At 38.8% G+C, this 142193-nt stretch overlaps 11 protein-coding genes, 1 long non-coding RNA gene, 2 other non-coding genes and 1 pseudogene across 19 annotated transcripts; 8 read left to right on the plus strand and 7 right to left on the minus strand.

The window, feature by feature from the left end:
- The first annotated feature begins 5756 nt into the window (after positions 1–5756).
- Positions 5757–11334, plus strand: LOC103720221 (transcription factor BHLH062-like). Of its 2 annotated transcripts, none has more exons than XM_017845957.3 (5): positions 5757–5965; positions 6624–6730; positions 9091–9209; positions 9815–9942; positions 10676–11334. In XM_017845957.3, exons 2-5 carry the CDS (start codon positions 6663–6665, stop codon positions 11126–11128), a joined length of 768 nt encoding a protein of 255 aa, XP_017701446.1. In that variant the 5' UTR covers positions 5757–5965; positions 6624–6662; the 3' UTR covers positions 11129–11334. The 2 variants fall into 2 exon arrangements, with proteins under 2 accessions (XP_017701446.1, XP_008808049.1); XM_008809827.4 differs by having other exon boundaries at positions 6647–6730.
- Positions 11335–13925: 2591 nt separating this feature from the next.
- LOC103720222 (HVA22-like protein a) lies at positions 13926–21407 on the plus strand. The gene is made up of 6 exons (XM_008809829.3): positions 13926–14095; positions 18217–18243; positions 18335–18457; positions 19701–19944; positions 20869–21007; positions 21139–21407. Exons 1-5 carry the CDS (start codon positions 14040–14042, stop codon positions 20989–20991), a joined length of 573 nt encoding a protein of 190 aa, XP_008808051.2. The 5' UTR covers positions 13926–14039; the 3' UTR covers positions 20992–21007; positions 21139–21407.
- Positions 21408–24763: 3356 nt separating this feature from the next.
- On the plus strand, positions 24764–42806 carry LOC103720223 (PH, RCC1 and FYVE domains-containing protein 1). Its single transcript, XM_008809830.4, has 9 exons — positions 24764–25740; positions 28078–28164; positions 28472–28561; positions 29123–29203; positions 29389–29577; positions 29658–31796; positions 32523–32669; positions 35638–35924; positions 42248–42806. The coding sequence occupies exons 1-9, from the start codon at positions 25693–25695 to the stop codon at positions 42393–42395; spliced, it is 3216 nt and encodes a 1071-aa protein (XP_008808052.2). The 5' UTR covers positions 24764–25692; the 3' UTR covers positions 42396–42806.
- Positions 42807–43806: 1000 nt separating this feature from the next.
- LOC103720224 (AP2-like ethylene-responsive transcription factor AIL1) lies at positions 43807–49598 on the minus strand. The gene is made up of 8 exons (XM_008809831.4): positions 48584–49598; positions 48404–48486; positions 45004–45012; positions 44816–44910; positions 44585–44658; positions 44450–44500; positions 44249–44331; positions 43807–44141 (listed from the first exon to the last, which is right to left on the minus strand). The coding sequence occupies exons 1-8, from the start codon at positions 49189–49191 to the stop codon at positions 43999–44001; spliced, it is 1146 nt and encodes a 381-aa protein (XP_008808053.1). The 5' UTR covers positions 49192–49598; the 3' UTR covers positions 43807–43998.
- Positions 49599–53219: 3621 nt separating this feature from the next.
- LOC103720225 (microtubule-associated protein RP/EB family member 1B-like) lies at positions 53220–61461 on the minus strand. Its single transcript, XM_008809832.4, has 8 exons — positions 61258–61461; positions 60531–60599; positions 60367–60453; positions 57379–57485; positions 57161–57282; positions 56981–57057; positions 55950–56063; positions 53220–53993 (listed from the first exon to the last, which is right to left on the minus strand). The coding sequence occupies exons 1-8, from the start codon at positions 61372–61374 to the stop codon at positions 53871–53873; spliced, it is 816 nt and encodes a 271-aa protein (XP_008808054.2). The 5' UTR covers positions 61375–61461; the 3' UTR covers positions 53220–53870.
- Positions 61462–65566: 4105 nt separating this feature from the next.
- LOC103703281 lies at positions 65567–78211 on the plus strand. Of its 3 annotated transcripts, none has more exons than XM_039127267.1 (15): positions 65567–65713; positions 66448–66539; positions 66657–66720; positions 67000–67076; positions 67161–67227; positions 67476–67741; positions 67814–67880; positions 67990–68300; positions 68413–68866; positions 68972–69072; positions 69160–69203; positions 73090–73279; positions 73517–73661; positions 77205–77323; positions 77414–78211. In XM_039127267.1, exons 2-15 carry the CDS (start codon positions 66495–66497, stop codon positions 77606–77608), a joined length of 2145 nt encoding a protein of 714 aa, XP_038983195.1. In that variant the 5' UTR covers positions 65567–65713; positions 66448–66494; the 3' UTR covers positions 77609–78211. The 3 variants fall into 3 exon arrangements, with proteins under 3 accessions (XP_038983195.1, XP_038983194.1, XP_038983196.1); XM_039127266.1 differs by having other exon boundaries at positions 65575–65713; positions 66457–66539; XM_039127268.1 differs by lacking the exon at positions 65567–65713 and having other exon boundaries at positions 66493–66539; positions 66657–66746.
- A 1402-nt stretch (positions 78212–79613) lies between these two features.
- On the plus strand, positions 79614–85208 carry LOC103703295 (40S ribosomal protein S9-2). Its single transcript, XM_008786108.4, has 3 exons — positions 79614–79809; positions 80467–80848; positions 84761–85208. The coding sequence occupies exons 1-3, from the start codon at positions 79782–79784 to the stop codon at positions 84942–84944; spliced, it is 594 nt and encodes a 197-aa protein (XP_008784330.2). The 5' UTR covers positions 79614–79781; the 3' UTR covers positions 84945–85208.
- LOC113462621 lies at positions 82522–82621 on the plus strand. Its single transcript, XR_003385384.1, has one exon. It is a non-coding gene; the product is annotated as a small nucleolar RNA Z161/Z228 (small nucleolar RNA).
- On the plus strand, positions 82821–82913 carry LOC113462622. Its single transcript, XR_003385385.1, has one exon. It is a non-coding gene; the product is annotated as a small nucleolar RNA Z162 (small nucleolar RNA).
- Positions 85209–86752: 1544 nt separating the features above from the next.
- LOC103705322 lies at positions 86753–87679 on the minus strand. Its single transcript, XM_008788991.4, has one exon. It carries the CDS (start codon positions 87654–87656, stop codon positions 87066–87068), a length of 591 nt encoding a protein of 196 aa, XP_008787213.2. The 5' UTR covers positions 87657–87679; the 3' UTR covers positions 86753–87065.
- Positions 87680–90578: 2899 nt separating this feature from the next.
- Positions 90579–91169, minus strand: LOC103705333. The gene has a single exon (XM_008789002.3). The coding sequence runs from the start codon at positions 91167–91169 to the stop codon at positions 90579–90581; it is 591 nt and encodes a 196-aa protein (XP_008787224.3).
- Positions 91170–94835: 3666 nt separating this feature from the next.
- On the plus strand, positions 94836–96514 carry LOC120111008. The gene is made up of 3 exons (XR_005512158.1): positions 94836–95298; positions 95489–95540; positions 95669–96514. It is a non-coding gene; the product is annotated as an uncharacterized LOC120111008 (long non-coding RNA).
- Positions 96332–97117, minus strand: LOC103703303 (transcription factor ILI5). The gene is made up of 2 exons (XM_008786119.3): positions 96869–97117; positions 96332–96776 (listed from the first exon to the last, which is right to left on the minus strand). Exons 1-2 carry the CDS (start codon positions 96968–96970, stop codon positions 96621–96623), a joined length of 258 nt encoding a protein of 85 aa, XP_008784341.1. The 5' UTR covers positions 96971–97117; the 3' UTR covers positions 96332–96620.
- Positions 97118–106737: 9620 nt separating this feature from the next.
- LOC103703312 lies at positions 106738–112553 on the minus strand (annotated as a pseudogene).
- Positions 112554–125706: 13153 nt separating this feature from the next.
- On the minus strand, positions 125707–128628 carry LOC103703321 (F-box/kelch-repeat protein SKIP11-like). 3 transcript variants are annotated; one of them, XM_017842320.3, is made up of 3 exons: positions 128420–128628; positions 127393–127733; positions 125707–127239 (listed from the first exon to the last, which is right to left on the minus strand). In XM_017842320.3, the coding sequence occupies exons 2-3, from the start codon at positions 127637–127639 to the stop codon at positions 126140–126142; spliced, it is 1347 nt and encodes a 448-aa protein (XP_017697809.1). In that variant the 5' UTR covers positions 127640–127733; positions 128420–128628; the 3' UTR covers positions 125707–126139. The 3 variants fall into 3 exon arrangements, with proteins under 3 accessions (XP_017697809.1, XP_008784362.1, XP_026659028.1); XM_008786140.4 differs by having other exon boundaries at positions 125707–127733; XM_026803227.2 differs by lacking the exon at positions 128420–128628 and having other exon boundaries at positions 125707–127269; positions 127423–127733.
- Between the last annotated feature and the right edge of the window lie 13565 nt (positions 128629–142193).

Consider the following 142193-nt stretch of genomic DNA (forward strand, 5'->3'; position numbering starts at 1 on the left):
CTCCAGTCACTATGGCCAGAACTGAATCTAGGTTCCAATCATGGCCAGTATGTGGCATATGTGGGAAGCAGCACCCTGGCAGATGCAGAATGGGTCAGGGAGTGTGCTACAGATGTGGACAGCCGGGTCATTTTGTCAGAAAATGCCCGCAGGGTGCCACCCAGCAGTTTGTGCCTTTGGCATCCTATCCTTCTGTGCAGATGGACAAGCCTAGTAGTAGGGAGCCTGTAGGCAGAGGTAGAGGTCAAGCACAAACATCACAGCAGAGTGCTGGACCATCTCAACTGTCAGCTCCAGTAGGCAGAGGGCAAGGAAGGGTGTTCACGGTAAATCCACAGGAGGCACAGACATCGAATGCAGCTATGACAGGTAATTTACTCTTTTAAATTCGAGGACGAATTTTATATAAGGGGGGGAGGATGTAATAACCCCAAAATATTTTTTTTTATATAAAAAGGGATAGAATAGTCCTTTTCAATTAATATAAGGGGTAAAATAGGAAAGAATCAAAAGATAATGGCATAGTTGTAGATGCATTGAAGTGGTAAGGGTAAAATTGGAAGGAATCAAAAGTTAATGGCATAACGGTAGATATGTTGAAGTGTTAGGGGCAAAATGGGAATTTAATAATATTAAACAAAGGGTGAATAGTGTTTTGATGTGATTTAATTAGGGGGTTTGCTGTGGCTTTTGGATGGAAACCGAGAGGGAGTCTCAGACGGACAGAGAGGAAGAAAAAGAAGGAGAGGAAAGGAAAGGAAGAAAGGAAGAGGAAAGGAAAGGAAGAAAGGAAGAAGAAGGAGATCCTGGTTGCGCTGCCAGCTGAAGGAAAAAGTGTAGATCTCCTTCCCCTCTACGCAAGGACCTCGATTTCCAAAAAGAAAAAGGTAAATATCCGTCCCTATCTAGTCTTTTGATGACATTAGGCTATACAAAGGGTGGATATAGTCTAGAGGGGTCGGATAAGGGTTGTAGAGGCGGTTAAAAGAGGAAGAATCAGATTTTGACAAATTTTTCCGATACTACGGAAAAACTGTGTCGAAGTCCCAACTTCGGCGAATTATTTAGGGGGTCAAACGGCCTCCGATGATGATGCATGTTATCTCTTTGGAATCCTCTATGAGTGTAGAATGTTAGGTAAAAATTTCATCAAATTTGGAGTCTGAAAAGTGGATCAAACCCGGGATGAAGTAACCGGCTGTCGGTCCGGATTACTGTTCATCCGGGTGGAAAATAGGGGATTTCATGCTATAATAGGGTATTAAGCCTAGATCAAGCTAAAAGGGACCTTGTACTCATGCAAGGGAGTCCCTAATACACATAAATGGTGAGTTAATTAATTAAAAAGAAAAAAAAGAAAGAAAAGAAAAGATTCAGGGAACAGGGGAGTTGAATCAATTAAAGTTCCCTATGTTATAATTGGCACGTAGATTATAGCCCTTGATACAAGACTAAATGTATTGTAAATGCATGTCACAGTTGGGCAAGAAGCTAGGGAACAAGAGGAAGAAGTTCCCCACTGCCTGCTGTAGATTTTTGGAGGCGTATCAGGGCTGTGCCAGATTGACAGGTGAGTGGGAGTCATGTACTTTGCACTATGAGCATTCTTAATTCATTTTCATGAATGTCGCCAAGTGTGAATTGATTCCACTTGAGCATATTGATTGATATTGTAGTAGATTCCTCTATAATCTTGATTCTCCATGCTTGATTATTCTGTACATGCATTTAAGGGAACATTGAGAGGAATTACGAGGGGTTGATGAGTAATCAAATTGATTCCGAATTGTGAAATGATTTCTTTTGTAAATTGATTTCATTTCCTCTATTTTAAAGACTTGTGAGTCGTAGCTTGATTATACTCTTTTATGAGTAATTAAATTGGTTCCAAATTGTGAAATAACTTCTTTTGTAAATTGATTTCATTTCCTCCATTTCAAAGATTTGTAGAGCCTTCTTAGTGGTATATTGAGTTGTATTGCACTTCCTTGACCCTCACTCCTAACCCTGATGTTAGTTTATGATTGGGTCGGAGTCGAGTGAGTGGTAGTCTTGATCATACTCCTTTTTAGTAGAGTATTGGGAGGGTGCATTATGGCATTTATGCATGGCTTGGCAGTATCTGCAGGACACCTATAGTCGATGGGGGTTGAACATCGGCCTTTGTGCACATAGTAGCCTTCTGGGTGGGCGGAGCCCAGTCCCTTCCTAGGGGGGGACACGGCCCTAGGCGTAGGATCGGCCGGTCCTACGACTTATATTCTGCTTGCCGCCGGGCATAGTAAGACCCCGCGAGGTGCAGTATGGCTTTCCGCGGATGTAGAATTCCTGCGAGGTGCCGTTTAGTATATAGATGTGAGATGGATTTCTGTTCTGGATACTGGCCGGCATTTACATGATTAGTGTGGTGTCTTATCCTGCATATGCATGTGACAGTAGGGAGCTGTTGCTGGTTCGCCTGGGGCGTAAAACCTACCTCCCGACAGCTGTCTATCATTTACATTATCAGTATGGTGTCTTATCCTGCATATGCATGTGACAGGGGGGAATTGTTGCTGGTTCGCCTGGGGCGTAAAACCCACCTCCCGACAGCTGTCTAGTGATGATTTACATATTGGTGTGGTGTCATATTCGATGTATGCATACGGCAGTAGGGAGTTGTTGCTGGTTCGCCTGGGGCGTAAAACCCACCTCCCGATAGCTGTCTTGTTGATGATTCAGCCTATTGACACCTGATTTATATGATTCAGTACTATGACCTGTTGAGCATATTCATGAGTAGCATATATGTTGACTTGATTATTCCATATATGCTTCAGATGAGTTGATATTGATTGTGGTGATATTGATGACTTACTCCATATTCTCTATGTTGAGATCATGTTCATCTTGTTATTGATCTTGAGATTTCATCTCGAGCCATGATTATATTCTGTCTCATGTGCATAGTACTCTCTACTCCACTCACTGAGTATTTATATACTCACTCCCCAGTTTGGTGTTTTTGATTGCAGGGCAGGTATTGTATAGAGAAGAGCAGGGTTAGTGGTTACCTGCTAGCTGTGCCGCTCCATAGTATAGTATAATATAATGTAGATAGAGGTTTATACCTTTTGGTGTATTATAAACCTTCTATTGTATATAGTGCATAGTTACAGTCATAGATCCTGTTGTGGATATGGGTTTGACCATGGATGGATTAGGAAGCAGGTATATATATATATATATGTGTGCAGATGAGTTATATGCCTGAGATGATGTATTGATATATATGTCCAGGTTCATTATGTGACAGATTATGTGATTGCTGCTCTGACAGGTAGTGTTGTTGTATGTATTGAGATAATCCTGACAGGTCACTATAGAAAAAGTGATCATTTTGTGCATGTATCATGCCAAATTTTTCAAGATTTATTGATGATTGATAGATAGTAGGGTTCTACGTGGTGGCTGGTGGCCTTATGCCTACCCGCACCCTAGGACCGTCGCGGCGGCCCGCCGGGAACGGAGCGGGGGTCGTGACATCTATAAACCATCACTAGTGAAAGACTACAAACTCTATAATTACATTTATGTAACAAAACAAGTATTTAATCCTTAACGACCAGCAATTAACTATCTATAAATACTATCTGACTAGACTTTGACTTCTTGATTTAGACTAATATATGGGCTAGGTATATGGACTTTTTGGATCGTGCTGATCTAAAATGATTGGTTCGTTACCCATATGCTTTTGTTGCATGAAACTTGTCCTTGAGTTCTTTGATTGCCAATGCTTTTTAGGATTTCTTGTTTTCTAAAAGTATTGTATTTATGATCTTCTGACTTTTTAAAACTTTCATTCAATAATTGGCATTTTGCTAGAGGTTGATGATGAAATCAAAAAATGGTTGGCCTTGGTGGTTTAATAGGGAAGTATGGATCTTTTCAAAGATATAACCATATAGTTCATGTACATGGTTTTAGAATTTCTAGACTTCATCCATTATGCTTCATCCATGTGTCTCTTGCACAACATTTGGTTCAATATAAAGATTGAAATGGGATTGGAATTCTAGCTTTGACCACATTCTGCTATTTGATTTGGTTCAATACAAAGCATTTCTTCTTTTAGGAGTGATATAGTATATGAAGGAGTCTCATCTAGCTCAAGTTAGCTTGGTTGCATTTACGAATGAAACATTTTCTCGGGAGTAACACTACATATGTATGAATCGATATGATGCATGAGAGAGAGGGCAAGCGCGCTTTTTTATAGTGAGAACAACATTGAGAGGGATACCATATTCACATGAATGGTTATGATGTGGAATAGTGCATCCAGATGAGAGAGACGGAGAGAGGGGTGATGGCAAGGGAGAGAGTCGTAAATGCACTTGAGGTGGGGGCCGAAATCCACGTGAAAGCACACGCTGTGAGGGTTTAAGCTGATAATGCCATACAAAATCATAAGGGGTGGATATCATAGCCGACCATATATGACGAGATTTTGTTTTACCGCACTTTCTCCCATATTTCTCTCAAAGAGGAAACCAAAAGTCAAAAGATAGTCCTATTAATAAAATCGATCAATTTTATAATTAAAAAAATCATGCATTTATAGAGACTATATGAAATAAATAAATAAATAAAATGGTCGTACCTTCTTTCTTCCTCATCAAATACTATACACTCATTGACTTTCCGATACATATTGTAAAACTTCTTTCATACACACCAAGTAGCAACCGAATATGTACATGTAGGTAAATCGTTATATAGTTTTTATAATAGATATTCGCATTACAATAGTATATGGCTAATTAACACACACCTAGCAATATGGTCATTCAAATTATAATACAAATCTCAAAATAAATCGATGCACAATTTTTATGATATAATGCTCACCAATACACACTACACGGTCAAGTATACACATTTGTCGGCTTTCTGATATACACTGTGAGCTTTTTTGATATATCCAACAGTAACCTAATCATACCTCATGTAAATCGATACATAGTTTCCAGAACATGATATTCACCAGTATGCACTGCATAGTTAGGTGATACATACCTAACAAAATAGTAATCCAGTGTTCCAATACACATCTTTAGGTAAATCAATATCTAATTCTCAAATGGAAGGGAGAAATAAACTTGGGAGGAGAAAAAAATTTTATGAATATGAGAGATGGTTTGATGAGAAAGAGGATAAAAATGAGAAGTTTGACGAGGAAGAAAGGTGTCATAGCCAATTATTCTTCATGGATAGTCTCTCATGATGTGGTAGGGACTGATGGACTTTCTTAGTAATTTCTTATCTTTATTTAATTTTAGATTTTTTGTATGAATACTCTTCTAAAATTCAATTTTACGTGAATATCCTCTTAAAATTTATATTTAATTCTGTACCCTCATAAAATACTGTTTTTGCATAAATGTTCCTAATATATCGGTTCTTCTAATACCGTTAATAAAAACGATATTTATTTTAATTAAAAATAAAATAAAAATTTGAAATTACTTTTTTATCCTCTATCATGAGATCGCCTTATAAATATTTTTTTTGCACATTCACCTATTAAAAGTATTTTAGTTATTTTAATTTGAAACCATCAATTTTTTAACGGTGTTGGAGGGTGTGGATACACATACAAAAAAGAGGATAAAAAAATAGAATAGCAAAAAAAAAAAAAAAAAACTCTTAGGTTTACTCTTTAATATGGCAAAAAAAAAAAAAAAACACGTGCCCGATATTACGTTCTATGATACCCGCCCCAATAGTGCTCGCCACCCGCTACCGCGTGCAGCGTTCCCACCACGCTCCCGATTCCAATTCCTATTCTCCCCAGAAATCCAGCCAATACCGCTTCCCCACTGAAAAATCATTAAAAACGAGGAAAAATTAACTATAGAATTGGGAAAATTCTCTCTTTCTCATTCTCTCCCACGATCCCCAAATCAGCTCAAGGCTTCAGGTATTTGCTTCTGATCCTATTCCTCTGCAATCTTAGCTCTTTTTTTCCCCTTTTTCTAAAAAAATCCTTCTTGATCTGTGGTTTTGGTTTTGTTGTTCGATTTGCGGTGTTGTTTTCTTGATTAGGGTTTGAGAAAATTTAATTTTCCCCCAAAAGTATGATTTTTTTTTGTGTGTGTGTGTGTTTAGATTAGAGTTATAGGTGTCGAGAGTTGAGTCTTCGCTGTTTGATTCTATCAACCTTTTTTTTTTTCCGCCGTTCATATTCAAGTTTTGGCTTAATCAATTATGTGTTTCTTGATTTTATTTAGCAACAGTAATATCGTTACTCAAAACAGATAATATCTGGTTGTCTACCCATTTGTTTTCTTATTCTATTATTGTCATATGTGGCAAGAAAACGAATATAAAGTTTTGAATTCGCCCTTCTTGGTTAAAAAAATTATTTTGAATCATTTTAGACATATTGTGCGGAAAAATGGAACCTTTATGAAAAAAGTTAGTCTTCATGGTTGGTTTTTACATTATGTTGTCCCAAATTGTTAGCTTAGTGATTACATTTGATTAGATCTGGTTGAAATTTACAAAAAAATGTGGCTTAGATTTTATCCTGTGGGTATACTCTGAAGCTTGAATTTATTGGCATCTGATCTTATTAGGTCGATGGCATAATTTTATGCAGGTTCTGTAAGTTTGATATGGTTACAGAGCCCCTCTCATCGATGACAAATGAGGAAAATGTTATAACTGAGCAACCAGTTGGCAGGTTGGTATTTATTGGTTGTCCCCAGTTAGTTTTACAGAGTTTTCATCCTTGGAATGGATTTACATGTGGTAGATGAAACTAGAAAACATCTATACATTTTATGACCATTTAGTTTCAAATGTGTAGATATTGTTGCTTATGCCTGCATTTTGTCCATTTTATATATCTTCTCGGTCCATTAGAATGAGCTCTAGCTTACTTGGATCGGTGAGTTGTAAGCTTTGCATTTATAGTCTCTTGGCATTCATTATTTTCACCCTTCCCCCTTCAGCTGATCAAGTTTGTGATTCTTTTTTCCTGGCACTGGTTATGCAATGGGGCAGTCTTATATCTTAAATAATTTGGTCTGGTGAAACTTGTCCTGTTCTTTATGTTGCATGTTTGGTTATTGTCACAGCTATGCAAAATCTTATCAATGTTCATTTCTCTTTTTTATTCGCTTTAGATTTCGCTCAGTTGGCCTACTGCAGTTATTGGGCTTTAACTTGTCTTGGGCATTGTTGGAAAGATATACGGGGACGTGAGGAGGCAAGTTGCCAAGCTCAGATTCAGAAACACCTTACTTAGTGAGTTGTTGTGGTATAGGATTTTATGAGCAGCTCTGGTACTCAATTCAGAAGCATCTGATCCAAAACTTCCTTATAAACAAAAATCCCAGAATTTACTTGCCACTAAATTTAAGCCCAACTATACATATTTTATGTAGTCAGATATCAAAAGGAAAGTGATAAATCAGAACATTGGTCTAAAAGAAAAATTAGAAAAGAATGGGGCTTGAGGAATAAGGTTTTTGAAAATGTTATACGTAGTTGTATATAGAAAAGAAAAGGAAAATGTGAAGTAACAAATCACCAACAAAAATTTGTCCTTTATAAATCAGAATCTTTACTGGTAAAAAGGGAAATCATTTATTGCATCTGTGCATCCATATATCCTTATAGGATGCATGAATAAAGTTATGCATGCTGGGACTTGAGAGTCATTGCCCGCTCTTATACATCCACCAAAGAGATAGGCCAGTGATTAGCTCAAATCACATTAGACAAGGTAAAATCATGTTTGTGATGATCTCTTAACCGATGCAACTATCCATGTTTCACCTAAGTTAGGGCTTATATTCCTTGCTGGAATCGTTACTTGCTATATGGATGCATGAGGCAAGTTTGTATTGCATATCTGAGAATAGTGCCTTGTTAAGTAATTTTGCCATGTTCAGGTTGAGAACCACCTAACTTATTGAGTTTTTGTGGTATAGGAATTTATGAGCTGCTGGCATACTCAATTTGGAAATGTCTGATCCAAAATTTCCATATAGACAAAGTACCCAGTATTTACTTGCTCCAAATTTTGAGCCCAATTGTAGGAAAAATTGGTCGAAAGAAAAATTAGGAAAGAAAAGGGCGTGAGGGGTAGGCTTTTGAAAATGTTATACATAGCTCCAAGTAGAAAAGAAAATGTTAGGTAACATAACAAAAAGTTGTCCTTCATAAATCAGAGTCTTTTCTGCTTAAAAGGGAAATCATTTTTTTGCATCCATGCATCCATATATCCTTATAGGATGCATGAATAAAGTTATCCATGTTGGGACTTGGGTTCATTGTCAACTCCAAGACGTCCACCAAAGGGATAGGCACGTGATTAGTTCACTTCACAGTAGACAAGTTAAAGCATAATGTTTGTTATTATCTTATAAGTCATGCAACTATATATTTTTTTCACTTGAGTTAGGGCTCATATTCCTAGCTGGAATTGTTACTTGCTATATTGGGCCACAAGATATGTTGGATTTTGCATCTACCAAGCTGCATTATCAATCCCCCTAGTATGGAGTTTTAATTCTTCTGTTCTTTGGACTGTGACTAGGGGATAATTGTGCTTATTAAGAGATAGTAGTTGTAAAAATATTTTTGTTTCTGTTGCTATAGTATGTACACTATATTTCATAATTTTTTTCTTTTTGCTTGCTACATTGTTCTTCGGCCTTGATTTGAAAAGGCTAGTATTTGAATTATTGTCTGTTGGATACTCCTTGCTGAACAAACCCAGAGCCTAACAGAAGAAGCTTCATTTTAGATATTGTACTCCCAGTGCCTGTTTATGCCTTCTGTTTTCTAGCATGTATTTAGTATTTAGTTTCTTAAACTATGCTGCAAATCCTCCATGAGACATTTGCATAAAGTTTAACCCCATAACCTTGTGTTATTCTTCCACTCCAGTCATAGTGCTGCGGATTTCTTGGTGTTTTTGCTTAATCATCACTATCCTAATTCTTGATATGCAATTGGTTCTATGTTTGCTCTGTTATCTGGTTGTTGCTTCTGCTTTCTTTGCTTGGATTTCTGAGAATTTTCCTGGTGCAGGTTAGTCCCCAACAAAAAGAACACGGGAAAAGTCCCAAAGAAAGAACACAAAGCTAAGAGAGAAAAGCTGAAACGTGATCATTTAAATGAGCTCTTTTCGGAGCTGGGCCATGCTCTTGGTAATTCCCCCCTGTTATCTTTCTTTTTTTCCAAAAATGTTCAGATGGCATTGTCGTTGTAGCTCATATGTGTTCTGACTTTTTTCAACTAATTTAAATTACTGTTATTCTGTTGAAAGGAAGAGTTAGAATATAACGTTTTCTGCTGAAGAAATAGGACAACGCTTCCTTTGTTCTTCTATTCTTTTCTATAAACTGATTATGGTCCAAAGTGGAAGATTGTTTCTTGTTTTAATTCTGTCTTGCTGATTTTCCTGGGTGTTTAGACGCAAATGGTTCATCATTGGGAAAACAAATTGAGATAGGCTGGTATGGGTTCATTTGATGCTACTCTTCCAGCATCATCATATTTCTGCCCATTCGAAGTGCTAGAGGCTTCCATTAAAGAAAGATAGTCTGCATCAACTTCTGGTATTGCAGTGGAACTACTCCTTGGATGTGGACCACCTAATGTAACATCTGATAAGCAGAATCATAGTTGTGATAACTCTTTTCTATAGGTTGTCCATTTCACATTCTCTGAACAATTTTAATACATATGTTGTTGTTCTTGAAATATGAAGATCTTTTATAATTTTGTTTCGACGTAATGTGTTTATATACAGAACCAGCTAAGCAGAATAATGGCAAGGCCTCTATATTAGGTGATGCCACTCGGTTGCTGCAGGATCTTATTGCACGGGTAGGATCTCTCAGGAAGGAAAATGCTGCCTTGGTGTCTGAATCTTGCTATGTAAGTTTCTCAAACATAAAGTCTTAAGTAATTATAATTAAATCTGGTTTCTAATTGTCGCTGTCCTTCATCTTTTGGAAAATATTATTCCCATTTGGAAGAAGAGAAAATATAAAGAAGATGCTTCAATAAATTCTTAAATTGAGTCTTGTCCGTATTTGGAGGACGATGTAATAAAAAACAACTATATTTCAAAACCAATTTGTTCAGACTTCAACATCTCTGTTATTAATTATTTGATTATTGGTGAACTTGATTTTGCTCATTAAAGCTTGATTTCTGCTTGTCAGAAACCTATCTTAGTTTTCCATATGTGCGATTTGTGGTCTTCTTCCTACTTTTTTGAACCACAAAATTGCAAATATGTTACTTGTGTTCATCTTCCTACCATTTTTGAACAATGAAGAGCAATTTTATCAAAACCAATTAGTAGTAATACAAATATCAACCAATACTCCAAGCTGATACCTTTATACTTCAGTTCCTGATTGCTTTTTTTGATAATTTTTCTGTCTGAAGATTAAGCTTTTTCGGAATCCTTCATGATGGAGTCTTGATCTTGGATCATGAAGCCAGTAGGTTGATCTAGATTTAAGAGTAGTTGATGTGTATATGATGTGATATTCCAAGTAAATTGGAACCAGCATCAGGATAAACTTTGGAAAATTATTAGTCTAAGTGATTTACTTGTACCCCAAGTTTAACACCAGAATTGGTCTGAAACTGTGACTAGGTTGCTGTGGAAAAGAATGAGCTTATAGATGAGAATGCTGTCCTTGGAGCTGAGATAGCGAGACTGCGAAATGAGCTACATGAGAGGATGCACACCAATACTGTGTGGCATAATGGAGCAGAGGTGGCTCCTCCCACTCTACCACAACCCACAAGTGCAGTTCTGCCAGTGCAGCAGCCACCTGTCGGACCCCTCTATGTCACCCCCCTCCACCAAGATCTGCATCCTTCCTCAGACACTGGAAATATACCAACTTCGAAACCCCCTTCCCATGTGAGGAGGCCGCATGCCAGATATCCCACACCGTCAGACTCCTGGCCATTAGAGCTTCTTTCGAGGCATCAAAGAGCAGCACATGAAGCACTGCACAACAGCACCACCACCACCACCACCACCACCACCATATTGAATAGTAGGGAAGAAGGCACAGATAAAGCGGATGGATCCATCTGAGAGATATACATGAACACCCTGACTCTCAGATATCTCAGTATTGAGAGCATTAGTCATTGGAACATGTAGCATCACCATTGATGATGATGATGATGATAAAATGCATCGAGTTAATGAGAAGGGATTTATAATCATATGCATGTAGCTGGATCAATGTATCTTTGTCATAAGATTTTGAAATTTGAATTCGGGGATGTCTGCATGCAGTTCTTTTGTCATTCATTTTACAGTCTTTATCTGTTCTTGGCGATGGTAGGAGTGAATACTGGTGTGTGCAGGCTTCAGTTGCTTTGCTAGGACCACGAACTCTCTTTTTTTGCCTTTTAACATTACGTTCTCTGTAATACGTGTCATGCATGTCTGCATGCAGTTCTTGTTGCATTCTTTTTACAATCTTTTTATCTGTTCTTGGTGATGGTCGGACTGAATACGGGTGGTGGCAGGCTTCAGTTGCCTTTTATTTTTTTTTAAAACTGGGAGACATAGCAGGCCCTGACTAGTTCTGAACCCTTGTCAAGGTGGTCAAGTAGGGATTTATGGCAAGACGTGTGGCAAGGCACTAGGACACGGGATTCCCCTCCGGGACCGACACTCGGTAGTTCATGCCGGGATGGATAAGCTTGAAGAGCATTGAAAAGTATGAAAAAGAAGAGAAGAATCTCTCCAGCCTCTTTTTTGGACTCGGATTGCGAGGTTGTTGCGTGGTGGTCAAGGGAGCAGAAGGGACCAACTTTAATAAAGACTTGGGCCACCTGTGAATAAAAAAATAACAAAAAAGGAGTTGGGCCACCTGTGAATAACAATTACTGAGACAGGCAACGGATTGAGAACCGGGAAGAGTCAGGACAAGATAGAAGAAGGCGTATTATCAGTGCAGAACCATTAGATCTTTCTACTTCTATCTGAGATTGGTTTTATGAGCAAAAGGCCAAACCCAGTGTTAGAATCGTTCAAAATGGCTTCTCCCAAGGTTAGGATAGTTCTGATGTTATTGTAACCTTTATGATAGTGATTTCCATGTTTGATCCCTCTCTTGCTAAATCCACTGGTCAAGATTCGAGTCTCTGTTACTTGTGTCTTACGGGACCTCCCTAGATCTTCCTCGTATGCATGCATCCTATTTTTTTGGTTAATTTATTCTTGAGTGGCAAAAACACCTGTAACTCCTTTAGTATACTTGAAAGTTAACCGAACCATTTCATTTTCGAGAACTTTCGCTGCTTCGTGTTGCAAACTGACGCTTTAGAGTGATCTTATGTTTCCGGAGGGTGCTGCTTCTAAATATTTGGAAGGACTTCCCGTAGGGCTTGCCGCTTTCTGAGTCACTCACGTTCTTCGAGAAGTAAGTAGTGCTACTAACTGAATTGCTTTCTTTGCTGCGCATCATTTGAAAGAATTCTTTTCAAAAAATCTTGTGGTTGTTCCTTCCATCCTTCGTCAACTCCTCTTGTCGACGGATAAGTCTGGGTGCACTCACGCCCGTGTGGCGTGGGTCGCCGATGTATCCAAAAAAAAAAAAAAGTTTGGAAAGGGACAAAAATACTGCCGACTAAATACTAGTGGGTAATGGACTTGATCATAGTAGGTATTTCATGGGAGCAAGAGAACTATTAGCAATGGGAGGGATGATGTATGAACGCATCTGATATATGAGGTTAATTTCTTAAGATAATTGCGGAGACAATTCAACTACCCATCTGGCTGATTATATTTTTTATTGGTAGGCATGCATCCTAGGTCAATGATGAAAGAATGGCAAGATGAATCTTAAATGCCACCAAGCACTAGGATGGTTTCACTAATTTAATAATGGAACGTGTCGTAAGTTTCCAGTAGTGATGTGCAACGTTAGTTTTCGTAAGAGATCTGCTAGTGCCATCTGTTCGTGATTTTATATAGTCATATAATTATATATTTAAGAGAAGAAAATAATACAATAGTACAACCTAAAAGAGAGAAATGGATCGAGGTTGCAACTACTCATATTGCTCTCTCATGCACACGTTAGATTAGTCCATCTAATCCTCAAGAAGCAGCTAAAAGAAGAGAGAGAGAGAGAGAGAGAGAGAGAGAGAGAGAGAGAGAGTATGAGTGGCAATAATTTAGGCCATGCCCATCGAGATCTGTTTACCTGCACCCAACTAACATGATCTAATACATCTAATCTTCGTTGATCAGTTAAGTTTACCTTGAATTAGGTTCGGACCAAAATATGCTATGCTGTATTGTACGATATTGGACGTACTGTACCATACCGATTTGGTACCGACACCATTACGAATGATGTACTGACCCTCAGTACGCTAAAAAAGAATCTATATCGTACCGCACCGACATTATGCTAATATGGTATCGGTATGGAGTCTAGTATCGATACGGCGAACCTCGGATCAAAATCTCTTAAATTATTCTATCGTAAACATATACCCATTTTCGTGTTTTTAAAATATAAATGTCATAACTTATATAATGAGCGACATAAAACCATTAAATATTAATTGAATGGTACATAATTTTTTTAAAAAAATTGACCATTTGATATAACTAGAAGGATTTAATATTAACATCTAGTACAAACAATCCAAAAAATTAAATGAAAAAAAATAAATAACAAGTTAATGAAATAGAAATATCCAAAACTAAATAGGTGTGAATAAATTAAAAGGATGGGGTTAGATAAAAGTCAGGCCGGTTTGGCTCAATCTGATCCGTCGCATTGCCACCCTCAGGACAAAAGCAAAGGATGGCTTTGGTAGGTGGAGCTGCAACTGCCCGCATAAAAAATATCGTCGGTCCGTCCGCACTCCAATTTCCGACGCTAAAAGATCCTCTCTCTCATCCCTGGCGAGAAAAGGTTACCTCTCTTTTCGGGCGAGTCGAGAAACCGAAAAAATTGAGATCGAAGAAGAGAATGGGTTCAGGATCTTTCCTCAAGGTCGTAGCGAAGAACTTCGATGTTCTTGCCGGGTATGATGATTCGCTTCAACAACGAAAAAGCTTCGATTTTTTTTTCCAATTTTTATTCTATTTTTCTGCTTTCCTTGATCATACTCAAATATAAGGATTCACTTTTTCCGGTGATTTTGTTGATAAAATTTGTTGGTATTAAACTACTTCTTGTGTTTGATTGCTACTTGCTATCTGCTATTGGGGATACTTCCTCCCCTTCAATTCTTTAGATCCTAACAATTAGGACCGATTTTATGGTAACTCTATGCTTTTGCTTCTAAAAAAAAAAATTAATTTTTATCCAATTTTCTTTGAGTAGCTTGTGGGTCTTGTCCTGTTTTGTATCAATAGTTTGTTTTGCGCAAAAAATATGTTTCTTTTACGTAATTTACTGCAGGAATTTGTGGGTCTGGTTCACGGAATTTTGGAAACATATTTACTGCAGTTAATTAGAATTCAAAATTTCTTCCTTTTTTTCCTACTTTTTTGTGCTAATATGCATTAAAATTTTCCCCTACTTCCTCCCGTTATTATAATTAGCAAATTTCTTGTGGGTTAATATCTCGAGTTCTTTGCCCTTCTGCTTTTAAAAGGTGGTTCTCTGTTTCCCTCGTTGACAGGTCCCAATTAAGATTTCCAAAGATGTTACTATCCTAGTTTAGGCTTGCCTGCCATAAACAACGAACTCGGGAATTCAGATACACACTGTCATGTGAACTATGGTGCACTGAAGTGTGGATCACGGAGTGTCCGAATCCCAAAGTCCCTGCGTGTGGCAGGCAGACCCTCAGCGGGGGCTCAATTTCCACTTCACAGCTGACCTAAACCGCATTCATTTAATTGAAAATATTGATGGTGCTTTTCTCAGCATTTTGCCACATAGTTTCAAGCAAAACTGTTGTCTTTTTGTCCAGTTCTTGAGACTCTTATTTAATATCAACCAGAAATTTTCTAATATAAGTTTCTTTGGTTATGCTTTGCAAAATATCCTTTTCAAAGTTCTGAATTGAGTAACTTTGGAACCTTCTAATTAACAAGGCCTTAAAATTATTTCCTCCTCAAACTGTCAAACTTGCTGTTTCCAGTAATTTAGTAATGAATTACCTGGATATTCTCCTATATCTGAAGTTCATAATCAGTTTGTTTATGGAAGTGTATTGACCTATATCAGGGATGTAACTAATCATATTTCATCAAATTCCTGAGCAAGAGTTTTTTCTATTATTAATTTAGCTCAGCTTCAAATCAAAATGAAGACAGACATATCTTCCTTCTCGTAAGCTGTAATATAGAATCATAATATTGTCCAATGCAAATCAATTTTTAGGTCTGAGTACATATTTGCATATTAACTTATTAATTAGTAAGTATGAATAGATACTTTTGCAATAACTTACTAAAAATTAAGAAAACAAAGACAAACAAATCTTCCCATTTTGAGGGGAAATCCTGGATGACAATGATAATGAGATTGGTTGATGGGCATTTCTGTTGTAACATACCAAAGTTCTTTAAAAAAAAGAGAGAGAGGAATCTCATAACCAACAGACTGCTTTTCTTTGTTTTTATCTGGGGTGAGACCTTGGTTTGTATCTTGGCCTCTTTTACCTTATATGATATGAATCGATAAATCCCAAGATTTTTATCTGATACAATATCAATATATTATCTGACATTTTCCAACCACTTTAGTTCGTTAAATTGAACTTTATTTAATAACTGTCAAAATCAATTCTTGAAATAATTGTTAATCCTGGATTTATTACATTGGCAGAGGTTTTGATATCTCAGTCCTCAAATATAGGTAGGGATCTTGGAAAATCTCAGACCTTTTGAATTTTCCACTTTCCATATTGGCCGTGATAAACCGAGATCTCGGTTCATCTTGGTCTCTGTCACCCACTGAAATGACCAATATCTCGGTTATTAAAAACCTTGTTGCTGCTGGTTGTACCTAGATATGAAACACTTTTGTAGAGCAGCTGATGTGGTGTCACCAGCGTATGCCGAACCAGCCCGTACCGGCCGGTACGGGCCGGTACAAACCGGTCCGGCCAGCTACCGGTACGGCGGAGCCGTGGAAACCGGTACAGGCCGGTTCCTTGCCGGAGACGAAGAAGACGAGGAGAAAAAGAAGGAGCGCGGGGAAGAGAGGGAGGGAGCCCACCTTCGGCCGCCATCGGAGAGCCGCGGAGGGGCGTCGGAGGCCGGTGGGGGCGGCGGTGCCTGGCGGGGACGGGGGAGCCCGCGGGGGTGCTGCGGAGGCCGCGGGGACGCGGCCGCATTTTTTAATTTAGGGATTTTAAGTGAAGTCGGCAAATCGGTTGCCGACTTCACTTAAAAATTCCCAAATTTTTTAATTTGGGGATTTTTAAGTGAAGTCGGCAACCGATGTGCCGACTTCACTTAAAATCCCCAAATTAAAAAACGCGGCCGCGGCCTCCGCAGCGCCCCCGCGGGCTCCGCCGCCCCCCGCCGGCCTCCGCCGCCCCCCGCCGGCCTCCGCCGCCCCTCCGCGGCTCTCCGATGGCGGCCGAAGGTGGGCTCTCTCCCTCTCTTCCCCGCGCTCTCTCTGGTTCTCTTCTTCTTCCCCGGTTCCGACGGGGAAGAGCTTCCCGGTTCGTACTGCCCAGAGCACGGTACGAACCGGCCCGTACCGGTCCGGTAGGCAACCGGTACGCCTACCGGACCCAGTACGGTGGACCTTGGGTGTCACCTTTTTCATCAACAAGGCATCAACTGGGCTTATAGAAAGAAATAATATAGTACCAAGTAGAAGTGTAATTTTATATGTAAACCTGTGAAATCTATCTCTTAAATAACCCCACAAAACATTTTCTTTACTACCAAGCCTCATTTCAACTACTTGGATTGACAGTCTTCTTCCCATTGATGCTTCTGGAGTGCCTATTGTAGCTTGAGTATATTATACATGATCGCTGGTCAATCTATTGCCAACCCTCCACTTTTTTCATCTGTATTTGTAACTAATGGCAATGTTGTTAGAACTAAGAATTTCATAGTAAGTGGTGGAAATACCTGTGATGTAGTGAACATCGATCTTGTTGTGGATACATGATAAGATCATATCAAACTATCTTGCATAGGTCTTTGTGCTTTTTTAATACATATAACTGTTATTTATGCCCTTGTTTCAAATCATTAGGTACTCATCCAGGACAACCACACATGAAGTCATCCCATGTTAAGTTGTTGGCATTTCCTTTAACCAAGATTTTTAAATAGATTTTGGAAGTGTCCCTTGTATCTGTAACAACTTTTCATGCAGCCTGAGAACTTGCTGATGCTGGTGTTGAACCCATGCAATCAGAGATGAAAATCTACATGAATCGAGCTTTTGAGATAAATTGTAATCTTAGAGCCCACAATTTGAACCCAGCCACAAATTTCAGAGCATACCAGGTGCTGCAATTTTCAGAGAGTATTACAATCCACTCTTGAATACTCATTATAGAAAATCCAAAAGGTGTCAGCTATCACAAGGGGCTTAGGCAAGGTCATTCCTTGTTGAACCATTGTTATTTAGAAGTATAGCTGAGGTTTGAAAAGTATGATATGTTGTCAGCTGCTAGATGACCCTGGGTCTTATATATGGCCTGCACTTGGAATTGTCATGTCTTGTGATGTGCACCAATTAGTTTACTTTATGTTGGGCTGTGAATCAAGAGAGAATATTTTTGAGGGTTCTGTAAATCCATCATAGTTGAGTGGATTTGATGATAGAAACCAAGTGATGGTTTGTATCATTCAGTTTTTTCACAGTCAAATATTCGAGGCTGCTTTTTGTTTACTATGTATGGCTGGTTATCTAATTTCATCTTATGGATGTCACACTTTGTGTCATATGTGTGGCAAGTTTATTGAGATGTATACTATAGGATAGAATCGGTTTCTCGTGCCACTGTTGGACTGGAAGCAGGTATCAGATTCTTCTCAGCAATCAGGATTTTTTACGTCCAACTGTCGAAGCATCTAAAACTAACAAATAAAAGAACAAGTTAGGGGTTCTTTTACATTTTGACAATGTTTTATCTTAAACATATGGAAAATTACATGCTTCATTTTTTATATCAGTTTTTCTTATGTTCCTGACAATTTTTTCTGTGATTGATTCACAGGCCTGTGGTGACACTTGCTTACCCTTTGTAAGTGGCATTTGTAATTGGATTTTCCCACGAAGCAATGGTGTCTCTTTTTTATTATTCTTATATTTGCACTTTCGTGGGATTTTGACAGGTATGCTTCAGTCAAGGCAATAGAAACCAAATCTCCTGTTGATGATCAGCAATGGCTCACTTATTGGGTCTTGTATTCTTTTATTACTCTGTTTGAAATGACTTTTGCCAAAGTGATTGAATGGTATGTTACATTTCTGATTTTTTCCCAATTTATCTCCAATTTATTTTCTTCTTGTTAGCGATGCTTGATATTACTTGATTTTTCATTTATCATTACTCAAGTATGATCTTTGATTGTGATATAATGTGTCTTCATCACTGAGGGCTGAGGCAAGGTGCAAATCATAATATAAAACATTGATTAGCTTAAAGTAATCATAGTTTACCTCCACAATGTGAGAAATGGGTTATCATTAGTTATCCATATATCTCGAGTGCAGAAAATAGTGTATTTAATTCTTGCCAAATAATGAAGTTGTGATATGCAGGGACTATGAAGTAAATTAAACACTATATAATTCTGTACATAAGCGTCAGTTATGGGGATGAACTGGGAGGTCCATTCTAAGGTTATAATTTCATCATTCACATGACAAGCTGTACATTAGAGCTGAAAACAATTTCGTATGTTTTATAGTCAGCATAACATAACATAACCATTAGAGTAGGGCGTGCAATTATTTCCCCCTCTATTTGTACCTATCATCCTGAGTTAGCTTGGCAATTAAAGTGGGACATGCAACTAATTTCCCCGTCATTTCTGCTTGTTGTGGTATTTTGGTAACCTTTCTTAATTTTGCTAAAAAAAAATCTTATGATTGATTATGTGATTTTTCCAACTTACTGGATTTATCCCCCCCCCCCCCCCCCCCCCCCTCTCTCTCTCTCTCTCTCTCTCTCTCTCTCTCTCTCTCGTGTTCATTTCTCTCACTGTCTCTCTTCAGAATATCATTTAATTTGAATAAGAAATTATCTTTCATATTGCATGTTAGATGACAATTTTGGGGAGATTTACATGGTCCATAGTCATGCTTGCATCTAATTTCCATAGAACAAAACAAAGGATTAAAGTATCGCATGTTGGTGCTGTGCCAGCGTAGCCCTGACTATGTATTGTGTCATGTTGTGCCAGTGTTTGGCATGCAGATGCACTGCCAGCATGTCAATTAACGGCTTCATGCCAATAAGGCACCAGAACATTATGGGCCAAGGCACTACGATCTATGCGATTATGTCTTGCTTCTCATTATTTATTTTATTGTGGTAATTTGTTTTTTATTCTTCTATGATGTGCTTGCACCTCTCATAAAAAATGACAATTTTTAGCAGTACAATTTGATTTTTGGCATCCTGCTTACATTAATTTCATGCAAGACTTAGTCTCATGCTTTATCTGTGCTGCAATTCACATATATTTCTTGCAGGCTTCCTTTCTGGTCCTATGCAAAGCTGATCTTCAACTGCTGGTTGGTCTTACCCTACTTCAATGGTGCTGCATATGTCTATGAACATTTTGTGAGGCCGTTGTTTGTCAACCAACAAACGGTAAACATTTGGCATTTCCCAAAGAAGATGAACTTCTTCGGTAAACCAGATGATGTTTTATCAGCTGCAGAAAGATATATTGGAGAGAACGGACCAGAAGCATTTGAAAAGCTCATGAGCAAGGTAGGCTTGATCAGGTTCCATGATACCAAAGACTTTAGCTTATACTCCTTTTGGATGCATTTGTTTTAATTTAGCCATCAGCTTTGTTGCAAATTTGTGTGTTCTGCTATCTGATGTGAGCTTCTTGTGCTACAATTTCTGTCGGTTCCTACTGCACTAAAACATTCTTTTGTTACATGCTTGTTCGATTGTCTGTTACAATCTTTCAAATCAATATCTCAGATATCAACTCTTGGTGTTGGCTTACCTAAGGCAGAAACCTGAAGCTGAACTTCTTCTATGTACTATATACTTCTTTTTCTTCTATATTTCTTCTAATTTCAACTTATAACAGAACTCAGATTAGCCTTCTTGTGTCTAGCTGCTTCTTTCTATTCTATATAAGTTTTTTCTTGCCTACATTGAAATTGTAAAGCGAGTCACCACTCTTTATTATTTATTTGATGCCAAATTGTATGTTTGCTGGTAAGTCTCTTGCAAAGTCGAGTATTTCCTTTGTAGTTTGTATAGTAACTCAAGTTGTTGCCAATCCCAAATAATTGGGGAAAACAGCTGGATGGTTATGGTATGCAGTAACTCAAGTTGTTGTTTTGAGGCAGAAATTTGAACCTGAAATCACAACATTCAAGGAGATATCTCCTGTTCCTATTTCTAGTACTGAGCCCCCTTCCCCCTTCTAAATGTCGTTGAGTTTTTTGAATAATTTATAGATGTTGTTATAAACCAGTGACAAAAGAGCTACTCCTTTTCTTTTGTAGAACGGCAACATCTTTTTGCTGTGGCATTTCTCCAAATCAGAAATACAGTATTTAATCATGGTTTTATTTTTGTGTTTCCCTCTATTGTCACATAGATTGGCAGTATGGATTTTTTAGCTCTCATCAGATGGAGGATACTTACTGGATCAAATGTCGTGTTTTGCAGTCTGAGAGGGTATCGAAGCCCAGGAATAACCGCCGTTCAATTTTAGAGGAGGTGGAAGCTGAAAGAGGATCAAAGTCCGGGAGTGAAAATTATACGATCTTTGATGGCGATCATCGATACTAAAGCCAAGATTTCTTAGGTGAGCTGAACAAATACACTGATCCTATTGTATTAACTAGGAATAACCTTTTGCATACTTCACTTCCTTTTTATTTTTTTAATTATTATTAAATACATTATGAATATATGACAATCGAGTTCGCTCAACAGTGTACGAGAGCAGGCGCGATGATGGGGTTTATCATCGGTCTCAGAATGGACTCTTACCTGTCTTGACTTCATGAGATAGTTACTGTTTTGTTTTCTGTTTGATATATCTGTTGTCCAAGATGTTGATGCATTGTGAATCAAGAACTCCCTTTCTTGTGATTCTAGTCTAGAACTCAGTATATATCCTCTTTATACTCATGTAACTATGTTGTGTTTTCATGTAACTCATAATCAATCCAGATACTTGATGAAACTTTAAGTAGTTTGTTTGTGCTCCTGTCTCCTTCATCACAGTGCTTTGACCTCTAAAAGCACTGTTTTTGTTCCAATTACTTGCTCCTTATGGAAAAAGAACCCAAGGTGAATGACTATTTGATAGATGCAATGAAGAAAATAGATGCTTGCATAATTATACTATCAATACCCAATTCCATGACATGTATGTTTTTGCTTGCCTTGCAGGCCCTCAGTTAATATAATACACAAACAATATGGCATTGCGAATAAAATAGCTCAGCGAACACTAAATTGATAAAAAGATGATAAGTTGTTCTTTCCTTTATAAACAAATTGGAGATCGAATGTGACAGCCTCACAGGGCTTATGCTGCCTATTGGGGTTTTTTTCGTGGCATATGTCATCATTATTTCCAGCTAGGGCTGCATTAGATTCTCTTGGACAATTGTCCTCCATTTCTTCCTTTTTCCTTGACTCTCTAGAACAGTTCTGCTTTCCTTTGTCGCCTTCCCCCAAGAATAAAGATTTATAAGGCCTATGGCCACAAAACATTGATTTGCCTTATTAGAATTGCAACATGTTGCATAGGATATAAGGCCTATAGGCCTACCGATCCATCATGATGATTGGCTCTAATGCAGCAATTCAGTACGAGGCAAATTGCTACAAGGACAGGGAGAGAGAAAAATATAATGTTAGGTAAGCTGCCGGACGTAGTAAGGGTAACGGCTAAAGGTAAATCTAAAGCTTGCATAAGATCTACTTGCTGAAGAAATATATATAGCATCAAGTAGATGCATTTTGCTTGTAAAAGACTTCTAATTAGTTGAGGCTAGGTGAGGAAAGAGATGCGTTCCGGGTTGCCTCGTGAACCTTTTTGAAGCCATTGTTGCTACCGTCATAAAAATAACAACCGTTTATTCGTCTAGTTCTATCCTGGACTGAAGTTTTCCTAGGAATCAAATAACAACTATCATGAAAAAAGTTGTTAGCTGAAATGCCAGATAATAATGTTAGAACAAAATGTTCTTTAATAATGCCATTACTCTTTTAATGAATTGTGAAATATTGTAAGTAGGCTGAAAATGCCAAATGGTAGATTGTTGTTTCCATCATACGGTAGTTACAAGATTTAATTGACTGATGTAATAGCTGATACATGGTCGGTTTAACACAAGTGACAGCTGTTATTTTTAATTATGCTATTTTTCTACTAAAAAATATTTAAAAAATAAGTTTTGCGCCAATATTCTTACTAATTTTTTTTTACTATTTAAAAATAAAGATATTTTTTTAGAATAAAATTATTATTATTATTATTACTATTATTTTGCTACTGCAGATGACTTATACATTTTTAGTATGGATACAACCAGAAAAGTCAAAAGACAACATATTACGGAGTGCTATAGGCAACTTTCTATTTTTGACCTACAGAATTTTTTCGGAGTGATCCGCCACGTACGAGGTCAGCTAGTTCATAGCTCCGTTGGCCTCTCTATAAACATACCCAATCCGAAACTCAACATCATCTCTCATCTTGGTCTGGATGTTTCGAAGTAAGAATTATTTTTTTTGCTTTCGTATGTTTGTTCTTCTCTACCGTAATGCCATTATAACAATTGTTATAGTATATACTGATCATTTTAATAAAAAAATAATGGTTTATGAGGGGGTCCATCCTATTATAGTAAAACTATCATTAAGACCTTGGATGGCCATGGTGAAGAGATTGCAGGTGTTATAAGAAAATCCATTTTGTAGTATAGAAATGTAACGGTCACTCCAAGTCTCCTAGACCGTTACAGTGCCCGTTGCTTTCAGACAAAGTTTAGTGGCTTAGTCAAGAGTCAGCTCATCGTACGTTCGAGGACCCGCGTCCTCGTTCGAGCCTCCGAAACTAATTGGACGATGGCACTGCGCGCGTGATCCCGTACCGGGACTCTATGTTTGGCCTCGATCCGTCACCCATCACGGGATCGACGCTTTGGAGCCTTGTGCTTTGTGCTTCTCCGGGTTCTCAGACTCGTAAATCTGACTCCGCCTCGATCATCATTACGCGGCACCAGTCACCAGGCCCACCCAAAGCGGGCTCCACTCATGATGTGTGGCTGCTAGAGTATCCACGTGGATTGCCGCCTGCGAGTTTTTGTTGGTATTGCTGTGGGCCCTCAGTGAGGTCGATGGTTGGCTTTGGCTCCAAGGGTGACTGCGACGTGGATGCTTGAGGCGTTGTCCGAGCTTTCGCCGAGGAGAGAGGGCTACTTCATGGCCGCTAGAAAACAATGTCATGTTAATATACTAACATGACCCCGAGCAAATTACCCAAGGACCGCCATATCTCATCCAGAATAGATATTAGTACCTTGAAATTTGTGATTTATAACCATATGTATTTTTGTTTTCGATTAATAAGATTTTAGAAAGATAGCCCGGAGCCTCTGCTGGAAATGGTAGCTTTCAGTATGATTAGTTTTTACTTTTGGTTTTTGATATGTAAATAGTTTTTGCATGTATTAGAAAACTTCGAGTTAATTATATAAGTGTGTGTTGATGAAAGTTCAAAGAAAAATTTTGATTTGTTTCATTTAAATCTCCAAAGATTTTGATTGTTTCTTTTTTTTTCCTTCTTCTTGAGAAGTACGATCTTATGTGATTTGGAGGAAATTACTTAATTGTTATTAAAGAGTAACTATAATGAAGTTATTGCTAACTGCACTTGAACATCATATATATTTTCTTGTCATCTCTAATGTAGCATTTTATCTAAATTATATATTTTACCTCTTGTTTCTATTATAGCATCTTTAGTATTACCTCACTTTCCTTGTATTTTCACCAACATCATCTAAGAAGTCCATTATATGATCCTCCAATATTATCATGCCATCTCCGCTATCTAAAATTTAAAAAATAAGACAATGAAAATGATAACATCTTTAAAATAATGTAAATCATGATATTATACTCTATTACAAAATAAATATGTGGTTTTAATTTGTTCTTCAAAAACATGATAATTATTTATAAATGATTTGCAAACACAAATCTATCGGGTGTTATTTATAGTATATGCATGATTATAAATGAGAAGCCTCTATAAAAGACTAAAAAAAAATTGTTGACTTTCTAAATGAACATTACATTTTCAAACATTTGCCATATGGATAAAGCATATATATTTTTCCAAACATCTCAATGGATATATACCAATAATGTGATACATTTATACTTGCACCCTGCTTGGTAGCCATGTAAATACCTGTAAGTTCTTTTTTCTTTTACAGCTTTTTGTCAATCATTGGACCTGATGGCCATTCCTGGAATTCTCCCAATGACAGCTAAAATTTCTCTTTATCCAGTCTCCATCCGCTCCCCAACCAAACTCTCATTTCCAGCGGGCTTTCAGCCGCTGACGTGTAACGTAGCGCCAGAGAAGAGAGAAGGGGAGGCGCACGTTAGCCTCTCTGGGAGCCCGGGATTTCGCTTCCCCCCTCTTCGTTGTTTCTTTCCCTTTTCTTTATTCGGTTTTTTCGGCGAAGCTCTCGATCTCTTCCTCGCGGTGGACATCCCCAACCCTCCGCGATCCCATGCCCCATTCCCTCCGCGAGCTTCGCCAATCCCTTCTCCTCTCCGATCCGAGCCGAACGATCCCAGATTCGAGCGGAATGCCTGCGCATTAGGGCATCTCTCGCCGTTTCTTGGAGGTGCGGTGCCCCTTCCATCGCCACTGCCGCATCCGCGAAGCTCTCCCCGTTTTGAATCGATCTAGAGGCTTGTCTTGCTGTATCTTGTAGGATTGGAGGACTTTCAGTGCGACTGCCAGGTCCTAGGGTTTCTGTCGAGGGGTTTGAGCTGTTGTGGAGCTCCAGAGCAGCTTTGATGAGCATGGATTTCTAATATTCGTAGAGAAATTTGGCTTGGGAGGCGAGGTGGGAATAATTTTGCTGCAGAGGATTATTCCATTCCTTGCTTCATCACCGATTCCAGGGTTAAAGATTCCAACATTGGAATCTGTTATCGGTTGTGTTGTTCCTTTCTCGGTTTCCATTGTTGAGAAATCTTGTTCGTGGTGAATCAGTGGCTATAACTGCTGTTAATGTCTCGGTAGTTTGGGTCCGGGGAATGGGGATTTCTTTCCTCTTTCTGTGTTGTTGACATAAATGAATAATCTGGACTCGGATTCTGTGGATTTTAGCACACTGCGCGTTCTTTTATGGGGCAGGCTTGGACATTTTCTCGAAGAGGAGATCATTCTTTCCGTTGTTCAGATGAGGTTTGCTCTTTGTGCGTGCAGTACCTGACATCAGAACGTGGATGGCAGACTCTTTGAGGAATGGTCCCGTCGAGAGGGATGTCGAGCAGGTGAAAACTGTTGCAATTATTAGTTCCATATCTGTCTATTACCATGTTTAGGATTCCGTTAGTGTCTCTTTGTAATTTGAACTAATTTGAACAATAATGCGTTTGCCACTGAAAATTTGAAAGAAAAAAATTACATGAGAACTAATGTAAATGACTAGTGTCATTTCATTATATTGGTCATTTTACTGTATTGGAATTATGAATCCGAGTTCTTTATTAGTTGCAGCAAAGCTGCAGCTTCTGAGATAAAAATTTCTTTAGATATTGTTTCTCAATATTATCCTCAAAGTCTTCTCTGGCCTCTCCCAACTTTGTTTTGTCCCATAAACTTATACTTGAGAAACCCTTCCTTACCTGTGATGTTTGCTGCCTATGCTGCATTTCACCTGACTAGACTAGATCAAACGATTTTTCTCCCACGATCTTAAAATATTGTCTTTATCAGCTTTCTCTTATATATTCATTCCTTGTCATCGCGAACTTACAATATGATCGCCTCACTCTCTTATTCTCATCTGATGGCCATGAGCTTTCCTTTATGCCTCAAAGTATGGCCCATATAATAAGGTTGCTCTAATGGTTGTTTTGTAAAAATTTTCTTAGTGCAACACTACAAGTAACATCTCTTCTTTATCCGCTATGCTATGATCCTACTAAAGGCATGGTCTTATCTCTCCATCCTTTGGCAAAATTGTGTTACTTTAGTCCACCTGTGATGGAGTTATATCTTTTCTCCACCATGTGCAAAGTGATAATAGACTATAGTGGGATCATTTTTTTCAAAAGGCTTCATATCAGTGAGATATAGAACCTATTCATATGATATTATGTGGCGTCTGGCAAGGGAAAAGAAATGAAGCAAGTATGCACAGCCAATTCGTGTCATTCAATAAGCATTCAAAGCCAGAAGATCTCTGGTATTATAGTGTAAACACTTTCAATTGTTTTTCCATTACAGTTGATGGACCTTTTTGGGTGAAATTTGCTTGGGTGAACATTTGATCATATCCATCGGGTACTAGTGCATGATGTTTCATAATCAGTATATTGTGCATCACCTTTGACATTATCTATAGAGATGCCTCTTTTAAACCTGGACTGATCTCTGTGTGGATTATCCTTCTTTTTCAATGTCAAATGCTCCTGTAGAGGTCCTTTCCATCAGTTGGAGTAGTATGCACTGCAATGACTAGTCACTGGGAAAAATCCACTCCTTTTAGATGGAAAGTTTTGGAGATTCGAGGCCTTCTTCACATGCTTGTATGCTTAATCTTGAAATCTTTATAAGCAATAAAAGCTTGAGCAACTGCAAAATGAGTACTTGATGATTTCTTTTAAATAGAGATGATGTCTCAAGTGATAGCTGGAAGATGAAGATGCTCTTCAGTGAGGAAAACTTGCCGATGGAGCTCTTGTATTGCTTTCAAGGGGGAGGATAAGCTTTCCGAATATAAAAATTATGCTGAGATGCATGAGAGTTAGGTTGGGATTGGGTGTGGCATTTTTAGCCATGTTCAACCTTGATCAATTTCGACTTTCAATTGTACAACTCGAACTCCATCCCTAGGGTTTGGATAAGTCTGCATTTTCAGGGCCCTAGGCTGCCTTAAATTCTATGGTCTGTTATTTTGTGCTCTTCATGGATCATGTGGTGTCTAACTCTTCTTGATAGACTTGTATGCCATGGAAATTTATCCAGGTTTGAGACCCAAAGATGACTGGAGGCTTGATGTTTCTATTGTAACTTGGGTCCAAATCAGGTCAGGCTTGGTACTGTAGGCTGGTCTGTACATCACAAGATGATAAACTTTTTCAAATTACATAAACCTTGTGATTTTGAGTCCTTTTTCCTTGTTTTTGTAGCTCTATGTACTGAATCATGGATTTCGGTGGAGAAAAATCAAATATTTTCATATTATTAGAATATCATACCGATGGTAAATTTACAAATAATCCTTTTACAAATAGATCTCATCGATCTTCAACTTAAGGCGTTGTAATATGTCACTTTGCCACAAATAATCATTTAATATTTTTGTATTTCAATTACGCTTCTTGAAGTATCCAGTAGTTCTTATTTTGTAAATTTTTACATTCACATGTTGACCTTGTCATAACTAATTGATAGCTAGTATTAGATCTAAAATGAAGCATATGATATTGGATGACGAAGCATCGAATTTCACATATTTTGTTTTGTCAAGCAGATCATGTTACTGTTTCAAAATTTTGCTGGTTCGTTGGTCCCATTCTTCAAAATGTAACAGTGAGTATTTTTTGATATAGCAAGTGCCTTATGAGTTTTATTGATTTTTTTATTGTCTTTGGAATGATCAGGCAATTACAGCCCTAAAGAAAGGTGCTTATCTACTGAAGTATGGGCGCAGAGGGAAGCCAAAGTTTTGTCCTTTCAGGCTTGCTAATGTAAGTACTCTGCGAACTTTACATATATTTGTATTGTTTTCTGTACATTCGTGATTATTTTCTTTTCATGATAGTGGCTCAGCTTTTATTTTCACATATTGTTGCACAATCACTTGGATCCGTAGTAGTTTTTTTTCCCGTATTTTCTTAATGCTGTACAGTGGCTCAGTGGCTGCATTTTTATTTTTAAAGATCAAGTCACCCAAGTTTTCATTATAATAAGTTATAGGTAGTACATGATTATCTTAAAAGTAGGGTTCTCTTTTAGCATAATTTGTTTTATCTTGTTCATGTGTTTACTGGACAGGATGAGTCTGTACTGATCTGGTATTCTGGAAAAGATGAGAAGCAGCTTAAACTTAGTCAGGTTTCCAAAATCATACCTGGACAGCGTACTGTAAGTGGATGTACCTTGAGATATCTTTTGTATGAGAAAAAAAAATATGTTGCTTCCATATGTAAATTTGTCATCCATTGTCTGTACATATGCTGGAATTATCTTTACTTGCGCAAAGGCCACTTCATTTGCTATCATGTTTCATATCATTTTCATCTGCGACTTTTCAAGTTTATTCTTTTTCTTTTGTTACCAATCACGTTTAATCAAAATTGGTTAATGTTATTCTCTACTCATATATAGATGATGAAATTTGTCCTTTTCCTTTTTTATGATGTCATGTGTCAGTATTGTCAGTATTTTCATGTTAAGTATCATCTTTTCTTTTCTTTTCTTCTCTTTCCAAGAGAAATGGAGGGAGAGGCACCTGCATTTTAATTACCCAGGCCAAATACTTGGGAATGCATGACCCCATATTCAAACAAGAACCTCTGGTGGCTATGCAGAGGATGTTCACTATTATCTTTTCATCAATTCTGTCTGAGTCATTTAATATTTCCTGTAAATATAGTGAAGCATATGCAATCATGGTTACATGTTTGTTTTATCTCTTCCTTTCAGGCAATATTTCAGCGATATCCACGGCCTGATAAAGAATATCAATCATTTTCTCTTATGTACAGTGACCGATCATTAGATTTGGTGGGTATTTCTCTTTTGTTCCTCATCATCTCCCAATTTTCAGCCATTTGTATCTTCTGCTAGAATTTCATACGGCATTTGTTTTGTGATGACAAATGTATGTTCTGCACATGCTGCAATGCATGCCATGTCTTTCCTGAAGTACATCTTAATAAAATATCCCCATTTGACATTGAACATAACAGATATGCAAGGACAAGGATGAAGCTGAAGTCTGGTTTGTTGGTTTGAAGGCATTGATTTCTCGTGGAAATTGTCGGAAGTTGAGATTAGACTCAAAAAGTGACAGAACTTCATCTGATAGTCCAAATTCAAACACTCAAAAAAATTCTCCATTGACATCACCCTTTTGTAATAGCGACATCTTTCATAAGGTTGGACATTTCTGAAGCATTAAGAATTTTTAAAGATTTAATTGTGATTTAAGTTAATCTTTCCCTTCCTTTCTCTTAAGGATTCTGGAGATGCCCCGCAAGTCCACATTCCGTATGAGAGCCATCCGGTTAATGGTTTTGGCAAGGTACTTTCTGATGTAGTACTATACACTGCAGCGGCCAAGAGTTCGTTTCATTCAGATTCAATAAATAATTCTCTCAGCTCATTCTCATCTGGAGGAGCTGACAATTCAAATGGGTGGGGCTCTGCATCTGATAGTATCAGAGTTAGTTTATCTAGTGCAGTAAGCTCATCCAGCCATGGATCAGTTCATGAGGATTTTGATGCCTTAGGTGATGTTTTCATTTGGGGAGAAGGCATAGGTGATGGGGTGCTTGGTGGTGGTTCACATAGGCTTGGAAGTCTGTCTGCCACCAAGATTGATGCACCTTTGCCAAAAGCACTGGAATCAGCAGTAGTGCTTGATGTTCACAATATCGCTTGTGGGAGTAGGCATGCTGTTTTAGTTACCAAACAAGGGGAGATCTTTAGCTGGGGTGAAGAGTCAGGAGGCAGGCTTGGGCATGGAGTAGATGCTGATGTTTCCCAGCCAAAGCTTATTGAATCTCTGGGTGGTGTTAATGTTGAACTGGTAGCATGTGGAGAATATCATACATGTGCTGTAACTTTATCTGGGGATCTCTACACATGGGGTGACGGCACTCACAGCTCTGGCCTACTTGGGCATGGGAGTGAGGCTAGTCACTGGATTCCTAAGAAAGTAAGTGGTCAACTAGATGGTCTGCATGTGTCATCTGTATCTTGTGGACCTTGGCATACAGCTGTTGTAACCTCAGCAGGCCAGTTATTCACATTTGGAGATGGAATATTTGGTGCTTTAGGCCATGGAGATCGTAGAAGCATAAATATACCAAGAGAAGTTGAAGCTTTGAAAGGACTGCGTACTGTTCGGGCAGCTTGTGGTGTTTGGCACACTGCAGCAATTGTGGAAATTACAGATAGGTCTTCTGATTCTGGTAGCTCTTCATCAGGAAAACTATTTACATGGGGTGATGGGGATAAAGGTCGACTTGGACATGGTGATAGAGAACACAGACTTGTTCCAGCATATGTAGCATCTCTTTCTGAGCCAAGCTTTTGTCAGGTGGCCTGTGGCAATGACATTACTGTTGCTCTAACAACTTCTGGACGAGTATATACAATGGGAAGTACTGTTTATGGACAGCTTGGTAGTACTGAGGCTGATGGAAAAGTTCCCACTTGTGTTGAAGGAAAGATTCAGGATAGTTTTGTTGAAGAGATAGCATGTGGTTCTTATCATGTTGCAGTTTTGACTTCTAAAACAGAAGTCTATACTTGGGGCAAGGGAGCAAATGGTCGATTAGGCCATGGTGATAATGATGACCGAAATACTCCGACACTTGTTGAAGCTTTAAAAGATAAGCAAGTAAAGAGTGTTGTGTGTGGTTCAAGTTTTACTGCTGTAATCTGTCTTCATAAATGGGTGTCTGGCGCGGATCAATCTGTATGCTCTGGTTGTCGTCTCCCATTTGGTTTTAGAAGAAAACGTCATAACTGTTACAACTGTGGCTTGGTCTTTTGCAAAGCATGCAGCAGCAGAAAATCTGTAAAAGCTTCTTTAGCACCCAATATGAAAAAGCCATATCGTGTATGCGACGAATGTTTTATGAAACTTAAGAAGACCATGGGTGAAGGAATGATTCCGCGATTTCCAAAAAATCAAAATGGAAGTTTAAGTCATATGGCCAATGAAGTGGCTGAAAAAGATAATCTAGATCCTAAACTACAAGGACAGTTCTCCAGGCTTTCTTCTGTTGATTCCTTCAAGGGTGAAAACAGACTTTCCAAGCTGAACTGGAAATCTGAAACGAACAATAGCCAATTTCCTTTGACATATCAAAGGGCTTCAATGTTTCAATGGGGAAGCTTTAAGCCATCAAGCAACTTGAGTTCTTCAAACATCTTGTTTGGATCATCCAAGAAAATATTTTCTGCATCCGTTCCGGGTTCAAGAGCAGCTTCTCGTTCATCATCTCCTGTATCATGTAGGCCAAGTCCACCCCATTCAACTATTACACCAGTTGTTACTGGTCTTTCCTCCCCTGAAGCATTTTCTGATGACTCAAAGCAGACATATGAGAATCTAAGTCAAGAAGTTGTTAGATTGCATTTACAGGTATCTATTCTGTTGATGGAGGATATTATAAGTTACTCAGCTAATCATCATGCATTACTTCAAATTATTTGCTTTGTTAATCAGTCATATTATGTTGTATGTAGGGTACGCCGTATCAGTACCGGTAGGCGTACCGGTCGCCTACCGGACTGGTATAGTTTCGGTTCGGATCGATTTAAACCGGTACCGAACCGGAAAAGAGGTAAAAACGCGCGCCCCACGTTAAATGTAAATGCCACTTTGTGGCATTAAATATCCTCCCACGCGGGTGCGGTTCCCAGCGTGGGGAACCGCGCATGGGCGCGCTGCCCCGCATGGGGGCCGGTGCGAACCGGTCCAGTTCGCACCGGTATGCAGCGGAAACCGCTCGGTTCCAACCCCATGAGGGCCGGAACCATTTTCCACAGCTGAGCCAGACCGGTCTGGTACGGGCTGAACCGGCCAATATGGGCCGGTTCTGCATACCATGGCTGTATGTAATTCATATGTTATGTTTGTGAATACCATAAACTGTGATCTGCAATGCCAGCTCCTGTGTTTGTTTCAGAAATGGTAGTTTCTGGTAATCAATGGCTGCTTCTTGCATATGCAAGTATCATATGGCAAAAATACCGTTATTTGTATCTCTTGTTCAATGTGCTAGTCATGTAGTGGCAAAATTGATTAATTGCTTAAATGCTTGGAGTTCTCTAAATAGTCCATGGACTGGAATTTTCTGTTCTGTAGGTGGAGGAGCTAACTCGTAAATCTGAACTTCTAGAAGCAGAACTGGAGAAAACAATGAGACAGTTGAGAGAGGCCACAACAGTGGCAGGTGAAGAAACTACAAAGTGCAAGGCTGCAAAGGAAGTAATCAAGTCTCTTACTGCACAGGTAGATCCTGTTTCTTTATAAAAATTTAATCTTATTGTGCCTCTTGGTCTTAGAAATTTAATTGATTGGACTTATGGTGCATCTTGAGTGAACAAGTTCTCAAGAATAAGTAGATCTATTTTCATCATATTGTAGATTAAAAGGCTCTGTATATAGTGCATTTCTAGTAACTTTGTTGATTAAGATATGCAAGTTTTATTTCACTTCATGGTCTTCCACATGTTGAGTTTAATTTATTACTGAATACTCTTTAAAATGAATCATCAAGTACTTTTTGTGTTTTTTCCAAAGTATTGTGGATTTAAAAGCTCTATCTTTGAATATTTGGAGCATCAGAACTCTAAATTTCAGTAGTAGCTTGGAGAAGGGAGGGGGAGATTGAGCACATACAGAGATACATTTAGGGATCCTAGTGTGAAACATAAGGGCCTAGCTCTTATCAGGTTTATGAAGTGAAAAATTGTGTCTAACTATGTATCTAGGTATAATTTGAATAGAAAATCATATAATATGGATGATTGAAAGGAGGATTAGGTTTTTGAAGTTCTTACTGTTCATGAAAATTAGGTTTGTCATGGACAATAGGGAAAAGGGAATTTTTAATGTTTTCACACCTCAAGCTTCTTTATACCAAGTTTAGTGAGAATAGAAATGAAGACGTAATATTAGTTCAGATTGATAGAAAAATGATACCACAGAGTGACTGTTTTTGTTATTTTGGATCTATTATAGAAAATAATGGGGAGATAGATGAAGATATGTGTAATAGAATTAGGGCTGGTTGGATGAAGTGGAGAATGTATCTAGAATATTATGTGATACGCCCATACCTTGGAGACTTAAGGAAATATTTTATAGCACAATGGTAAGGCCTACAAGGTTTTATATCTCGGAGTGCCAGACAATAAAGAAAATGCAAGAAAACAAATTGAGTGCGGCAGAAATCAGAATATTAAGATGGATGTCTGGTAAAACTAAGAAGTATAGATTAAGAATTAAATATATTAGAGGAGTTGTAGGAGTTGTACAAATTAAGAACGAAGTGATGGGAAATCGATTGAGATAGTATGGATATATATAACGAAGATCTGAGGAGGCTCTTATTTGGAGAGGTACTTTGGTTTATATTGAGAGATTGCAAGAAAAGAAGAGAAAGACCTAAATTGACATAGTTGGAGATTGTGAGGAAGAATATAGAGAAACTTGGAATAGCATTAGAGATGGACCTATATAGGAATACTTGGCGAATAAGGATCTATAAAGATGAACCCAAATAGTTAGGAAAAAACTTGAAATTTATGATTTCAAACTTCTTTATAACAAGTTTCATCAGTAAATCTCAGGTACTATGTAAAGGAGAGGTTGTAGATCTGGAGTTTCTAAGGACTAATGTGACACACGATGTAATATATATGTGTGTGTGTGTGTGTGTGTTGAATTACTTATTTATCTACCTTTTGATGAGGGGCTAAGAAGAAGATTCAAATCATGACTTTATTCCAGCTTTGTATAGACTTCTAGATGAAAAGTAGATGGATGAAGAAGGGAATGCGAGGAGAGAAGAAGAAGAGATATCGGAAATATGAGTACAAAACGAGAAGAAGGAAAGTCTGCAAAAGAGAGATGAGACATGTGCTGTAATTTGTTTTTGCTTGGTGTTATAACTGCTGTTGGCTGCTGTTGGTTTGACAATGGTAGGAAAGAAGGTAGAGGAAGAGGAAGAAAAGAGAAGAGCGAAGGTACATCTGAAGTCTATCACAATAAACAAAATCATGTTTTTTTAATAATCTCATACCTGCACGACAATATATCGAGCTTCCCTCAGCTCTATGTTGAGGCGAAAAACTAATCAAAGGATGATTCTAATATTTTAACGACATTCTAGTATAATCTATAAACAGTTATAGCATTTTTGAGCTAAATCTTCTTCTTCTTTTTTATTTTGAAAAATAACGATTCTGAATTAATTCTTTGTAAGATGGTACTTCTCGTGACACTAGAACTGTACTTATTCAATAGCTCCCTAGGCAGCAAAATTCTTAACTTTTGCTTAGCACCAACTATGATTATTAATAGTCATTATAGATTTTAACCTTTTACTAAATGTTATTTAACAAAACAATGGATTTTTACTTGTTGTCACTGCACATCTAACATCTCCAAAGATCACTCCACTAACCTTTCTGATTAAGGTACTGGGTTGCAGCATATTTTGTCCAATAACCAGATCATATGATTTGGTTTAGATTATAGAGGGAGAATGGAATAACCTTGGAATTTCAAATGTTAGATAGATTTTGTGGAAAGCCTGCAATAAATAAAAAGGTTAGCAGATATTCTTGTTACTTTGTGAGAAAAATGATTTAGTGGTTATATTAGTCAGGAACAGTAGGTGAAGACATTAGCACGATCGTCGATCTACAATATTTTCCATACTTTTTATTCTATGAATACCTGTGTCAGCTGAGACTCTTTGCAGCAAGTGTGTCTTGTGATCAAATTAATTTTATATGAATGTGCAAAATATCTGTAAAAGAAACATGGATTAACATGGTGTCTAAGATTCAAGTAGGGAACGTATACCCATTGTTTGGTGATTTCATATGTGAAGACCTCTTCATCGTTGATCATTTGATCATCTCTTAGGTAAGCCTGCTGAATGCAATTTCTTATGTGAAATAAGCTTCTTAAAGAGTCTTTGGCTCTTTGCCATTGGTTTCTGATTTCTGATGGTACCTTGTTGCTGAACATTAAATTTATTTTCCGACATCATCTAGATCAAGATGATGTGTTTCTTTACTTTCGCCAATCTAAATATCGATTATCTCCATTATGCCTGGTTTCTGGGTCGGTCAGCTGAGAAGCCAGGAATGCATCAAATTCTCTCTTGTCCTGCTGTTATTACTGTTGCTATCGTACCACACACTACTTTCTATTTGATTCTACTTAATGTTTCAACCTATGGCAGCTGAAGGATATGGCTGAAAGAGTACCTGAGGGGCATATGATTAACATGTATGGATCTGGTCATGTGTCTGATTCATTAGGACTTTCTTCCATTGAGAATACTAGGAGCAACTTGTTAGCTTCTCAGGCTCCAGAGTCCATTGGGGACTCAAGCAATCTAGAGTCGTGCAACGGAAACAGGACGTCACCAGAAGAGGCAGAATGGGTTGAACAGGCTGAACCAGGAGTTTACATCACTGTGTCCTCCTTGCCTGGAGGTGATAAGTATCTCAAACGAGTGCGCTTTAGGTATGATCAGTTTTTTTTAATCCCAGAAACATCATGAGAAAGTTTTATTTTTTCATGAAACTGCAGCTATTGTAAATTAGTTCTATGGCATGAGAAATAATGACACTAATCATTACATTCGATATTTAAAACTTAAAGATCACAAATTTTTCATTGCTGTTGTATAGAATGCATATTTTTATGCTTTGTATGATGCTACTATGCTTTTAAAAGATCAATGATTCATGATGTGTTTATAGCATGTATTGGACACCCACCAGAGCCTGCAATATGCATTTTGAAGAGAGTAGAACAATATTGAACATCTAGTGTAAAAAGCTCATGCAGATGAGCTTGAGTAGGTTTAAGAATGAGTTTGTATTTCAAAACTGAATCTAAACCATGTGACTTTCTAAGCTTCAGATGGTAGTTATTTTAAGATCCATTAGACTTGTGGGTAGTTCAGAGTAGCTCAATGAGGCTGTTTTAAGTGTTAAACATTTCAGTGTAGATTATTTTGTCACATTTATCTACTTCTGTACTCAGAGAGCATCAATATTTTGGATATAGTTATTCAGATGATTAGAAGTAGTTCCAAATTGGGTTGAGGTTTTATTCATTTGCTTCTCTTATAAAGGATACAATGCATAGGGGCAGATAAAAATGCTATATTATGATTTATTCTCATATCTCAGCATGACTCCTGTTCTTCCCCTTGCGTCGATTTACGTCAACCATCCATCACAACAAAGCTGTGCTAGCTGGTAGCCAATTACTAATTTTGCAATCTCTTTATTTGGTTTTTGCCCAAAAGGATAGGAAAAAGAATAGAGGATGGCAAGCCATGATGGGTATCTGACAAATGTTGGAGGGCATTGAGCCAAACTACCTAGCCTCAAGAAAAGAAGCTTGCAAATTTTGAAGATATAGTGGTTTCATGCATGACAACCTTAGATGACAAGTTTTGCCTTATTCAATTTGAACTCCATTTAGGTTTAGCCTTGAGGAGTCTCATCAGACGTAAAATTTGCCTTTTCCTCTAGTGTCCGTTATTTGAGGGTTAAATATCATGGAAAAGTTGGTCAACTTTCTCCTTGACCAATTTACCTATGTTCTCATGCTCCTCTCAAAAAAGTGATGTTGCTAAGTTACTTTATCATGGGAAACATTTACCCATGAAATGGCCAAAAACGCTTACCTACTTGGGAGATGGGTAAATTGGTTTCCCATCAATTAGTAAAGTGGCCCTCTTTATTTTGTTACTAAAGTACGTCCCTTATGATGATACACTAACAAAGCCTAATCTCTCACTTGCTCTCTTCATCTATAATGAACCCTAACCCAAGCGGCACCAATGCAATCCTCAGCCAATTTTCGGTCACAAGATCGGTGGATTCTGGTGAGTCTTTTATATTTTTTTCTTTTTGATTAAATTTCTACGATTGATTTAGTGAGACTAATGCAATTTTTATCTGAAATTGGTGTTGATTAACAGCAGGGAATAAAAGATTGCTTTTAAAAGTCCAATATTTTCTTATACCATTGCTCACATTTGGTATGACGAAATTGGCTTCAATCACAAAGGGGCAGTACATGGTAAGTGTGCAAATTGGGTCTGGAAGCATAAAGGGTATTATGGGAAATATAAATAAATCTTAGCAACTTACCTGAAAAAGCAGTAATGCAAAAGAAAGTGGGTAACAAATTCTGAAGCCACTTTCCAATATGTAAAAGAACATGAGTAAATTATTTTTCTGTCTAAGTGTTGTTTGGGTAACACTTATCCTGGAAACAACAGATTTTCGGGTAAGTTTCATGCCTCCCAACGAACAAGCCCCTAAAGCTATCCTACACCTTTTAAGCTAGAGCTTGTTGTAATAGTTGAGCATGAATTAAGAGGATTGCGTATCAGCAGATTTAGGAAATGTTAGCATGATTCTTGTGAAGAATCTTTGGTGAATTGTGGTTGATGTCCCCCCTACATTGGTCCAAGACAAAGCCTCTGAGGATGCAGATATCTTTGAAGGCAGGTGTAAATAAAGTATCATATGGTATGCCAGAGTTCCAAATAAACAAATGGGTCAAATCAACATGCATTATCAATTGAGAAAACTTATATCCTTTCTTTGCAGTCATCTCTTAATTCCTAGGACCAATAATTTGCGAGTGTAGCCAACCAACCAAGGCCATAATGATATATGCATCAGACTGATGAAATTTTGCATGTCGTCAGGAATACCAAAGGATCGATAATGTGCGCTTCTTCCTTCTCATCCCGAATATTTGATCTCGGCAACCATTTATTGCAATAAGATTAAAGAGTCAGCCTTTAAATTTTATGTAAATTGCTAGATTTCATATAAATTTCATGTAAATTGCATCGGTTTATATACATGCCTTCTTAGAGAGTCCTAATTAGAGTTTAAGAATGATCTCCAGAGAATCATATCTAGTACATAAATAAATCTAGGTCATGAACCTTGATGATTGTACAAGAGTCCAATTTGAGGTTCTTTTGTGTCTCCCTTGGAGGGTTTTAGAGGCTTGGTGATTTTTGCAGACCTTGTTCAAATTTACTTGTCAAATCTGGAAGGTTTTTCACAAAAGTCAGGTACAAAATGTGTTCTTATGAATTTCCTTGAATTCTAGGGTGATGCTTTACCAAATTGAGCAGATATTTTCTTGTGGTACCTGATATAAGAAACCAATTGTTGAGAATTGTTATATCCCCAATATAATTTATTTTTTCTGATTTAATAAGCCTTAAATATATTAAACAAAATAAAATATTCGTTCAATGTTATTTGATCGAGTTTCTGTTTTAGATGTTTGTGATTTGTTACTCAACTCAACAAGCCTTAACCCCAAACTAGTTGGGGTTGGCTGTTTTTGTGATTCGTTATTATAATAATTTACTAAGGCATTATAATAGTGTTCCTTAAAGGTTTTTGGTGGTGAGATTTTAACTACAATTTCTAGTGAAAGTCATGGATGTATGTGCTTGAATAGTCATTGCATTTGGAAAATGGCCAAACAGCCGTACACCTTGTGGCAATGTAAAACATGAGGCTTTTGGGTCAGTTCAAAAACATGAACAATTTCTAGGTTTGACCACTCAAAGCATAATATACGTGACTGCACACATAGAAACAGGATAGATTTCTTGTTGCAGAATTCAACTCAATATCTACATGAAGTCTTCTCAAATAGGAGTCTTGCTGTGAGACTGATTTTCTTTTGATGGAAAAAAATTTGGAGGAAGAGGAAGAAGGGGAAAGGGAAAAATTGGGCTACGCTACTATTGATTATGGAGCTTCAGTCTTAATCATCTTTATATGCATACATGCAAGTTTGGACACTATATTAAAAGCATTTTTATCTTATTATAGTTCTGCTAATTCTGGGTTCTTTAGAACTTGGTATGAATGCCGAGTATCTGAGTATTCCAGAGTGTCAAGGAATGCACGTCATTTTTTTGATGCTTATGTGAAAAAGAGATCCACAAGGGGGAGGAGAGAGGTAAATGTTGTTTAACTAACAAAATAACAGAGTGGTCATGAGCTAGCAAGTATTTGAATAATGTCATTTCAGGGGGAAAATATCTATTAGGAAGAAAGAACAGCCCAGAGCCACAAACCTTTAACATGAGAAAAATGGCTTTAGGAGAGCAGATCTTGTTATAAGAACTCACCATATCCTTAAGTTGTTAAAGGTTACTTTAGATGTTTTAAGACACTTAAGTTGATGAATGACTGTGATGATATATTAATAACATAACAGCACTTGCTTGGAGTGTCCAGCACTTGAAACTGGGACTTTCCTACAGACTCCAAAATAGAGTGTAACTGTGTTGTAACTGTCCAAAAGCATCAGCAGGCAAAAACCTTAAAAATATTGTCGAAGGAACACAAGCTTCTGAAAAAAAAAACCATAACTTTCTTCTCCCAATCCCATCTCCTATCCAATCTCTTCCCTCAGGCTTCTCCGCATCAGATCTCCACCTGCACTTGAGCCTTATCTTGATCCGCCCCCGCCCCCACCCCCATCCAAATTCTTGAACATTGTCCCAACTCCCATATCTACCTCCTTTCAATCTCCAGCCCATATTCCACTGCCAGCAAAACTCAACCTTCTCATACTAGTTTGTTGTTGCATTATCCTGTCTTCATCCTAGCCAAGCAATTCCACTGCCTCCAACTTATCTCTATCCCATTTATCTATCTCCATTGCAATCCAATCATTTGATTCAGGTGTTGAAGAGCTTGTATAGAGGTTCAGGAGGAAGGTGTTGGAGGCTCGGGTGCATGATTCTATTGCAATTGCAACTGGAGATGGTGGCACAATTAGAGGAAGGGGACCATATACTGCTGAAACCCACACCCCACACACACACAAGAAAAAAAAGTTGAGCTGGTTGGTTCAAGCATTCTAACCACTGTAGTTGCACCTCTTTAATATGGCCAAGTTATCAATCAACAGAGAAGGGGAGAAGCTCTATTAAAAGGACAGATGGACAATTTCTATCTTTCTTCACTTATGCCTCACCCTTGCCTACCAAGCCATTGTTGAGGGGGCCATTGGCCAGACCGAGAAAAGAGGGGATCTGGAGATATGAAGCTACTCTTCTTCTATGGCACAACCAATCTAGGAGGATGAGAGCTCCATTGGCCATATTTGCTTGGAGTATTGCCTACCCAGATGTACAGGTAGGAAACATAGTATCTCTAAGATCAGAGAAGAGGAATACTGTCAACATTATTTGGAGGAGGGGGTAGTCACCAATTCTAAAGAGAAGCAGCATATTTCAGTTAGATCCAGGAGGGAGGTCATGGTTGCAACTTTTTCCTCCTCTCCTCTTCATTTTTGGCAACGAAACAGAGGTCTGGAACAAGGGTTTTGGTTTCTTGGTGAGCAAACGTGTGAGACACCATGGAGGTGAAGGAAGTGCTATATATTTTAGCAGAGAAGAGATGGGAGCCCATCTGAAGACGGCTTTGGTCTAACTTATTGAACTGTAGTTGATCGTGGCTAAAGTGATGACCTGTCTTCTGGTTGTCAAACTATTTGGTCTAGGCCACTGGTTTTAGACACCGATCGTATGTAGTATGGATCTCTTAAATTGAGAAGATAATAGTTACCTGATAACCAATGGCAGAAGTCATTGTGGCAAGATGCAGAAACAGCATTAAGATTCAGTAAAGGTCCCATCCATAAAATAACTTCCCGATATGCCTAGAACTTAGTGACTAACTGGAGGGTGTACTGGGAGCAGTTATTGTGTTTACCATGTCACAGGGTCTTCAACATGTTAATTTGTCTATATTTAGTTTAACAGTTGTCTTGATGTTCATATGATAATTGGTGAGCAGCATTCTCCTCATCTCAAACATGGCAGCATATCCGTGTAACAGGCAGCTATAAATGTTGATGCAATGCTGTTGATCATTCATTATGGTCTAAGTAATTGACAATTTGCTGTTTCAAGATGTGCCTATGCTACAAATCACTCAACAGAGAATCCAATTGATGAACCATATATGGATAATTCCTTCCTTACTGGAGTTGACAAGCTATGTTTGTCGATATTCCCCATGCCTTGGCATTTGTTATGTGCAAGAGTTTATATCTCTAGCACTGACTGGAATACACGTGGTGACTGTCATCCAGTTCATATGTGTTTTGCAGGAAAATCCTTGGCGTGAGAGTGATTTGTACAATGTCAGCATATGGGCAACAGAAATATTGAACTCAATACAATAATTACTGCCAAGGTTGGACTCAGTGGATAGCATAAATTATGTGAATAAATTTAGGTCCATCAACGATTTACTAGATAGCTTTGTTAGAAGAAGCTAAACCACACTATTCAAGTGACATTGCTCAACATTTGATGTTTATAAACCTCAACGCTCTTTGCATTATTGGACAAAATGCATGTCTTTATTATTAAAAGAAACTATCAGACTGCTGAATTCTGACCCAATTTCACCTGTCCGTTGAGGGATGTGCGTGTGTGCGTGCTCATGTAAGTGACTTCTTTCTTCAGTTATGATAATGCACATGAATGTACCCATCTTTTCTCAGACATTATAGATTGCGAACATTATATGTTATTAATTCAAGTAATTCAGTTCTTATAACAGAAATTATATGTAAATGTACTTTTTTTTGTATTGCCTCACAGGAATGAAAAATTTTATCACTTTTGTTTCAACTTGTGGGGAACATAAATGCTAGTATTTTTATTTGCAAAGGTTTTGCATGTTCACAATATTTGGAATTTCTGTCATCTAACCAATTTTCTACACTACTGAATAATTATTTATCACTTGATTGGTGTGCAGTCGGAAAAGATTCAGCGAACAACAAGCAGAACAGTGGTGGGCTGAAAACAGATTACAGCTTCAGGAGAAATACACAATTCTGACCGCAGAAAGTTCTACATCTGGCCCTGCTTCAGTGTCTGACAGAAAGGATGACTTGATAGGCTGAGTACTGAATTACTGATGTATATAGTCACTCCTTCCACTGGTAATGTAAATTCTTTTTTTTTCCTCAACCGGTGGATACTGCACGCACCTCATGGGCTTGTTATAGCAGAATGCAGCAGAATGAGTAGAGATGGGATGTATCTGCACAAGCTGAGGTATATGAATTTCCTCTGCTGCTTCCTTTGAGCTTGTACTCCTGCCTTCTTTTCTTTGGACTCCTGTTCAACAAAATGACAGGCTTGCATGCTCTTTTGGTCTTTGCCCATCATTTTTTCTTTTTTTTTTTTACCGGCGATCCACATCATTTTCATGCCTTTTGTCTTCAGTTGCTGATTGTACTGGAATTTCTTAAAATCATTAAATTTTGAGAAAGTAGTTAATTTCCTGTAGCTGATGATGCTATTCTTTGTTCCGTCGTTCTTGTTCCCTCTCTTTTGTCACCATATTGTTCATCATTTACTATTATGCGTACATGTGAAATATATGATAGGCAAGTGTTGATGCAAATTGTTCTTAGCTAATTCTGACAGTGGGGCCCATGTGTTCATTACAAGATCAGATTAATTGCATTATTGCCACTTTTCAGGCTAAACATGTTGTTGTCCCTTTTCTTAGGTATTGGCATACGGATTTTTTACAACTGGTTATGCACTGATTTAGGACCAGTTTTTATGTGACATCAAAGTCTAACATTGCGAAAATTCTTAGTGGAAGGTCTCCAGTTGCTATGCCTAACGTGATTTTGCCACTATAATCCTGCACCCAAAGAATCAGAAAGCAGTTGAAATTAGCCAGTGTATCATCAAAATTGACATTGGAAATGTTTTGTGGTTTGCCCTTTTACTTTAACCTGAGTACTGCCAGTCGTCACTCTCCTTCCCCCTATCTATCCAAACTATCCTGCTGGTGGTCTAGGAGCAATACTCAGCTCCTCTCTCATGTTACGTCAAAATCCCTCCCCCACCAATCCACCAATACCAGGAAAGAGGAACCGATTCAAGTAAAACCAAGAAGCCTGAAAAGGTTGAACCTATGCCCAAATTACCTCATAATGCTATTTTCAGGTGGAAACCTCGGCTTCCCTGGCTTTGAGTAAAGGGGTCACAGGCTGGGGAATTTTGGACGAATCACGAATAACCACTACACCGAACTCCCAACTACGTCTCAGTTGCGAGCTGGGTATTGCTCCAAAAAGTCCTGACCGTTGCCTCTTTGTTCTTGATTGGTGCATTTAGAAGGATTCAAGCATGTTTCCTGGCTGCTCGGATCGTTATTGGTGCATTTCAAGATTTGAACCAGCGTAATTATAATAATTAATGCGTCTCTTTTCCCTTTGTTCTATGACAAAAAGGGAACATGCTTCAATCTTAAAAATTAAAAATACAGGGAACTAAATTGTATATGACACAGTATTGCAAAACAATAACTTCTTCTAGAAAGCAAAGTCAACAAGAGTTTTTTTCATTCATTGACTTTGAACCTTTAACACCGATCCGGATTACAGCAATGCAGATTATGAAAAATATCCTGGCGGCGACAGACAGTCAGCAGCCTGAAATTAAAAAAAATTTACATTTATCTTCCAATAAAGCATCTGTTGGCCTTCACATCTCAAGTTTGCAGGGGCCTTCTAACCGCCTAAGACCTCCCTCACAGTAGTTGCTGATATCAAAATTTGTCACAGCATGCACACCTCGCAGTTCAATAGCTGCAATGTCATAGGCTTCTGCAGCTTCTTCCTCGGTATCTGATTTAATGCAGAAAGATATCAGTAATCTTGATATTTCTCAACCTTTTACAAAACCTATCTAGTATTTGATCAGGAAGAGTGAGGATAGGGGGCATAATGCTTACCAAAGGTTCCAAGGTAGATATCTTTGGCATCCCTGCTTTCACCAACGCGACCAATTCGAGCTTGCCATTTACCATCTTTCCGTCTTCTCAACCAGAATGCCCCACCAAGTGTGATGGGGCGACAGATTTGATTAGTATCAACCTCAACACATTATATGAAGAAACATTTAAAAAATAAAGGGACCAAAATGTATGGACAACCTCGTCACTCCTCTGTAAATCGATGCTCCCCTTGAGAAACAACTGCTTTTTCTGCCATGATAAAATGCCAGCAACAAATTATTATATTAGGCAGTGGTGAAAAAATTGGAGATCAGTTGGCTCCACCATGCATACCTCCGTACGTAGGCAACATACTCTTCCTGGGACATGGTCTTCATTGTCTCAAGCTCTTTCTCATAATCAGAAACCTGAGGATCAAGAAATGAAACCAGCAGTGTCATTCTCACATGCAGAAAATCCAAGGATGAGTTAACATATATAATCTCCTGAAGATTTGCACACACACACACACAAGATTGCATTAGCAATCTCACAGCACACACAAGATTGCATTAGTAATCTCACAGGGAAATTTAGTTTGGCATTTGTGCTTGGACCCCAGTATTTAAGAGCTGCGAGATCATGTGCTCTTGCTGCTTTCTCCTCAGAATCATAGCTGCCTGCATGAGAAATCCAAAGAGAACTGAATGAACTACCCTTTCTTCAAGCAAATCCAATGCAACACTAACCAAATCATCAACAATACTGCTTACCTAGATACACTGAAGGCACCACCGCCACAGCAATCAAAAGCAACAAACCCAGCGATAAGTGTGTCCCAGAAAAAAAGAGCAGACAAGGTAGAAGAATAGTTAGTTGGCAATACATCTAGATGGTACTGAATTCAAGCTTTCAGCTACGATAAATGGTCGAACTATTTAGGGAGGGATAAAAATGAATAAACCAGTGAAAAGTGACAAATAAATATAGAACAACCAGAGAACTCAGCACAAAGCTAATACTGCATATGCACCACTATGATTATTACCAAGGTCCGCCGTACTGGTACCGATCGGCGTACCGGTGGCCGGCCGGGCCGGTACGGTACCGGTCCGGTCCGGTACGTACCGGCCGGTACACGGTGGTTTCAAAAACCACAGCGCGAGGCGCTATGGTTCTAAAAAAAAAAACGTACCGGTGCGAACCGACCGGTACCAAGCGATATCGGCCGGTACCGACCGATACGGGCTCCGTACCAGTCGGTTCGGCTAAAAAACCGAAAAATACCGGTTTTCTTGTGGTTCCGGTACCGGCCTAGGACCGAACCGGTATGTACCGGCCTAGGACCGAACCGGTACGTACCGGCCTAGGACCGAACCGGTACGGCATTCCATGATTATTGCAAATGCACTTAAATCACATATAATAGCAACCAGTTCAACATTGACTAAAACGAGGTAACACTCAAAAGGTCTTTAAGGATTGTTCTTTGGTGGGCAGATATCATCGGAAAGTTAGTCAACTTTGACTTTCCTATTGACCAACTTACCCATATTCTCATTCTTCTTTAGGTGGGTAAGCTATTTTCCCATGGGTAGTATTTACCCATGAAATGAGAGGAAGTCTTACTCAAATGAGAGGTGCGTAAGTCATTTTCCCATCAACCAGTAAAATAACCTTTAATTTTATTTCTAAAATACCCCTACCCTAATAATAATATAATATAATATACAAAGGGTATTATGGAAAATATGGATAGATCCTAACAACTTACTTGGGAAAGTGGTAATGCAAAAGAACATGGGTAACATATTTCGGATTCACTTTCCAATACATAAAAGAACATGAGTAAATTATTTTTCTGTCTATATGTTGCTCGGAAAATACTTATCCAGAAAAATATAGATTCTCAAGTAAGGTTTTTGCGCCCCCCCCCCCCCCCCCAAAAAAAAAAAAAAAAAACAAAACAAAACAAAAGTAGGGCCTTAAGGAGGAAGAGGTGCCATACTAGTAAAGCTAAATAAGTTATCTATAACTTATAGTTGAAGTGGTGAACATTGTTACTTTAAGGGGGCAAAAGAAAGGAAAAGAAAAGAAAAAGAAACAAAGATTCTTTTAAATCAGGATCGGAGCAGTTACAAGGATATCCTAGTTGCTGCCACTTTCCATGTATTCTACAGTATAATATATTCAGGGTTCTTGTTTGTTACCATCTTCAAAGAATGAGAATATATAATACAGTAGCATGTATGAATGGCTGGCAAATATAGGGACAATTTTAGCAAAGTACTGTATCACATAGCAGCATCTCTTCTCACTGCCTACTTGAGATCAAGAGATGGAGAAAGAGAAGCTGGGAAGTGAGGAAGTTATCAACAAGTGGGAGCTCAACTATTCTGGAACTAAGTTAGCTGGTTGTTGATAGCAATTTATGTTAGAACTCCAGCCTAAGCAGCAAATCAACTGCATGCCAATTATAGAGGGAGTCTTTAGATGCACAACATAAGAGGTTGACATAACTCAACCAACCTAGAAGACATGGAGAGAAAATGATAATCATTGGCATCTAAGGAAAGGAAAGACTATAGAGCAGTTAAAAGACTATCAAGGACTTGAGATATGCCTCTCTAGTTAGGTTCATCTTAGCTTCTCTTTATAAATATTACCCTCCTTTGAAAGGGTGGCCTTATGGGATCACTGAAGGACCTAGGTCCACAGTGAAGCAAGAAGAGATGTTGCTCATTCTCTAGATGGAGCACAGGCCAGGAGTATAGTCCCATCTCGTCTGCATAACCAAGCTTGTTTCTTAGTTGACTCTGACATGACCGCTATCCCTCTTGGCATTGGCACATGAAACATGAAATATTAAGTCATCTTGCAAGCATGGAATCCACAAAGTTAACATGGGTCACATACAACATCTAGTTTTGCATGTTGAGATCCATCCAGTTAAGGAGGCAAATTAACTCCTACATGACTTCCCCCGTCAATTCTGGTCCATAAGTACCTTGCAAAGGCATATTTCGTTAGCAATGATCAAAACAAAATATTTTCCACCCCACAACTACGGGGATCTAGCATCAAAGTCAATTGACTCGAAATCCAAAACATAAAAGTAAGGTAAATTTCCTTGTAAGAAGCACAGGGAATGAGTATAAGAGGTAAATTTCCTTGTAAGAAGCACAGGGGATGAGTATAAGATCATTCCAACTCACATGAAATGAATGTTTCCATATGTCTCGTTTAGACATCATTGTCATTTATAAACTTGGGAAAGTAGGAAAGAGAATTTGGAACCATTTTTACAATGGATTTCTTGCATGTATCATCACAGCAGAGAAGATTCATGAAGTAGAGGATAATTGATAAAACTAGAAGCCACAATACTATATGACCATCGAATCCTACAAACTGGTAAAGTTTCTTAAACATTGTCTGGGAAAAAAATAAGAAAAATTCTGTACAACTTGAGCTCATCATGGCCCATTCTTAGAGGGCAGACTTCAAGGAGCACTTCTCATTGCTAATACCAACAAATAAATGACTTGCATTATCGGGTCCTCAAGAGGCAAGCCATGGCAATTGGTAAGGTTTCCCCATTGTGACCTCGGGATCCCAGGTTCTAAACATAGGACAGTCTCTCTGCATGCGGGGATAAGATTGAGTACATCTGACCCTCCCTCAACTCAGCAATGATAAGAACCTCGTGCACCAGGATGCCTTTTTTTTATTCTTTGGTCCTAACAAATGAAATCACACTGAAGTTGACATATGAACATTCAAAGAAGAATTTCATATGAACCTCATGTTGATGAGATTCCACAACATCATAAATACAACCAAGATGGCAGACAGGTGATGGAAGGTTGGAAAAGCCCAGCAAATCATTTTCAACCATTCTGCTCAAAACTGCCAATAAGATTGCAAAGGAGCCTATGATAGTGTTTACTGTTTACTCTGAACACTAATGTTTTATATTTTGATGCAGTTTGCAGTATTACTACCTTCCTAAATTTTTTCTGACCAACATCTTAGTGCAATCACTTCATAAAATCCTCGACAATGATAATGCCATATAAGTGCCTTCTGATTTATGATTTATTATTAATAGTTCAAACTTTACAAAGCAGAAAACAAGAGAAAAGGACAAAATTAGAACGAGTGCAGGCATACCATGTTTGCCTTTCCGTTTCCGGCCTTCCACTTGGCTTGCGTTGTCCCACAGATGAGCCTCAAATTTCCCGCTCCATTTCAGCCTGCAATTGGACCACCAAATGCCACAACAAACAATAGAGATTTGTATCCTCACAAAGATTGAAACTTTTCCCAGATGAGAAGTCCCTCTAAACTTACTTAGTAACTCCATGATAGCTCGACGACCGCGGGGCAGCATACTTCTTCATTGCCGCAGCAAGAAGAGTACCCACCTTCTTCTCCGGACTCTTCCCAGGTGCAGCCATGTCAGCAACTGATCGACTGCCATTGGCGACCTCAATGTACTCGGTCTTCTTCTCGGCAGCAGGGCTGGTCGCATTAAGCACTTCACCGCTTCCCGCACTTTTCTCGGGCGCATCCATGGAAACAACCAGACCACTGCCATCGGTTGCCTCGGAGGAACCAGCCTTCTTCTCATTATGATCTTCACCATTTATCAACAGCACTTCCGACCTAACTGGTTCGTTTCCGACTGCAGCATCTTCCAAAGATCCAGCCTTTTCTTCAGATGTGACTTCTAATGGATCAGATTTCTCTTCAGCAGCACTAACAGCCACGGAATCCACTTTAGGGGCGGCGTCTTCTTGAGGTCCCGCAGTCTCCGGGGGTTCGGCAACAGTCTTTTCGCTGGCGGTGGTGGCATCCAAGCTCTCACCACTGTCGTTCAAAGACGGCAGCAGAGGTGCGGGGTTCTTCGGAGCCATGGCATCTTCCGACGGATCTGGCGATCTCTCTGCCTCGCTCATTTGTAAGAAACCCTAGCGCTCTCCCTTCTCCGAATCCTAATCTCCCTTCCAGTCCTTAAAACCCCGGCCAACTAGAAAAACTATCCCAAGATCTGCAGAGAGATGAAGCCCGAAATAGACGCAGAAGAGGGGGAAAACTATTTTTTATCGTTTCCCAGTAGATCTAGAACTCCGGAGAACTCAAAGAAATAGAAAAAAGAAAAAAAATCTTTGTTTATCTCGAGATTTCGAGGAAAAGTTCTGTGTTTAAGATTGCAATCGAGGAATAAATCATGGAATTACTAAGGAGAAAAAAATCGGAAACTTTGCCCTAAAATACGGTAGTACGAAGAAAGCAAAGAACAGACCGGCCGGGGTTTGGGTTCGAAGAGAAAAATAGAACAAGAGATAGGGTTGTGGAAGGATGAGTGGGGGGGGTGTGAGATTACCCGACGGGTATGGGATCCAGAGAGGAGTGGAACTCGGCTTCAGCGTTACGCTACGCCTCTTGCCGCCACAAGGAGTCGCTCCCATCGAGTGCGCACCGTACAGGGAAATGCCGTGCTCCGCGCGCACCTGCCGGTCGATCGTGTCTCGCGCGGATCTTAACGCGCTGGATAGTTCGGCGCGCCGGGATCAAGCGCCTGGAGAGCCGAGCACCAGCTTTGGAGAACACGCGTCACGTGGGTTGGCACGGATCATGAGGCGGGTCTGGAAGCGCGAAGTCCACTGGTTGCTCGGAGATGAGAAACTCGTGATGAGCTTTTTATCGCGCAAACGCACGAATCTGAAGACGGTGGCGTAAAACCTACGGAGACTGCAGCGATGCACGTTCCCTTGTTATGGCGGCTCTGGTGCACAGTGTTAAGAGATGGATTTATGCAGTCAACGGCTATGATTCAATGATAAATAGGGGTTTGCTTGAATTCGTAGGATGGAGGCTCAGAGTCCACAAGTGCTTGGTTGGATGGTATCATTCTTGCCATTTAGAATTTATTTGGTTCAACGTAAGAGGAGAAGAAAAAATATAGCCAATAAAAAAATTAAAGAAATGCCTTATGTTTCTTGAAGTTTTCAAAATAAAAAATAAAAAATAGTTTTTCTATGACAATAAAATTTTTACAATTCATAGAAAAAAAATTATATGGAACATGAAAAAGTCTAATTCCTACCGACCGAAAATTAGAATAATTTTTTTAAAAAATATTCTTAAGTTTTTAGATAAAATAAGATTGAATTTTTCTCTTGTTTAAAGGCATAATAGATATTTTATACAACTTTTTCAAATAAATTGTTGCCTAATCAACTTCAAAAGATGGGTTTTAAACCTAACTCAAATTTGCCTTCAAAACGGAATGGAGTTTTGTCTGGCCCAAATTTTTTCTAAAATTTTGGGCCCTCATAAACCATCAAATTGCTGTATTTAGCGCCAAAAGTTCCAGATTTACACCAATTTAGGGGAGATTATTAACATAATAGCATTTCTTGAAGAATGGGGTGTGTATATAATAGAGGTAAGGATTAGCCCCTTTTAACCTCTTTTAAAGAAAAAAAAAAAAAGGAAACTATCTTGGAGTTTTAAATGGTGTACCTTCAAATATTTAAACTTGAATAATTATATTACAAATGAAAAAGAAGGGTCATTTTTGTATATTATTTTTTTGTATTTTTATTCTCTACAAATTAATGAAATACACCACAGAAATTGGTGGTGAAGATGACAATTGCAGAAAATTTGTGCTATCCCTTGCTTATATTTTCACTTTTTCAAAATACAATAAATATTTGGCAAAAGATGCTGAAGAATTTAGAAACTTTTGTTTAAAACAGAAGATTATTTTTTCTTGAGTTCTTGAAAATGGAAACAGGAAACTAAAACAATGCCAGATGGGTTGACAATCATGCTTACTATTTTAGGTTTTAAGCCCGTTTATTTTTTAGTTATAAAGAGCGTGTGGAGGAATATTCATTAAAAAAGAATTCTTTATAATGAGATAAATGGATAGTTGGCTCCATAACAAACCACCAAGATTCATTGAATTGTCTTATAAAGCAGGCTTCACTGATTTGCGCTATAAGAGTAGAGGTAATTATAACCGAGAAATGGAATCAAAGATTTATTCTTAATACAGCCATCATTGATGGCCAGAAGAGAGATTGAGAGAGAAGGTTGTGGACTTTAGGGATGAATGATCTGAAAGCATGCCTTTTCATTCCTATAACCTTGGTTTCTGAAACTCATTTCCTTGGTTGTACACACTTATTTCACTACAAGATATTTAAGAAAATCTATACTTCTTATGAACAAGCACTTATGGCTGACCAGTATTATCAGTTCCTCTCTGTTTGTGCGACAACTAGAATTTATGGCCCCCTACCTTGTTTTCACAAGCAAAGCTGGGCTTACCATTATTATAAGATATAGGATATAAGATATACTTCCAAGTTTTTTGCCAGCCTACAGCAGCCAATATTGTGAGTCACATGTTTACCCTATTCATCCATCCCATTTTATTGTTTGATCACTATATTGAGATAATAATTATCACTAAGGATTTGCCATTATTTTGGTTCAAAATCTCTTCTCCATGCATGTATTTTTTAAATAAAAGGTTCAGCTAGTTTTCTGTAGACTACTTTTTTTTTTCAAGAGCATTTTCCACAATACTCTTGCCCTCAATGTATTCCAATCTCACCAAATGATAGTGATCCACAATGAGCTAAAGGTTTGAGGATAATGAAATGTCAACTATCACTCTTAACATATTGATCATGCTGTATCAGCTGCAGGTGTCTGAACAGTGTGGTACTTCTTTGGGTGTTCCAGCAGCAAGGTGCTCTTCTTTTGAGTTGAAACTCACTGAAACATTGCACATCTCCACTCAAGCATGTCTAATCAACGGATCGGCCACAGAGTACTTGTGTGCAGAGTGATGAGTTCGATCTATATTTCTCTTCCAGCCTGCAATTTCTCCTATTATGATTATAGCTATACCCAGACCTTCTAGGCTTCTTAATGATTTGGGTTTGGTCATGGAAATCCTCATTTACCAATTGTCTCTATCTATTCCATCAATATAATCTCAAGCTTTTTTCATATCCTCACTCACAATATACAGCCATGTTACTGTAACTCTTTCCCCCCTTCTTTCTCTATCCTTAAAGAAAAGAGTACTACCTTATCGTAGAGGACCGCTTGGAACTTCGTTTTATTTGTTCGTATTTATCTTATATTCTTTTCATCTTCCCATTTCCTTCAAACAAAGAATTGATTACCTTTTCTCAGGACCACCTTCGGTCTACGTCATAGGTTTTATTGTACTATTTGGTTTTTAATCTCATTATTTCTTATTCTCACAGCCAGCTGGTTTCCGATCTTTAGTTTCTCACACTACGGAGGTTCCCGCTTCTTGCATGGCCTTGTGAAGGTGAGGCACATTCGTGGCTTGCAGCAAGTTTAAATGGGAAATGGAACTAGGATTCAATTTTAACTGGATGGTGGCCATCTGACCAAGTTTGGCATATATTTTCGCCGAACTTTGTGATCTTGTGGTTGATCAAGAAGATTGAGCACAAGTCTTCGGAACAGGGATGGCTGGCATCTAAATTTCAGACAACCATCTGGAAAAAATTTAGTAGAAGAAATTAGTGGGCTAAACTGTGAGATATCGTAGTAACAAGAATGGCTAGCATCTAAATTTCAGACAACCATCTGGAGAAAATTACAGAGAGGATATATGGTGGTTCTCACTGTGAGATGGTAGCAGTGGAGATTGTAGTTATAATAGAGATGGCAGCAGCAGGATGGCACGGTGGAGGTTTGCGAGGCCTATCTATATTTACGGAAATGTGCTTGATCCTTCATTACAACATGGAGGACTGAGTTCTGAGGCTGCTAAGACAATATGGCAAACTAGGATCCCCTTAAAGCTCAAGATCATTTGGTCTCTCTCAAAAGAAAAGCTGCCAGCCAAGGATAACCTGCTTAAGAGGAATATTCAACTAATTCCACATACATATAATCCAACATCCACCATTCAAAAGGTCTGCTTCAAGTCTGCTTTGCAGCAGCAAAATCAAAAGTTTCTGCTGGATTATCAAAATTCCCGTCAAACACCTAACATGAATATGCAAGTCCAGTGATACATGATGGCAGACCCCCCAGTCCTCAGCCCTACCCCTTCTGCAAACACCTAAAGCCACAACCTTTTACTGACACCGCAGAAAATGTGGCTTCAATGTGTTTGGTTTTGGGCGATCAAAAGTATTGCTTAAGTTACATAGTCAACACCCCCCCCCCCCCCCCCCCCCCAAAAAAAAAAAAAAGGCTATTCAGCAAGAACTAAATAAAGTAATGGATAACAACAGTTTCAAACCTGTCTTCCCCGTGTTAACCAAAATTTCTACTAGAATTTTAAGCATCAAGCAACTATCACCCACCCACAGCTCTAGGCTATAAGTGGTTGCTTCCAGGTGAAACATTGATCATGGTCCATTCTGAAAATGGTTGCACAATCCCACTTGTTCAAGAAGAACCAGGGGAGGGGGTAAAGAGAAAGAGTCTTTAGCGTACCAGTTAAAACAGGTTCTGCTTGTTTGCACACATGAACAGGTTTACTGCCACTGGAATAGACACTCACCATCGAGATATAATGATCTAGCGGTCCTAAAGCCACCATGAAACAAGTGCAAGCATTTGTTCACTCTGCTTCATCTGCGAACATGTCAGGATCCACTGATCTGCTTGCAAGTTCTTGTGCTTCAGCCAAAGGAGAGTCTTTTGCATCAGCGGCATACAGAATCTTGCGGATTGCTTTTGTCATCTGTTAAAAAAACAAAAGAAGGTTCTGAGTCCAACATGCTTGCTCGTCTTTTTAGTTCATGCATATTTTATGCATACAAATCTACATCGATAAGGCCCATGCAGGCAATGTATGTCTTGCATTCACATCATCCATCAGCATGTGCACTATAGCCAGCTCATTTTCAGTTGAGCTTTTCTCCTACAAGAGTATTTATAATATTTGTGCCATTGATCCTCTCGCAAATTTTTCCCACTCTCTTGAAAGCTGCATCAGCAAGACAGTATACGGACAAGAATGATAATTATAAAGTACAAGAAAATATAGCTTATAGTTGGTGTTACAAGATGCAACATTTCATTTCTCCGAGCAGTACAGATGATCAAAGTGGTTGTGAATGTCTTATTCACAATTTGTTACCAGATCATTCATGTGGTTTAAAGACAAACGAACAGTCTACAAGAGTTCTTCCAGTGGTAATGAATGAGTAGATTTTCAGAGAGAGAGAGAGAGAGAGAGGGGAATTAGTGTGCCATTATCATAGGCACAAAATTGCAAGGGCTTCATCTCAGATAAGGAATCCTTAAGTATTTATTGGAAAGAAACAATAAGCTAAATTAGAGGAAGTGTCCTATAAACTGAGCAAGTGAAATCACTTACTGCCAACTTGACCTGTTGTAACATTTACATCAATAAGCTTGAGTTCATCTAAAATTATTGGAATTACTAGTAGGTAATAAATCCAAACCTTTAACAACAAAAATAATGTTTATCTTGTAGAAAAAGCTGTTGGACTCTAAGGTGCAAACCAAGATGTCATCTTAATATATCAGATGTCTAGCTTTGGAAGTCATGCATGTGTGCTTGAATTCCACAGTAAGTCAACAGAAGCTTCATCTATGCAGAAAAATTCTTTTATACAGTAACGAGACGGAGTTTTAGTCTTCAGAACTTTGGCATGGATTATTGCATGTTTTCATATGACTTCTCCAATTGCCATAAGGTGTGGAGAAATCATGCACAGATTTTTAATTCTAATGTGTAGCTTTAGCATCTCAATTGCATTAGTTGCCACTTGCCAGTTTGGCACTATAACAAAAATGGCATGTTCCTAGATGAGAACCTGCAAGAAGCAGCGATAACTAGGTGCAAAATGGTGGCTGTAATTTTTCAGTTATATCCAGAAAATCACTCAACAATGGAAAGAGATTGAGATCAAATATATAGACTTGTGATTCGGTTGAGCTTCCTCATTTTCAAGCAATTTCACTAATACAGTTGCAACAGTTGAGACAGAAAAGGGTCCCGCTCCTTATTAAGCATTGTTACAAATTGTCCTGGCCAACAAACTTGTAACAAAACCAACATCCTTGCAATTTAAAATACTAGAGCAATAGCATTAGAATGCGTAGTCAAAAAGTAGAATGCAACTGTCTCAAAAATTAATACCCATAATGCTGATCCTCTGTGTAAATTATGCTTGTCTTGTTTTTATACCTTGGTAATCATACATCATCAGTCCCTTAATCAGCAGCAATAAATGCTGGGTCCATGTTTGAGAAGTATAGTTTGACAGTGATATTCACCATGACGGATCGATATTGAAAGTCCTATATTGGTAGATTTCTGCAAGTTGCCAAAAACAACTTGCCGAAAGAGATACTGAGGCTGACGTCATGAACATATGCCCAAATTGCAGATGATTTCAGGTGTTCAATAAAAATCTGAACACTTAGTGACCAATGCAGTGTAAATGGTGATTGTATCAGGACTCACATCAAGCCTAACGATGACTCAGTTTTTATATAATTAAACGACAACATCCTCTCAGAATCTCTAGATACTAAAAAAAAATGCAAATGCTGGCAGTCAATTCTGAATGAATAATGATAGTTGGTACTCGAAGAAAAGAAGTGGTTGTACATGATGAAAACACTAGACAATAGCTGCAATAGTTCAGATATTTTGATGATGTACCGGTAGATGCTCCAGCTCAGGCCTCTGGCAAAGAATCTCGATGTCCCGCAATTTTGCAAAGTAGAAGTCCCTTTCCTTTTCCATATTGTCAACCGAAAGTTTAAGTTCTGCAATCTGCAAAGCAGTGGCAAAAGTCTAATTAGCATATTGTCAATACAGCAAAAGACTAGTCTACAGGTCAATCATTTTAATTTAATGAAAGATTGAATTTACAATTTTTTTAAGATTAAAATTCTTTTATTTTGTAGCTATCAATGTCTAACTTATTGTCTAGACCAGAAGGCCTAGCCATATTCCAGGTTAGGTTTCATATGCACGATAGCTTATGGTCATGTTGCAAGATGAAAGACCATCAAAAACAACATTTCTGTAGATTTTCTATTTCTTTTAGTATGAATCACAACCTGCAGTGGTGTGATATGTTTACTTTAGCAGTCAAAAATATAGGACACTTCAATTCTATGGTGCAAGTAAAAAAAGGTGCTACAGTAAACTGCCACCATGAGTTCAAAAACTCCCATGATTCAAAGTTTGTTTCCATTAGTTCCAACAATGACAATCATGGCTAACTTATGACTGGACCCAAAATTTAAGTTTTTGGCATCTAGTGGTTGGCATAGTATCAGAGGAGCCAATGGTTATCAGTTCAAATCCCATTAAGGTCATTTTTCATTAATTCAGTCATTTGTTATCTTGAGTCTTTTCTTCTCTTGTGTTGTTTCCAGGCTGCACGTGATGGAGGGTGTTAAGCCATGATATATATTGTTGACCACTTCTCTAGCAGCTCAAGATTTTAGGGTCTAGTGGTAAGTTAACAGTGGGAATGTAAAAGAACACTGCAGAACTTCTAGGATTGGAATATTTGGATTTACATCCATTAATCAGAATGATATCTGCATGATTACTGGAAGGAAAGAAAACACATTATTCAATCAACCAACTAAACCTGAAATCTACGATTGCCAAATGGGCAAACAGAAACATACAGATGTGGTGTCAAAATGGCAGTTTCAGTTCCGAATTTCTTTTACCTTCTCAGACAGTTCCTGAACCTGGGCTGCAGAATCTTCTGCGCTAGACGTGGCACACACTTTCCCTTGCTTGGAACCTGCATCAATACAGCAATATGCTAAGCAACATCAAACAACACATATCCATAAGCAACTCAATCTCAGAAAACGATGCAAGGAAACCAGAAGAATTGAGGCTACCTCCATCTATAGAACCACGATTTGGTAAGCTGTTAACTTGTAGTGATTTGGATGATTTGTGAGAACCCCTCAGATTTCGTTCTTTCCCTCCCTTGCATCTTCTCTCAACAGGGTTATAGTTTCTGGAACAATCAAGAATGTCTGCCTGAGTGAGTTTCTTCATAATTTATCAAAAACACATAGTACATTAAGAATTTAGTTCTTAAAAGAGGACGTACTCATTCATAATTCCACCATTTACAGAATCACAGTACCGCTTCAGCCATTGTAAGAACTCCAAGTTGTCTAACGGCCGTCCTTTAACAAGTTTATTGACTTCAATGTGCTGTAAAAGAAGCCAGTCGCAAAAGGAAATAAACAGATTTTTTCAAAACTTAACAAAAGATAAAAGGTTCATGTGTCAATTATGTAACTTTGATGTATGCATATAATTAGACCAAGGTCAGAAACCAAAACAGGTATGCTCAAATGCACATACGAGTCAACCATAAAATAGTTGAGAACTTGCCTGTTTTACATAAAAGAATCTTGGGAATTGGTTAAAAATGCTAGAATAAATTCTGCCTTCATGTCACGGGTAATGATGTAACTTCAATAATCACACTTCTAATCAAGCCAACCCCATAACCATTGAGATAATCGACTACTTAGGAGCTAGGGTTGCTACTGTAAATCCTTCTTTGCCCACCGTCCACTCCCCCCCCCCCCCCCCTCTTCTGGATATGCTTCTCAATTTTCATGATTCTGAGTAACCTACTTTAAGGCAACTAGCCTTTCATTGATTTGAAAGAATATCTTACATTCTATACTTGCAATATGTCGCCAGGTAATCCATTAAAGAAAGCATATATTAAAAGTTACTTGAATGAAAAAGTTCTTAGAGGAGCATAAAAAGAAATATATTACAAAACAGCATGCAAAAATATAATACTAAGTCATCAAATGGCCCAACATAAATCCAATGACAAACTGCATCATTAACATTACCCAAGCCTTTCCTTGTCAAATAATGTATTTAGCTATTGAGCACAACTTTATGTTGATAAGGCTCTAGAAAAGGATTTATAAATTTTACAGTCGTCCACATAACATCAACCTATTAGAAATTAGCATCACAGGGGCAAGAAAAACTCAACTGAGAGAGGGACCCAACACGAAACATAAATGGCCAATTGACAGGTACAGAAATATACCTTTTTGGTCACAGTTTATCCTTACACAACCAAGGAGAAGCTCTCTGATGTTATCCATAGACTTGAAAAGAATGCCTAGATGAAGTGAGTGTTAACTTTTGATAAAGGGAGCTGGCAGCTTTTTTCATCCCTAAGGCACAAATAAGCCAAAGAACTCATTGGAATGAAATCTATTTAATATCAAACTTGAAACCTAATAAAATCAAATTCAGATCCAATTTTCTATCTTGGCATCCCATCGGGATTGGGCTCATGACCAGGTGAATCATGTCTTATGGGGTTTAAATGTAGATCCAGCATGCATCTGACTAAAGTCCTAAGAATTTTACTTATCAGGGCTGCATCAAATATTAATTCTAGATGCCCATACCATCTTAATCAATTCTCACGCACTTTTTTTTTTTTTTTGATTTTTCCACACTTGCACTTCCTCATATTCAACCATCGCTTTTTTCTTGATTTAACCACAATATCCATCTAGCATTCCAGTCTCTTCTATGTTCATGTTATGCTTTCCACCACCTTATTGTTCAACATGTTATGGCATAAGTCATTGCATGGCCTTTGTTGTTTCCTTCAAAATTCTCACCTGTCTCAAACACATGCTAGTCAAATAACAAAGAAAGGAACTTCTATGTAATCCATGTGTATTGCACATAATTCTTCATCTCTAATAATTCCGAGTTGTCTTAGATGATTGCAACAATGTATCACTTAGCTGTTATTTTCTTCAAGTTCCCTTTCCAATTATATAACCAATTTTCCAATTGAAAATACATAGCATGCACCTCATTTTCACTCTACTAATTTGTTAGCCCTCACCCTGTATAACTTTCTTCACAGGTCCAAATCAGAATTCGATCCTGTTCTTATGTCATCATTTAACACTATCATCTAATCATAATTCATCCTTTTTTATAATTTATTTCTGTTTATTAATACAAAAAAAAATTCACTTATCACACTAAAACTACATCAAAAGCTTGTCCTTCTTTACCTCCTTAATTTAGAAAATGGTTGGGGAGAAGTGACAAGACATGTATGTTATACAGGGCATGTATGTTATACAGGGCATGACACATTATCTAAGGCCTAGACAGCCTGCAAAGGTAGCCCCAAATCCTTGGCAGGAGATAGACTGCATGTTGATCCTAAAACATGCCAAAGTGATTAGGCAGACCTTCTAAGCCGGATGGGTTTGTCATCCAATAGCCAAACCCAAAACACTTAATCCAATGTCAGGGCCGTCAGCCATTGTTGTGGTGGGAAAATCAGGGCCAGCAGTGAGAGGTATGGCAGAGGGTGGCAGTGGCAAAGCAACAAGAGCACAGAACTAGATAAATTTTTCGTCCTTTTCCCTTGTTTCTTTTCTTTTATTCTGTTGCCCCCTCTGTATTCTTTTTTATTGTTGCTGCTGCAGTCCTTGTTCCATACAAGGCCAGCTGTGACTGTTGTTACTGCCTTCATTATGTTCAGCAGTTGCTGCTGACGCTGCAAGTGCAGCCACATGCAGCAATTGCTGATGCTACAACTGTCTTGACCTCTAGGTGCTTGCTGGGTCTTGGGTGGTTCCATGTTCAGCTGTTTATCTCCCACAGTCTTTGAAAACATTTTATCTTATGCATGTCATTGACAATTTATGGGACCATTTGTAGACTTCTTTCCTAATGTCCACCTAATTAACATTCATGGTGATCTAGCATGTAGCTTCTCCAAGTATTAGTAAATCATGTCAAAATTGTCAAGTATTAGTTTCTCCAATGTACATTATCTTTTGTATTTTTGCCATTATTTATCCAGCATAAACTCCTAGCATACTATCGATGATATCAGCAGACATACCCACAGTTTGAACCTTGTTCTTCTATAAACATCCATATACACACATACATACATATATGTATGTATGCATGTATGTATCTATTGACATATTAATAATTTGAACCTTGTCCTAGTTTCACACATTAAAGAAAAACATAGGTATGATAGACTTTTCAGTACAAAGACAGATACCTTCTCTATTTTCAACTTGGTGAATACTTCTTGAAGAAGCTTGTAATTCTGAATCATGTCATACTCAGTCTTTGCATCAAAATTCACCTGTAAGAAATATGAGCATTAAGCACATCACCCGAACAAAGCATTGGAACATAAAGGAAGAAAAGGCAGGGATGTACCTTGTGCATGGGGACAACTCCTGGATGGACCATATCCATCATCTGGCACTGGACAGCACCTGATGCAGCCTGCAACAAAACCATTATAACAAGGGACATGCTTTCTTTCATTCCAATCCACGGAGTTAAAAAGTTACCAATTTGCTCCATAAAAATTTCGACTAATGACATAAACCAAAAGATGAGAAGATTAATGTCCAGAAATAAGCATCAAACTCCATTGTCTTCAAATGTGAATCTTCGATCATAATCACGACTGACCTTGTCTTTGCGTCAAAATTTCAAATTTATTCGTTTGATCCCCCAATCAATCTCATATATTCCCCAGTAGTTTTTTTTTTATTTTAAAAATTTTAAAGAACACCTTTTCGCATCATTACCTCCATAGGGGTTTACCTCCGAAGGTAAATAAAAAATTTAATTCACCATTAGTTGCCAAAAATGGAAAGATTTACCTGAAGAAAACCGATCAAAATACAATGCCGCTAATGCTTTAACTTCCCCGATAATTCCCCACAAACCCATTCTTGAAGTGTGATCTTGCAAGAATCTGGCCGATACTCGATTATTTTAAACCCATTTCAAGCAAAAAAAAAAAAAAAAAACGAAGAACTAATGCTACACGCCTACACCGGATCCAAGAGAGAAAACAAGAAAAAAAGGTCACTAAATCGATGAAAACCCTAGAAGAGGTAGAAGAAGGACTCTAAAAATCGGGAGCGAGTACCTCCTCGACCTTGGTGAGGCTGAGCTGGAGTGTCGCGTTGATCCAAGACAGGATCTCGCTCCTCCCAACGAAATACGCGCTGTCCATCATCCCAATGTTCGCCGCCGCGAACGCCATCGGACGGCCGTCGCCGGGGAGAGAGAGAGCAGGGGGGCACCGAGTTCTATTCCTTCTCCCAACCGGGAGATCACGCTTTAATGATATACAAAAATAAATGCTAAATGGTGAGCTCCAGAAAGCCAAAAAAACACAATGTCGTTTGACCGAATGCCGAGATTGGGGCAGGGTTTAACCGTGTTTTAGAGCCTACTTTTTTTCTTTTTTGCCCCTCCTGTTCTTGATGAAATATATATTGTTTCGATTTTTTAAATTGTCATTTGCCTGAGCAGCGCACGGCTTGTCTTTATAGATTATTGGATTCAAAAATTTCCCATAACAAAAAAAATTATTTTATTAAAAGAAAAACTCTTCCCATAACCTTTCTCTTTGCCAGGTTCCACCATTCCTATCAACAAATCAAATCTCTATTCAATTTTATAAACTAGAATGGCTCATTTTTGCTTAATTTAATAGAAAATATAAAATAATTTATAATTTTTTGTCCTATCAGTTGAACCGGAAAGAATACCATCTTTATTTTTTTTTTAGCGCGCACGACACCCTTTGAATTGGAGAGGATAAGATATCTAGCATATTTTGGGATTTTTTGTTTGCCGATTCTATCGGCTATATTTTTACTCGTGTTTTATGATACGTCTGTTTTAAAAAAAATAATAATTAATTTAATGATTAATGTAATAATACTGTGGGTTATTATTCATTTATTCCGTTTGAGAGTAAAATATGGAGGAAAAGATTATCCCGTAATTAACGGCCGTTAATTTCGTGGCAACGGTTTTGGAGGGATTCTGAATGATAGGAGGATGTCAGTGTCATCGTTTATAGGGCACGTGAAAACGAAGTGGGGACGTCCTTCTCACTCAGGTACGGCTCGTTGACGGGACTCGGCATTAAATTTTTTCAAATTTTACTGCGTGGTCCCTGGCTCAGCAGGCGAATGCCCGGCTGGCCCTTCTCTGGTGCTACAGCACGCGAGTTGGAATCCTCTCCAAATCGTACATGGGTTGAGAGAGTCAGTTCACCGTTACGTAGGATTTTGATTGGTACGATGAGATTACGTAAATCCTATCAACTGTTACTCAGTTATGTCGAGTAGTGGACGATAGTGATTAGTGAGTGGAGTTTCGAGAGCAGAGCTAAGAACAGACGGACGTAGGAGGTAGGTTTTGAGAGCCGACTATATTATTAATCAGAGTGATCTAAAGATGGTGGTTGATTGAACCTAGAGCCGGTTTGATCAGGAAAAGAGTCACTCACTACTACTTGATATTTGAAGAAACTTAAGAGAGCGGGCTTTTTCGCTGTCAGGCGAGACTAGCGGCGCTGCTGGCTTAATTGTCTTTTTAATAGTGGAGTATTTTGAAGAGATGCTCTAAACGGACTTTGTAGTTATGCTAATTACTTTTTGTGATATTTTATTATTTGATTTTATGGAATGTATCCATACTAGATTTGTATCAACCATCGGTCCTTCTCTTATGACTATTATGTGGGATTTGATTTGATTCCTATAATATATATTTTGCATTTTTTATAGATATTGTGTGGGATTTGATTTTGTCATATTATATAGGATTTGATTCTATACAATATGTATTTTTCATTCTTGATACATATTGTGTGGGATTTGATTCTGTGATGTTATGTGAGAATTGATTTTGTTATGTTATATGAGATTTGATTCTGTCATATTATCTATTTTCCAATCTTGATGCTATTATGTGGGATTTGATTTTCTTTTCTTTGTATATATACGATTGTTCATGCCACATGAATAACACAGAAAATTCTCTCCTTTGGTGCCTTTCTTTACCACTCTTATCATGGTACCAAAGCATACATTATCCTCTAGCTTCTGCCATGTTCAACATCGAATCATCGTCTTCCACCTCTACCATGTCTGGCAATCCTTCCGTTTTCAATCAAACATTTCAACTAGTCATAGATATCTCATATTCCTATTTTTGTCACTCGGCAGATCATCCGGGTACTATCCTGGTCTCAATTCCACTTAATGGAGACAATTATCCCATTTGGAAATGAGCCATGAAGATGGCGCTTAATGCCAAAAACAAGCTAGGTTTCATTGATGGCACTCTCAACAAATGACTAGCTCTCTCGCTAATATCCAGCGTTGGGACCGCTATAACGATATGATTTTATCATAGATTATTTTCTTTTGCAACTGTCATTCTAAACGATTTTTATGTAAGAGAATAAGACAGAGAAATTAAGACCCGTGGGTAAGATGTCTGAATTATCCTTTTACAAGTATGTTTTTATTTTATCCTAAAAGGATAATTTTCACAGGCCAAAGTATAAAACCAAGCTCTTTTTCTTATTACCTTTTTGTTTTTAAAGATACAAAACTAGGCACTTTCAGGCATGTATTAGTTCTAAGTGCTCAAATAAGTTTGATCAGGGTGCCAAGATTAACGTTTCATGTCTATCGCATGTCCAAACAGGTTGATCCATAACATCCCACATGTTTGGAATCACAGAATGTTATCTCAACCATGCCGCTTTGTTTGGGTTCCATGGCCTGATTCACTCCATTGGAACAATGAACGAGATAGTTTCACATCCTTCATGGTCAGCATTAGCGACGACAACGTGTTATGTTAACATTGTCCTATGGGGCCCTACTAAAATGGGTCGGATTGGATCGGAGCATGTTTGAACCTAACTCGGTAGATTTCTGTTCGACGGTTTTCAGTGCTAGTTATCCAGTTGCAGAAGCGACCCCATAGTAGGGGTGGCAAAATATGACCCGACTCGCCAACCCGACCCGTGTTCGACCCGCCATAAACAGGTTTGGGTTTGGCCTAAACAGGTTCGGGTCGTAAACAGGTCGACCCGTTTAACCTGTTTATTAATTGGGTCGGATACGGGTTTTACCCATTTAACCCGTTTAACTGTTGGCAGGTTAAACAGGTCTAAACAGGTCGGGTTGGGCAGGTTAAACAGGTTGGGTTGGGCAGGTTAAACAGGTCTAAACAGGTTAAACGGGTCAGGTTGGGCAAACAGGTTAAACAGGTCGGGTCAAGTTGGATAAACAGGTTACCTGTTTATTAAACAGGTTAAACGGGTCGGGTCGGGTTACCTGTTTAATAAACAGGTCAGGTTCAGGTTGTAATTTCTGACCTGTTTAATAAACAGGTCGGGTTCAGGTTTATGATTTTCTGACCCGACCTGCATGTGACCTGACCCGTTTATGATCTGACCCGACCCGATTGCCACCCCTACCCCATAGGCTTGTACTTTCGCGTCTCTCTAAAATTGCAGTCATGGTAAGATCTTGGTTTATTCAATTTTCAAGAACTCCCAAGAGTCTTGATTTTAGAGCCAATGGATTATTTGGGTTGGGTTGACATCAAGTATGACTTGAACCTAACCTACAATGTTCTAAGTTTAAGTCGAGACAAATTTAGGTTAGTTCTACGATTTAGGCTAAGCACTTTGTCATTATTTTATAGCTGAAAATATAATAATTTGGTTGTTAATATGAAATTATTAAAATCTTTAAAATAAAACTATAAAGCTGGCTTAACCAAGATTATTCATTCAAGAAAAAAAATGTTAATTTGATCCAAGAAAGTGACCATTTATAAGATACAAGTTTAAAAAACAAATATCGAGAATAATATAAATAAGAACCTCAAAAACAAATATAGGATGTTTAAATAAAATTAAGTAAATGTAGGTGAGAGAAGATGGGCTATTAAGATGAATAAAAAAGGATGAGTTTAAACAAAGTGCGTTCGATAGATATCTAGGAAGAAGGAGACAACTTTTATATACTAATAGGTTTCTGGATCGGGATGGGTGGAGTTTGGATAGAGTTAGGTATATTTTTTATTAGCCCAAATTATATGTATTGAGTCGGGTTGGATAATACAAAATCCAGACCTGATCCAGTTTTGAACTCGAGTCCACTTTTCGATGCGGACCCATTGGTTTCCAAAAATACATCGATCGGGACTGAGCCAGGTCATGGGTTAACCTAACCATTTGCAGCTGTAAAACCCTAAACGAAACCCGATGGGCCAAGACACATGATTGCACTGTATGAAACTTAGTTGGCCCATTTATACTGGGCAATCCGGTCCAGTCCTCAATGCCTGCCAAGCCCAACGCTCGGTCATCCACGACCCTACCTAAGGTAGCGGGTTGGCCCTGTAAAATGGGGATCCAGGGTTTTGCTGTCGCTCTTCATCCCGCCAACTCCTCCTTCCCTTGGCATCAGACAGCGAGAGAGAGAGAGAGAGCCGAAGGCGTTCGCCGGAGAAGACGGCGAGGTAACCAGCCGTGGTCCACGTTAGCTTCTACAGCAACTGTGAGTCTCTTCTCCCTCCTCTCCTCGTCCTTTATCCCAGATCCTGTTCCCTTTCTCGCTAGACTACTCAATTTGAACTTATGAATCGTTGTTAGTAGTATTCATTATCATATGATATGCAAAGATCCATACAAGCACCATGATAATCAGATCAAGGGTAACATTATTAAATCTTTTTTTCATTGAAAATGCAATTAATTTTAAGCAATTAATTAGCAAATCAATCAGCTTAGGATTGTTAATTTCTTGTTCAACTGTGTTTAATTTAATGGCCTTTGTCAGATCAATGGCAACAATATGCTGGTTGATTTGCATGTGCCGTTGTCAGATAAGGAACCACGTAAAATTTGACCCAAGCTATGCCGATCATAGTTTGCCATACCCAAACCGGACAGTACTGTACCTGTTCGGTACCGGTATCCGTATGAAACTCGTACCGACACTTATTATAGCGAAAAAATTTCAAACCATATCGTACCGACATAGTGCTAATGTGGCACCGGCATAATGTCCGATACCGAGACGGCGAATCTTGATGCCAATAGAAGTATAAAACCAAATTCTGCATCCTCCAACTTTTTTAGTGCTATGCAATTCATTTCTCCCACCGGGGAGCATCTTTCATGTGCTTTTGACACGGCAAAAGTCAAAAGAGGGATTAAGTCTTTTAGCTTCCCCTACTGGGTGTTCGTCATCCGTGAGGACATGCACATCTGACCCTTGTTTTATTCAAGATACTGCAGATCACCCAGAGGCTTCACATTGCAAAGACTTACAAAACATGATCACAGAGGCTTCAAAGCATGATCAAGAAAAACCTGTTGAGGTAAAAGTACAAAAAAAGTTCTTATTGATTCCTAATTGAAAGTAAAGATAATTTTTTTTATAGTGCATTCAATTTTGTTCAGGTTATGTTTCCTAAATTCTTGTTGTTTTTTTGCAGATTGCAGATACATTCTTCGGTATGGAATCTCTTGGTGACGATTTTCAACATGGGCCAACTATTGGTAGTTTATGAACATTTCTGCCCTAGGTCTAGATTATACTTTTGTATCTCGTCTTCCACATGTTCAACGTTTACTGTATTTCATGATTGTAGTGTTGTAGCTATATTTTAACCAAAGGCTTAATCACAATCTAAATGGAAGAACTGATGTGACCACTATATGCTGCTGTAGATGCCGTGCAATCCAAGCACTAGTAGTTCTGCACCTTATCTCTGCCTTCCAAACTTAATATTACCCAAGAACCTCTTTTTGTAACCAAAGAGCAAATGGTCCTTGCAGAATCCTGTCGGGATGGGCCTCATATCTCTCGGAGTGATGGTAATTTCCAGGCCGTCCCTGAGAAACTGGCAGAAGAGGTAATTCAATTTAAGTTTTTGTGACCCGCAATCTCTGGTTCACTTTTATAATTTATTTCTTCTAATGTTTTTGTTTTGTCATAGGTAATGATGATGCCTTTTGGCATTGAACCGCTTGATGACATTTCTTTCTCACCCAGCACTGCTGCTGGTAAGTAGGATGCTAACAGATATTTCATAACTTTTATTAAAATAATAATGGTTTACAAGGGTAAGGGAAAGCTACCAGAATTTATGGTATAAGAGTTGTTTATGATTACTCAATCCAACCCTCCCACCCCACCTCTTTATTTTTTTTAAACCTTTGTGAGTCATAATTGATGATGGCAGCACACTATGTTTTTACTTTCAATTTACACCTGTTTTGTTGTTCAGTTGTGAAAATGTTTATCTTGACAGTAAAACAAGTAGGCAAGTTTCAGCCTAAGCTTGCATCACGACCAAAAGGAGGAAAAGCTAAATCAGTATCTTTTGCTCTTCCTAATGCTTGTGAAACTACTGCTCCTTCTGTGGAGACCTGTTTTGAGAGCAACTCCACAAGAACTGATCCTCCCTTTGAGGATATGATGAGTGATGGATATTTGGAAAACCATCAACACTCATCATCTGCAAACTATGATTTCAATGGAGATTTTCAAATGGATCATGAGAAGTTGGGAGAAGAGGTAAATTTCTTAGCTTCTTTTCGCTCAGTATTTTTAAACACTACTTATGTGGATGCTCCATTTGTTATTCAGGGCATGTCAGGGTCTTCAGGCCTTGAATCTTTCAACGCGCTTCTTTCTCTGCCAATGTCAACTGCAGGTATTTAATAAGCCATTATGAAAGGAATTTACTTTTCAACTTTGTCATGCTTTTTTTCAAGTGCGCATTGATTCTCCTTTTTTCCCTCTTTTCTATGAAATTTTGATAGCTCGATCTGCGGGTAAGTTCCAACCAAAGCCTAGCGCCAGAACAAAGATTGTCAAATCTAATGCTTCTGCAGTTAGAACTGGTGCCATAGATTCTGTGCCATGTGAATGTGATTCTCTTCCTCCAGAGGCTGAGTCCTTGGGGGGCCATGCTTCTGGCTTTCCAGCAGATCCTCTCATTTATTCTACATTGCCTATGCCATCTGAATTGGCTCAAGAGCAGGCTGAACTTTTCAAGACGTGTACACTTGAAGCTGCAACTTTAGGAGGCAGGAAGACTACACAAACTATTGAAATATTGTCAGAAGGAGATGTAAAATCCAAAACAATCATAAGCTATTTTATTTGTTTGTTTCAGAGTAGATTTTCTGAATTATCGGTTTATATTGTTCATCTGTTGTGCTTTTGTGATCTGTGCTTTCCAGAATCATATAAGTGGAGAAAGAGAACCAACAGAATTATTGCAGGCTAATGGTGTTCAGGCCCATTCCCCAAATACGGAAGAGCTTACTCAGCAGATCCAGGAAGAAAAACATAATTCCGAAACTATTGAAGATATTGCAGCTAGTAAACCATCAAGGAAATTGAGAAGACAACTCTACATGCATGGTACTGAAAAACCAGAAGGTGGAATGGATGTTGGTTGGAATGTTGAAGAGTCTAACATCTCTCAAATGGATGAGGACCAAAGTGATGATGAATATATGGGTGAAGATGTGCCCAAGAAGAAGAGGGTGCCAAAAAAATCAAAGAGGAAGATGGGTGAAACAGCGAAACCAGAACAGAAGCCTAAAAGAGCTTCTGGAAAACCTGATTCCATTGCAGAGGAACTACCAAAAAAGAGGTTCCCTCATGGAACACGGCGGAAGAGACGACAAGGTACTTACATCTTGGTGCATTTAAATGTTGAACTATCAAGTCTTTATCCTTGCTGTTGACATGGAACAAATAAGTTTGATGATTTGCCTTCTTTTACTTATCTAGTGAACAAGGTTTTGCTGGAAACACCTGAGGATGAGATTGACCAAAGGCAGCTTAGAATAAAAGATCTAATATTGCTTGCTGAGGCTAAGGAGCGAATATCGGTATGTCTACTTCTCTAGTCACTGTAATGTTACTCAGCTGAGACAGTATTTCATACCTAATTTTTTTTCTTAAATGTTATTTTACAGAATAAAGAAGCAGCAGCACTTACGAAATCCTTTCCCAATCAAAGGTATGAAAATTATGTAAGGTCCATGAGTAGAAAAAGTTGCTTACTCACATGGCAATTCATAATTAATTTATATAACCATATGTGAAGTTTTCTGCTGTACAAGTCGGGATCCTCTAAAAGTATTAAACTGACTTATATGCTCATTATATTGGTGTGGTGCATCTCTTAGCGTGTCCAAACAAGTATGAGAAATCAAAATTCTTCCTGTTTAGGTAGATTGCTCCATTTCCACTATGATGGGTATATGTGTACATTGGGTACTATTTGTGTTCAAACTTGGTCACTTAATAAATATATGATAGCATTGACATGCACATACGCATACAAATTGCCAAATCTAGATGCTCCAAAGGCTTGGTTAATTTGAAATCTATATCAAATCCCTTAATAGTTCAGGGTTATATATTTTAGTGATTGCATTTATATGGCTTTTTTCACAATGTAAGTTCTAGAAAACAGAAATTATTTGAGCATGGTACTAATTGAGCAATGCATTTGTCTTAACCCTATTGTCTTTCCCATTTTTTTTAAATTTTTATATGTTCTTAGAAAAGACTGTGATCAAACTAGTATATTTCTTAATATTTTATAACCACATGGTTTTAATTTACAGTTGCCCTTTGTTCTTTGCCAAGCATCAATAGGCTCAATATGTTTGACTTTTCCTCACTTGCTAATTAAGCATTTGCTTAGGTAAAACACCAATTAAAATTTAATTTCATGGAAGTAGTTTTTTATGTATTAATCAATCCTACGAGAGAAAAACCTCTTTTCCATGGTTAGTCGTACCGGCCCAAACTGGACGATACGGGACGCACCATACCGTATAAGTTTGGTACCGATATCTGATATGGGTGGCGTATTGACACTCGGTACGCTGAAAGTATCCCGTATCGTACTGTACTGATACTCGGTACGCCGAAAGGACTTTGTAGTATCGTACTGTACAGACACAGTGCTAGTGTGACACCACTACGGCGTCCGGTAATGAAATGACGAATTTTGCTCTTTCCTCTCCAAAAACTTTCCAAATAGATGGGAAAAAGAAAAGAAGAAGAAATGAAACTGTATCGTATCCCCTGATCTAAATGCCCTTTGAAAAGAAAAGGAATAAATGAGAGACTCCCCCACCCCTTAACTCTGTGTCAGCATATACTAATATATAAGGAAACTTCTGTATCACTCTGACTTTGACTCATAATAATATGTTTCGCATTACAATTTGCACCCTTAATCGTTCTTTTCTAATTTTATGCTTTATGAATGGTGTGGAATGACAAAAATGCATTCTTTTCTTTTCTAATTTCACAATTTGGTGCATTTATATTTGTCATACCTCAAATTAATGTATCATGTGCATTGCATATGATAGGATCACAAATACTGAAAACCATTGATGGAACCATATGCCGTATTATACACTGAAGTTAAAAAGGGATGGTACAACATATGACCACAATTTAATTCTTTATCTTGGCATCTTGGTGGATGACATCCCAAGATGAGCTGAGATATTGGTTTATCTCAATTGAGATGGCAGTTTGAAGAATTTTGAAACTGGCTGAGATATTCCTTTAACTTGGTTAGTATTTAACGATTGAGACATCAAAACATCAGCTGATATTAAACAAAATCCACCTATAACAAACTCTTTCTTGTTGGTTAGTCTTCATAAGTCTTTATCTCTATACGAGTCGGATTATAGTTATTATGTTCCCACCAGCAAAAATTGTCAGGCCCATCACACTTTCTTTTATCAAGCATGAGGAAACATCTATAATGCCCATGCATAAGTTGATTAATGCCCAAAGCACTTATTAGTAGTAAAATACCCGTTATCATGACTTCTGTTGTAGCATATGACTGAGATAACATGATGTAACTTACCAGCATAATTATCTCATTCATTGTCGTTAATCTATGGTTATTGACAATATATTTCGTTTATTTAGTTGGACATGTTCGAGTTCTGTTTCATTCTAGATTTAAGCAGGACAATACCATAAGATCATTTGTCACTAAGTCATTTCTGTTAGATAATATGGTTTAGATGAGAAGTATTTTGGTCCATACTAGGCAAACTTCCTTCTCCCCTTCTTTCCTCCTCCCAAGCTTTGCTCTTTGTAGTTTCAATCCTATTCCCAGCCACTAGAACATTCTAAATACCTTTTCATACCTGAAGATATCCAATGCCCCTAAATTAACAAAGTTCAGTTTTCTAGGGATGCATCATTAAGAGCCAGCAAAGTCACTTAAAATGTCAATCGTAATTACTTTATTTCCTAAACTGATTTGTTTGTAAAATAGAACAAATAGATAGTAATCCCACTTAAGCTATGATCCATAACCCTACAAAAGGAATATAGCGTTCAAATCAATCAAAACAAACAAAATTAAAATAAGATTGTAAGTGATCTGATAGACAATTGTTACATTGATATAAAAATAACATTGCTTTTTTTCCCCCATTTTTGCTCCTCCTGCCACCCCCTCAAACACATACATCAAAAAAAGAAAACAAAACCCTGCAGTCGTGGGACAGATGTTGTTTTGTCATTCACCTGAAACCACGAAGATAAATTATCTTGTCTTGGTCTTACTTCAGTTAGGGGTCCAAATGGTATCAATTTTGTGATGGCACTTCGCCATGCACATGCATAGAAAGATATGCAAGTCTTAAAAAGGAATTATGATTAGCGTGCCAAGGTATTCCTATGTTTTATGACAGCCAATTTTAATGCTTCATACCGATTTAACAAAAAATGTTTTGAAACAAATTGGATAAATAGAGGATCATGAGTCATCCTAGATTTATATGCTGATTGCTATTTAACGAGTGTATTGAATAGTTCAAGTAAAATGTCTTGTAAACTAGCTTCGCACAACTGTATTACATATTAATAATGCAAATAAACTTCTACTTGTGACAAGACCTATGGAAGAATGTGTAATTGTGCATGTTAACAATACACAGTAGATTTATACACATACTACTTGTACTGTCACAGCCTCATATATTGGTTGTATTGTGTAAGTATTCATGCTACTGTTTATCTTGATTTCTAACCTTTGATTCAATGTAGAATATGACAATATCTTGTCATTATCATATCTAATAAGTAGAATGGTCCTTAAAATTCTGACAACAATATTAAAACAAAATAAAGTAAAAAAATTAATATGGAAGGGCTCAATATCATTCAAATAAAAATAAGCTTGTTCAAGATGGTTGGGAAGGGGTTCAACATTGGAAAGTAGGGTGCAAGCCACTGATGTCTATTGCATATCAATAAGGACTATCTGTAGGGTGATAAATAAGGAACCACCCACTGCGCTAACAACTTGCAGAGGCGGTACATTTTGTGGATTTGATATGATACTGATTTATACTTAAATTCCTTCTTTAACTACAAACAGTGTATAAGCTAGCATTTCTTTGCTAACTCCTCATTCTTCCCTCCATTCATGCCTTCTATGATAAAGGATAGAGTTCAAAATAAGGAGGTGATCATCTAAATAGAAAATAAAAGGCAAGAAATTTAAGATAATGTTGTTATATGCAATGTCAGCAAAGATGGCCAAGATGGGGAACATCTTTTCTGTTGTGCTTGAAATATCAAAAAGAACGAAGAGTAAACTAGAAAGGACTTGGAAAGAAATAGTGAGATACATGTAATGCATCTGCTCTTCATTATTTTTTGATATAAATGTTCAAAAGATCTATATATAGCTATCCCCTAATAATTGGTCCGATGGATCTTTCAATTTCAGGTAACTTTGGAAATTTATCAATTAATTTTACTCCCTTTTTCCCAAAAAGTCATCTTTTTTACTTTTTGATCATTACCTACTTTTATTCGCTAACATTTAGTTTCCTGTATAGCAGTACTGGTTCCTTTTCTAGTAGAACCCATCTTGATGAAGACAATTTTTTCGAAGAGGAGATAGAACAAAACCTTGATGGTGAAGGAAATCATAGCATTCAACCAAATTCTACAAAATTGAATTACCATTCCTACATGAATAGGCCGCAATCAGTGAGATGGTCAAAAGCAGATACAGAGCTGTTTTACCAGGTAACTGATAAATTAAACTATGTCTTAACTTTTTCTTGTGTTTATAAAAGATTTTATAATCTGAAAATCAATAACATGAACTTACAGTTTTTTCTTGAAGAAGTTGAATTTGTATTTAACTTTTTGTGCTTTATCTATAATATCTCAGCCTTTTTGGTTTAGGTTCCTGTCATGTTACATTCCGTTTAGCAATATTGTATGTTGTGGTTATTTGTATTCTGATCGGATATGGTTCAGGCTATTCGTCAATTTGGAACAGATTTTGCAATGATACAACAACTGTTCCCTAATCGTACACGCCATCAAGTAAAACTGAAGTTTAAGAATGAAGAGCGCAAGCATCCTTTGCAAGTTCATGATTCTTTAGTCCATCGCTCCAAAGGTGAGGACACGCTTCATTGCTTCTTGTCATTGTTTAAATTTTCCTACCTATCAGCTCATGTTTGAATTTCACATGGAAGGCTAGAACTGACTCTGCTTTGAAATTATAAGGTATTTTTACTGACAATGCACTTTTTTTACTGGTATTGAATGTTAGATGATGCCATTGTGCTTAAGGACATTGTGTTCTGCAGCAAGTTCTTGTATGTTATCTTTGCCTGCAAGACCCTTCTAACAGTCTAATCCATCATAATATATGTATTATATTTTGATTGAAGAATTCATAATTTAGAATGAATAATCTGAGCTTAGTCTTTGTAATGAGATCAGGATCAGTGAGAAAGCTGTCTAACTGTACTGCTTATGTTATGCTCTGATATTGAAGGAGAGGTGGTGATGGTAAAGGATAGTGGAGGTACAGTTGATGTTGCCTGGTTAGGGGCAGTCCAATACATTTGGAGGCCTAAGGCGAATTCAGTGAATGAAGCCTTTTTTTTTAATAATAAAAAAATTTAATAAGTATAAAATACTTAAAAAAATGATATGGAAATAGATAGCTGTCAAGTACACTATTTCAACAAAGATGCATGAATCTAACAATGATAGACAAGAAGCCTCTTCAGTTTAATATAATTCTTGAATGGAGGCACGGAAAAGTAATTACTCTAAAAGAAGGGCCTAATTAAATAACTGAGATAATGCTTGGCAATACTGTTTGCCATGTCAAGCAAGAGCCGAATAGGAAAAGGTTGTCCCATGGCACTTCATGGTCAAGGTAAAGGAAAGAAAGGGGCCTCTCTATAAGAGAAAGTAGGGGCATTATGGGAAATTCACTCCATCTAATTAATAAAAGTCCCATCCCACCATCTCCCCTTCAAGTGAGTACCCCAAGCAGCAACTGCAACATCACAGCACAGCAGCCATTCAAGCCCCCCCCCCCCCCCCCCCTCTCCCTCCTTTTCTCTCTCTACCACCCAAGAGGGGAGAAGAAACAGAGAGAAGAAAATTAAAAGAATCTCCACCCTCCAAGAAGTCCATCTCCAATCCCCCTATCTTTCTTCCTGATGGCCCAGCTGGATCAGGAGTAATGTGAGGGAAGGAAAACCAAGACCAAAACCAAAACCAAAAAAGAGAAGGGATGAAAGATAAGAGTGGCTTCAGACATGTGTATCAAGCCAACCAAATCCCTCCTCTCTCTTTCTCTCCACCCAAAACAAAACTATTGTCCCTAACTTCCCAAATTGCCCCTCTGCAGGCCAGGAAACTCTCCACCTCCCTTCCATCAAGGGGGAAGACTCGTAGCCAGTTCCTGTTCCCGTTTTATATGGGGCCTTTGCTTCCTTTTGGTCACGGTCAGACACAGAAAATAGGGCAAGGAACCTCCCAGCCGCCCCCCCCCCTCTCTCTCAATCTCTTTCTCTCCTCTCCTCTCTTTATTTCATCGCAAGTCGGTGCCTTTTTGCCTTCTCCCTTCTTTCTGTGGTTATCTTATCTTTGCCTCCCAGAGGCCTTCCTTTGGGCCGAGGGCGGTCGCCTAAGGCTAGGGCCTGCCCTGTGCCTAGTCATGGGGTTTGTCATGTCTATGGTGCAAGTTTTGAGCTTTTGCTTGTTGAAGTTGTTTGTGGAATTGTTTGATGGTGATGCAAGATTGCTTTGGGAAATGAGTGGCTGAAAGATATTGGTTCTGTCAAGGAAAGGAAGGATTTATCAAGAAGGTTTGGGTCTTCATTCTGGTTGGTACCACTGCTGATGGGATAGGCCCAGGCCTGGCTACTCTAATCCAGGTTCTGCCTTGAGTATCTGGGTGGGAATGCAGACCTGGCCCAGCCTCATTTTCTAAAATAAAATTAAAGCTAAAACCTGAACCAGGCCAAAGACACATGGCTTGATCTCAGTCTGCATTTAGCGGAAGGAGAATATGGAATCTTTCATGACAGTCTGTTTGCCTGTAGAGATAGTGGAAGGTAGGGGGCAAGAAATACGGAGGCAGAGAGAAGGGGGGGGGAGAGATCATATAATAGGAGGGAGAGAAAGAGAGGGAGTGCTCTTTGGTGGCCAAAGCAGCGGTTGATGAGGTCCTTGTGATAAGTAGTGCAGCAGAAATTGTGGTCGCCATTGCTGCAGATGGCAGAGGAGGAGGGGGAAAGCCTTTGTTAGACAAGTGGCAAAGAGAGGGAGTGTCAGGTGCTGCAATGAATTGGGGGTCTGGGACTTTGTTCAGGCCCTTTGTGCATCGGGAGTCTTCTACAGTTTGCCTACCTTTTGAATATTCATTCATTATGTAATGTCAATACTTTAGGCTATTTCAGGCTAGGCACAGGCCATGGGCTTAGGAGCCCAGGCCCTGCTAAGATCTTCCCAAATCTAGCCCAGAACAATTTTAGGCCTAAAATGGGCGGCCCATTTTGCTTCAGCTTGCCATACCTGGCCCAGTAGCAGTCCAAATAGTTGGAGAGGCTGCTATAGGTGTGAGAGCAATTTGCTTTTCTGCCTTACTGAAGGCTAAGTTTAAAATTGTTGGTGTGTATGATACTGCATGATATCACTCTTTTCTGGATGTGATTTAGTTGGAGTGGTACAAATCCCCATTACTTTAAGGAGTTTATGTTGAAAATTATTAGGCTGTCATTAGCTTTTATAACTGCTTGATCATGCTATTCCCTGGACATGCAATCTTGCAGTATCAGCATTTCATGCCTATGTTCGAATGAAATTGAAACTGTCACAAAAATATCAGCATGTGCACATACATGAGCCAAGTGGAGATGTATTAGGATTGATAGCATCACTATAATTTGTCTTCGGATGTTTTACTCAAAAAAGATCGTCTTTCATCTCCCTTTCTATTTCAGAATTTTGGAAGAAACTAGGTATAGAGGATAATCTCTTAGTAGCACCAGTTAATGTGCTTCTGCATTTTTTGGTGATATTAGGGTATTTTTCCTTCATATATATATATATATATAGAAAAAGGAGATTAAGGCTCCCTTCTATGAGACATCATTGCATCAGCCCGAGTATAATCTTGAAGATCCATAGGGAAGTCATCCCACCAGTGGAAATACTTGAGCTTCCATTGCATTAAGGACAAGCCAGTCAGCAGCTTTATTCCCTTCCCTTGAATGTGTGAAGCAGTGAAGGTTCTGATTGAAGTTGAAATATGCCAGATGTCCAGCAGACGAGGATATGGGAAGCTGTTGCACATGGTGGTGTTTGTATTAGGGGCTATTGTCTATTTTTATTGGACTCAATCAAGCAATTCTTTTCTTCTCTAATGGGTTGCACTTTATGTGTGTGTTATTTTGGTCCTCAAGTTATATATTATCAGGTAAGGCCTGTTTTCTTGTGCTTTTGTCACCACTTGTCCATCCTTTATAATCCTCTGCAGTTTTTTTTACTTGTAAGAAAAGAGAACCTTCCAACAAAATTCTGCACTTTATGCAGTTATGCTTCAAGGCTTATGCTTGCTAAACTAATCCAATATAATTCTTGCTAATGTCATAAATTCCATTTATGAGAGTGCCTATATTTATTTATGATGCAGATCATGCTCATTTTGAACGAGTAATTCAAAAGCTGCAAACTGAGGCAGAGCAAAACTCTTACAAAGAAACAACTGATGATCCACCTACTTTTTCAGAGGATGCGGCCGGTGAAAATGAGGTCCTTCCCCATCTAATCTCTCCCCACATTTAGTCACACCTTGACTTGTCAACAAATTGCCCTGATATTTTGCTCTCTTTTCATATCCAGGAAGACGGAGGGAAACTCACTAAAGAAGAGGAGGCTAATGGTTGGGGCGGTGAAGTTCAGAGCCCTGTGGACTCTGATTGGAAATTTGAGGCTCAGTATCCGCCAGAGGTTTCTGAGTATGAAACTGTTTTTGATTGGGATGCCAGTGCTTCCTATCCACATGACTTGGAAAAAGAGACATTTGATGAATTCTGAATTGTATTATGGTTCTGTTGCTATCTCTCAATGGTGTTTCGTATTTAAATGGAAATTAGAGAAGGAAATTTGCCCGCAATATATTATGATATTGAGATCCGTATCTGTCATAGAAACCAAGATGAGCCTAAGCTCGGCATTGTGCCAGTTTAGATGCAGACTCCACTCTGGAAGGGAGTGCATAAGTGAGAGCCCCTCTTTCCTTCATGATTTAGCAAACAAGGCACCAGAAACTAAAACAGCCTGGTGCAAGATAAAAGAGTCGAGGCCTCGAACAAATTGGAGCCTATTCTGAACAGTGATTTCACGGCTGAACCTGTTGCAACAGAGGTACCATGAGGCAATATATTTCAGAACCAATATATTTCAGTGATTTCAAATTTGAGCCTAAACATCATGATCCAAAGTTGCGAATGCTACTAATGATTGTGGTGACATGGAGTTGAATGGACCTTCTTCAGCGCCTTCTCTCTCTCTCTCTCTCTCTCTCTTTTCTAGCTGATAGTATATACAGGGTCTCCTGTATAAAGCTAAATAGTTTATAGTAAAGTATCCGTCTGGGCAATGGCAACCCAAATGTATGAAGTCTTCCGTTGTGCCAAAGTTTCTTTAGTATGCTGTTTTTGGATTTAATAGTCTCAACAATTCATACCATCATTGGCGTAGTGATTAATATTTATTTCTAGGAAGCAACTGTAGCATTATTTAATGGACCCATCAGGTTCGTTTCGGATAATTTTAACAAATGATCTAATCTTACTGTTTATACCAAATATATGATTTTGGCAAAAAAAAAAGTTGGAAAAAAAGATCTAATACAATGAATAATGTCATTTGGTTGACCAATCAGTTCAATCTTGGTTTCTCATGTTAATAAATATCTATAATTAACTTAATGAGAGGGTGGGAGAGCTGCCAGTACGGACTTAACCAAATCACTAATCAGAGCAATGCGATCGCTCGGACAAATCCAGTTCCCTATATTTCTTAATTGCTTTGGCATTTGTAAATGGGAGTGCTATTAAAGTGGAGTTCGTACAAGCGCAAATTGAGAGCAATTGCCATGAGTTCACCATAAGGGACTGATGGAAAATAGAAAAGTTCTTCATTCAAATTAAATTTGAACAACAAAATATCTAAGAAAAAAGGGGGGAAAGGTAAATAATGTGGCCCTTTTTTTTGGGCCCATAGAAAAGATTTTAGAGCCAATGGATTATTTGGGTTGGGTTGACATCAAGTATGACTTGAACCTAACCCAAAATGTTCTAAGTTTAAGTCGAGACAGATTTAGGTTAGTTCTATGATTTAGGCTAAACGTTTAGTCATTATTTTATAGCTAAAAATATAATAATTTGGTTGTTAATATGAAATTATTAAAATTTTTAAAATAAAACTATAAAGCTGGCTTAACCAAGATTATTCATTCAAGAAAAAATAGTTAATTTGACCCAAGAAAGTGACCATTTATAAGATACAAGTTTAAAAAACAAATATTGATGTACTTGAGAATAATATAAATAAGAACCTCAAAAACAAATATCGAATGTTTAAATAAAATTAAGTAAATGTAGGTGAGAGGAGATGGGTTATTAAGATGAATAAAAAGGGATGAGTTTAGATAAGGTGCGTTTGATGAATCTGAAAGATATCTAGGAGGAAGGAGACAACTTCTACATACTAATGTGTTTCTGGATCGGGATGGATCGAGTTTAGGTAGGGTTAAGTAGATTTTTTATTGGCCTAAATTATATGAGTTGGATAATACAAAATCCAGACCTGATCCAGTTTTGAACTCGAGTCCACTTTTCAATGCGGACCTATTGGTTTCCAAAAATGCATCGGTCGGGACGGAGTCAGGTCATGGGTTAACCTAACCATTTGCAGCCGTAAAACCCTAAACGAAACCCTATGGGCCAAGGCACATGATTGCAGTGTATGAAACTTGGTTGGCCCATTTATACTGGTCAATCCGGTCCAGTCCTCAATGCCAGCCAAGCCCAACGCTCGGTCATCCAAGACCCTAGCTAGGGTTTCGGGTTGGCCCTATAAAATGGGGATCAAGGGTTTTGCGGTCGCTCTTCATCCCGCCGACTCCTCCTTCCCTTGGCATCAGACAGCGAGAGAGAGAGAGAGCGGAAGGCGTTCGCCGGAGAAGACGGCGAGGTAACCAGCCATGGTCCACGTTAGCTTCTACCGCAACTGTGAGTCTCTTCTCCCTCCTCTCCTCGTCCTTTATCCCAGATCCTGTTCCCTTTCTCGCTAGACTACTCAGTTTGAACTTGTGAGTCGTTGATTTCAATCGTTTCAGGCTGCTTTTCTTGTTTACATTGGAAAATTTTGCCACTAAAATGGCTATGTTGCTTATGGTTTTGTCAATCTGATCGAGTTAGTCCTAATCGATGCGATCTCGACGTTTTTAGATGTATGCTTTATTTGGAGATTGTATTTTTTGATTTTTTTCTTGGATTTTGCGGAATATCTGTTTTGCAACTTTGTTTTTTGGATTCGAGGCTTTGTGCATTCGTATGCATATGCTTACTTTAAAAAATGAGTTTTTTTGCCCCCGATCGTGTTGTATTGATGGGAAAATAAGAAGTAGATCGCACTCGTTTAGAACCATTAAGTCTCTACCTCATCAATTTTTTTTTGTTATTTTGAAAGCAATAAAATTTCTAATCGATGGATAGGTATATGATTGTACTTTGTCTTTTAAATGATCTTTTCATCAAATATATTATGATTTTGATTAGTTCTGGTTGAATATATTTTCTTTTTGCATAGTTAAAGAGGATTTAGATATTGGTTTTATTATTTCTATAATGTGAGATATTTTTATGGAATAATGTCAATATGTATAGATGGGAAGACTTTCAAGAAGCCCCGTCGTCCATATGAGAAGGAGCGTTTGGATGCGGAGCTGAAGCTAGTTGGTGAGTACGGGCTCCGGGCCAAGCGGGAGCTGTGGAGGGTCCAGTATACATTGAGCCGCATCCGAAATGCTGCGAGGGAACTGCTAACCCTTGACGAGAAGAACCCACGGAGGATATTTGAGGGAGAGGCCCTCCTGCGCCGGATGAACCGGTATGGGCTCCTTGATGAGAACCAGAACAAGCTTGATTATGTTCTGGCCCTCACTGTGGAGAACTTCCTTGAGCGCCGGCTCCAGACCCAGGTGTTCAAGTCTGGAATGGCCAAGTCTATCCACCATGCTAGGGTCCTCATAAGGCAGCGCCACATCAGGTATATAGGACTGCAGTGTTGTTATTTACCTCTTTCTAATGTGTTTTGTTTCAATTTCTCTTGATTTGTACAGGATACATTTTTCATAAATCTGACTGGTAGTAAAATTTTGGTGGTTGGTCTGAGGTCCTGCTCTCAGATAGCAAGAATTCTGCATAATATTCTCATCTCTTAGGAACTTTTTGCTTTTTTTTTTTTCATGATATCTAAGTCAAAACTATGCACCATGTGCCTTTTTTGAGATCTTTTCGCTGAGAAGGTTGCATGTTGTCATTGGTTGATTTGTCAGAATGAAGTATAAACCCTTTTGATAAGTTGTTGACATTATGAGTCAAGTCCCTTTTGTAAATCACAGTTCATAAATTTCAGTTCAAAGTTTCACACCTTATCCCTGACAGCTTTTAGGCCAAAGAAGGTGAGCGAATGTAGAAAAGAATTTATGTGGTTTGCACTTCAAAACCCTTGCTCCATGACATTTTTTTACAGAAAATTGACAATGGAATTTTTATCATATTTCTCAATATTTACTTCGATATTGTCTGCATAAACTTGACTACTTTATGAATACATGGCCGTTTAAATTTTAATGACCATAGTTTTGTATGACTTGCGCTTTTTACTCCAAGAAATCAAGACTTACTTTAGAGGATAGTGCAAATTGTTGATTTTTTAAATTGGTTATTTAATAAAAATTGAGGGCACATGTGTTTTAAGAGGATGCAAAATCTAACATACCAAGTGCTAGAAGGTTTCTTAGCTAGTGCAGACTATATTGATATATGCAGTTTATATAAATGCAGCTGTATGATCATAGAAACTGATATAGAAGGGACAGAAAGAGTTAATATTCTGGCTGGAGGGTATATTCAAAATAGGGTTTGATACTCAGGTCTGCTGGTGCGCATCATGATTGTAGGAAGGTGGCCTTAGTTTTTGTAAGCACGTGTACATCTTGAGGTCATGTTGCTCATTGCTTCCGGAATTCAACTTGGTGGGAGTCTTGAATACTTTGTGATCATGGTGATACAAGTCTAAATGCATAGTGTGCTATGGCATATGGGTTCCAGTAGTTCAATGGAGTTCAATGTTATATATATATGTATATATTTTTAAAAAGTTGTATTGGCATCTCAAATACAAATTTAGATGGTTCCCTGGTATACGAAGTGTCTGACATCACTTTGAGGTGTAATGTACTGAGAGAACTTGGTGAGTGGAAAGGTTCTCTATCATTGCCAACAAGCTTTAGCTTGGGACTACAAGAGTATGATTATGTTAGTAAGGTGCTCTTTTGATGTAGATCCAATGTTAACTCTGCAAATAAATGTATATCCATGTAATCTAGCGTACCTTTAAATTATAAATTTAGGGGAAAATGTTAAATATTGGATAACAAAAATAAAGCAGTCCAGTTAATTTTTAAATGTATTAAAATATAAATGGGATATGTAACCCTTCATTCTTTCGTTCATGTGATGCTGGTGTTGACTGCTAGATCCATACAAAGTGAATCGACAGCAAACTATTATAAAGTTACACATCGAGTTCTGTTTGATGGCCTGATTTCATATCATTTTTTTATTTTTCTTTTCCTTTATAGTTTCCCCTTCTTTTCCATTTTTTTATATCATAGATGCTCTTTTGCCCCTAATTAGTGCACTTAATATATAGATATACCATATGATGAGAATAACTTTTTATTTCTCACGACGGTCATCTGAGACACCCTTTTTGGTGTCTAGATTGATGCTACCTATTTTTCTCTGATGGTATCCTTTTTCTTCATAGATCTTTTTTATGCTTTTGATTTTTTTTCCTTCGTTTATCTTGCTTGAGAGTTGTGGTGATGAATTTTTGTTTGCAATTTTCATGCTTGAAAGTGATGTTCCTCCTACTCATTCTGAACATTCCATAGTATCTCCATTTTGTGATTTATTTTAATTATTCCATTTTTCTAATGATTTCTTTTTGCGTGGGCACAATGAGGAAATAACATTATTCTTTTGCGAGATCCATAGATCTGTGAGTAACACTTAATTTTAGTCCTTTTCATTCTGAGTGTCCCATCTGTTGTTTCTGTAATATTTTAGCTTTAAAGTTATAAAGGATTTATCACTGATGATATTTATGTAATATGTTTGTTAGATTAGTAGAAAATAGGCATCCATCATTTTTATCTAGCATTGTCACATGTCTGTATATTTGTATATGTGTGGGTGCTGTGTGCATCCATGTTTGCTGCACAACCTAATCAAAGTATGTATGAAAATTCATTAACAACAGAAGGCTCAAAAATCTTGCTTACAGTTACACTATTTATTTACAAATAAATTCCTGATTATCTATTTTAACAGTTTCTTCTATCCTGATCAGAACTTTCACTGTTAGTATCTTTGAAACAATTTTTTTGTTCTTGACAAACACTTGGTTGGTAGTCACCAGTGTTTCACACTCATGAGATCCTTCCTCAGCCCTGAATTAGACAATCCCTGAGTCAATGCCTTAGGGCAATCTTTCAATATGATAATCAAGAGAATATACAACATAAACAGAGGGCCTTACACATAAGATGAATATCTACATCTCTCTTTAGGTCAAAGGTGATTCTCAGGTGGTCGTTTGTTGGCTGTCCCCCTACAACATTAATACTTACAAGTCTCACTTTCGCCTCAACAACAGTTTTATTATGTTTGATAAGCTATCCTCTTTTAAAGCTAATGATCTACCCAATTTTCCTGCTCTCTGGTTATTTAAGCTTGTTCTATGTAGCCTGACCAGAACTTGGGACCATGACTTCCCTCCCCTTTCTTGGCTCTAGCTAAGAGTGGTTTTTGCATGGTTCTTTTATAACAGTAGATTGTGTCTTGTTGGCCCAAAAAAAAGGATGTTTTAGGTAAATATTACAAACTGCCAGTGCACCCTAAATTGCATGGTATGAGAAGGTGCAATAAAGACAAAGACTTGGTTCGAACTTAGAGATATGGAAGGTCAAGAAAAAGGCATGGAGTGAGAAGATAAACTGGATAGGATTTGTAAGCAAGGAGATAACAAGTAGTGGTGTTGGAGGAAGAATTCATTGTCATTAATTCGGTAGTAATGGTGGTTGAAGGATTTATTAATTGAGCTACAAATTGCTGGGCAATGCATATTTGTTATTTTTTTAAAATTTAAGATATTACTTGGTTATCTTATTCAGCATCTTGCCCGATCATTGTCACTTGTAGCGGTAATATACATTCTAATTTCGTTTTGGAATATCAAGTTTGTAGTTGGTTTTGGGTGAAGCCTGCATACAAGCTCTATAAAATGTGCTGTGTTTTGGTTTTTATGTAAAAATGCTATACATGTCTTATCATTTCTGGCTCATAGTTCTGAGTTATTCACCAAATAGCTTGGATTCTTGTAGGTTTCCTTCCCGCGCATCTACCTTACTTTGCTTGTTTAGCATCTTTGAATGTTCTAATCTTGTCTTGAAGGAGCTGTTTTTCTGTGGGTGTCAAAATTTGTAATTGTGACCAATACCAATTCTTCACAATTCATTAAGTCTGAACTAATATAAATATTCTCTGTTCCTCTTGCGCTTTGCAAAAGCTTTGGCTTTGTTTCTGTTTCTTGCTTCTTTCTTCTGTGTCGTTATTATTTTCATGAGTTCAGTTTGTTAGTTAAGCAGCATTCATGCTTTGCAAGATTTCTGCACTACAACCATCCCTAGTCCGCAACTACTAATCATGGTGCCATGCTTATCTTATGTTGGTTGTGCAACAGAACATCTCTCTCTATGTATGAAAAGAAAGTTGTTTGTTTTTCTTCTTTTTATTCCTATTTGGGTAATTACATACAATGTTCTGATGGTTTCTCTATGAGTGTTAGTTCTGTAATTTATGTACTCTTTTGAACCTTCACTTGTTGCAGGGTTGGCCGCCAGGTGGTGAACATTCCTTCATTTATGGTGAGGGTTGACTCAGCTAAGCACATTGATTTTGCTCTCAATAGCCCATTTGGTGGAGGCCGCCCTGGAAGAGTGAAGCGAAAGAACCAGAAGGCAGCAGCTAAGAAGGCGGCAGGAGGTGATGGTGATGAGGAAGATGAAGATTAAGAACTTGATCATGGTCTTGGTAGCACATAATTGTCAGTTCAGGTTTGAAGGCTTGTGTTAGATTTCGCTAGGGAAACAATGTGTTCTCTCTCTTTTTGACTATTGCAATATGGAATTGTGTTGCTCCATTGACTCTGCTTTCTTTCAGATGTAGCACCACCCAAGTGGTACCTCTGGTTGCATTTTTATCATACTAAACTTTTTTTTCAGTTTGGCTTGTCTGATTTGAATTATTTGCTTCAATGGTAGTTTGTTGTTGCTTGAGTTCTGTTGTTCCATTTTCTAGGGGGTCTCTGTTTTCATCACTAATTCTCTGCAGTGTTCGTGCTTTTAAAGAGCGTATAAGATGGAGGTGCAGCACTCCTGGATAAGGTTTGTTGTGCGGTTATCCTCCAGGTTGTGGAGGCATGAGGTATGTAAGGTTGTCGTGTATCAGTCTTTTGCACTTTAATTGGCTTCAATTCACAACATCTACTCTTGTGGGAAATGAGCTGCTGTGGAATAAATTGGTCTCACATCAGGGAAATATGAATTTGATGAGAAGCAGTATCTTTTTGCTGGTCTGGCTTTTGTTGGTAGCAAGGGTGGAGGTATTACTAAATTTTAATCGAAGAGAGATTCTTCAAGGTGGACAATTTTTTTTTAAAGATCACAGGTTGAGGAGTTGAAGAATTAGATGCTCAGCCTGCTGGGGAACTTGTAACAGGTGGGGTTGGGGTTGAGAGCTGAGGTCCCCAGATATGTGGTGACCAAAGTCCTAATCTTCTAGTCTCTCTCAATTCATTCATGTTCCCCTATTCTTCTCTTTAAGTTCGTCGAGGGAATTGACCCGCACTATGTTCATAGTTGGGCAGCAAGATCTCCTAACAACAAGAACTTGAATGAATCTCTGAACCTATAAACTACAGGCAAACCTATACCTGATACCTTGGTCTGAAGAGGTTGGCCTCAAGGCAGCTGAACAAGCTGGTATATCTGCATTTAATGATGTATATTATTTCCATATCAAGGAGATAAATACTAGTTTCAGCTTCTCTACAAATAGCTATTCCAACGAGAGTAGGGCTTGTTTTTGGTTTGGCTGGCTTCCCAATCATATGGATGGATCGAGGCAATCTCTATAGCTTGATGACAAGCTATTGTAGCCTATTGCAGAGCACATTTAGAAAAAGAGAAACTTTTATAACAATATTTCATAAACAGCCTTTTGGACACACACCTGTGGATATGCTTTTCTTCAAAACATGTCATCGTTCCATTTGCAGAAGCATATAGTTCTTAATTTGGTTTATAATTTCTTATGCGGAAGAAGACCATCCTACCACCACCTTAGTCCAAAAGTTCAAGCACCAGATACCGATGGGACCAAACGGCCAATTAAACCACCCATATTTTGATACGTCCCAACAACTGGCATCTCACAACATGTCCATTATCCTGATCCACGCTTCAATCTCAACAACCTTCTAGAGACTTAGACCTGCTGCAAAACATGTCCGGTTTGAAGTTTTCCATCACAAAAACATATCTTTTATAATTATTCATTTCATAACTTATCTTGCTTTTATTACGATCTAGTATGGATCATTCACGTTCCTCGACTTTCGCATAAAGTTAATTAGATCATCTGGACGCACGTCGCACGCTTGAAATGCAAAAAGACATGCAACCACAGAGACAACAATTCCAAGAAGAGAAGAGCCCATTGCCCATTGGGCCATGACCCGATCTCTCGCTAGTTTAAATCAGTAGTGCGTACGCTTTGGAATAAAACATATGTAAACTATTGCTCGGAGAAAAGCAGTAAATGAATAATTCAATCATCACAGAGTTAATTATTACGAGACTCGTAAGGACATTGCGAAGGTTATTGATGAATATATATGGATTGATGGAGGAGAAATTTATGGTCATGGGAATTAAGTAGCTGCCCTCTCATATTCCGGAGACACCCGTAGCCATCACAGTCAACTCAAAGGAAGGAGAGAAACGCAGAAGAAAAGAAGAAAAAAGAACACAACATAAAAACCCACCGTCGGTCCAGTACCCTTCTTCAAAACAAGCAGCAGCACTTGTAACACTTGCGGAAGAGCAGAAGCAGAGAGAAAGCACTTCGGCCGCTTAATACACATCTTTAAAGGTCATTTTGCCGACGGCGATGCAGTTGCCAGCCATGTTCATCAACCGGTTATTGTGATGTTCCAGCGGGTTCGGAAGCGAGAATTCTTCGAAGCCGTCGTTGCAAGTGCTGAACATGGTGATGGCCGAGCTGAATCTGGTGACGAATGTCCCTACGTCGCGCGCGACGAACGCCTCCACCCCTTCCTTGGTGTTGTCCATGGCGTCGTTATAATATTCGAGGCAGGATTTGATGCAAGTGAGCACCTTGTTGGACGTCTGCCTCTGGGACATCGCTTTGGTCCTGGCGGCGACGACATGGATGCGGTCTTGGAGCGCCTCGATTAATATGTTGAACACGTTGGTGGCGTCGATGACCTGGAGCTTGCCGGCGTAGAGGCGGGCCGAGTTGATGCAGATTTCGGGGTGGTGGGTCTGGTTGCAGAAGGGGACGATCCGAGGGTCAACCGGGGGGAGGGGCTTGCCGTGGGAGCCGACATTGGGGACGGCGGCGTGGGAGGCGAGGGGGAGGAGGGCAGAGGAGATGGCAAGCAGGAGGAGGAGGGTGTTTCCTGGCCTCATGGTTGCAGCCATGGTAAAGTGAGGCCAGAGATGAATGGAAGGAGTGGGAGAAGGGGAGGATATAAGAGGAGGGGAGGGGAGATTTAAAATGGTCAACTTTCTTTTTCTTTTTCTTTTTTAAATGATAATAAAAAGAGTCTTACATACAGCCACAGGTTATACATTTTTATCAAAAAAAAAAAAAGAGAACGTTTGCAAACTTTACAGGCATACCATTCCCCCAAAACCAATGGTTTACAAGGCGAGAATGTTGGAAGGCCTCAGGTTTGAAACTGCAATGCCCACGGCGAGCTCTCTCTCTCGCCCGAAACTACCCATCTCCATGCCTACGTTCACTCTCGGACATGCAACGGCTAACACGTTGACCTTGACCACTTGAAATGCCAACCATCCATCTTTTATTGCTTGCAGTATTTTGGGTTTGACATAGCTTACGTAGTATATACTGTATAATTAAGAAAGCAACAATAAGCATGGCATCTAGTATTGGTATGTAGTTTAATTAGCACCATTTATTTTGGAGCAAATTAAGTGTATATTTCTTGTGTAGGGCGTTGGGTTTTGCTTCGAGAAATAACAAAAAAAAAAAGCAATTTTTGCCCTCGACAACCTCTGTTCTTGTTTTCTAGATAGCGTCTTGCAATGCTATCTCTCTCAGGAATGTTTAATTTTGATGGAATATGGGAATTTTCCATAGATTAAATCTTAGTGCTGTTGTCAGTTTTCAAAATAGGACACATGCAAGTGCTGCGAGGCTTAATTGCCGTTTCTTCTTACTGGTTGCAAGAAGAATTAAAAAAATTCAAAACATGCTGTTAAAGTTTTCGTTTCCTTTGATTTTTGAGCAAAGAAAGGTGACACTTCAGTCTGCTAGCTTCTGGCCGCGAATGCACTACAAGAATTCAACATTTTAGTGATAACCTGTTAGTGACGAACTACAAGTCCAATCACAAAATGCCTCTTATTAAGTGATGAGACGAGAAGCGGTCATAACAAACTATTTTGGTCTATATCTTTAATGATGAAACAAAATACCGTCATCATATCTATATTTTTTGTGACTATTTTTCATTTATCATAAAAAAATTTCATTAATATATCTTTTTAAGATGGGAAAATAAGTTTGGGGCCAAAATTAATTTTGGTCAACTCACTAAATATGATTTTATGATTCATCATTAAAACCTATATTTTCAGTGATGACATTTTAAAATGGTCACCGTAGATATATACTTTTAATGACAAACTTGTAGAGTGATTAATACAAGTCTATAATTTTAGTGATAATATATTATGTTCTCATAATTTTGGTGTCAAAATTGATATTGAATAAATCACTAATGATAAATTTATAATTTATCACTAAAACTTATATCTTTAGTGATGATATTTTAAAACAATCATTGTAGGTATATATTTTAAATGACGGGATGATCCTAAAGTGGTCATTAACTCTTTATCGACTCATCATTTTTGGGCTCTTTAACAAAAATTGTTTAATCTTTTGCCACAAATAAAATCATCACTAATGTTTGCCTTTAACAGCCATTCGTGTTTCGTCACTAAATATAATAGTTCTTTTGACGACTTTATATTTTTATCACTAAAACTTTTAGCCATAGGGCCTTTAGCGACCAACTTGTGACGAAATAATTTTGGTTGCTAAAATCTTTTAATGTCGAAAGTAAAAAAATTTGACCAAATTTTTCTTTGGTAAAACCCTAAATTTTAGGATTGCTTTATTATAAATTGTGTATCACATGTTCAAAATATAGAAACTATCTTTTTGCACACAAGATAAAATAGTGTATATCTGACTCTTCTCAGATTGCATAGTAGTGAAAGCACTTGAATTGGGATGACACATAGAAAAAAGCTTGGAGTGACTTTTGTATATCCAATGAGAAGTATCTCATATTTTAAATTTGAATTTTTTTCTCGCTTATCACCTTTATTCTAAAATATCCTTTTTGGGGTTAAAAAAAAAGCTCTATTTACTGCCTGGATGGGCCTCCATTTTTTTTTTTTTTTTTGGTTACATGGGTAACAAATTCTTTTTTTTTTTTGATAAAATCATGGTAATAAATTTACTTCTCTTGTGTGAAAGGGCCATCGGCGAGAACTTTTCTTTTCCTCTCGGATCAAATTGAAATTTGTATTAAGAGAATCAAGATCAAATGAGGATTTGGCAAAGGCTAAGATTATTTAAGATTATAGATTTTCAATGTTTAGTTGTTTTCCAAAATGATCTATTTTCTCTACAAATAGCAATCTTAAGTGATTACTACTATAAGACTTTCAATTAGAATTTTTAGCATAAAATCTGTCCTTATTTCTTACCAATTTGTTTTTTTTTTTTTGTTGTTTTATTCTGTTTCCTAGCAATTAGCATACATTATTCGTACCTTTTGCTAGTTTATAAGGATTTGTTACTTGGCTCACGTACTGCATGAAAGATAAAACCACCAGGAAAAGACTTGAGAACGCGCGGGCTACAGCATGCGGCTACGCTAATCCCCTTTCAATCCACTGGCATTTACCTTTGGGTTGTGTTCACCATATTCTCCTGGCTCTACTTCTTAAATTAATATCCAGTCATCAGCAGCTGCCATCTCCAGAAAACCACAGATTAATTACTTTATTGGTAGTTCCATATGGCTTACATATTGATTAATGCAGGAGATGTTTATAGCCATAGGAAGCGACTGCCTCTCCTCCAATAATCCCAAAACATCTACAACCATTGCAAATTAAATCGAAGGAGGACCTATCCACAAGCCCCAACCATTCCCTTCCATTTCTTTAATTGCACAAATATATAAATTAACATCCCCCCCTCTTCGGTAACAAGAAGCACTTGCAAGACTTGTGGAAGAGCTAATTAATAAAGGACACGGAACGGGCTTCCCCGCTTCAATTTTTTTTGTTATTATTTTATTTAAAGGACAATTGGCCGATGGCGATGCAGTTGCTCGCCATGTTCATCAACCGGCCGTTCTGCTTTGCCAACGGGTTAAGACTCTCCATGAAGGCGTCGTCGCAGGTGCTGAACATGGTGATGACCGAGCTGAGTCTGGTCTCGAACGTCCCCTGGTCGCGCGTCGCGAATGCCCGCACCCCTTCGTTCACGTCATCCAGCGCTTCGTCGTAAAACGCGAGGCAGTCGCCGATGCCGTCGAGCACGTTCTTGTTCCACGTCTGGCTCTTGGACAGCGCGTGGGCCCTGGCTTTGACGACGCCGACGCGGTCCCGGAGCGCGTGGATCATTATGTCGAACATGTTGGTGGCGTTGAGAGCCGGGTACTTGTGGGAGTAGAAGCGGGCCGAGTTGATGCAGACTTTGGGGTGATCGGTCTGGTTGCAGAAGGGGATGACCCGAGGGTCGACGGGGGGGAGGTGGGGCTTGCGGGGGCCGGTGGGCCTGGGAGGGCGGCCGCCATCGGGGACGGCGTGGGGGGAGGCGAGAGGGAGGAGGGCGGAGGAGATGGCAAGCAGGAGGAGGAGGGCGTTTCCGGCTGGCCTCATGGGTGCAGGTAGAGCGAGGCCAGAAGAGGAGAATGGAAAGAGCCGGCAGAGGGGGAAGGATGTAGGAAGAGGGGGAGGGTAGTTTTTGGAAGTTGGCATGCTTGAAACGAACCGTGATACCTATATTCACTCTCCGACATGCAACGGTTAAGACGTTTGGCTACTTGCAATGCCAACCATCCACGTACCTTTTTTGCCTTAAATTTTTGGGTTAACAAACCATTTCAGCCATTAATAAGCTACCGAGCTCCCATTGTACAACAATTGCTGAGGAGATTAATGGGTGAAGCAGCAGGGTCCACCATACAAAAAAGAAGGCAATGATAAATATACTATGATATACATGTAGTGTTTATAGTTGAGTACTATATATTTTGGAGCAAATTTTGTATGTTTTGTTCTTCTTGATGAATCAATCTAGCTTCTCTTACTTTCTTTCTTTTTTTTTTTGACAAAGAATTAATCTATCATCTCGACCAGGGGATCTGGATTAATTAGCTTAATTATATTTGTTGTCTAGGACTTTGGTTTTGCTTTGATATATCAAAAACAAAAAAAAACAACAAACTTTGCCATGCATGGGAGCTTTGTCCTTGTCATTTGGTGTTGTGTTGCAATGCCAACTCTGCAAGTTCTATTTAAACTGACAGGATGTGGGAATTCGATCTCAGTAGCTTTGTCTTTGTCATTTAGATTATGGCTAACAAAAATGGGTTATCTCTCACTATAATTCGCCAATCAGATCCTTCAATGCAGCATAATGGATCCCTTGCCCCCTTGGTCAGTGCTCCTGGAGGTGCTGATGCTGGCTAAATTCCTTCTACTTTGACTGAACCTGCATCGTGCCTCTTCTTGCGTAGACTCGAGCTTGTGAAGAAGCACTACATGATCAGGACATCCATGAAGAAGTAGGAAGAAGATTAAGGAGAAAGCACTGTTAGTAAAAGGCCGACCGTAGATGACAAGATATCCAATTCAAGGGAGGAGACCAGATGCACTAGATGAAAATGGGACTTCACAAAATCCTAAAGAAGCTGGGAGTCAATGCCTACCTACTTCGAGCTTTTGGAAGATATGAGCCCAGACGCTAAGTTGGTGGCGGTCGCTGGAGTTCCCAACTCATCTGCCGTCCGAATCGAAGAGCACAGCAAGCTGGCAAGCTTTTATTGGTCGGCTCATCTCATCAGCATAGGCCGGTTCCGAAGTGTATCGGATCCTATCTTCAACATGTTAGATCTCACAACTTATTTTGGAAACCAGATCACTGTCGACAAGGTCTCATATCTCCAACTACCATCACTTGCTGAGCCCCCACCAACTTGAGTAAGAGATCGAGGTCTTGGGAAGCTGAAATCATATCTGCCCGGAGCCAGTCTCATCATAGGTTTTTAGCCAAGTAGCAAGGAAGGCCAAGTTCAACAACATTTACGAAGAGTACCAAAAGTGCAACATTCAAATCCGAGCCAGATCTTCTCAAGCCACAGGAATTGATGCAAATAAGAGGCATTCCAAGCACAGATGATGGCTACTTCTGACCCTGGAAGTCATACCAAATCTAGGTGTACTTATAATGATCTGATGGCAGGCTATAGGCCATCAAAATGAACTGATGGTGGTTAGCTCAACGTCCAGCCCGGTGGACATCTGATGATGCGTATCTTATCGTCAAAACGAAGCCAACTGTGCCCACATCACCTTCAGAAGGAATTCTTTTAGAAGGCTACAAAAAGGACTCCTGCATGGACTCGGGCATCCATGCCATCCAAAGTTAGGATCGAGCACTTATCACTGTCCGAATTCGCAGAAATCATGCCCGAGTCAAAGACGAACACCATATAGGCTGCTTTACTGTCAAAAGGTATCAAATGGTCAACTAATTTCGTTCGCTAGTCTCCTGACAACATCCTTCCCACCATCATAAGGAAAACTATTCTAGAAGCTCTTTTTTGTTGAATTTTCTTAGTTGGGATGGCCTAGGATTTTAGTCTTTGGTTTCTTGTGAAGTTCTAGGAGGCTCCCATGCATGAGTTTAGTTTGATCCAAGACGCTTAAAACATATAAATATTCCCATGTATACTACTCTTCTCAACCATTGAAGCATAAACAAAATTTTCTCTTGGGGTCTTCTTAAATTCTTGAGTGGGGAGAGATTGCTTGAGATCCCCTGGAGCGAGGCTATAATTCAGGAAGAGACTTTAGAGGGTAGAGAAAAATATTACTATGACATTTACTGTTTAATATTGCAAAATTCTTTGATCGTAATATTATGCGTTATAAGGTGAAAAAGGGCCTCCTTTTGGTATATAGAATGTGTTGGAGTTCTTATTTTTTTAAAAAAATAAATCAATCTTATTTCCTAAATCCAAAGTTGGCTTAAATGTTTTAAAATATCTTTTTGTGAGATGCCTCTTTTTGAAGAGTTACGATTCTTTGGAAAAGAATATTGGTTTCGAAGACATATAGTATTTCCGAAATATCACATATCTTTGGAACCATCACATGTCCTCGATCACATGGATAAAGCATATAAATCAACTCCTAATATATCCGAAAACTAGATATTTTTATCTACTCTAAGATTGTTTCTGAGACAGAGAATTTGCTTGCATAGCATACTCTCTTCTTTTCTATCTTTTTTTTATTTGTTTTTCTTTTTCTAGCAAATGAAGAAGTTTTTTGGGTCAAGCATCCTAACGATCGTGCTTGTTTGTGAAGAATCGAGTTAAGCCGGATTGTTATATCTTTAGAACGAGATCACCGCACACCCGCACGTAGGGAGCGAATTATGTTCTTAAAAAAGTATACCTCACACGTATTGATCCAAACAAAATTTTTTCAGTCTTCTGATTTTTTTTTTTTTTTTTGCAATTTATTTCTTTTATAGTACTATTCTAAGACTATAAAAACAGCAACATAGAAATTTCTAGGTATATTCCTCCAATATAACGGAAGTCTTTTTGGTCAACACGTGCCATTCACCACAAGATCGAAAATTATTAGCTTTTATTGGCTTTTTCTCCAACATTTCTTTCTAAAAAAATGTTGATATGCAGGAAATGTTATCATTTCAACGACCAAATGCTATTTATAATTTAGCATCTGAAATGTCATTCATTTTTTTGAGACTAAAGACAAGTAACTTGCGGGACATTCAATTAATTTCTGTCGTTTCTGCAGAAAGAATCAAGCACAACTTTGGAATACAGACATGGTAATATATTTCTATTGAGCACAAACGTATTTCCTTTGCCAGAGAGCAGTCCAAGCTCTGATTCCAGGGTTAAAGCCACTGAACTCAGAAATTCGTGCTGGAATCGTGACTTAGGTTCATGTTACAAACATCTATTTCTCAGCTCCAGCAACCGGTGTTTTTCTCGCACGAACCTCAAAAGTAAATCAAAGTGAAGGCTCTTCTCCGCACGAACATCGACGTAAAATAAATCGTGGCGGGGCTCCTAGGGGCGCGGCCGCTGGATGCAGAGCCCGCGTGCCCTCGATGGTTTCTCCTGGCCGTGACGTGGCTCGCCGTTACCGGCCTACGTGGCGACGTCATTCACCCAGCCCCGCTCCACCTCGCCCGTAGTGATCGAGATGTCCGTCTATCTTTCCGACCCCGCCCCCGCCGCCCTCCGCCCACCCGAAACCACCCCCACCCTCCATCCACGTGTCGCTTCAAATGCGCCACACGTGCCCCTTGGTCGCGTGGCTTAAAAGGAATGCCAAACCCTCTCCACCTCCGCTCCCACTCTCCTTTCCATAAATGGCATTCGCCAGACCCCTCTTCGGGCCCGAAAACCCTAATCCTAACCCTAGCTGGAGGAGGAGGGGGGGGCCATGACGGCGATCGTGATGGAGGAAGGGAAGGAGAAGGCGACAGCGACGACGGCAGTGGCGGAGGCAAGCAGTCGGCAGCTGATGCACAGTCAGGTGCGGAGGATACGGGAGGAGGAGCTGAGGATCACCAGCGAGGGGAAGCGGAGTGCCGGGGACCGGGTCGCGCTGCTCCATCCCCGCCCCCACGTCGACGCAACCTCGTGTTCGTGGTCGCGGCCAGTCCTGCCGTCTTCCCCTCTCGGGAGCAAGGCGGCGACCGGATCGTCCCTCTTCTGATAGCAGAGCCCGGAATTGGGTCCGTTCTCAATTCGGTCTTCTTTGCAATTTTCGCTTCATTTGTTTTCTTTTTATAATCGGTCGATCCATTTTATTTAAAATGTATGTTGTAATTATACGATTTATTTATTTTATTTTATGTTTGGCGACATTTGATGCACCCACGTATACCCTGATGAGTTTATCCTTTATTTTTGAGCTCCATGTAGAATCTCAACCGCCTCGTACCTGTCAAATGACCGATTCTAACTCTGGGGTTAGGTAAATTACCCTTCCACCTAGGGCTATGACAGTCATTTCATGTTCATATTCTTTTTTGCCCTTGGAATTTTATTTATACCCTCGACTCTCGTCGATTAACCGAACGGGCTCGGCTTCTTCGCGTGCAGGTCCGGTCCGGAAACGCACCTTTACAAGCTTTTCAGAGTTACGGCCGCAGAACAGAGCAGAAACTCTTTTTCAGTTTTCCATCCTTGTAGAAAGTACATTGTGGATGTGCAGCCCAAGAGGTAATATTATCATTTTCTTAGGGGTATATGTGGAAAGAAGATTTGATTCTCTTTTCGGGCAACTTTCATCGCTCTTTTTTCTGTGCAACCGTCGGCTCAACAGACTTTCTGTGACCGCGGGAGAGAGAGAGAGAGAAAGAGAGAGAGAGAGAGCTCCACTGATTGACGGCGGGGACCACATTATAAATGTGGACCCCGCCTGTCATGGCTTGGGGTTCTGACGCTCGTACACTCGGACGCTGACGCCTCGCGCCCAGTTCTCCGTCCTCTAACGCCGCCAGCCGTCCGATCTCTGCCCCTCGATCGGCATCTTTGTGGGACCCATCCTCCGTTCCGCTGCTCCGCCGGCAACACTTAATCCCCATCAGAAACCCAACCCTATCCCTATCTATCGGCTCCCATTGGTCACCACGCATTCTCTAGGCGGTTCCGGGGGTGCGCTGGAACAGTCTGAAAGCGAAGGGAAGACCAGCTTTTTTTTTTTTTTTTCCCCCTACAGTTCGATATATAGCAAACCCATTTCACATGGGGGTACGGACAGACTTGGAGATTAGAAGCATCCATGAAGGTGAGAATAGAATAAAATAAAACATACAGACCGAGTAGTAGCGGAGGAAGAAGAAGATGGATTACATGAACTTTCTCAGCAGCGGTTGTTGGTCGGTTGCTGGAGGAGACAACTCGAGCCAAAAAACCTCGAAGAAATGTACATGGAAAAGAAAGAAAGCAAAAAAAAAAGGGATGAAGGCAGCGCTAATGCTACTTCTGGTCTGGTCCTAAGCTTATATAAGTTGCACACTAGGAAATAATTAATAGCGATGATAAGGCTGACTTAAGACCGAAGGAGACCCCGGACGATCTCGGCCTGGGGGCTGTTGGTGTCCAGGGAGGCCACGAGGTCCGAGAGGCGGTCACTGAGGTCGTCGACCTCCCGGTGGAGGCTTTTGATGTAGTTGCATGTCTCCTTGAGCAGCTTCGACGCCGAAGCCTGCTTCCATGCATAAATATCATTAGAGCTCTAATTAGAGTTCATATCCCAGCTCAAGTTGGAATGGCAAATGGGCTGAGTTGGGAGCTTACCCTGCTCGCACCTCGTCGGCGGGCCTCAGGGAGTGCAGACTGGAGCTTGGAGATGAGCTCACTGATCTCCTCCTCGGTGATCCTGGACCTTCTGCTGGACATCGTCGAGGGGTTTGGATGGGGACCCAAAGGAGAAAAGGGGGGAAGGATGGAGCGGGGCAAATGGTGTGAGAGAGACAGAAAGGGAGATAAAGGAAGAGAACTTTATAGGGGGGGTTGGGGGAGAAAGGAGGTGGGAGAGGGAGGGAGAAATAGCTGGAGAGGCTTGTGAAAGCCAAGCTACTGATAACATATATATTAAGAAAGTTTCTGGGGACTGCAGGTCCCTACCTGTTTTTTTTGGTGGGTCCACCTTGCTCATCTTGTTGTACGCACCGCTTCCCATGGATTCCAACCACAGTAACAAATTCTGTTCTCCAGATTTTGGAAGACTATGTGCCTATTTATAAAGCAGCACTAGAACATTGCATTATCAGACAGCTGATTGAGTCCAGAATTCCTAGACGAACCGGAACTCCATGATGATATCATTATTGTTGGTGCCAGAGGTTTTAGCTATTAATTTGCTCTCTTCTGTGCTTGTTACTTACATAATTAATATGGAACTTCTAATTCTAATTCCAAGTTTTACTAATTAGTTCCATTACCTTGTAGACGCATGGCAAATCTTTTCATTTTTCTTTTTCATGTACAAGCATGCCGAGCCAATTCATTCGTAAATTCATGCCGATTTCTCTAACTCGCGACATGTCAACCATGTTAACTAGGGGCATTGCCATGCTTGCCCACTTGGCCGTGGACTAAAGAATAATTTACATCTACTACAGGCTTTACATACTTGAAGTCATATATTAAAAAAACTCATTACGCTAGACCCAAAAGATGCCTTGTCTCCCTTTTGTCTGAGAATGGCACCACCACCGGTCCTGTGCAGTGTCTTGTCATCTGGAGACCTCTCAGGTAAACATAATCTCCATCCCACATTGTTTGTAACTAAGGAAGCCCACAAAAGATATATAATTTATCCTGGGCCACCGCTTGAAGACTAAGGCAGCTAACTGCAAGTGTGGAAGGGTCTGAGAGTTTAAGGTGGAATGATTATAATAACAAGCTCGAGATTTGGCTGCATTTACCGGACCCGGCAATTACGCTCCGCCCCCCACTCCCGACGATCTCTCCGTGCGACACGTGGTGGCCCCGGGGCCGGAGGCGAAGGCGCCCTCACAGGGTGGCCGGTGTGGTTGACGTGGACCCGCAGCGCCCCTTCTTGGGCCCTGCAGTGGGCCACGCAGGCACCGCGGGGTAGAGCCACGTGACCGGGCGCGGCATGCCGAGCAACCCTGCGTGGGCCCGTGGCCCATTTATGGCGATCATGTGAGCAGTACAATCCCCCCGCTGTTGCGTCGGATCAAGGCCTCTTGCAGTGGTGGTTGGTTAGGGTGAAAAAAAATGGCACCTCACCAACCGCACCCCTAGAGCCCAAGCGGGGCCCCTCCTGTCCTTGAGAACTAATTGCCAGGGAGAGGCATAGTCCCGCTTGGAAGTAGCTCAACATGTGAAGAATTCCTCCTTAATTAGAGCCACCCACATGCATGGGGCTTTCTACCAGAGATCTCATTTCAAGGGGTAACTCTAGCTAGGGGTGGGCATCAGTCCCATGTGATCAAGAGGAGACATGATTCCAACTTGATGTGGGGATAAGGATGTGGCCTCCTCTCACCAACATGTGTTGCGTACATATATCCCGGATGCTCACATGCAGCCTTAACTCCCATGTTTTATGAGACTAACCTGGTCCAATCAAGGATGCATGCATAAAACAAACTTCTGATACATCCACTGCCTATATATGTGCATGCATCGATCGTTCTCCACCTATATATGTATTTAAATTAGGAGAGACTCCACTAGGCCATACCTAATGCTTGTTGATGTTTTGCTGCCATCTTTAATCTTGATCAATTGGTCCTATTATTATGGGTATGTAGGGAGAGCAGGAATTGTTGGGTGGAGATAGCCAAATGGGAATGGGAAGAGGGCGATGTCAGAAGACTGGCGGTCAAGTTGGGGTGGGTCAAGTTGGGCGTACATCCATGCACGTCACCTTCAGACGTGATTGCATGGGGCGGGTTTGGGGGCTGCATGGGATGCTTCCCCGGAGTGGGCACCCACACGTGGCCGTGCTTCAGGGTGCACTGCGCGACCGGATAGCCTTTGAATAGCTCTGGAACGTGAGAGAGAGGGACTCTTTCACGGGCAGGCCGGTGGTGGGCCCCGCCCCGAATTTTGGACTTTACCAACTGTAAAAGGAGCCACCTGCCGCCGCTGGTTGGGTTTAGCCTTTGGTGCGGCTCAGGGCATGGTCGCTCTGAGTGGCTCGGAGGCAGGCCATATTGGACCATGGGAGCTGGCCGCCTGAGCAGAGGAAAGTTATTTCTTGGGCGTGGAGCTTGAGAAATTACACTTACACACCTCTCATCACGGCTGCTCATTTTTCTAGCAGTGCATCAAGATTATTAAGCTTACAGTAATGAGCGGCTATAATTGGCAGCATGCGTAGCTATATGATGCACACCATACGGGATATAATTTCTCGAAGAACTTGGATTTGACGTGTTGTTCAAAGTGCAATGTTGTTTTGTTGAGCGATCGAAAGGGTCAAATGTGTTACGTTAGACCTAACTAGCTCTCATAGAGAAGAACATTGTATCTGGACCTAGAAAAAAAAACCAAAAAGAACACTGAATGACACTTCATAAGTAGTTGGTGAGGAAGATGACTCCCTTGCCGTGAATTCTTGACTAATTTTAGTAGGAGTTTTTTAATTTTAACTTACTCAACCTTTGGTAGTATATCTCTTTGGTGTAATTGGACTAGTCCAATTTGAATTTTTCTTCCTTACTTTTGGAGAGCAATGATACGAAAAACACCAATCATTTCATTAAATTATGGAATGAGTTATCCATTATAAACATCTTATGATATTTCGATACGATTGGTCGGCCACATGGAATAATCTAAAGCAATCCAAAACCGAAAACAAATGATATTTGCTCAACGTGATATGGAGGCAACCAATCAATTAATATGGATTGATTCGAAATTTGATTCAAATTCAATACAGCACTTATGGATACATAAGAAATATATCGAATCGATTTCTTTTTAATGAATAAATTCAATCACAATTTTGAATATGGAAATAAAAAAGAGCCATATGCTCTGGCTGTTGAATATCTGAAAATGTGTTAAAAAATGCAACATGTAGTTAATTAGCACCATCATATTTACTCTCATTCTAGTTTTACCTTTATCCATCTCAAGGCAGTTGAAAAAGAAAAGGACATTGTGATTTCATCTAGTGCACATTACATGGTGCGAGGATGGCCATGCATCCAAAGGCCCTTGTGAATCACCACGGCAGCCCTCCGTTGGATCACGCCCTTTATGAAACAAAATTAAGGATTCGTTTTTTGAGGGAAACAAATTAAGAATTCCAAACTCCCATAAATAAGCTCTCGCCACCTCCTCTCTCTCTCTCCCCCATCATTTCCTGCGCTGGGTCCAGTTCTTTTGCCTTTTGCCGAGAGGAAAGATGGCCTTGTAGCTTTGGGCTTATAATATAAAGAGTGTACTGCCATTGCTCCTGTTTGTTGATAATGACTACCGTAACATTTGCATTAATATAGCGACGGGTAGGCTGGTGGCCAACCACACAAAAAGGGACGAGGTTAAGAATGTTTAAGGCCCGCTATAATGGCCGATGTCGACAAGTATGTGACATTTTATATGCATCCTTAATCAGAGAGCCATCATAACTACAACGTGAGTCTTTTAAACGGTACTAATGAAATCGACTGATTTGAGGTGCTACTAAAAGTGCTAACACGATGTAACTATGTCGTCGTCATTCACTCCCAAATTTTAGGAACAATGCCGGAGCCCATCTAATTGGCCTTCTAGGTCTCCTAAAAGCTCATCTTTGAACTCATGATGCATCGCCAGTAATGGAATATTATGACTCCTATTTAGCAAGAGAGGTTGTAAACCAATAATTTAGCTTGCTAATATGTAGGCGTACAACCACCGCTGAAATGGATAGGTTTGGACTTGCCTGTGAATGAAATCAAGTTACAAGGTTTGTGCCGTCGTTAATTATCAGCACAGTGCATAGATCTAGATATATCTACATAAAATTGTGTTTATGCTTGTTTTAAAGATGTTTAATAACCATTAATTCTAAAAGTTTAGGCTATTAGGGAAGGGATCAGCAATGTATATTAAGTTTTAATCTTTACTAACTGTGTCATCCACAGCTTTACAGAGAGAACAAGAAATAAAGACAGCTCTGGTTAAACTTTCTTCACTAAAGCATGGACGGTGTGGATACAATTTCTGAAGGCCAAACAAGGAATTTTGTGCTTCTCTAGAGCTGTTTTTTTTTTCCAAATCACTTTTGTAATAAGTTCAAAGCAGAACACCAGTGTTGATGAATTGATAAAATGATTTAACAGAGGAGTGATTAGCTATTAACTTCCAATCACCACTTCCATTGAGAGACTATCGGGGCATTCAACTTGGGGACATGACAGTACTAGTATAATGTCTTGTAACTAAGATTCACCGTCTCGGTACCAGATTTTGTACTGATGTCACACTAGAATAGTGTTGGTACAGTACAATATAAAATTTTTTTGGCATATCAAGCGTCGGTACGCCATCGGTACCGGATATCGGTACCGAATTGATATAGTATGATATACCCGATACCACTCAGTTTGGACTAACATGGCATACCTTGCTTGCAGCCATCCATCCTCCCAAAATCCAACTTTCTTGCCATTTTCCAAACTCAATGAAACGCAATTCTAGAAGGCCGGCTGGCTCCTGTTCACATCCTTCTGGATTGGTGAGAGCTCGTCCATAGAACTCCTTATTTGACAGCCTATTCTTCTCCTGGAATAGATCAAAGCTTGAACGAAGTCGTTTCCAAAGGCTGTTATCCTGCACTAAAACCTCCCACGACCACTTAGGAAGCAGTGAAGCATTCAAAGTTGCCAAAGTTTTTCACCAACATAATTAAAGATTCGAGATAGACAATAAATGGATGGTATAAGGAAAAATTAATTACTCTGAACAGGGATTTGAATCCATTCCTCTCCCCTGATAGCAGGCCTGTATTAGCTAACCAATTAATCTCAAAAGTTTAAGCTCATGGGAAAGTGATCAGCAAGGTTTGAATAGACGAAAATATTTGCATTTGGATCTTCCCAATGGTGGATATCTCTTGTCACAAAAAAAAATGACTTTCAATTTTTTTCTTTTCAATAGAAAACAAGAAGTGCAAGTAACACTATTATAAAAAATTTGAACTAAGCACCACTTGTCCTAAAAGCTTAAGCTGATAGGATGAGATAGATTTATTTATATATTTTATATTTTCTTACACTTTTCCTCTCATGTGAACTGAACTTTTTTTTAATGGGTGAGCCCAACATATGAAATTTTTAATAATGAGGTTAAAAATTAGGAAAATATGGTTCGAACTCAAGACTTCTACTCTAATACCATGTTGAAATTACCACTTGTCCCAAAAGCTTAAGCTTATTGTATCTAATTATGCTTAAAAAAGGGCTGGTCTCTCTCTCTCTTTCCATGGATAAGTACAACCTTATCGTTTATCAAAGCCAAGCAAACACACGTAAGCTTGTGCGCATGGAAAAATAAACTCTTTCCATGAATCTGGTACACAGATGTCCTCATGCAGTCATACTGTGTTCCACATCCAATATAAACTTTTCCTTTTCTCGAGCCAAACTCAGGCCCTCTCCCACAAGGAGAGAGAGGTTCCAACCAGTTTGATCGATTTGTTATCCTAGTGTCAAGCGCTGATTTGCAGAAAAGATTGGCTGGTATCCAACACAGTACAGCCTTTGAGAGACCAGATCTCTCGACATTGGGGATAATCTATCACCTCACATCAGTCGGGCAGATATCTGTGGATAGAGTCAGATACGGATAAACATGACAAGAAAATTTCTTTAAAACGGAAGTAAGCCAAGTCGCAAATGGAAATTGTTGATATAACCATCAGCGGACTGGTTGCCCATCTCGCTGCCACATCTTTTTGAAAGGGAAGTTGGCACCTGCAACATTGCGAAAAAATCTCTCCAAGTGGGCTACAGTAAGATCCGGTGGGCCTCTTCCTGATGCTGAGGGAATGCCTCAACCAACTTTGAGAAAGACTACCAACTCAGGATCCTACCACTTTTCACCTTTGTTTATTGGTTTTATATATGCATCTGAGCTTAGTTCCTCTTTCTCTAGCTACTTTGTGAATTATAGTCACTGTGTAGTCATAAGAACTGGAGGGGCTATGGTAATTAACGGGGACCTTTTACAGTTAGTAGGATTCACAGGTCGATTACCATGAAGATTTGGACCATGTGCTAATGGTACTAGGGTTAGAAGTGATGTACTCGTTGTTGTCGGGGTGATTGTTACGCTTGAGCCTAGTGCTCGGGGATGGTAGGGTCTAATGCCCCCAGAAGGTTAGACAGCCTCTGCAACCAAACTTTATTAACCTTCAATCATTGAAAAGCAAGAAATATGCAACGATTGAAGATACAATTGTATATAAGCGCAAGTTAGAGTTTACCGAATTAGCCATTCGATGTTAGATCCAAAAGCTTTTCACATGGCATGCGGATTAGGAATGCAGATTCCGATGCTTTGCATATCCGAATCATGTGTAAATCTGGTTTCTCGGACGGCTAGTGTTGTAACAGATGAAGCAACAGATAGTCTTCCATTTAAAATTGACAAACATATTCTATGATTCTTTTTAGTGCTGTCATAAATTGGACAGAATCCAACATTTCTTGATCCATTAAACAATCCTCTGTGCAATTAGGGGAGTTTTCAGCGAGGGGGGTAAACTCTGCCTGAGCCAAATGTGGTACGAATCAAAGAAACACGCGTTCAATTCGGTAATCTCGCATCACAACATACTTCACACTTTATTTTCCACGTTTCAGCTTAGAGTAAGATTCAAGTAGAGGAGTTTCAGTCGTTAAATTGAGATCCTTGCAATGTAACTTATAATGATACAAAACAGAAGGACCACTAATTTTTCTCAGTAATTATATACTGTAAATACTGTATTAATCAAGCTGATCACGACCAAAATCTTGACCCAATTACTAGTACGTGAGCTAGCATTTGGTGAGCAAAAATCAATACAACCATGAGCTCTGCATGAATTACTAGTTCAATTAATAGCCATATATATTTTCAGCAAAAAGTGTTTCAACTTTCAACTTATGAATGCATGAGTACTCGTATTCACTCTATGCACCAAGACATCCAGAGCAGCATCAGCCACACTCAAGGATGCAAGTACTTGGTCCTTGTATGAGTTGAACTGAGGCTGGGGTTTCTATTTTGATTGGCTGCCTCAGTGTCCTAGGCTTACTTTCTATTGATTGGATTCAACTCACGGAAAGTCCTCTACCTGATCCAGTCCAATCGTATTGATTGGCTGTCACAAAGGACTCATCCCCGGTCCCTCAATCAACTTCTGAAACAAAGTCATCTTTTTTTTTCTTTTCTCCTTGCAGAGTGCATGGACGACGTACACACTGCCGCAGTGCGTCCGCCACAGGATCACGTCAGGATGCATTCATCTTAAGACACCAGGAGGGACCCCTGTAGACCGAAAAGGGGGGCAATTAGGGACTCTGGCATCGCTGGTCACATGCTAATGTCTTTTTATAGCATGCTCTCTTCCAAGGGAGCTCCTGTTTCCACAAACCCTGGTCGTCATGGAGGCTCTAAACTATATAGCTCTTAAGAATCGTTCTTAGTTTTATTGATCATTTACAATTTTTGTTAGCTGAGCCATGTCCATCCTGCTCTTCGCATAATGTTCGATAATGACAAGTATTAGACCCCATAGAAGTACTACAGAAAAACGGAGAAATGCCGACACATATATATATATGTTGGCGCTGAGTAGAACGTTGGTAATTTTGGCTCCAACGCTAAAATTTGTCGACGTTCCTAAGTAGCGTCAGCAGAGATGAAACTAAGACGACGCTAATTAGCGTCATTAAGAGCAAATAGAAAAAAAGGAGCCAGACAACGTTTAAAAGCATTGTTGGAATTCTACCTACTGCCTAAACACTAACATAAAACGACGCTTACGAGCATCGTTAGAAGCCTAGAGCCTAAGACAACGTTTATAAGCATCGTCAGAAGTTTAAGACCTAAAACGATGCTTATAAGCTATATTCTTGCTTCGACTCGGTGCTCATGGGATGAAAGGAATAACACATCCTCAACTAAGAATCAACCAATCAAGCAATCCTAACAAAAGCCATCAATCTCTTTACCTCTCGGAAAACCTTAACTCCAAAGAAAAAGATGACCGGCTACCTCAAGCTCTCTGTACTAAATGGCCTAATCAGATTGCAATTTTATTTTTTCTTCTGATCCTTCCGAAAGGATGGCTTGTATCATTTTTTTTTTATTTTTGTTTTGAGAAAATAAGATATTTTTCTTCATTTTTTTAATGATATTGGTGGAGCTTTTTCCTTCCTTTATATATATATATATTTTTTAAATGGTCCAAGTTCAACTTTCAGTTTCTTTTGAAAAAGGTTAAATTTCTAGTTACTCGTATTTAACACCCGGAATTTAAATTAGGGAGAGCATATCGAGGCCTGATCCATTTAACCTAAAGTACTTGTAATTTTTGCACTATTGTTGGAGTTATGCTTGTGCCACATGAGAGGATTACACCATGGATGGTTGGGACCCATTACCTATTTAGAGCTCAGGTCTTCTCTAGATTAGGGTTTGATCTAAAAGCACCAATCTATCAACCATAGCGGTCATGCAGTACATGTATGGTTGTGGTCGATGAGTTGAAACTTTTTCTATTCAATCATGAGTTAGAGAGCCTTGATTAGTCTGATTAACCATCGCCCTTTTATTCTGCACATAGCATGATAAGTAACATTTTTTTGCTGTTGATTGGTTCACTTTTTCCTTTTATTGCATGCACCCGGCGTTAAGGAGGAGAAGAGCGTGCATGGATGGATTTTTCATCTTCATATAAAATCACGTATTTTTGTTTCTCTCTCTTCTCGAGACTTATATGTACGCGTGCGGGAATGGTTGGGTTGTTCAGCATTCAGACACAGCCTAATGGTTGTAGGATTCAAAGGCTTCCAAGCCTTTCACCATTTAAACCTGTTCAGAGAGCTTCTGTGCTCTATTAACTTCAATACAGATCCTAGCAAATTCGAAACGGGATTTAGTAGTGTTGTGGGATGGGGTTCCGAATTTTAGTCCCATATCGGCTAATCAGCGGAAAGGTCTGTGCCTTATAATGAGGAGGCTTAAAACCTTTCCTCACGGGGGCTCTTTTGTGGGACAAAACCGTAAGGGACGCCCAAGTCCCATGTACGAGCTCCGCGCCTACAGGTGGGTGCGCACTCCGTACAAGCTCCGCGCCTGCAGGGTCCAGAGCGGACAATACCTTGGGAGGGACGCAGCCGCTTTCCCTGCTCGGCCAGTGTGCGGTTCTCATCATGAGAATGAGAAAGGGCTTTCGGTTGGTAAAAGGAAACCCTAACATGATGAAACCATACAAAGGATCCCTGGAAGAACCAAAAATTTACTCTGTGGACTCAGGAAGAACAGGACATCAGATGGACGTGCCTGAACATTTAAAGATTATATAGGAAATACATGATAGGAGAGCAAAGTATGACCTCGACCAAATCACAAATCATACCGCTCGAGAGAGAAAGTACTAGAAAAAGAGTACATGTGCAAATCATACCTAACAAACAAACCCTTCGAAGAATTGGAAACCAGAGCTGCACATCTCAGCTAGATTGAACAATTACGAATTTTAGTACATTCTTCCAAAGAAATGAAATGATATCTAGTTTTTTAGTCAAAAAAATAAAAAAAAGAACCCAAGAAAAGTGATATATGAGAATCCCTAGACTCATGTACAACAAATTCCCAACTCAACAATTTACATACTGCTGTCAGATTATTTTGTTCTTAATGCATGATATCATCCTGCAAATACTCTATTTTTCACTATCTTTTCTGCTTCTGCTACTGTTAGATACCTAGTGCCATTCTCCTTCAACCATCTCTCCTTTGCCTTTGGCATGAGCTGCCTCTCCTCCATCTTTAACAGCCTCAGACCCTCATACAGCCTCCGAAAGAAGCCTTCAGGCCACAAACACCTGAAACCAGACCTCCAAGTCAACACCAAGCCTCTCAACACCACTGTTGTGGAACTTTGCATTGCTCATGAAAACTCCATTAAAAATCAATTGATCCACCCTCCGGCAACACTTCTCCACGCTGCAACAAAGTCCATTGCATTTAAACCCTCCTCAAGTTTGGAGATTTTCCCTTGGAGATAGTCTAGAGCGCCAAAAAAGGCCCTGGATACAGCCAATCCTTCTACCTCCTCCTGCCACTGCTGCTTATTTTTGAAGTAGTCCCAGCAATGCGCATCAAACCCTCTTAAAATGACAGTCGAGATTTTCTCAACCCACTCCGTTCTGAACTTTTTCAAACCGCTCATCTCTTTCTCGAAAATACATCCTCCCCCACTATCTTCATTGGATACAGTTTCCATTTTGAGAAAGAATGCACCCTTAAACCATTCCGTCAAGATAGATTCAGCATATCGAGCTGCATTAATGGATCAGCAAACCTCGAGTACAGCATCATCATCATACAAAGCAGTAAGCCCGTCGGCTTCCTGGCACCTCTGAAGCAAGCAATCAGAAGTTCCTGCACAAATGGAGCACTAGCCAATCTCACAAACCTTGTTCTAAGAGCAATGCTTGGCAAAGGCTGGGACCTGTCGATCAGCAGAGACACAACTTGAAGAACAGCAGCAGAAACTGCAGGAGATCTGTAGTCTTCTAACCCAGACAACAGAACTGTCCCTTGAATCCTTGTTTTCCAGCTTTTCTCATCCTGCATCACCAATTTCAACTTATCTAGCATTTCCCTGAGCTCAATCTCTGCCCATATCTCAAGCCAGTCTGGACGATCGCAAAAGACAGATAGAACTGAGGCCCTCTGCAAATTCTCATCTTCCCTAAGAGAAAGCAGTAGTCCTGAATTTGTGATTAAGGACCGGGTTCGCTTATCAAAAGAAATCATCAAGTCAACAAGATGAAACCACGAGATTCTAGCCTGTGATGGAACATCATTCAAACTGCCTTCCTGCAGAAGATCAACATATTTAGGGAATATCTCTTTTGACAAATTAAGTAGATACTGAAGTCACCATTGCTGAAATCCACTCCTCTCTGAAACTATAACCTACAAGCTGGGCCTTGTCTACTAGCAGTTGCAATATCTCATCTGTGGAGTCTACAAAATCCCTCGTAATCTTATAAACAAGTGCACAAATGAACTCAGGCTTCTCAACCCACTTCGAAAAATGGCATTCTGATGCCATAGATATTGGATTCACTGGCTCTTTTATGACCCAGAGTGGTTGATGGAATGCAATCTCCAAATTATGCCCTTCCAGTTGTCAAGACTTTCTTCGTCTCTGCAACTCCTGCAAATTGCATAGGGAGAGGAAACTTTCACCATATTTGCCCTTCAACTGCCCCTTCATTGAAATAAGTGGACTGAGAAACTCAGCTGATTTTCCTGTGTCTGGATTTGCAAGATTTGAACTGCTAAGTGGAGGAGGCCACCCAAGGGATGCTAGAAGAGACTGATTACCACCAATTGCTTGGGGTCGAAGAACAGCCAAAGCTCGGTCTACTCTGCAGTCTACAGCTCAGACAAGACGAGCCCATTGAGACCTTGTTTTTGTAACAGACATTAAAATATCCTCTATTTGCTTGAGAGAGTTGTTGGTCATCATGTGAATTTCCCACAAAATGAATTAAAAAAAGAAAATATATTAAAAAGACACGTGAAGAAGGTTTAGCAGCTTAAAATTAGAAAGATCATGCCCCTCTCCATTTGGTACATGAATCTCACCTCTCAATTAACTGCATGAGGAGATCTAAGTTTTCCTGTCACAGGAGAGGAAACTGCATCTTCAACATCACCAATCAAACTATCAAGCTTTAACACCGTCTCTTTGTTGAATAAAATAATATCCAGTCAATACTTCATCAAGGCAACTCTAATAACAATGCCTATACAGAACAGTTCTGCAGTCCAGGGTGTGCGTTCTTTTCTACAAGCTGAACACATTGAGCAGACTTTACATCCATTGATGCCCAAGATAAATTGACAAAACCTAGAGCTACAATTCACCTCACCTTCCATACCCCATAGACTTATCTTTGCATGACCATCAAACAACTTTCACATGGCATGTAAACTATTTATTATTTAATCAAGATGCAATTGTACAGTTATTGAGTGCATATAATAGTTATATAATCTGCAGTGTTACCTCATAATATGAGATATGGCATACAGTTGTACATATTCTACCATTAGTACTATAATAAACCTCTGTTGTATATTCAGCATAGGATGTTAGAAGGGTATTCTCAAGTCCAGTCAACAGATGACCCAGGGGTGTAACGTATCAACTAGGTTGGGAATGAGTTGCATAAGGAACCAAACTGAAAATTGGGTAGTTCTGTCTTGACCGATCCTGATCTGGGTTCAACATATATCTACCCAACCCCCACCAAAGATTTTAAGTGTGCCAGAACAAATTTGGGCTGGAGAACTTATTGACTCAGCTTATCTCTCAATCAAGTTGAAAGGTGAGGACATTTAGAAATATCTAAGAATCCAAGATCTCAACCAATATTTTAAAACCAAAATAACAAAATCTTGGCTTATATGGTAAATTCAAGATCAGCAATTACTTTAAGGCATTGATTTTGGAGTTATTAATTAAAATATCTATTTAGGTAAAAACGCGACTGGAATAATATCAGCCAATATTCATATCATATCGATTTATAACTCAAAATTTATTGGTTTATATATGCCAAGATAGCAAAGGCTGAGAATTTATTAGTCATATCGAGGGGTGTTAGTTACTGATACAAACCAAGATCTCGACCAAGATGAAAAACCTTACTATACAAAATCTTATAAAAATGACAAAAATTGGTAAGAAATCTATGTTTTACATGATGATGCATCATATATTGTGCTCGTGAGAACGCAATTAAGGAAAAAACATCTCAAAAATGCTTGAGATGAACAGACGTGCAATGGTAGAGATAGTGTTTGTGTATATTGAAAAAGAATCAAAAAAATTTGGTGAAACAACTGAATTTAGGGATTTTTACAAAAACTATTATATGAGAACTTTGCTAGGAGTGTGTATCTAAACATTAAGCATGCATAGAGGGATACTTAAAAAAAAGTTTCTCATTTTATCAGCTTACTAGTTGATAGCTTATCCCATAGTCCAAAATTACTACCAAGTGAATGACACCATCCATATTTACATATAAAACTTACAATAATAAAATATACGAAGATGTGCTAATTCCTCACTAGTGCACAATCTTAAGGCTACATGAAAAGGTTTTTAACTTCCAAAATCATTATTTTTATCCCTCCCTTTGATTTGAAACTAATGAATTTTAAAAAAAAAGATACTTTAGGTGCTTAATTTTTAGAAAGAGAACATTCGAAAGTGGAAAGAATGTAAGATGCTAAAGAGAGAAATACATCAAGTTAGAAAATTCTATCAATCATTACAAGTGCATCAAGGCATAACCTTTGTGCCTTGCCTACATGAAGGCAAGGTGGCTTCATTTAGGTGCTCAAAACGTGCGCCTTTTCTATGTCCAGCAGAAAATCCTAGGCACAAAAAGGCACCCCTTTGCTATATTTAATCCCCACAATCCATCATATAGTTTTGCTTGAGGTCTTGGGACTTAAGTGGCCAAAAGAAGGAAGGGGCAGAAAGTAGAATTCACAAAAGGAGAGAGAGGCGGATAGAAGAGAAAGGCAAAGGAGATATTCTAATCCCCTCAAACCTCCTCCCTCATTCTCCCTCTCCTTCTCCTTTAATTAGATTGATATTCTAATTAACCTCCCCCACCCCAACCAAATCTTCCATCATTTGTTCCCCCCTCCCTCCATCCCTCACTTTTTATCCCTTCCGCTGAAATTGCACCCCACCTATCCAGACTTGCCATTTATTCCCCATTTCCTTCTCTTCAAATTGCTAACCAGTAGTTGCTAACCACTCGCTAATCCTTGCCCATCTTTTTCGCCTACATTTGCATGCATAGGTGTTCAGAGCATCCGAAACCTAAACCATACCAACTTTAAAACTTGCTGGCTTTCCTACAACTTCCCTACATTTTAACAGTCTTGGAAACTCCTTCATTTTATTTTCTGGTTTTCTATTTTAATTTCAGGCTTGATGGAGTTCATGCATTAGATTTGAAATTCTAAGATGGCTGATCACCTGCTCAAATAGTGGATTTAGATTATCTTAGGGTGTTGTTGTCACATATTTGATCCTAAAATCAGATTTAGCCCATTGTATGTCAAGTCACTTAACCAGCATATATTAACAACTGCGTAATCATCCTTCCATTATTTAAATTCCCTACCTTCCATCTATTCTTAATGCCTGAAGTCATCTATTACACTTCCAACATCATCAGCACCATCATCAGGACTAGTACATAATACACCCCCAACACAATTTAACATTTTGTACATCTTAAGCATTCAAATAATACCAACAAAAAAAAAATTCCAATTTTGAAGATGATCCGAATACATTTTCCAATGGAACGTTGCCACTTACCAGCATAAACTCGAACAGTCTCCACTCTTGCCACCTCCTTCGCAAGCGCCGCCAACTCCTCCACCAAGATCTGCTCTTTCCTCCCCACCCTCGTTTCTTCTTCCCCACCTGGATCCGTTCGACTCCCGCAGTTAACCACAGCACGAACCCAAGAAAATAAATCAAAAACCCTAATTTTATAAATATGGAAGCCAGGTACTGGAATGGAGTACCTAAAGAAGGCCCAGCAATGGACGACCGGAGATCGATCCGCCCAGACCGCACTTCGCCGAGGCGACCGCCGACCTACCCCGCATGAGAAGCATAGGCAGCGATGCGCTCCGAGAGCCGGCGGACCAGATCGTCCAGGGACGCCTCGAGATCCGTGAACTCGCCGCACAGCTCCACCGCGAGGTTGGGGGATCGCGAGAGGTCGTCCTGGGAGCCGAGCCGCTCGGCGAGGAAGCGACGGAGAGGGCCGGAAAGGTCCGACGCGCTGGGTAGCAGCGGCGCTGCCCCCTCCATGCCTCCCCCTAAGCTCATCGATCGCGGACTCGGAGGCAGCGGCGATTTCTAGGTTAGGGTTTGGTCTCGGCGGGAGGAAGGAGAAGGAGTGGGAAGGCGGACGGGGAGTCGGAAAGGCGAGTTCTGCGGTGCCAGGGAGAAGGGTGATTCGTTCCGATCTGAGCCGTCCGTTCAGTGATCCCTTTGCGGATGAGGGAGAGATTAGCAATTTTAGCGTTGCCCCAAGGCTTATCCTTGCGAAAACTTGATCAAAACGAGGACTAAATGTATCGAATATCAACGGATGGCTTGTATAATTAAAATTCTTTTTAGCAAGGTACACTAGGATAGCTTGGTGCTTTGCATGTACGTAAAAATATTCCTTGACTTTGAATGAAATCTAAGGGAAGGAGTATTTGAAGGATGGTTATAATATTATCAATTCCATCAGACTTCATTGTTTAGTATTATATGATTGCTAAATTAACTTTTTTATTCATACATTTTTCTCTTCTCAAAAAAGTTAAAGAATGAGATTATTTAGAATGGGTCCGCATCCACTTCAACATGAGAAAGTTACTAGAGTTTCAAAGAGTTCTCAGCATTCCAGCCAAAAAAAAAAAAAAAGAGTTCTCAGCATGAATCACTTCTATGGCGTTGTGTTTATCGTCCAGGATCATAGAATGAATTTATTGGTTACTGGTGGTTGGCTTGGCTTGGGAAGGAATAGTCTTTCACAATCACAATTCCTAAAGCAAGGCCAATATGTATTGAGAGAGATTCTTTCACTACGACAAGTTGGATTGATGGATGGCCAGACTGCACAGAGATGTCCATCCTCTTCTTGATGACATTTAGAGGTTGTCCCAACAATTAGACAATTTTCATGCTACCTGGGGGGGGGGAGGCGCTCGGCCAGGGAGCGCCGACCAGAAAGGCGCCCGACCTCACAACGCTCAAGCTGGAGGCACCCCGCTGAGCAACTGGCTCGGCTCGGCACCCGTGCCGAGCCCATGCCTTAACCAAATATCCAACCCCCGCCTAATCCTCTAGAGGATCTGACAACTAGATACCCGACTCCATCGTACTCTGTTTCTGTCATCAAGCCATGAAGGCACGTGATCTCCGCAGGCCTTCGGCACGTCCTACCATTAATGCGTGTGACCCCTGCGGACCTCCAATGCACTCAACCATTAAATGAATATGGCTCAAGATGATCTCTGGATCACTGGACCATCAAAGCGTATGGCTCTCTCTGATCACCGGTTCACTCAGCAATCAATGCACTTGCCATCTACGAACCCCAGGCCCACCACGGCCGGCGGTTCAACCATTCCAACAGGTCCGATCAACCATGACAGTTCGCTGACTCCGGTCTGATCCGGTCTTATTCTCCACAACGCCATTAATGAACATGATCGTGCCCAATTAACACAAAGAGACAATTCACCCTGTCACCTCTCAGGTAACATAATATCCTTCTATAAAAGGGAACCTGGGGGGAAAGAAAAACGGACAGACACAGGAACAAACATTCTCCTTTTTTACTCCACTCATATACTAGCCCTTTCTGACTTAAGCTTCGGAGGGCCGGCGCCGGAGATCCCGGCCACCGGCTTTTTTGCAGGATCCTTCTGGAGGACGCCACCAGCCGACGCGCCGCCATCTACCGTTCCAGCAGCGGAGCTCCTCCCCTCTCGGCTCACGATCGCCCCCGGGTCCAATTTCCAGCAACACTACCCATATTTATTGTAAGAGCAGTCATGTTGTAGACTGAATGGCATCCTACATGGCAAATCACATACGCAATCATAGAGTAATCCTATTTGATTATACTTATGATTGTCTTTATGTCTAATCTAAGTTGGGACTTTTGCTGCACAACACATGCGCGCGCGCAGAGAGAGAGAGAGAGAGAGAGAGAGAGAGAGAGAGAGATTCCAAGGAAGGTTTTTGAGAAAAAACGATTAAATGTAAGCATAAACGAGTTGAATATAAATAAAACTATGTCTAGTCCTAGCCCAGCTTGTTTTCATATTTGTTGTAACTTTAAGGTGCTCATGACCATGTTATTTAAGAGATGTAGTAAGAATTTAGAATCATCTGGGACTTTTATTTATATAATTTCGAATTATGATCTTGTAATTATAATACATTTTATTCTACATAATTTATATTAATTTATAATAAATAATTATAAATTATAGTACTAATAATATATTATATAATAATAATTAGAATGGTATATATTATATATAATTTATTTATATTATTAGTATTTTGAGCTAATTTGAGTTGAGCTCAAGTGAGCTAAGCCTAACTAAAGCTCGGCTCATTTCTTAATCAAGCGAGCCGAATTCGAACATGCTTACAAACAACTTGTTCACGTGCTAGCCTTATGATTCGATCGACTTACCTTCTTTGATATTGGACTCATCAAATTAGTTTGTGGTATATTTGAAAATTAGAAAAGGTAAAAAATATGTAGATGCAATTCTTGGCTTTTCCATCAAAAATTTTGTAATTTAAAAATATTCATCATTTTCCACTTTGTCCCACCCACTCAATTTGCTTTCCTAGATTAGACTTTAACACTACATTTGTTTAAAGGAGCATTCAAAACGGAATGGCCATTCCAACTTTAACCCCATTCCCATATTTAGCCAAGAACTAAAGCACAAAATCTCATTTCCTTTAGAATCTCCTTTCCTTCACTTGAAGATACGGGGATTCCACTCTTACATGAAAAGAATTATTATTCCCATAAAAAATTAAAAAATAAATATTTGTTAATAAACTAATTAATAATATTTACTATTTAAAATAGCAATAAATAATATATTCGATATGAATTAATTATCTATAGCTATTGTATAAAATAAAAATAACTTATTAAATTAGCAATAAATAGCTTTGGAATGGGAATTGCGATTTCAATTCTTTGTCTTTCATTGCCATTCCATTCCAATTCCTTCTCATCCTAGGAAACAAAATGTAGTGTAAGAGTACTGGATCTCTTTGCTCCTTCGATCGAATCTCAAAATCCATCTTATATGATAAAGATCAGTCCAAGTAAAACTTAGTTTCCTTTATGGAGGAGGGTACCAAACAGTGCACTTGGTTAAATCTCTAGTAGTTGACATTGATGACCTCGGATTAGGTCCCACCCTCACCTCAACTTTGGCTGAATTTTCTTTCCCAAATATATATATATATATATATATATATTAAATTATCTAAATTCTATCTACCCATAATTCCTTTTCTCATGGATATCCCAATTTCACTAAAAGTTTGCTTTTGGGCTAAGCCTTTGAAAATTTAAGGTTGGCGTGCCGTTTCGCCAACTCCAACTCTTAATTTCTATCTCACGAGTGGTCACTTGAGAAAAGGCACTAGACTTGCCGGACACCAAATTACAAGTGTTGAGAATTCATGTTATATATACCAAAGGATTCTTTGACTATTAGGAAATTTTAAAATCACTTGCGATTTTATTCTTCTTTACACATTCATATATACGGCATTGCTACGTTGTGCTCAAGATAGCCATGAATAGATTGTTGAAATTGCATATAATTCATCAATAATTGAGTGGTTCTAGGCCGATTTATGTATGGAGGATCACCTAGAAATTATTTGACCAAAGAAAACGCTGAGGACAAATTGAGATTTTTTTAAATATTTGAAGAATATTGTTATACTATTTTCTAAATAACTTGCGTTTTCTGCTTTATTTATAGCCCATGTTGAAAACATCAGATTGATGCTTTGCTCCATGCAAATTTGGTTCGCCCTTTCTCAGGTATATAGAGAGATTAATCTGAGTTGCAGATTCCTAATTTAGGTAGAGGCTGAATGAGTGCAATCATATGTTTTAGGAGTCGTAACATGGGAGATGAGTGTCCAAACAGCATAACTGAAGCCTGCAGCATCGCAGAATCATTACAAGAGAAAGCCTGCAGCCGAAGGGAGATAAGTGAAGAATCAGCATAATAGGTGCCTGCAGTGGATGTGAAAAGCCTGAAACCCTGAGGCAAGTAAATGTAGAGATCCGAAGTAGTGCTAGGCACGCTGGTGATGCGGGCCAAACTCTCTGATTCAGAACATCTGGCATCCTGTTGATAGTTGTTTAGTCTTTGTGGTGAGATATGTCTATCGAAAGGCGAATGACGCAGCAGATTGGATGGCATCGTATGTGGCAAATTATTCGGAAGAGCTTCTCTAATCTTCTGAGGTTCATATACCCATAGCGTTCAGGGACATTTTATTTTCTAATTTTCATGGTTGTATTCATATGATGTTTGTGTAATATGTTGTCCAAGTAAAAAAAAAGAAAAATAATCCAAGCATCAGCGGATAAAATGTGCCCAAATTTTGGTGGAATTGCAGCCCGCCCTATAGGGATGACAAGATCATCTTGCATAGTTCAGCCAGCGACCCAATCAGCTGCTTGATTTCCTTCACGAAGAACATATGCAGCTTGGAATATAGAACAGTTAATATATAATAGTTACAATTCTCCAAACTCTAGTTCTCTAGTCAGGCATCTGAATATTCTTAGTCCCATCATTGATATGGGATCTACTTGAATGGACAAATGTGAAATGGGGCTTGTTTTAGTAGTCACACTTCTTTACTTAGCAATCAATCATCCTTGGTTCAGGATAGTGCACCTCGAAGAACTTGAATTTAGCTAATTATAGTGCACGTGAGCCAGCTTATCTGCAAAGAACTCCCAATTTCAGTGACCAAGGGCCCGATAAGAGCTTCATGGAAAGAAAGGAGGGGAAGAACAGACGGGAGGATGGGCGGAGTTTTTTTTTTTTAAACTCCAGATTTGTTAGGGCTTGTGTCGAACATCGTCTCAAAGAGAGAAGTTATATCCTAAATAGAATGTACCATCTGGCCGTGTACGTCACTAATCACAATTACTTGCTTTTGCAGCAGTGCATCGAGATGAGCGCTTGATGGATGCGACCTATAGAAACGAGTGCTTGTGATTCACGGCATGCATGGTCATGTGCTGCACACTATGAAGGATATAATTTCTTCCGAAGAGGAGGCAGTGCAAACATGTTTCACGTGCTATAATCACTGTTGATGTGAGAATTTATTTGGTTTTTAATAAAATGAATGGGAGATGAATGGAGTTTGCTCCACAATTTGAAGATTAACGCATCAAGCCACACATCAGGTATGTTCCTTAATCTTTATCTAAAAGTAAATAAATAAATAAAAATGGGCAAATAAGTGACAATAAGATGAGTGGACCAATAAATGGAAACTAGGTCAATTCAGATGGACCTAGACACAATCGATGCCAAATTTCTCAAAGCCATTGCTGAGCCCTGTCGGAGGCTCAATTGGGTTACGGTAGGGAAGAACAGTATTTTCACATAAACATCCTTGGTTTTATAATTCCAGCTTCATGCTCAAGCCCATTCAAGTTGGGTAGCTGGGGCTACTTGGTCTTAAGCTAACCCAGCCATTATACCCCTAACCATCATAGTCCTAATTCTAACAAAATTCCTATATCTCTCCTTTTATATATAATTAGATGATTCACGGTTTATTAAAATAGAATCCAAGAAATTTTCTAATTAATGATAACTTAGCCTGCATAAAAGAAAATAATTCTAATAGTTGGCTATATTGGAAACAAAGATCACAAATTATTTGCCATCTCTTCAACTTGATAAATCTATATCATCAGGCCTCGATGATCAGCTCGTTTCGACTATTTTTCCAATCTCCATGGCCTCCCTGGATTTGCTAAAAGCTTGTGAGATAGATATGAAACCAACAAAGCCTGGGTACATAATTATGGTCGATGACAGATGCCCGTCCCTGCCACAATATCAAATATAATAGAATGCTACAAAATAAACTCTTAAAGTACATCTAATGCATTTCATCCTGATTGATCTCGACTCTGCTACGGTGATTGAATGAATTCAACAGTAGATGAGGGAAGGTGGGAGTGTATGAGGGAAGGTGGGTACACTCCCCCTGAATATTTGGAGTCAGGCAAAAAGAGGCACCTCCTTTATTGCAAGACATAACTATTGTGAGGCAAACGATGTTACAAATTGAGTAGCCTCTTTCATAGCTGACCACTAAGGTGATGTGCTATGGATTGATTTGATGTTTGCTCAGAGAGCCTTTCAGAACATTATTTTTTGATTTTTTTATGTATTTATATTAGAATTGTCGGAATCACCTGTCTTAGCTAAAACTAGAACGAAAAAGAAAGGACAAAATCACAACCAAGAGAGAGGCTAATGGTCAAATTGCGAGAAAGTTCATGGGGGGACCAAAATAAAAGATGAGGCATGAGTACTACTTTAGCTTTTATAGATAAATATATAAATATCTATCCAACTGTGATTCTGTTGCCTCGATCGATGTAAATCAATAGATATATAGATATCAATTGACACCATATTAATAAAATCCAATTGATATTTTTCAATCATATATTTACTTTCTTAAATTATTATTTAGTTAATTTTGAAATTAATATCTTAAATTAGCTATCAATTTTGAATACATCATATTGGTCAAATAATAGCTGGATCTAATAATCTGAGTTTTCGATTCATCTCGATCTCGATGGTCCATCAACATGGCTGATGTCTCGAATTTTTTAAAAACATCGGGATAAGAAACCCGTGCGATGCATCACATATCATGTGTTGCAATAACATGCTACAATTTAAAAAGGTCGCAAACACAAAGAAGAGGTCCAATGATCAAATAGACCTTGAGGTAAAAAGGAGACCAAAAGACAAAAGGGAAAGGCAATGACTTACCAATAGGTTCACATGATTTCATGAGATTGCTGGGGCTGGACACCGCAGCCGGTGTACGACAGAGGGGTAGGAGGCAAAAAAAATGGGACAAAAGTGAAAAAAGAAAAAAAGCAAAGGGGAGAGGGAGGGGTGATGTACTTTTAAAGTGCTCCTCTCGATCCAACCAATGAGGAGCCGGCAATGGCGCGGGAGCAACGGATGTGGGGTCTCGCTTTCCGTGCTCCGCATGGCCAATTTGTCCCCCTCCCCACCTCTCCATGGTCCCCGGCCAGGCCGTACGGATCTCTCCAATCATAGATAATTCTCCCCAGCTGCCGTGGCAGGTGATGCTTTAATTCTGCCCTTTTTCTTTTATTTTTCTTTCTTTGTCGCCTTTAATTTTAATTTTATTTCTCTTCCTCTCTCTTACAAAAGAATATTTTAAAGATTACTGATCAGAAGCGTGCATTTGTTGTAAAAACTATTATCTAAAAATTACTATATATTTATTTTATAAAAGTATTATAAAAAATAATTTATTAGAATAAAAATAGAAGATTGAAAAGAGCTTGCGTGTTTCGTCCCCTACGTATAGATTTGCGGCGATGTCCTTCTCAAGGTACAACAATCCGGTTCGGCCTGATTCTCTTCTAATGAGCACGATCGCTGGAAGGCTTGAACTAACTGACTCCTTCAGTTATCCAAAAAAGAAAAGAAAAGATGGAAAGAAGAAAGTGGAAGAGTGAAAGAATTTTGTGTGTGGAAAAAACTTTCGGGAGACAAAGTACTAATGAGAAAGAGAGAGATTAGATTGGATTATGATTAATCTTGGAGGAGTCTATTTATAAACTCTATCCGAAGATCGAAGAGATACGATGGTTTCGAAGATGCGTAATATTTTGGAAATACCATATCTTTTCGGAAGCCAATGTTCTTTTCCGATGAGTAATAACTCCTCTAAAATATTTAAAACAAAGAGATTAAAAAAAATATGTTTTAATTAAAACTCCAACAGTATTTTCTCCATATAAAGACAACTATGATGGAATAATCACACCAGAATATTATAACAATGAGAGTTCTGGGAGGCATTAGGTTTTGTGATATCAATAAATTTTGATGGATATTATCAATTTTCTTCAAAAAAAAAAGGAAAAAAACATCTTGCATATCTATATATGACACAAATAAGTGATGCTCTTTGAATGTCAGCACTGTTCATCTAATTAGGATAGCATACCAGTTCACAAATTATATTATATTCTATGAAAGATGGAAATGTTAACTTTAATACATATGTCTTCTTGAAATGACAAACAAGGACAATTACAAAGAACTAACATTTTATTTAAAAAATATTTGGTTCAAAGTTGGTCTGGTCCAATAAGAATCATACCTTGTGGGTCAGAAATAGAAAGTTGTTCCTGTCACTCCGATGTATTTTTTTTTTTAATCTTATTGGATGTATCTATACCCATCATGTACGATGCAACTGCCTTAGCAAAAAAAAAAAAAAAACATTATTCATTACACATGGTAATGCAGACTGACATTACATCTGTTGTTTAAGTATCCATCTGATGCCCTCCTTGTTAGTCTTTGTTCCTCCTCTTTTTTTTTCCCCCACATATTGGTTTCCCTAGTGGCTATGGCATCTAAAATCTCCTCTCATTAATCATTGCGGTGGAGTGATCCAAGGCCCCCTTTTTTTTGTCCTTCTCTTTATAGTTGAAAAGGGCAGGATGCAATGAGATGACAATCATGAGAAAGAATTTGCCCTAGCATTTAGGATGATGCACACCACCTATTGGGTGAGCTGCGACATCTCCCACCATCATACGTCCAAAGAGGAAGGATGTTGAAAGATGTTGAGAGCATGGCATGTCATGACAGATTTCACAATCGGATGAGATTGAGGAAGATATAGATGTGGAATGACAATGCTAGGGGCATCTTTTTATTTGAGTGAAAAGTTTCAAGGAGATTGGTATAACTTATAAAAGAATGAGGGTGCTATTGCTTGTAGAAATTTGCGCAACTAAGGACTTCCATTTTATGTGAGATCTCATGGAAATAGGGAAATCCTTGGGAGCCTTGTAACTAAAGACTTGCATTTTTTTTTATTGTCTGACTCTTTGGGCTGTGCTCACACATGGTATGGATGAACTGCCGATGTACCAAAAAAGAAAAGAAAAGAAGAAGAAGCAAACCTTAGATTCCTTTGTGTATTCAAATAGATAAATGGGCACCATATTATGGCAACAATGCCATTATTGAGAACTTGGCTAGAAAAGGACTGGACATAACAATTTGGACCCATTCTCCATCATCATTTATCCGATCAAATGGTTGTCGAGTTCATATAATTTCTAAGAAGCTTGTTGTGCCATGCAGTTGGTGGAAAATAAGATGGTGATGGGTGACGTATGTCCTTCCATCTTAAGGGGGAAATAATGTTATGAAAGAGAATTAGCAGGGGATGGGTCACATGTCATACATTCGAGTCACTGCAAGCATAGATTACACCTGCTCAACCGGAGACACTTTTCTGAGGTTGCACCTAACCTTTCACTGACTTGCTAGCAACCATAAAGTGGCTTTTTGTTGGATTAGATACTTGGATCAATCCAAGCCTAATTTTTTGATGGAGAACCTGAGTTAGTCGGACAATGAACCATTTCAAGTGTCGAGTAACATGTCTTTTGCCCACAAAAGAGTTTCCAGTAGCATGTCAATATGGCCTTAAATATAATTTTGCTTAAAACTCACCTGCTTTCTAGATGCAGTCTTGAAGTGCATGTCTCAAACTAAATATGTGATCTTAAACCAATGTGATAAATCTCAAAGCTGGAGTTTGTGTTGTATGATATACCCATCCTCTCATTCAGAGAAAGGAGCAAAAATAGACAGTCGTATTCTTGTACAATTTGATCATCACAAAAGCCAGAGGTAGCAGCATGGTCACCGTACTCTTCTCGCCATCGATGAAAAGGAAAGTAGCAATTACCAGAAAATAAAGTTATCAGATATAAAAGGTCATGGATGGTTAATCCAAGGCTGCAAAATGCCCCGGTCTCTCACATAAAAGAGTGTACTTATTCTCTTCTATGAAAAAGCCTGTTAAGTTTTACTTCCATGATCCAAGAAGTCAACTTTTAAACAAGCTGAAAGTTGAGTGACCTTAAAGAGAATGGTCAAGAAAGGCTGAAACCTGTCAGGAAGGGGATCTTTTCCCTCCACAGCAGTAATATCCTGCAATTATGTCCCCATAGACTATGATATCAGAGCTAAGCCAGATGAAAACATGGAAAACTTGGTCCTTGTGACCTAATTGGACCAGCCCGAAATTTTTTCTTTAGGTACTTCTGCAGTTCACGAAAGCCTATGCAAATGAAAGGGGAAAAGATACAGACAACAAGTCGATGCAAAAGGAAGGGTCAAACTATTTGAAGGCCTATAGAGAACATACCTGTTCCAACACCACCCACAAGTTTTCAAGACACAGACCAGTGTCTTCGAGAGAGACCTCGACAAGATGATGCAGACCAAATTAAAGGCTTGCCTGCATGGAACATATCTGTTCCAACACCACCCACAAGTTTTCAGGACACGAGCAGTGTCTCCGAGAGAGACCTCGACAAGATGATGCTGACCAAATTAAAAGCCCATCTTAAGACAATCTCTTTCACTCCAACTTTTTAAGAAATTATGCAAAATTACTAAGAAATAGTAAACAGTAAGATGTGTTCTTGATCTTCATTGTAAAGCACAAAATCAGAGTTCAATTACAGCTGATAAAGAAAAATTTTTAATTCCAATAAAGAGGATGCAATTTTATTTTATTTTTACCATAGGCATTCGGTTGCTCAAGATCATGCTGATCCACAGGCTTGATGTCAAGAAATGACCATAACAGGAGAAGTGGAAAAGATCTAATGAACGTTGAACTAAGTCAAAAAATCTACCAAACAAAAATAAACCAAACCTCTGTTCTCCCACTCTACCATCCATACTTGTAAGATCCCAAGAAAAGCAACTTCATCAATTATAGTGACAGTGACGTGGAAAGCATATTTTCCTAGACAAGCAAAGAAATAATTAAATGTGCAGTGTGAGTTGCTCAATGCTAGCAACGACTAATCACTGCAGCAATTTGTGAATGCAAATAACTTTCAGTATGTTTCCATTATCAGACTTCCAGAACTTCTCGTATAAAAATTAAAAGATACTTTGGATCAGTACAAAACATTTAACACCACTGCAACTTATCATTCATGTTACATCAACTTCTAATATAGTCCTCATTTTCACAGCCATTTTCAGTTTAGCCATTCTATATGCATTAATTAAGAAAGAATATTCAAACAGCATTACATTTCTTCATATTGCAATCTGACTTAATAAGGCTGATGTGAGCCTATGTTTGAAATGGATGTGAACCTTTCTTGACCAAAGCATAAGTAGAGCTGTCAGCATGTCACACTCCTAATTCATAATGTGGCAATTTAAGAATTTTTCTTTTCAATAGTTACAGATGAAGAGATTGACAACAATCAAAATGAGAACTTTCAAAGATTCAGATAGAGCAGTTATATCCAGGAAGAAAAATGATTAAAGAAATTAATTATTTCTACTAAATTAAGCTCAAAAATACAAAATTCATGTCTATTCAAGTCAAAACATCTAACACATCCCAGAATCTTCATGCCCAAGAAATGCAGATTGAGGCCATAACAAGTTACAATTATTAGTATGATAAGTATAGAGACAGACAACTTTGAAAAGTCTTGTACACCAATCATTTTGATAACATCCTTGACTGGCAGCACAAGTTCAATTTGAAAGCTTCCATCTAAATATCCTTAGATCTACACCTCTTTTCCCCTGTCCTTCTGATCATTGTTGAACAGGACAATAACAACCCAATTATTTTCTCAGGCATTGATTTCCATCGCTTCAACTCCATAATTTACTTCCAATATACTTTTAGAAAAAAGAAAAAAAATCATGATAGGCTCTTGATGTTTGCTATGAAGGAAAATAATGAGAAAAAATATTAGCCTCATCACCACATTGGATGTGTCATAAAAAAGTCCAAGAAATCAAATGAAGGTAAAAATCAATCTGACCTATAACCTAGGTGAACTACAATAGGCAACACCTACTGGCTTATTTTACTCCAATAGAATGTGACAGTAAGAAGACCATAACCACCTCTATCAGATAAGGGAATGAGAGGAAACTTTATCGATAGAGTCCATGATATATTTCCTTCCTCGGATGAGCTGACAGGACATTGTAAAATAAAATAAAAAATCCAACATCGGATTTCAAGCCTTACAAAAAAGATATTTGTCGAATTTAATTAATAATATATAGTTGTCTTTTTCTATGTGTGGTGAAATTAGCCTATATCCTTGCGAAGTGTATAGCTTCGTATGAAGCCTTAGACATCCAACAATGATAGGTGTTCTAAACCCTGTCATAAATAGAAGTACTTTGTAAACTTGTGTGCATCTTACAATTCTGAGTAGAGTTCTTTTTGGGGGTTTTCTTGTAGACAATTGATTGTTTGTAATACCATAGACCTTTTAATAAAAAATTGGAAATATAAACTAGAAAGAACTAAATACTAAAATCAAAACGTTACAAACTTCCAATTCAGAATACCGAGTTTAAATGGAACTTTCCTAATATTGTTTTTTATCCAGAAATTGTATATTCGCATATGCATCGAGTGCAATAAGATTAAACCTTTTACTTCTACCACTCAATAGAAAAAGGTTAAATTTCTCTAAGCCATTCAACATCACAGCACAATCTATTAGAATCTCAAACTGTAAGTAGATTATAAATTGATGTAACGTCCGAGAGGGAGAGGCAGGCAAGTAGAATAGACAAGTTCAGATGAGTCTAGACATTCAAACAACAAATCCTGAGTAAGTTGGATGAGCGACAAGAACATAAATCACTTCAAACAGATGCAACTCAACTATTCAGCCATGAGTAACAAGAGAAGCACTGATAATCTATGAAATGAGTTATCACAATATTTCGGATAAGCGCATCTTAATCATTGTAAAAAGAAAGTATTCCACATTGCGATTTTCTTAATGACATGATGCAATGGACCCATACAGACTACACAACAGGAAGGGGATGCCTCACTAAAAGGAAGCAGAAGGGTGATCACATTTGGAACAGTAAGGTTTCAGTTACATGGTATTCTAGATAAGCTCAGTTCATACAACCATACTGCTTAGCATCTAAAACAAATGGCAGCAGTGGTTACAGAACAACTTACTACTTATCTTCCATATAATGAGACTGAATTTTTACAGCAGGGTAAGTGTTGACTCAGTGGAAAAAATGGTTTCAGTTTTCGCTTCACTATATCTCTTTTAATTAACAGATCCTCACCCTCAACCTGTTACAACTAGATATGTAGCTCAGAAGACCATTCCCAATGCACAATCAAAAAGACAATGAGCAATACTTCTATGTGAAACTGGAGAAAAGAAATGAAACCATCTGAATTTATTTAGACAGATTAAATGCCAGTAACTACATAATATTTGACAATGTTAGCAGAATGGGAAATGTACTAGCTGATGAAACAAATATAAGCAACCGTACAAACAAATATTACCCAACCCCAAGCAACCATAGGAATTAATCATTATTTAGCTACAGTTGACAGACGAGAACTGCAATGGAAGCATGCCATGGTAGCAATAGGACACAAGGAAACCTGACACCAATTTTATTTTCCTCAAGCAAAGGAAGCCATAATGAAATCACATGAAGGTACAATGAAACTAACAAACTTGAACAAGAAAGGCAGTTTAGGAAAGTTTGATACAAGAAATTATTAATGCTTCACTGTACTGCATGATCCCATACCACCGAGATTTCCCATGCTTAACAGAAAATGGCAGAAGTTTTAAATTCTTCTATTGCAAATGAAATGATGGTAAAACTGGAAAAAAGAACAAATAGACAAAGCTCTGGAGTTACATAGAAGAGACTGTTCTATTGAATCTTGAGTAAATTCAGAAATTCTAAAAGGCAGAGATTACCCATTAGGCAGAATCAGTATTTTATGCCCTCCAATAAACCAATTTTGCACATCCTTCCACCAGGGAAGGAGATGTGCAGTACATAAGGCATCAGAATAAATCAGCAGCCCATCACAGCACAATTATACACAAAGCTTCCTAAATGTCTGCTTGCAATGAGGTTCCATTCTGGTGGGCCCTCTTTTGGTATCCAAGAATTTAGCTCAATGGTCCCTCCTCCCATTGCCCTTGCTCCTCCAATGACTATGAGTCGTTCACCGCATGCCCGAAATGCAAGCCCCCATCCATTCATTGAATCTGGCCTCTCAGGCAATCTACCAAGAGTAACCCAAGAGTTATTCTCCTTATCATATTTTCTCACCTCCTTTTCTCCATAATCTGCAGCATACAGTTCATTATTAACAACCGCCACGAGTGGAGGTGCACCTGCCACACCATTGAGCCCTGAGGACATGTTTGGGATGACCCTCCAGGTGCCTTTCTCCAAATCATACTCCTCTCCACACGTTAGCAACTCCATGTTGCTCGCCATGCCTCCAATCACATAGAATTTATCATCCATAAAGACACCTGAACACATCTTCCTCGGCTTATTCATGCTCGGAAGAGTTTCCCACTTTTGTGTTTCAGAATTATAGAGCTCTGCAGAGTTCAATATAGTACCTTGAGCATCAGTACCACCAGCTACAATAGCCTTCTCCCCAAGGCTAGCAGATCCAAATAAGCACCTAGGGGAGTTCATCTCTACACCAGGAGACCAAGAATTTGTTAGAATGCTGTATCTCAGTACTATATGAGAAGTAATCTCCTTGCCAAAAACAAGGAGCTCGGTGCCCACTGCAAGAGACTCCTTATCGGCATACATGAAGCAATCATTGTGGGGCATCCTTGGGAGGGTGATCCAGCGCTCACGGTATGGGTCATATGCTACCCACTCAAGGACACTGCAGGAGAAGTACACCCAGTGCTCAGTGATCCCATTCTGCCGCCGTAACTTGTAAAGCTCACCACTCCGGATCAGGGAACGGAAGCTTCGGCTAAGGGATGCAAGGGCACCATAATCAGATCGAGAACAATGAAGAAGACAGTTTATAGAGTTGTCTCGGCCAATTGCACTGATAAGAGAATTTGAATCAGAATGCCCACCACCACCATGGCCCTGATGATCAGATTCATCAACAGGGGGCTGCCCACCACCACCATGGCCCTGACGATCGGATTCATCAACAGGAGGCTTCCCGCCACCACCGTGGCCCTGACAATAGGATTCATCAACAGGGGGCTTCGTTTCCTCAATAAGGGAAGGATCTTGGGGACGATCAGATTCATCAACAGGGGGCTGCCCACCACCACCATGGCCCTGACGATCGGATTCATCAACAGGGGGCTTCGTTTCCTCGGTAAGGGAAGGATCTTGGGGATTCAGCGACTTTGTCCTCTTACTCTTCACATCTTCATCTTGCTCCCCGGGTTCCACACTAGGTGGGCGTTTGTTGTTTGTGATCTCAAGTAGCTGGTAGGTCATATACAGCCACTTGGATTCTTGCTCACAGGAGCTAGGCAGCATCCTCGAGATCAAACAGGACTGGCCCTCCAACATATCTCCAGAACCAAAACAAGATTGAAGCTTGAGATGACAAATCCAAACACCCTTCCAAAAGAGCCGCTGAAATCAATCTTTCTAGCTCCCAAAGCTATAAATCCACAATCGGACAGGCAAAAGGAAAAGAAATATCAGTGCTAGCAACCAAATCAAATCTCTTATTCAAGCATACAAAAAAAAAACAAAATCAGCATGAGAAAAAGGAGGGAGGAAAATGAAATCATCCACTAAAAAGAGATCAAAAACCATTGCTTATAGACCACATTCATGGATTGGAAAAGGAAAAAAAAACATAAAAACTGAATCTTTCAGCGTTCGTGGAAAGATTCACCAATCACAGCAGCTAAATCGGAGATCCATTCGAATAAAAACAAAACTTTCAATAAATCAGATTCATCTAACGAAAGCTATGCAGGTGAAAAACCAAAGAAAAAGATATCCAAGGACCAAAACAAGAACGTCGCCGCCGAAAAATGCAAACTTGGAGCAAATAAAACCTAGAACGACCAATTCCCAACACCAAACCTCCCAAATTCCATCAAAAATGACAAAAACTCCGAACGTCTCATTCCTCCACCACCAATCGCAAGGCATAAAAAGATCTACCACCAAAATCCCCACACCAAGAGACAAAAATCAGCACGACCACCACAACAAATCACTTTCTTCTTCTTCTTCCCATACCTTCCCGAGCTGGAATGGATTGAGATCTCGACCTCATGAGCTCAAAAAAAAAAAAAAAAAAAAGAATAAACGAGGAAAAACCTAAAAACTTACAGCAAGATTGTGATGAAAGCTGGCCTCGACTGGGAATCAAATTTTTTTCCGTTTATTTTTCCAAATTATTTCCACAAAATCCTCTCATTCTCCCTTCTCTCTCCTCCCCTTCGTCCTCCGGATTCTCCTCTGCGGACTTCGCCCGATGAGGGCTTCGCGTCGGGCCTTGGGGAGCGATTCGGCTCTTTAGCTCCACCCCCCCCTCTATTATTATATATTCGTTAAAAAGGACTGTTTGAGAGTTCGTTTCCCTCACGCTCGTAATTCCTCTCTTTCTTCATTGGAATCACGTTCGATATGGGGAGAGAATTTTTCTTTTCTTTTTATTCTTTTGCACTTCTCCGGTTGGCCAATTTGTCGATAACTTGGGGACGGGGATGAGATATCGAGTGTGATGCTGGTGTGCCGCAGGAGCACGCTAGGGGAAATGGGTCGCCCCCACCCCGTGCTCAGGCCGTCCGGGAGGTGGGTTAGGGTTACCACCCGTGAGAACGGGGAGAAATGAGAACAAGTTCATTGGATTTTGGCCAAACAAATTGGCGTGGTTCTTGTTAATGTCAGTTTCCTGCATTTATTCAAATCAAGACCAATTTTTTGGAAGGAAAAAAAAGAGAAGGACTACAAGTCTACAATGGCAAGAAAAGACACTACTAGTAGCATATGCACATGATATATAAGTCATTAAAGGCATCTTGACTTTAATTATATATGAAAATTTTCAATTCACTCCACATTATATGTATCATATATGTTATGGTCTATATCATTTTTCTGTGAGTTACTTCTCTTTTGTTTCTAATACTTATAATATAAATAATATTAAATATTTAGAAATTAAAAAATCGAAATGTAAGTCTAAAGATGGTTAATGTTGAAAGCCTCAAAATAATAAGCTCGAGTTGTTACAAAAGCTATAAAACAATTTATGAAACTACAATTAAATAAAATAAAACAATATCACATCCTTATGATCAAAACAAACAATTATATAAGCATGCTGTAGGTTGACTTACATAGGGTGCTCATATCCTTCCCCTCCAAGTCTTCATGGTGCGACCCTATTAGATCTGAGGGAAGCCATGGAAAAGAAGGATTAGGTTAATGGGTGTCAAAAGGGTGTCCCCTCCCATGGCAGGTTATCTAACATCTCCAATTAAACTATTCCCAACCGTCCAAGTCCTCTCATTAATCAAATCAAAAGAAGCTGCATCTCTCTCTCGTATCAGATCTGAAAACGGGGAAACTCGATGGTCCACCGCCAGCTATGGTGGTCCTCACCTTATGGTGATACCAACCCTTTGATAGCCTGCCATTGGGTCATATGAGTATTTGGACGGTCCATTTCGATGGGCCCCGCATTTGGCTTCATCCGTGGACTTTGCAAGGCCAGGTCCACTGTTGCCGCCCAGCTCCAACTGATTGGATCGGTGGGTGTGTCCAATTTCTCCGCGATGGATAGATTTCTTGGATAACTGCGTGAAGGAGTTGGCTGGGTCTTTGAGTACCACTTGGTTCCGTTTCATTTTGATGGGTACGCGCTTGGTGTTGACCGTGGACTTCGAAATCTTGTTGTGATCGTCATTTTTTTTTCTTTTTAATTTAGATTTGCGGATGAGGTATAATATTTATGTCCATAGGATGTAATGATATTATCAATTTATATATATATATATATATATATATATATATATATATATATATATATATATATATATATATATATTGTATGATGTAGGTTATGTAATTTAGTTCTGTAACAACCTAATATCTCACCCAAAATGGCTAGCCGGAAAGTATTATTTGGATTTCTTGATTCTGTATAAGTACTCAAGATCTATCCAACGAATAACCGATCATACTTCCTCCGTTCAAGCCCTGACATGTCCCCTAGTCCACATAGGTTGAAGTTATTATTTGGTTCATTGATCCTATACAAGTACCCAAGATCTATCCAGTGAATAATCGATGTAGGACTAAACATACACCCGCACGGATCCTAGTTTCTTCCTTCATGCAAATTGTTGGTTCATTAAAACAAAGGAAGGTGGTGTTGATCTTTTCGGTGTCCAACCATGACCGACCTAGTAGAAACGACATAGCAGAAAGTCTTATTAAATTAAAAAAGAAAAAGAATAACAAAAAATGTTGGATTATGATTTTAGTTGGCATACATTAGCAATGTCTTGAATATAGAGGTTGATTTGGCAATGGTTTTTTTTTTTTTGGAAAATACATAAGAAAATTTTGACCAAAAAATATAACATTATATCTATAAATAAAAAAAAATAAATATATAAAGAGAGAAAGGTAGGATATGATAGAGACTGCGCATGAAAATTTGGACTAGGTCTAAGGATGAGTTATGCGCCAAAAAAAGGGAAAACACGTGTCTTCCAAGGAGAACAAAAATCAAAGAGGATTTAAGCACGAAGAAAACATTTCGAGCATGCACGTAGCCTAATAAGTCAAATTTGGAGGAGTCAGCATAGCAAGCATGAGACAAAGGGACAAACAATTGTGGTAAATCTAGCTGAAGCAAAGGCAAAACTAAAGCATTCTAAGCGATTTGATGGTTTACTAGAACTGATCATCACTCTATGCGTCACAAAAACTATTAACTTTGGGTCAAATTAAAAACCAAAATGGTCAAAAATTACAATAGGAGAAAGCGAAACTTGGTCTAGTTGCTGGAAGAAAGACACCAGGATTCAAAGCTAACTAGTCCAATGCATCAAGTGTGTTTGATTGCAAGAAAGAGAAGCATAGAAAGTCAAGGGCACAATGTGAACAACCTTTGGAAGGTAGAACTCCATGTAATGCCAACAGGATTCAAGGGCAAGGGGGTGGCAGATTTTAGCCACCATTTAAGTGTCTTTCACGTTGGCATAACTTATGCTTTGCGTAACGTTTCATATATCTCAAAGAAAAAGTCCCACTAATGGAGCATCTAGAAGAATGAAAGAGCATCGAGTCTTCTTCTCCAGAGCATGGGATGCAATTTTTTGAGAAAAAAAGGGAGAGAATGGATTCATTGTTTCTGGAGTGATTGGAAAAAGATAAATAGTTTGATTCTTTTCTCCAACTAAAGGTCTTCTCAATTGATAGTTAACAGTGTCCCCAAGAGGGAGGATGAACTTGTGTCAGTCTTACATCAAGGGGATCTAGTTCTCGAAGTATATGATGGGTTTGTGGTTGATTTATTTCATTGTTCCCTTTAATTCATTTGATTCTCAAATCATGATGTGGTTTCAGTGGCTTAACATGGAGGTGTCACTAATAAATCCACTTGTAAACCAAAGCTTGTTCTAATCCTTGGTTAATTATTTCATTTCATAGTTTGAGATTCTTTTCATGGCCAATCATTTTCATCCCAATTTGGAGCCAGCGTTAGTGGTGCTTAGCATGATTTGGCTTTAATTATATTAATATTTGGCATCATTACTATTGGTTAAAGCAAGTTTGGATGCATCTTAGGAGTTTTCTATTATAATATTAAAAGTATCATTAGATAATGTCAATTTTGGAAATTGCAAAGTCCGATGAGTTGAAATGAAAGGAAAAGTTTCATAATACCTTCCTTTTGGATTATAAAATTGATACATCAAAAAGGAAATAACCATTCTAATGATTTTATAATAAATCAAAACCTACGGCTACTCGACACCTAATTTTAGTATCAAATTAATAAACATGAGTCATCCATATCATTCAGCTTCTTCCTCGAGTTGTTTCTCTCAATGATATTCTTCCTTCATTATCTTCATTCAATCTCAAAGAATCGCCACAAGGCTCTAAAAACATCATAAAAATATACGAGATCTTGAAGATCTTACTTCTTTTCTTAATAATGAAGTGTTCTTGTGATACTAACCTTCAAGAGATTCAAGAGAATATCAGTAACTATTGTATATATTTTGTAAATTATTCGCTAAATTTATATGAGGCTTATGCTTGTGGTGAGAGGAAGCTATCTAAAATAGACACACACAAAAAAAAGTTACTATCGACAATCAGTTAATCTTGTTAATATCACAAGTTTTGTTGCCTACTATTATTTCATACATGTCATTCTGTTTGTAGTTAGATGGTTAATAATTAACAAAGCTTAATTTGTTGACAAACAATTTTATTGAGTGGTTTTTTTATTTGTTTTCATTAGGTTCACAAGTTAAAAATTATAATTACTATTCTAATAGATAATAGTTTTGTTGGCAAAATTGATTCTTTCATTTTTTTTGTTAAAAAAACTATGTAGAAAACTAAACACTTAAAAACGCTTCTGTTTGAAAATACCTAAACAATATACAGTAAATTTCCTATTATCTTGATAAGATTAAAACATAATATTTATATTTTCAATGTCTAAGGTCCACATACCAGCCCTAAGATAACATGACTTAACTCTTCATTCATGTAATGGAACAGTCTTTTACAGGCAAATATACTTGCTCTAGAACATGCTATGTCGCATATTAATGTTCTCCCCTCCATCCCACCTTTCAATCCTCTAATGTTGAAGACAAAAAATTATTATTCCTGGAGAAGTTACATTAGTTGCACGGAAACAAGAATAAATTCTAAAATAAATATAATTGCTATTTAGTTACCTCGTTTGCAGGGAGTAAGTCTTTTTTTTATTATTAAAGACAGCTATAACAATGCAAAATGTTTGGCTTGAATGACCAATTTACACTGTTGTCGTACATCTTAAATTCTCCATTTTATCACCCCTCTGTACTCCAGTCTTTCAACAGCTGCATGCCCCATGCTCTTAACTATTGAAGTACGTACGGCAGTAAAAATTTAAAAACCCCGGTCCTCTCATCTTGTACCTCAAGGAGTAAATCAAGTGAAGAGATGACTCAACAAATTTTCGAAGGTAAAAAGCTTTGTTCAGTTCTTTCTACTGAAAAATCAGAAGTCTAGCCTTAGCAAACAAAAAACCAAAAAAAAAAAAAAAAAACAGAAGTCTAGATTTTTTTGGTCTAAATTTAGTCTTATATTTTTTTTTTTTTTGTGAAATGTTTATTGCTTGGCTATTTCTTGACTAGGCAGGTTTGATTCGAGGATGAAAAATAAAGAAGAAAGATGATGATATTGAAATTAACTTGGCTAGACGGTTTGAATGAGGTTTTGACCAAGATTGGACCAACAATTTTGGGGCAAGATCTTAACTATTTAAGGTATCCCAATTCGATTAGTTCTGACACTAGGATAATTAGTCTGTAAGACCTATAGGGCAATTAGTCTGAACGTGGCATGTCTGACTGATTGACCTCTATAAGCCAAGGAACTTCTTGCATTGCACATAGGGAAGGTTAAAATAATTGGTCTATTATTAAAACAAAAAAACTTCAAAGTTTTGTAGAAAGAAGCGAATTTTTTTGCTTTCAAATAAAAAGAAAAAAAATTATTTTACTTTTTAGAAATATTTTTTTATGGATTTTACAAGACCATTAATCCTTTATCTTTATGATTAAGGTATAAAGCTAGACACTTGGCTATCTGTTGACCAGACAGGTTGGACTCCAGAATGAAAAGTATGAGAAAGGTGATGATATCAAAATCAACTTGAAACAATTTCTATTCATGAGATTGCGTGCGCACCGAAACCTCTAAGAGTTATTGGACTTGAAACTAACTTCATCAGTAAATCATCAATCATCCACAAATTAGGGAAATGGCTACTGTTGCAATGGATTCGACTTGCTAATTCTAACAATTTTCATATTGGAGCCGGATTTCCATGGTAGTTTTTGTTTGGTACATAAAATGGGCTAAGCCTCTCAAAATCTTAGAAAATAAACTCCTGATATATCAGTTTCAAAGGTAAGTCACCTTGCACCGCATGGTTGGCTGCTCACTCGGCTACTTATTGTGTCTCTCTATATACAACTTCTGTGGAGCAGCTAATGAGGAAGTCACCTTGCACCCTATGGTTGGCTGCTCAATCGGCTACTCGGTTTGCCTCCTTATATACATGTCTGATGTTGTGGTTCAAATCTGGCCCGAGGGTGACCACGCCGGAAGAGTTGGAGGAGCTGCCGGAGTGTGAAAGAAGAGGATGGAAGCCACCTCTTGCGGTCGACGGTGTACCTACACAAAGCCTCATCGATGTTTCTGGTGAGGACCCTCCAACGATCAAATTAGTACGTAATTCAATGGATCCAGTCCAAAATTCCTTAGGCGTTACCTGTTGGGGTCCTTTATAATTCTAATAGGAGCGCTTAGGTGGCAGGGGTATGTCCCGTTCCCATCATGAGTGGGAGTGGCACGCAGCAGAGCTTGATTGTGGCGCGCGATGGAGCCGCGGCAGGATATGGCCCATTCCCATCATGAGTGGGAGTGGTGCGCGGCCAAGGCTTGATTGTGGCGTGCGGTGGAGTCCGTTCTTGGGAACGGTAAGGCATTGACAGCCGTGGCAGGGTATAGCTGGAGTATCACGTCGTGGTGGCGTCGCAATATACGGCCACGTAAGAGAGCAAAGGCACGCACATGGGTGCGGCCGTTGGCGAGGCCGAGTTCATCGAGAGATCGCATCAAGTATTTGGCGAGGTTGGTTAGACGGGTGCTGAGGCCAGCCTAACATTCCGGGTTCCAAGGTGTGCTCAGTGGAGTGGCCCGAGCTCAAGGATCAGGGCGTATTACTGGAGAGGGCACCCCGAACTCGGTCGGGGGATGTTGGTGAATATAGGAAGCGCTTCGAATTTGGTTGGGCAAGTCGGCGAATGCAGGAGACGCCTCGAACTTGGTCGGACGAGTCGTTGAATATCCGAGGTTGAAGGAACTTTCGGTGGAGCCTGAGATCGGCCTGATTTTGGACCGAACCGAGGATACGTCTGGTCGGCGTTGGTGTCTATTAGGCCGAAATTGAGTACCCTTTTTGTTGTGGGCTGGATAATCTATTTTGCCCCCCATCATCTGGCTTACAAGAAATACAAGATAGTTATTTAATTGGTTGATGCCATGAAGAAAGAGATGAGCTGCAGAGAGAGTTAATCCATGATAGGGCAGAGAGGACCAACTCGGCATGGGGGGCCGAAGTGGTCTACAATTTCCCTTCTGTGGTGATTGGCAGCACTTGTTTTTTAAGTGACGTTCCCTGTAACGGCGAAAAAGCTGTGGCTGTTACGGGCGCGGAAGCTTTTTCCCACTCTTATCCAATTAGACCTTTTGGGATCCGTTGATCGTTTAGTACGGAAAACGATTTTCTTACGTAACGGCCGTAACGACCCCACGACCTCGTCCTATAGGCCGTTCAAAAGAGCGTGAGAATATCGCCGCAAAATATCCGTTTCTTTGAAAATAGCGTGTCGTGCGGGTACACTGGAAATGGGTGCACACAAGTGATCCTTTTGGTCAGGCCCTCTCACGTGTGCATAAACTTTGTTAATATTTTTTTGGTTATCCGAGAAAAGTACCGAACATTAGTAACAATGAAGTTAGATTGGGAATTATTTTTTTAGCGGCAGATTAAGTTAGGGGTAAGGTGTTTCTATTTTTATTGATTTGAATTGATATCATCCATGTAATCTCATAGTTAAATTGAACTCTTTTTTTTTCTTTTTTTTTTGAGGAGGGGGGGGGGGGGGGGGGGGTTCAAAATTCTAGACGAAGATCTAAAATTTATAATAAATTTATATTTTTTTGGCGATAGGGCGCTGTCCTACTTATATTGATGCTTGTGACATGTAGTCACAATCGGCATTAGAAGCCAGCTTGCTAGGTTATGGTTGTGCTGGCGAACATTTCTTAATTAAGCTTTAATTATCATAGGGTATGAGTTGTGCTTTCAATAGCTAGCATTAAACACAATCGAATAGATATAATATGATATGATTAGCTGCTATGTGAGTTGCTGAAATATCGTGCATTTGAATATTTTACCTAAAAAAATATATTAATTGGATGCTTGAGCTGTCAATTTTGTACATCTATGGCTAAGCTTAGAAGTAACTATAGAATTCGATATGATAGTCATGGATTTTAATCCTGGTATAGCTCCAATTTTGCTTCCTAGAGATTCGTGTCAAATAAAGTGGATCTCAGATTTAAGTTCCTTAATCCTAGTACTACCCGGGAGATAATTTGAGATATATTTCAGGAGTCATTAATTCACGGCAGAATTTCATTTACCTATGAGTTTGAGCAATTAGATTATAATTTTTAAAAATTAATCTAATAGTATCATACTTAGTCAGATCCAAGCAAATTATAATGCAAGGCTCTCTAATCCTTTGGCTCGGGTGCAAAATGTTAGTTAACTTTCAACTAGTTAACTAAATTGTATTAACAAGTTTACTAAGTATATTTAAATATATAATTCGATGATCTCCAAAGAAGCTATAGCTATTTCAAGTCCAGAAAATGTATCATCAAGACAATAAACATACCGAAATCTTCACTTCGATCATGCCAATATCTGATTTCGAAAGTATATGCCCCATTAATTCCTATGGCATGTATTAACATGCAGTTCACTGGTTTTGTCATTTGCTATTTTTTTATGGTTATAAAACATACTTATAGCGTTGGTTTGCCTCACAATCACACAAGCAGCTTGCAGTGATGCATGGAGCTTAACGCCTTAACTTTAGTCTAATCACTCCATTAATCTTGTATTTTATAATTAAGTTAAGCTCAAATCGAAGCTCTTGGACGGCCGCCCAACCATAAAACAAGCAGCGCAGCGCGCAGTTACACGCAGGATATATTAAAGTAGTAACTTATCACCTCACGAGACGAGGCCTCGTCGCACGAATGGACTGACGACACGTGTACGGATGGCATCTAAAGGCGTGTGGCCACGTGGTGCATTATTGGGTAGTGAGAAAGGTCGTTAAGAGTGATGCAAAAGAAGCGCAGCTAATATTGTTAAAAAAATGTAATATAAAATTGAGGACTCAGACAAGTGTCCTCTTGATCCCTGGCAGTGTGAAACGAGTTATGGAAGCCTGGTTTTGGGAAACTTTGTCCATAACCCCGTGAACCTTGTTTTGGATGAATTACTATCTGTTTTAACCCCAATGTCAAAAAAAAAAAAAACTTATAATATTAAAAGATGGTTAAAATTAAACTATTTTTGTTAATCATAGAGAATATATACTTATACTTAAGCTGAGAACATATAAGCTTTTAGTGTAGCCGCTTTCATTTTTAGAGTTGTAAATCTAAAATAGAATTTTAGTCTAATACCTTGATAAGCTTATTTCATATTATTTTTGCATCTAGGTGTTGAGATAAAAAGTTATTGTAAAATTCTAAACATAACTTAGTGATCATTCTTTGAAAGAAAATTGAAGGGAGGTAATCCACGAGGCAAATGGTCTTCTTCTAACACGCTTTGACAAAAATTTTAATACCAACATGGCAAGTGTTTCTCAAAAAACATTTTTGAATAGCGAGATGGAATATGTGGTATTGATTGTATGTTGGAAGAACAAAAGTTAAGTTCAATTTGATCAGTTTATCCAAAAACCAAAATAATCCATTAATTCACCAAATTCCAAGCACCGATCAAGATAGAGCAATTTAAATAAAATTCAACTTGACTCAATATTTTTTGGAGAAACTTGTGACCAAGATTGGACCGACAATTTTATAAAACAATAGGTCTATTATTTAAAACAAAAAACTTTAAAGTTTTGTAAAGTCTTTTCTACTTACAAACCTCTAGTATGCATTATTCTCTACATTAATTATTATACTATAAGATATATTTCTTTCTTTGTCATTTTCTTGTTTACCTTATTAGAATAACAACTTAATATTTGAAAAATTAATCAGTTCAAAAAATAATATTTTGATTCATAAATGATAAAATCAAATGATACTTTTACCTCATAGGCATTATATATTAGTTTTTGCTATATAATAATCATTTTGATGAATCAATCTTATGCTGGTTAGCTAAATCCCTCTCCACAAACCAGAGAACCAATATGGCAAAAAATATTGCCATCATATTTTTCAAAAATAATTATTATAACAAATACTATTTTAATTTTAGGAAACCAACTTCATGTCTTGATTAGATAATTAAAAATATGATAAACAATATCTATGCAATCGAGTTGATGTCATAGATGAAATGAGAAGTGCCAGCTAGGTTCTCATCGCTATTAGCCGGTCATCAATCCCATATAGTGATTTAAAAAATATATATATTTTCTAAAAATTTTTATAACTAATTATCAATTTTTTTTCTTTTACCATAACTGCAAATAACAGTCCAATAGTTGTTTTCTCATTGCAACGTTTAATCAAACACTTGCTACTTGTTAATAATGGGCTTTTTAAAATTTTTAAAGAAAAAGTAAAATAACAGGGAATTTGGGATGTGGAGTTGGTGACGGAAAAGGTGCGGCCCGAAGAACACGAGGGAGTCGCCACCTCGCGAGCTAGTGATCGCCACGTGGCATATCAGAGGAGTTGCAATGATTGGGTGTACATGAGATTGTCGTAGGGAAAACCTATACGGACCATCCATCCACGTCTTCTCATGAAGATAGGAAGGCCCAAAAGGATGAAGGCTGCCACTGCGCTCCTTGGTACTTCCACAGGGTACACCAAACCATAATTTCCAGCATTCCTTTTGTTTGGGGAATGTCATTGGAGTTTGGGTTAGGGATTTGAGGTCAGCCATAGACCCATAGAGTGTCAATATTAAGATCAGGATTAAGGTTAGAGGTTAGGATTAAGATGAAATTGTCTTTGAACTTGGTGTGACAAGCTGGGATTAAGCTGGATTAGAGCCATATAAATAAAGTAGCCACTTAGATTTGCTTATCTGGAGTCTAGACCACATTGAATAAATGATGCTTATAAAGAGCCAAGCAACTAGTTATCTAGATAATGCCACGAGGCTGATATTAGTATCTTGCTAGTTTGCTTGAAGATGGTTGTTTTCTTTCGTAGCATTAGAATTTGTGAAACAACGGAGGTTTTGTTTTTGACACGCTCTGATCGCATATGCAGCGAGAAACCAAATTTGTTGGAGTTTAGCTAGGGATCCAGCAAGAGGAATTTTGGAATCATTAATTAGAACAATGGTGCATCATCAACTATGACTGATTCATAGTAATTAAGGTGATGGTGTGATGCTTCCACTCCATTATCACCAGCTGCTTGGTTTATAGGGTTAAGATGGCAGTAACATAGTAACAAAAGCAAGAAAAATATATCGTGATTAGGAAATATCTTCGAAAGCAGCAAAAGAAACATAGTAACATAAAAAATGTGGTAGGAGGCTTGAAGGAAATATGTGGGAAACCATAATCATAAGCAGCTAATTAATTTTCCCATCCTATTAATTAACCATAAAGAACTAATTAATTGATCAATTAATTATTTTCAAAAAGGAAAGTAACAACTAGCGTTTCCACTATTGTCTCTCGTTTTCATTGTATAATTAATTGACACATTTTCTTGTATGCTTTTGGTTTATTTTTCTTTTCTTGACTTTAGAGAAATCATCTCGAACACTTTTTCAAAGTGTGGTCTATAAAATCTTAACATGAGCTAAATCACATGTTTCACAGTAACTATGAATATGATGACCACGACGACCTAGTTTTATAGATGTGTTGGGCCTTTTTAGAGGAAGTAAAATTGAACTTTTGTTCTTGTTTATTTTTTGCCTTTGGCTGTGAGAACATAGAAAAAACAAGGAATAAAGGCAAAGCCATCATGCTATGGACATTATTTGAGGCTAATATAGAAGCCGCATCAAGATTTGAAATCATGAGAAGGATTAGCATGCATAACATGTGGCTGAAGTGGAAGGCATCATGCATCTTATTTGATATAAATATTCTAGCAAAAGTGATATCATTGAAAGACAAGCACATGGTTTATATAGTTGTTTCCCAGGGCTAGATTTTATGGGTTAAATCCATTTTGCCTTTTCCGATTCTGGGGTATATAAAGTTTAGATTTCACTAGATATAAATTGAATTTAATTCCATCTTTTGGAAGTACTGGGAAAAAAAGAGAGAGAAAAACTTATAGAAATTAAATCAACTCGTTAATTTATAGCCCATAGAAGAGGCCAAATCATCGGTTCAATCTTCCAATGTGGATTTGTGCCTGCCTGACATCCTTGTAGCCAAAGTCATCATTTGTCAAAAGTAATTCCCAGATATAGATTTTTTTAAAATACATGCATGCATCAATGCAATATTTCATGTAGCAATCCACGTATGCCCCACAAAGCTTTGTCTTTCTTTGTGATCAATCAGTTAGGTAAACGCGCTTTCAATACACTTTCATAGCAACGTAATGATGTGATGTTTAGTTGTTAAGCTGCAAGATGTAATCAACCAACACCACCAAAGTCTAGAGCATAGGGCCAAACGAAGGGCAATCAATCAATTTTTCGATGCCACACGATGATCTTCCCCACTCAATCTTCCCAGCCAATGCGGCCACGCCTCTTTCTTCTTGTGATTTTCGCATTAGCAGCCTCCGATCGACAGAGACGGCGAAACCGATCGCCGAATTCCCCCCAACCAGGGGAATCGAATTCTCAATCAGTGAGCTCAAATTGTCATTTAAGTGACCCATAGGGTGATAATGACACCCTCTATACAAGTGGTGAAGATAAAATGGAGGAACAAGAAAGAGATAAAGTAAAGAATCTTTTCAACCTAAAGCCTGGTTTAGAGTTCTTTTAACCTTTTTTATTTTTCTCGGTTCGTGTTTGGAATTTAGAGTTCAGTGGAGAGAGTTCTCACTGGCCAATCTCGCATTTGCCTTTCCCCGGTACAAAGCCTAATAAGGAGAGATGCGTGTAGGCCCCTCTCACCAGGAGAGTTATGCGACAAGGGATTGGATTCCTGTTTCCGAGTCTTGAACCCACCACCCTCCCCCTCCTCTTGGATCATGGAGGGTTACATCAAAGATCGAATCTTTAGCTTGCAAAAGATAAAGAGGGGTTAGGTTGGTCAACACTTCACGAGGCCGGCCCGGTGCTAAAGTGACAGGCATAATTGTGAAAAGTAGCGAGCTGGCTCAGCCCAAATGAATCCAGGTTCTCTCAGACTTTTGAGCTCGGAATCCAAGAAATCCTTGCAGTTAATTAAGATATACTTTAGAGATTTTTAAATTAATTGTTAATGTTCATGATCGATGCGATTTGGATTCTTTAGATCAACTATACCTCTCATATATGAAGATCTTGAGACATCATCACATGTTACGACACAATTCGCTTTAGAATGTCAAAACCCGTCCATCGTTTATGGTTGGCGAGTTGGACCGGAAACCTAGTTTCCAATTTATAGCAGAATTGAGCCTAATTAATATTTTTATTTTTGAGGAAATTAATTCTTCACCTTTTTGATGATTTTGGTATAATAGAGAGTTTCTCTTGACCGAAACTGTCATTTTCGAACCAAATTATTTATATTTACTTTGTTACATCTAGACTAACTGAGGGCTTGAATAGGTAGAGAAAATTTAATCTGAATAGGTGCAGATGGATGTGAAAAAACTATATCAGTTAAAATTATGTTTTAGGGGTTATACATCTAGCTTCCTTAATATACCCCTTATATATCCACCCAAACAAAACCTAAAAGGAACCAAAAAAAATGGCTACATTCATATTCCGAAAAATAGGAACATTAGTGGTAGCTTCACTATTTTTTTGGTGCTGAAAAAAACATTGGACAGAGATGACTTCCTCAACAAACAAAAATCTACCGTCCCAATGGGCTTTAGAGGAACCAAAATTCTAGAATATAAGCGTATAGAATTAGATTTTCTAACAATA

Source organism: Phoenix dactylifera, chromosome 6, assembly GCF_009389715.1.
Source record: "Phoenix dactylifera cultivar Barhee BC4 chromosome 6, palm_55x_up_171113_PBpolish2nd_filt_p, whole genome shotgun sequence".
NCBI classification, from domain to species: Eukaryota; Viridiplantae; Streptophyta; class Magnoliopsida; order Arecales; family Arecaceae; genus Phoenix; species Phoenix dactylifera.

Excerpts from the sequence above, each read along its gene's own strand:
- LOC103705333 (XM_008789002.3), bottom strand. The coding sequence starts at position 91,169 with ATGAGGCCAGCCGGAAACGCCCTCCTCCTCCTGCTTGCCATCTCCTCC.
- LOC103703321 (XM_008786140.4), bottom strand. The coding sequence starts at position 127,639 with ATGTTGGAGGGCCAGTCCTGTTTGATCTCGAGGATGCTGCCTAGCTCC.
- LOC103720221 (XM_017845957.3), top strand. The coding sequence starts at position 6,663 with ATGGTTACAGAGCCCCTCTCATCGATGACAAATGAGGAAAATGTTATA. Across the intron at positions 6,731-9,090 it reads ACTGAGCAACCAGTTGGCAG|GTTAGTCCCCAACAAAAAGA; the intron begins GTTGGTATTTAT and ends TTCCTGGTGCAG. Across the intron at positions 9,943-10,675 it reads TGGTGTCTGAATCTTGCTAT|GTTGCTGTGGAAAAGAATGA; the intron begins GTAAGTTTCTCA and ends AACTGTGACTAG.
- LOC103720222 (XM_008809829.3), top strand. The coding sequence starts at position 14,040 with ATGGGTTCAGGATCTTTCCTCAAGGTCGTAGCGAAGAACTTCGATGTT. Across the intron at positions 14,096-18,216 it reads AACTTCGATGTTCTTGCCGG|GCCTGTGGTGACACTTGCTT; the intron begins GTATGATGATTC and ends ATTGATTCACAG. Across the intron at positions 18,458-19,700 it reads TTTGCCAAAGTGATTGAATG|GCTTCCTTTCTGGTCCTATG; the intron begins GTATGTTACATT and ends TATTTCTTGCAG.
- LOC103720223 (XM_008809830.4), top strand. The coding sequence starts at position 25,693 with ATGGCAGACTCTTTGAGGAATGGTCCCGTCGAGAGGGATGTCGAGCAG. Across the intron at positions 29,578-29,657 it reads ATAGCGACATCTTTCATAAG|GATTCTGGAGATGCCCCGCA; the intron begins GTTGGACATTTC and ends CTTTCTCTTAAG. Across the intron at positions 35,925-42,247 it reads CTCAAACGAGTGCGCTTTAG|TCGGAAAAGATTCAGCGAAC; the intron begins GTATGATCAGTT and ends ATTGGTGTGCAG.
- LOC103703295 (XM_008786108.4), top strand. The coding sequence starts at position 79,782 with ATGGTCCACGTTAGCTTCTACCGCAACT. Across the intron at positions 79,810-80,466 it reads CGTTAGCTTCTACCGCAACT|ATGGGAAGACTTTCAAGAAG; the intron begins GTGAGTCTCTTC and ends CAATATGTATAG. Across the intron at positions 80,849-84,760 it reads ATAAGGCAGCGCCACATCAG|GGTTGGCCGCCAGGTGGTGA; the intron begins GTATATAGGACT and ends CACTTGTTGCAG.
- LOC103720224 (XM_008809831.4), bottom strand. The coding sequence starts at position 49,191 with ATGAGCGAGGCAGAGAGATCGCCAGATCCGTCGGAAGATGCCATGGCT. Across the intron at positions 44,659-44,815 it reads ATGCCAAACTAAATTTCCCT|GTTTCTGATTATGAGAAAGA; the intron begins GTGAGATTACTA and ends CTTGATCCTCAG. Across the intron at positions 44,501-44,584 it reads TATGTTGCCTACGTACGGAG|AAAAAGCAGTTGTTTCTCAA; the intron begins GTATGCATGGTG and ends TTATCATGGCAG.
- LOC103703281 (XM_039127267.1), top strand. The coding sequence starts at position 66,495 with ATGATCACAGAGGCTTCAAAGCATGATCAAGAAAAACCTGTTGAG. Across the intron at positions 69,073-69,159 it reads AGGCTAAGGAGCGAATATCG|AATAAAGAAGCAGCAGCACT; the intron begins GTATGTCTACTT and ends GTTATTTTACAG. Across the intron at positions 77,324-77,413 it reads ATGCGGCCGGTGAAAATGAG|GAAGACGGAGGGAAACTCAC; the intron begins GTCCTTCCCCAT and ends TTTCATATCCAG.
- LOC103705322 (XM_008788991.4), bottom strand. The coding sequence starts at position 87,656 with ATGGCTGCAACCATGAGGCCAGGAAACACCCTCCTCCTCCTGCTTGCC.
- LOC103720225 (XM_008809832.4), bottom strand. The coding sequence starts at position 61,374 with ATGGCGTTCGCGGCGGCGAACATTGGGATGATGGACAGCGCGTATTTC. Across the intron at positions 60,454-60,530 it reads GAGTTGTCCCCATGCACAAG|GTGAATTTTGATGCAAAGAC; the intron begins GTACATCCCTGC and ends TATTTCTTACAG. Across the intron at positions 53,994-55,949 it reads CTGAGCTGGAGCATCTACCG|ATGACAAAAGCAATCCGCAA; the intron begins GTACATCATCAA and ends TTTTTTTAACAG.
- LOC103703303 (XM_008786119.3), bottom strand. The coding sequence starts at position 96,970 with ATGTCCAGCAGAAGGTCCAGGATCACCGAGGAGGAGATCAGTGAGCTC. Across the intron at positions 96,777-96,868 it reads GCCGACGAGGTGCGAGCAGG|GCTTCGGCGTCGAAGCTGCT; the intron begins GTAAGCTCCCAA and ends GCATGGAAGCAG.